Source organism: Mauremys reevesii, linkage group 6 (assembly GCF_016161935.1).
Source record: "Mauremys reevesii isolate NIE-2019 linkage group 6, ASM1616193v1, whole genome shotgun sequence".
Lineage (NCBI taxonomy): Eukaryota > Metazoa > Chordata > Testudines > Geoemydidae > Mauremys > Mauremys reevesii.
Genome location: NC_052628.1, coordinates 635,356 through 755,447, shown reverse-complemented (window position 1 = coordinate 755,447; position 120,092 = coordinate 635,356). Strand labels below are relative to the sequence as shown.

At 53.8% G+C, this 120,092-nt stretch overlaps 5 protein-coding genes across 17 annotated transcripts; all 5 read left to right on the top strand.

The window, feature by feature from the left end:
• Positions 1-14,769: 14,769 nt before the first annotated feature.
• LOC120407671 (avidin-like) lies at positions 14,770-25,722 on the top strand. Of its 13 annotated transcripts, none has more exons than XM_039543496.1 (7): positions 14,833-14,922; positions 18,928-19,026; positions 20,898-21,358; positions 21,749-21,959; positions 23,799-23,919; positions 24,817-25,084; positions 25,510-25,722. In XM_039543496.1, the coding sequence occupies exons 3-6, from the start codon at positions 21,242-21,244 to the stop codon at positions 25,058-25,060; spliced, it is 693 nt and encodes a 230-aa protein (XP_039399430.1). In that variant the 5' UTR covers positions 14,833-14,922; positions 18,928-19,026; positions 20,898-21,241; the 3' UTR covers positions 25,061-25,084; positions 25,510-25,722. The 13 variants fall into 13 exon arrangements, with proteins under 13 accessions (XP_039399434.1, XP_039399441.1, XP_039399430.1 ...); XM_039543504.1 differs by lacking the exon at positions 18,928-19,026 and adding an exon at positions 18,425-18,554 and having other exon boundaries at positions 21,269-21,358; XM_039543505.1 differs by lacking the exons at positions 18,928-19,026; positions 20,898-21,358 and adding an exon at positions 18,425-18,554.
• Positions 25,723-35,030: 9,308 nt separating this feature from the next.
• On the top strand, positions 35,031-41,985 carry LOC120407672 (avidin-like). The gene is made up of 5 exons (XM_039543508.1): positions 35,031-35,305; positions 37,591-37,719; positions 38,264-38,474; positions 40,833-40,950; positions 41,661-41,985. Exons 1-5 carry the CDS (start codon positions 35,237-35,239, stop codon positions 41,734-41,736), a joined length of 603 nt encoding a protein of 200 aa, XP_039399442.1. The 5' UTR covers positions 35,031-35,236; the 3' UTR covers positions 41,737-41,985.
• A 6,707-nt stretch (positions 41,986-48,692) lies between these two features.
• Positions 48,693-60,825, top strand: LOC120407673 (avidin-like). The gene is made up of 4 exons (XM_039543509.1): positions 48,693-48,834; positions 49,902-50,109; positions 55,913-56,033; positions 59,931-60,825. Exons 1-4 carry the CDS (start codon positions 48,763-48,765, stop codon positions 60,022-60,024), a joined length of 495 nt encoding a protein of 164 aa, XP_039399443.1. The 5' UTR covers positions 48,693-48,762; the 3' UTR covers positions 60,025-60,825.
• Positions 60,826-70,019: 9,194 nt separating this feature from the next.
• On the top strand, positions 70,020-76,988 carry LOC120408710 (avidin-like). Its single transcript, XM_039545902.1, has 4 exons — positions 70,020-71,317; positions 73,155-73,368; positions 74,930-75,050; positions 76,595-76,988. Exons 1-4 carry the CDS (start codon positions 71,243-71,245, stop codon positions 76,701-76,703), a joined length of 519 nt encoding a protein of 172 aa, XP_039401836.1. The 5' UTR covers positions 70,020-71,242; the 3' UTR covers positions 76,704-76,988.
• Positions 76,989-101,482: 24,494 nt separating this feature from the next.
• On the top strand, positions 101,483-113,629 carry LOC120407274 (avidin-like). Its single transcript, XM_039542786.1, has 4 exons — positions 101,483-101,838; positions 106,451-106,661; positions 110,647-110,779; positions 113,005-113,629. The coding sequence occupies exons 1-4, from the start codon at positions 101,764-101,766 to the stop codon at positions 113,078-113,080; spliced, it is 495 nt and encodes a 164-aa protein (XP_039398720.1). The 5' UTR covers positions 101,483-101,763; the 3' UTR covers positions 113,081-113,629.
• The last annotated feature ends 6,463 nt before the right edge of the window (positions 113,630-120,092 follow it).

The following is a 120,092-nucleotide window of genomic DNA, read 5'->3' as shown; positions in this document are numbered from 1 at the left end:
TAGCCTATAGACGTCACCAACCAAGTGGCAAATGTGAACTCAGGCACTACCCCGGCCCAACCATGGAGTCTCAGACAGCCCCTGCAGCTCTCCGCTCTCCCTTGTCACCCCGGCGAGCCTGCCTTTGTGATAGATGGTCCCTTACACCAAAACTCAACAATATTCAGGTTACTCCCAATCTCAAAGGACCAGGCACCCTAGATCTTACACCAAAGACAACACTTGTAGGCAGTCCTGTACTAAACGAACTAAAGAGATAGTAACAAGAAAGAGAAATGGGGTGATTTGCAAGGTTAAATCAGGTAAATAGAGACACAAGTGAGTTACAAGCTGAAGGTGAAAGAAGGTAATAAAGGTAATAATTGGGGATATACCAATCTCCTAGAACTGGAAGGGACCTCAAAAGGTCATTGAGTCCAGCCCCCTGCCTTCACTAGCAGGACCAATTTTTGCCCCAGATCCCTAAGTGGCCCCCTCAAGGATTGAACTCACAACCCTGGGTTTAGCAGGCCAATGTTCAAACCACTGAGCTATCTGTCCCCCTTGCTGTAATGAACAAGCGCTGCATGTCCTGTAGTTCTAGGCCAGGCCAAGCCCTGGGGATCTTTTGCTTATGCTTAGTAAACATAAAAGACACAATTCCTTTTTGTCAGGGATTATTCCCTTCCCCCACAGTTCAGGCTGATGGGATGAGTCCACCTGCATGTCTCCTCTTCAGGGGAGTGGGGGAGCAATTAACAAAGTCTTAGTTCTTGGATTCAGGTTTCAGAGTAGCAGCCGTGTTAGTCTGTATCTGCAAAAAGAACAGGAGGACTTGTGGCACCTTAGAGACTAACAAATTTATTTCACCATGAGCGTTCGTGGGCTACAGCTCACTTCATCGGATGCCTTGGATGTCTCGCGATGGCTCATTGGTTTCAGTGGGCCGCCTTGGTGGGTGGAGCCACCACTGTAGGAAGCCAGCACTTTACGCTTGTTAATGCTGCTTTCCGGTTGGATGAGTCACACAGTTACAGAGCTTTGCAAGGCAAACCTCAGTACAGCACGGGGTCCGGATGTTGTCAGTGAGATTACTACGTGCAGTATCCGACAAGCATTTCATCAAGTCTAAGCACTCAACATTCTTACCAACTTCACATCTGCTTTAACAACGTTAACCCACAGGTGAGCCAGACTGGTTTCCAGCTGGGTATCAGTCAGTGTCCAGCTGAGAGCTTAGGGGTCTTGGCATGAGCTGGCAGTGGTCTGTCAGTGTCTCTGGCGGTAGGTTTATGCAGCATCATGGCATGTGGGCACCCTGGTGTTTCCACTCCTAAGTTACCATGTTACATCCCAATTGTGAGAAAACAAACTCCTGCTCTAAGTAGCTGGAACACAAAAGGCTCCTCGTCCTCAGGCTCCAAATGGAGCCCCCCCCCCCAGTCCTGACTAAATATCTGGCCGTGTGCACGGATCTGCTGGAGCGCAGCCTGCAGTTCAGCCTTGTGGGTAGTGATCAACGGCTCCATGTCTAGTTGGCAGCCGGTATCAAGCGGAGTGCCCCATGGGTCGGTCCTGGTGCTGGTTTTGTTCAATATCTTCATTAATGATCTGGAGGATGGTGTGGGCTGCACCCTCAGCAAGTTTGCAGATGACACTAAACTGGGAGGAGTGGTCGATACGCTGGAGGGTAGGGATAGGATACAGAGGGACCTAGACAAATTAGAGGATTGGGCCAAAAGAAACCTGATGAGGTTCAACAAGGACAAGTGCAGAGTCCTGCACTTAGGATAGAAGAATCCCATGCACTGCTACAGACTAGGGACTGAGTGGCTAGGCAGCAGTTCTGCAGAAAAGGATCTAGGGGTTACAGTGGACAGGAAGCTGGATATTAGTTGACAGTGTGTCCTTGCCAAGAAGGCTAACGGCATTTAGGGCTGTATAAGTAGGGGCATTGCCAAAAGATCATGGGGTGTGATCTTTCCCCTCTATTCGACATTGGTGAGGCCTCATCTGGAGTACTGTGTCCAGTTTTGGGCCCCACACTACAAGAAGGATGTGGATAAATTGGAGAGAGTCCAGCGGAGGGCAACAAAAATGATCGGGGCTGGAGCACATGATTTATGAGGAGAGGCTGAGGGAACTGGGATTGTTTAGTCTGCAGAAGAGAAGAATGAGGTGGGATTTGATAGCTGCTTTCAACTACCTGAAGGGGGTTCCAAAGAGGATGGATCTAGACTGTTCTCAGTGGTGGCAGATGACAGAACAAGGAGCAATGGACTCAAGTTGCAGAGGGGGAGGTCTAGGTTGGATATTAGGAAACACTTTTTCACTAGGAGGGTGGTGAAGCACTGGAATGGGTTCCCTAGGGAGGTGGTGAAATCTCCTTCCTTAGAGGTTTTTAAGGCCCGGCTTGACGAAGCCCTGGCTGGGATGATTTAGTTGGGTTTGGTCCTGCTTTGAGCAGGGGGTTGGACTAGATACCTCCTGAGGTCTCTTCCAACCCTGAGATTCTATGATTCTATGAGCTAGTGTGAGGCTGAAATACAGGGGCCTTGGGCTCTACTGGAATGCGACTTCTATTAACAGCAGCTATCTGAGGACGTTCAGAACGTTCTCCCAGGTTTCAGCCACCTTGCTCCAATCCACACTCTCCCGTGCAGTTAATTACCCTAATGCACAGACACAGAGACCCCTCCTCGGTGCCAGCTGTCACTGAGATCAAGCATCAGCAAAGTCCTGCAACAGCCTGAGCCAAGACACGTGTCACCTGAGCAGTGAAAGTCCGGCGGGCAGCCTGAGCAGGCAGTCCACACCTCACCCTAGAAACATGGGGAAATGACAGTTCCAGGGCAGGCTCCTGCCTGAATACGTTGGTCTCAGCATGGCATCCCGGCCTGGACCTGGAGCCCGCTGCAACCAGCAGGAGGCCACACCGCGTCAGTCCATCTGTGCACCAGTCCCTCAAATGCAGCTTGACGAGTACGGACCGTGCAAAGGCCTCCCAGGGAAGCTGGGATGTGCCCTCAGCCTGACCCTCATTAACACGTCCTGCCCCTCCCGGTTTAGCACCCGTCGCACTCCCAGGACTAGCTGTGGTTCTGCTCCCTTGCTGCGCCCGCTGAGTGCCTCTTGCCTTATCTGTCTTGCAGGCGCAGCAGTGAATTCAAGAGAGTATCACACGGTGCCAGAGCCACCCAGGGGGGTGGGCAAGTGGGGCAATTTGCCCCAGGCCCCGCAGGGGCCCCCATGAGAATACAGTATTCTATAGTATTGCAACTTTTTTGTATGGAAGGGGCCCGTGAAATTGCTTTGCCTCAAGCCCCCTGAATCCTCTGGGTGGCCCTGCCCAGTGCCTGGCAGGAGAGCTGTTGCAAGGACACAAGAACGGTTGTCAGGGCTGGGCGTGTGGGCGAGAGCCTCTGGGCTGAGGACACCGCCCTGCCCTGCCACGGAGCCTGGCCTGCACAGCAGTACTGACCCCATCTCAACAGCAGCCGAGAGGAGGCTCACATGGCAGGCGGGAGCTGAGGAAAAGCTGCTGCTGAGCCTGGGGGGCCTGCACCCAGCAGCAGAACTCTCCCACCTGCTGCTGCGCCACGTCTCCTCTGCCCCCGTACGGCTGCAGCTTGTCTCCAGCTCTGCTCCCGCGCCTCCCTCTGCCCTGGGACTCTCAGCCCAGGTTCCAGCTGCTGCATTCACGGGGCACAGGGAGGGGAAGGGGGCAGGGGGTCCTGAGCAGCGAGGGAGGAGAATCAAAAGAAAGAAATAGTTTTAGCCATTTGGACAATTAATTGTTTCTTTTATAAAGCCTAACGTAACGATTGGATCATTTCTGTATGGCTGTAGCTGGGCAGAGTTATGTAAAGGAAGCTGAGTGATTGATACGTGTTTGGGAAGGTTTCAGTGTGAGAGAACTGATTATTTACAACACTCTGCAGGTCACAGATACAATCACTGCACCGAGCCACAGGGCCCTGGCCTGCTTAGAGTTTCCCAGCGTTTAGGAAGGTGGCTGGTCATGTGACCACATTCTGGCACCTGATGATCTTTGCAGCTCGCACAAATACTGAAAACTAATGGGAAAACTGGCTCCATGGGGGTGTTTTGTGTTACTGGGGGGTTCGTTCTTTATTCTCCAGCCCCCGTTCGGGAGAGGAGTGCGGGGGAAGCCAAGAGAGCAGCAGGGCCCGGAGGGCAGTTCCCCTGTCGCAGGAGTGAGGCGAGGGTGGGCAGTGCCGGCGTCTTCGTCTGAGCAGCCCATGCGCGGTGGCCATGTTTGTGTGATTTGAAGGTTGACTTTCAACCTGAAATTCTCATGCGCACGTTGGCAGAGGAGTGGAGGGAGGTAAAAAGTCAGTAGACAGACTGAAAAAATGTGATTGGTTTTAGGTTTTGTCTTTTTAAAAATCTCAGGACGTTGAGGCCAATCTTGTGATTTTTCCAGAGTCTGATTTGTGGTTTGTGATCTCTCGAGGTGGAGTCACGATTCTCCCACTCCTAGCCCAGGGCCTGGCCACCCTGCTCCGGTACCACCTGTTGGTCTGACTGGGCTTCAGGGCCTGTGTTTCCTCCCTTGTGACGAGTGTGTTCACTGAGTCGATGGAACAAAACGCTACAGAAAAAGGGAGTTTCAAACAAGCCAACACACAGATTTAGTCTCATCTAATCTTATGTTTCAGATGAGCTCAAGTCGACGGACTTTCTTCTTCAGCTACTGGACCAGAGCTCGAGTCAGCCCACGTCCTCCCAGCCAGCCTAGGGCCTCCGCTGGGTCTCAGGCCTGGGCTACATGCAGGGGTGTGAAGAATCCACATCGCTGAGTGCTGTAGCTACGCTGACCTAACCCCGGTGCAGAGGAAGCCAGGGTGACAGATGGGTCCTTCCATCAGCCTCAGCACTGTCGAGCTGAAAACTCCCTTCCTGCAGCGTAGGCTGCGTCTACACTACAGGGCTCTGCCGGCTTAGCTACGCCACTATTTGTCCTCAGAGTGTAAATGTGCCCTGAGGGTCTCCTGCCCCAGGAGCAGCACTGATGGCTCCAGCACCCCACAGGAGCTGCCATGGAGAACTGGGGGAGGGAGGGGAAGGCTACAAGCTACAGGGCAGAGACACCAGGGTCTGAAATCCCACCGCCTGCAGAGAAGGGCCACCCACCGTTTGCCATTGGAGGAAGGGGGACTCGCTCTGTCCGTTAACGAGGGCTTGGCAGAGCCAGCTACCTCCAGCCCAGACCCCTCTGTCCAATGCCATACAAAGCAGGGCTGCCCTCGGTGGCACGGCTAGGCAGGCAATGAAAGGATGGGAAGATCCTGCCAGATGAAGATGCCAAGACTCCTGTGGAGGAAAGTTCACTACTCGGGTTCCCTGGGTCTCTGGCTGCTGGGTCACCCACAGCACATATTACCCAACTGTTTGCAGCAGTGGCTGGAAAGGACATCTCTTCCCTCCAATGGTGCCTTTTCTCAGGGCTGCTGGTTCTGGTAAATTCAGTAACCAAAGGGCCTGACCTAGGGCTGGAACAACAGATTTCAAAATCCCCAGGTTGCACAACAGCTGAGCACTACCCGTAACTGAGGCAGTACTTGCCAGCAGGGAACCCAAATGCTTTTCTCTGCTCCTCCTGTGACGTGAGCTCCCTCCCTGTTCTTAAAGGGCAGCTTCCTTTAAATCAAATGCAAATACCAAAATTGAAACAGTAAACTGAATATTAACACAGCCTCCAAACTAACTCCTGCACGCTGTGTTCTGCAATATAAAATCACCCCCTCAGGACTGCCAGAGGTTATTTATCTAATGATGAGGCCTGTGCTGTTGATCTGAATGTCCTGCCCTCAAACATCTGATGACTATTCCTCCCATCCCCCAGTGGGGGAACCAGCAGAGTGCGAATCCAAGGCCTTCAGATTCGCAACACGAACCTCTTCCACTCCAGCAATAGCTATGACAGCTGGTGGCAGCTCTCTGTTCTTCTCAATGTCGGTTAGCCTGGTGACGAGGGGGAGACAGCATGTGCTAGGCCAGTGGGTTACACAACTATTTGTGAGACAGAGCAGGAGTGTAGAGGAGCAGGATTCCTGGGTTCTGATTCCTGGCTCTGACAATGGGGACAAGTGGTTGCATTGGCAAGCACATACCATTTAACTGGGTCTGTTCCTTTGTGGGGTTCCCAGCTTCTCCTGGCGTGACCTTGTGTAAGCACTCCGCTATCTTCTCTGCAAAGGGGCTACCTGCCTGCCGAGGGCTGGGGCACGAGGGGTGGGTTACTAATGGGCAGCAATATTAACTGCAGGCCATGGCAGCCGGGATTCTAGCTCCATGAGCTTTCCCACAGAGGAGTTTGGGGAGCGTCTTTCTCAGCATCAGACTATGGTGAGAGATTGTGCCACACACACGCCAAGAAACTGCAGAACCACCTGATCAACATCCTATACAGCAAACAGGAGAAGAAGGTCAAGAAGGAGCTCTCAAAACTGGAGACTCTTGTAAAAAACCAACCTTCCACACAAGCTTCCTTGTGGCTGGACTTTACAAAAACTAGACAAGCCATTTACAACACACACTTTGCTTCTCTACAGAGGAAAAAGGACACTAAACTATCTAAACTCCTACATGCCTCAAGGGGCCACAACACTGATTCTTCTTCAAGTGCTTGTGCATAGCTATTCCAGCTAGGTGTGCGCATGCCGCATGCACGGATGTCGGAAACGTTTCCCTAGCAGCTACCTGTTGGACCGGCTGGGGAGCCCCCTGGAGTGGCGCCGAAATGGCGATCTATAAAAGCCCCTGCTGGCCTGAGCCCCCCTCGGTTCCTTCTTACCGCCTGTGGCGGGTGTTAGAACAGTGGTCTCTTGCTTGCAAGTGTCCACTAATCTCTAAATCTTCTGATTATCTTTGTGTTTAGTTAATTGTTCTCTTTAGTTATTAAGCATAGTCTTTAGCAGTTGGGGGGACTTCCCCTTCAACAAGTGCCCCGCGGTGCTCCGGGACAGGGCCTTAAACCCTGTAGATCCTTCAGTAAAGCCTAACAGGCAATGATCAAGTGATCTCTCTCCTGCCATCCATCTCCACCCTCTGACGAACAGAGGCTAGGGACACCATTCTTACCCATCCTGCCTAATAGCCATTTATGGACTTAACCACCATGAATTTATCTAGTTCTCTTTTAAAGCCTGTTATAGTCCTAGCCTTCACAACCTCCTCAGGCAAGGAGTTCCACAGGTTAACTTGTGCTGTGTGAAGAAGAACTTCCTTTTATTTGTTTTAAACCTGCTGCCCATTGATTTCATTTGGCGGCCTCTAGTTCTTATATTATGGGAACAAGTAAATAACTTTTCCTTTTTCACTTTCTCCACACTACTCATGTTTTTATATACCTCTATCATATCCCCCCTTAGTCTCCTCTTTTCCAAGCTGAAAAGTCCTAGTCTCTTTAATCTCTTCTCATATGGGACCCGTTCCAAACCCCTAATCATTTTAGTTGCCCTTCTCTGAACCTTTTCTAGTGCCAGTATATCTTTTTTGAGGTGAGGAGACCACATTTCTACACAGTATTCGAGATGTGGGCGTACCATGGATTTATATAAGGGCAATAAGATATTCTCCATCTTATTCTCTATCCCCTTTTTAATGATTCTTAACATCATGTTTGCTCTTTTGACCGCTTCTGCACACTGCGTGGACGTCTTCAGAGAACTATCCACGATGACTTCAAGATCTCTTTCCTGACTCGTTGTACCCCTGAGCAAGGGTATTCTATCTGCTACCCAAGATCCATAAACCTGGAAATCCTGGACGCCCCATCATCTCAGGCATTGGCACCCTGACAGCAGGATTGTCTGGCTATGTAGACTCTCTCCTCAGGCCGTACACTACCAGCACTCCCAGCTATCTTCAAGACACCAATGACTTATTGAGGAAACTACAATCCATTGTGGCAAGTATCAGAGGGGTAGCCATGTTAGTCTGGATCTGTAAAAAGCAACAAGAGTCCTGAGGCACCTTATAGACTAACAGACGTATTGGAGCATGAGCTTTCGTGGGTGAATACCAATCCATTAGTGATCTTCCAGAAAACACCATCCTGGCCACTAGGGATGTGGAAGCCCTCTACACCAGCATTCCACACAAAGATGGACTACAAGCCATCAGGAACAGTATCCCCGATAATGTTATGGCAAATCTGGTGGTTGAACTTTCTGACTTTGTCCTCACCCACAACTATTTCACATTTGGGAACAATATATACCTTCAAGTCAGCAGCTCTGCTATGGGTCCCCGCATGGCCCCACAGTATGCCAACATTTTTATGTCTGATGTAGAACGCTTCCTTAGCTCTCGTCCCCTTACACCCCTACTCTACTTGCGCTACATTGATGACATCTTCATCATCTGGACCCATGGGAAAAATGCCCTTGAGGAATTCCACCATGATTTTAACAATTTTCACCCCACCATCAACCTCAGCCTGGACCAGTCCACACAAGAGATCCTGGACACTACAGTGCAAATAAGTGATGATCACATAAACACCACCCTATATGAGGAACCTACTGGCTGCTATACTTACCTACATGCCTCCAGCTTCCATCCAGGACACATCACACAATCCATTGTCTGCAGCCAAGCCCTAAGATACAACCGCATTTGCGCCAATCCCTCAGACAGAGACAAACACCTACAAGATCTCTATCAAGCTTTCTTAAAACTACAATACTCACCTGGGGAAGTGAGGAAACAGATTGACAGAGCAAGACAGGTACCCAGAAGTCATCTACTGCAGGACAGGCCCAACAAGGAAAATAACAGAACATCACTGGCCATCACATACAGCCCCCAGCTAAAACCTCTCCAGCACATCATCAATGATCTACAACCTATCCTGGAAAACAATTCCCCACTCTCGCAAGCCTTGGAAGGCAGACCAGTCATTGCTTACAGACAGCCCCCCAACCTGAAGCAAATACTCGCCAGCAACTACACACCATACCACAGAAACACTAACCCAGCGAGAAACAGAAGTGGAATTAATTTGCAAACTTGGCACCATCAAATTAGGCCTGAATAAAGACTGGGAGTGGCTGGGTCACTCACTCACTCACTCATGCCCGTCACCCCAATCGGGGTATGGGCCGCCAACCACAGATCTCCAGAGTCCTCTATCCTGGGCCATTCGCTCTAGCTGGTTCCAGGTATAGCCCATTTTTTTTGCTATCAGCCTGAAGGTCGCGTCGCCAGGTGTTTCTTGGACGGCCTCTTTTCCGCTTGCCTTGGGGGTTCCACCGCAGTGCCTGTCTGGTGATGTTGGTTGGCTGCTTGCGTAGTGTATGTCCTATACAGCCCCACCTTCTCCTTCTGATTTCTTCCTCTGCTGGGAATTGACGGGTCCTCTCCAAGAGGTGGATGTTACTGATGGTGTCTGGCCAGCGGATCTGGAGAATCCTTCTGAGGCAGCTATTAATGAAGGTCTGGATCTTCCTAGTGGTTGTTTTAGTTGTCCTCCAGGTGTCAGCTCCATACAGTAGGACTGATTTCACGTTGGAGTTGAATAGTCGAATCTTTATTATCAAAGACAGCTCTCTGGAGCTCCAGATGTTCTTGAGCTGTAAGAAGGCTGCTCTTGCCTTACCAATCCTTACTTTGATGTCTGCGTCTGTGCCACCCTGCTGGTCAATGATACTACCTAGGTAGGTGAAGGACAGCACTTCTTCCAGGGGGCTTCCATTCAGTGTGACTGGGTCGTTGCTGATGGAGTTAATCCTTAGGATCTTGGTCTTGTCCTTGTGGATGTTGAGGCCAACCTGTGATGACGTGGCTGCCACCCTTTCCTTTTGTATGTGCCTGTAGGATGAGGTCCTCTGGGGCCATCTGCCTGTCCCAAGTCAGGGTAAAGGAGGAGGGTTGGGCGTGGGGCTAGCAACCCCACCCTGTAAAAAATCAACTTGCTACAGAAACGCCAACAATAGAGATAACAGAGACTTTTAGCCTGGAAAAAGAAGGGTCTTCAACTCGAAGACGCATGATGCTGGGTGGTGAAAGCCACGAGGAAGCCACTAAGCCGATCACCCTTCTTGCAGCCAGGAGGATTACCATCGGCACATGGAACGTGAGGACCATGTACGAGTCAGGAAAGACGGCGCAGGTTGCAGCAGAGATGAGGAGCAACAACCTGACCCTACTAGGCATTAGCGAGACAAGATGGACGCAAGCTGGACAGAGACGACTGTTGACAGGAGAGCTGTTGCTGTATTCAGGACATGAAGAGAGCGACGCACCCCACACACAGGGAGTAGGCTTCATGTTGTCCAAGCAGGCACAGAGAGCACTGATTGGTTGGGAGGCACATGGTCCCAGGATCATCACAGCATCCTTCAGAACTAAAATGAAGAGGATTAAGATGAATGTTGTTCAGTGCTACGCTCCAACCAATGACAGTGAAGAGGAGGACAAAGACTACTTTTACAACAGACTCTAGAAAATATTAGAGATTCTCCCAGACAAAGACATCACCATCCTTATGGGAGACTTTAATGCCAAAATTGGACCTGACAACACAGGATACGAACAAGTCATGGGGACCCACGCTCTGGGAGAGATGAGTGAGAATGGAGAGAGATTTGTGGATCTGTGTGCACTTAACAACCTGGTCATAGGAGGCAGCATCTTTCCTCACAAGCGGATCCACAAGAGTACCTGGGTATCGCCAGCAGGCACGACAGAAAACCAGATCGACCATGTCTGCATTAGCAAGAAGTTCAGAAAATCCTTGCAGGATGTTAGAGTTAGAAGAGGAGCAGACACGGCGTCTGACCATCACTTAGTGGTGGCCAGATTGAAGCTGAAGCTGAAGGAAGAACTGGATAGACACGTCAGACAGAAGAGCGAAGTACGTCAGCCTTCTGAAGGACCATAAGACCAAGGAAGTTTTTGGACTGACGCTGAAGAATAAGTTTTCAGTACTACAGGATCGGTCTGAGGAAGAGGAAGACAGTGTACTCAACAGATGGCAGAAAGTGAGAGACACACTTAGGTCAGCATGCCAGGAAGTGCGTGGAATTAAGAAACACCAGCAGAAAGAGTGGATCACAGCAGAGACCTTGACTAAGATAGAAGACAGAAAGAAGAAGAAGGCAGCAGTCAATAACAGCAGGACTAGAGCAGCAAAGGCCAAAGCTCAAAAAGAGTATGCTGAAGCCCACAGAGCAGTGAAGAGGAGTATTAGGAAGGATAAGAGAGATTATGTGGATGGACTGGCAGCAGAAGCGGAGCAGGCAGCATACAGCGGCAACATGAAACAGCTGTACGATACTACCAAGCGACTGTCTGGAAAGTTCAGCAAGCCAGAACGTCCCGTTAAAGACAAGCAGGGAAAGTCTATAACAGGAATAGAACAACAGATGAACAGATGGGCAGAGCACTTTGAGGAACTCCTGAACAGACCAGCACCACCAAATCCACCAGACATCGACCCAGCCAACGAGGACCTCCCAATCAATTGCGATAAACCAACCAGAGACGAGATCAGAAAAGCCATCACCATGATGAAGAACAGGAAGGTGGCTGGACCTGACGATATTCCAGCAGAGGCCCTGAAAGTAGACCTGGATGCTTCAGTGGAAATGCTGTACCCCCTCTTTGAGAAGATATGGGAAGAAGAAGCGATTCCGGCAGACTGGAAAGAGGGATACCTCATCAAAATCCGCAAGAAAGGAGACCTCAGCAACTGTGCCAACTATAGAGGAATCACACTCCTGTCGGTGCCAGGGAAGGTCTTCAACCGAGTCCTCTTAGAGAGAATGAAAGATGCCGTCGATCCACAGCTACGAGATGAACAGGCAGGTTTCCGGCAGAACAGATCATGCACGGACCAGATAGCAACGCTCCGCATCATAGTCAAGCAGTCTATGGAGTGGAACTCCTCGTTGTACATCAACTTTGTTGACTATGAGAAAGCATTCGATAGCGTGGATCGAGAGACCCTCTGGAAGCTCCATCCCAGCAAAGGTGATCAACCTGATCAAGAACTCATACGACCATATACACTGTAGAGTGATCCATGGAGGGTAGCTCACAAACAGCTTCCAGGTGCGAACCGGAGTCAGACAAGGATGCTTGTTGTCACCACTTCTCTTTCTCCTCGTCATTGATTGGATTATGAAGACATCCACTTACGAGCGTAGGAACGGAATCCAGTGGACGTTGTGGACCCAGCTTGATGACCTGGACTTTGCCGACGACCTTGCACTCCTTTCGCACAGTAAACAGCAGATGCAAGAGAAGACCAGCGTAGGCTGGGTCACTACAAAAAGTAATTTCCCTCTGTTGATACTCACACTTTCTTGTCAGCTTTTGGGAATGGGCCACATCCACCCTAATTGAATGGGCCTCGGTAGCATTGAAACCCCGCCCCCCCACTTGGTAAGGCAACTCCCATCTTTTCATGTGCTGTATATTTATACTTGCCTACTGTATTTTTCACTCCATGCATCTGATGAAGTGGGTTTTAGCCCACGAAAGCTTATGCCCAAATCAATCTGTTCATCTCTAAGGTGCCACAAGGACTCCTTGTTGTTTTTTCTTAGCAATATGTCAGCCAGTTCCTGAGAAACAGCCAGTTGTGACCCACCTGCCAAACATATCAGTGTCACATCACAGCACAGGGGCCAGCCCCACAGACCTCACTAATGCTGTTTGCAGACCTGAGGGAACCAGGAACATGGTCGACCAGAGGCTTCAGGGGTTTGGCAGATAAGAACATAAGACTATATGGTCTATACAATCATGGCTGGTCAATAAGGACGTGTTATTTACTCCTTCTCATAACACAACAACTAGGAGGTCACCAAATGGAATTAATAGGCAGCAGATTTAAAACAAACAACGCACAGTCAACCTGTGGAACTCCTTGCCAGAGGATGTTGTGAAGGCCAAGAATGTAACAAGGTTCAAAAAAGAACTAGATAAGTTCATGGAGGACAGGTCCATCAATGGCTATTAGCCAGGATGGACAGGGATGGTGTCCCTAGCCTCTGTTTGCCAGGAGCTGGGAAGGGGTGACTGGGGATGGATCATTCCCTCTGGGGCACCTGGCATTGGCCGCTGTCGGCAGACAGGACACCGGGCAAGATGGACCTTTGGTCTGACCCAGTCTGGCCGTTCTGATGTTCGAAGCCGAGGGCACCAGGAACGTGATCCGGACCAGGAACACGGTCGACTGGAAGCTCAAGGGAGTTTGGCAGATGCTGTGGGCAGAGCTGTAACGAGACATATTTGCGCCTCCTGCTGTTTTTTTTCCAGCATTTCTCCTCCCCGCGACTCTGTGCCCTGGGCGGCTGCCCCGCTCGCCGGCCCTGGCTATGGCCCTGGCTGAGGGAGGCCCCGGCTTGGGGCAGGGACTGGGCACAGATGCAGAAGAGGAGGAGGCTGGGGCTGGAGTTTCCATCACTCAAAACCTTTCAGTTGAGCTGGGATGTCTCTCTCTGAGCCCTCCCCGGTAGCACAGCCAGGAGCTCTTGGGGGGATGCAGACTTGGCTGGGTGGGAGAAGTAAAGGTGTAGCTATGCCCCCTCCATGCTCCTGTCTTCTCCACCTGGCACCAGCAAAGCCTCCTCCAGCCCCTCCCTGTCGCAGACAGGCTCCCTACACACACGATTTACCGTCTCTATTTCTCTGCACGGCGTGTGGCAGGGCCCCTCCCTCCAGGCGCTGGGGATGGCGCGGCTGCGCCAGGCTCGCTCACTGCCCAGTTCCTGCGATTGTGCGGTCGGGGCGTTTCGACAGTGCGTGTGTGAGTGCGTGTGTGTGTGTGTGTGGTCCCCTGCCCTGTTCCCTCCCGGGGGGCTGCGCCAGGCCAAGCTGCCTGTAGGTGCTGAGGGGGGCAGGCCTAGGTCCTGGCCAGGGCTGGGGCAGGGAGAGGCGGGAGGGAGCTGAGCTTGGTGGGCTGCGCATACTGGCCAGCTCAGCTGGGTTTGCAGTAACAGCGCCCTCCAGAGGCAGGGCCAATCCCAGTCCCGCAAGGCAGCAGGGCCGGAGCCCAGCCCTGGGGGGTCACCCCGACCTTCGGCTTGAGAGTAACAACAGCAGGTGCAGCCCCTGAAACAACAAGGGGGCAAATGCGGGCTGGCACCTCCCAGAGCCAGGGCAGAAAGGCCCCCAGGGCCTGGCCAGGGCTCTTCCAAGCAGCCTGCTGCCCATGGCAGGATTGGAGACAGGAGAAACCGGGGGGCGGGGGGCTCAGGCTGCAGGAGGCTCAGGTGGGAGATGTGGCGAGCGGGGGCTCAGGTTGGGGGACGTGGCCTCCTGGCGTTTGGGTCACAGGGTTTGGGCCCAGTCTGACTTGGAGCTAAAAGTTCAAAGGAGCCCAAAGCTACTGGACAGAGACGCTCCCTCCAACCTGCCGGGATTCCCAGAGCCAGGGACCTCAGTGTGGTGCCAAGTGAGAGCGTCCCTCAGACTGAACTTCCTCTGCCCCATGGAGCCTCCCCCAGGCCAGGAGCTCCCCCGTGGGACCCTCCGCCCCTAGAGCTCCACTCTGCACCCCCGGGCAGGGAGCGGTGCCCTCCGGTCAGCACGGCCCACTCCGCGCTGCGCTTGTGTCAACCCCCGGCCCCCCTGGCCCACGCGGGCCTGGCCAGCGAGCGGCCAAACCCTCCCCACCCGCAGGGCAGGCGGCACCTGGTCAGCCACTGGCAAACACTTCTGGGAAATTCGGTTCCCGATGCAGGAAAAAAACAACTTTCAAAAGCCAGCGGTTGCTCAATACCTGGCACTGCCAGTGAGGGAGGTCATTGGAGCAATAAATAGGAGCCTGACCAGGAGCCCCAGACATGAGCGTCTGGAAGACTCACCTGGCATCTGCCACTCCCAGAGACTATGGGGAAAGTCGTCTTCTCCCTGCTCCTCGCCCTGCCTCTGGTGACCCTCGGGGCCTCCTCAGATAAAAAGGTACAGGGCAGGGTGAGGGGCCGAGGGGGCTGGGCGCTGGCTCTGGGGTGTCTCAGGCTGGGCAGGGTGAGGGGCCGAGGGGGCTGGGCGCTGGCTCTGGGGTGTCTCAGGCTGGGCAGGGTGAGGGGCCGAGGGGGCTGGGCGCTGGCTCTGGGTGTCTCAGGCCGGGCAGGGCGAGGGGCCGAGGGGGCTGGGCGCTGGCTCTGGGTGTCTCAGGCTGGGAGGGTGAGGGGCCGAGGGGGCTGGGCGCTGGCTCTGGGGTGTCTCAGGCCGGGCAGGGCGAGGGGCCGAGGGGGCTGGGCGCTGGCTCTGGGGTGTCTCAGGCTGGGCAGGGTGAGGGGCCGAGGGGGCTGGGCGCTGGCTCTGGGTGTCTCAGGCTGGGCAGGGTGAGGGGCCGAGGGGGCTGGGCGCTGGCTCTGGGGTGTCTCAGGCCGGGCAGGGTGAGGGGCCGAGGGGGCTGGGCGCTGGCTCTGGGGTGTCTCAGGCTGGGCAGGGGGAGGGGCCGAGGGGGCTGGGCGCTGGCTCTGGGGTGTCTCAGGCTGGGGCAGGGCGAGAGGCCGAGGGGGCTGGGCGCTGGCTCTGGGTGTCTCAGGCTGGGGCAGGGTGAGGGTCCGAGGGGCTGGGCGCTGGCTCTGGGGTGTCTCAGGCCGGGCAGGGCGAGGGCCGAGGGGCTGGGCGCTGGCTCTGGGGTGTCTCAGGCAGGGTGAGGGGCCGAGGGGCTGGGGCTGGCTCTGGGGTGTCTCAGGCTGGGCAGGGTGAGGGGCCGAGGGGGCTGGGCGCTGGGTCTGGGGTGTCTCGGGCAGGGTGAGGGGCGGAGGGGCTGGGCGGTGGCTCTGGGGTGTGTCAGGCTGGGCAGGGCGAGAGGCCGAGGGGGCTGGGCGCTGGCTGTGTGTGTCTCAGGCTGGGCAGGGTGAGGGGCCGAGGGGGCTGGGCGCTGGCTCTGGCGTGTCTCAGGCCGGGGCTGGGCGAGGCCGAGGGCTGGGCGCTGGCTCTGGGGTGTCTCAGGGCGAGGGGCCGAGGGGCTGGGCGCTGGCTCTGGGGCGTCTCAGGCCGGGGCAGGGTGAGGGGCCGAGGGGGCTGGGCGCTGGCTCTGGGGTGTCTCAGGCCGGGCAGGGCGAGGGGCCGAGGGGGCTGGGCGCTGGCTCTGGGGTGTCTCAGGCCGGGCAGGGCGAGGGCCAAGGGGCTGGGCGCTGGCTCTGGGGTGTCTCAGGCCGTGCAGGGCGAGGGGCCAAGGGGCTGGGCGCTGGCTCTGGGGTGTCTCAGGGCGAGGCCGAGGGGCTGGGCGGTGGCTCTGGGGTGTCTCAGGCAGGGCAGGGCGAGGGGCCGAGGGGGCTGGGCGCTGGCTCTGGGGTGTCTCAGGCTGGGCAGAGCGAGGGGCCGAGGGGCTGGGCGCTGGCTCTGGGGTGTCTCAGGCCGGGGCAGGGCGAGGTGCCGAGAGGGCTGGGCGCTGGCTCTGGGGTGTCTCAGGCCGGGGCAGGGCGAGCGGCCGAGGGGGCTGGGCGGGGGCCCGGGGGGGTGTCCGGCCGGGGGGGGGCGTGGGGCCACGGGGGCTGGGCGCTGGCTCTGGGGGGTCGCAGGGCGAGGGGCGGAGGGGGCTGGGCGCTGGCTCTGGGTGTCTCAGGCTGGGCAGGGCGAGGGGCCGAGGGGGCTGGGCGCTGGCTCTGGGGTGTCTCAGGCTGGGCAGGGCGAGGGGCCGAGGGGGCTGGGCGCTGGCTCTGGGGTGTCTCAGGCTCGGCAGGGTGCGGGGCCGAGGGGGCTGGGCACTGGCTCTGGGGTGTCTCAGGCTGGGCAGGGTGAGGGGGCCAGGGGGCTGGGCGCGGGCTCTGGGGTGTCTCAGCGTCCGGCTGGGCGCGGGGCCGAGGGGGCTGGGCGCTGGCTCTGGGGTGTCTCAGGCCGGGCAGGGCGAGGGGCCGAGGGGGCTGGGCGCTGGCTCTGGGGTGTCTCAGGCCGGGCAGGGCGAGGGGCCGAGGGGGCTGGGCGCTGGCTCTGGGGTGTCTCAGGCTGGGCAGGGCGAGGGGCCGAGGGGGCTGGGCGCTGGCTCTGGGGTGTCTCAGGGCGAGGGGCCGAGGGGGCTGGGCGCTGGCTCTGGGGTGTCTCAGGCTGGAGCAGGGCAAGGGGGCTGGGCGCTGGCTCTGGGGTGTCTCAGGCCGGGCAGGGTGAGGGGCCGAGGGGGCCAGGCGCTGGCTCTGGGGTGTCTCAGGCTGGGCAGGGTGAGGGGTCAAGGGGGCTGGGCGCTGGCTCTGGGGTGTCTCAGGCTGGGGCAGAGCAAGGGGCCGAGGGGGCTGGGCGCTGGCTCTGGGGTGTCTCAGGCTGGGGCAGGGTGAGGGGCCGAGGGGGCTGGGCGCTGGCTCTGGGGTGTCTCAGGCTGGGGCAGGGTGAGGGGCCGAGGGGGCCAGGCGCTGGCTCTGGGGTGTCTCAGGCTGGGCAGGGTGTGGGGGCCAGGGGGCCTGGCGCTGGCTCTGGGGGGTCTCAGGCTGGGGCAGAGCAAGGGGCCGAGGGGGCTGGGCGCTGGCTCTGGGGTGTCTCAGGCTGGGGCAGGGTGAGGGGCCGAGGGGGCTGGGTGCTGGCTCTGGGCTGGGCGCTGGCTCTGGGGTGTCTCAGACCGGGCAGGGTGAGGGGCCGAGGGGGCTGGGCACTGGCTCTGGGGTGTCTCAGGCGGGGGCAGGGCGAGGGGCTGAGGGGGCTGGGCGCTGGCTCTGGGGTGTCTCAGGCTGGGCAGGGTGAGGGGCCGAGGGGGCTGGGCGCTGGCTCTGGGGTGTCTCAGGCCGGGCGGGGTGAGGGGCCGAGGGGGCTGGGCGCTGGCTCTGGGGTGTCTCAGGCAGGGCGAAGGGGTTGGGCGCTGGCTCTGGGCTGGGCTGGGGGCTCTTGCTTAGGGAGGATAGCATGACAGCCCAGGGCGAGCGGCAGTGAAATGAGGCTTGGGGAGGCGAGGGGGAGAGGGACTGCCCCCCTGCAGGGATTTTACTCCCAGGGGAAAGCAGCAGCGTCTCTTACAGCAGCGTTTGGGCTGAGCCGCTGCACGTCCCATCAGGAGATTCCACCTCCCGCAAAGGGCAGGGGCAGGAATGGCTCTGGGGTTTGTTATGTTACTGTGACGGGAAAGAACTCCTGGGGCGCCCGGCGGATGATGGAGCCGGGAGCAGAATGTCGCAGTGGGTGGGCAGAAAATGCCCCCTGTGAATGTGTGAGGATGGGCAGTGCGGTGCTGGGGAGCCCTATACCCAGAGCCAGCTGGGGGAGCCGTGTCCCAGCGAGCAGACGCAGCTGGCCAAGCAGGAGCGGCCCAGATGCAGCAGGCTGAGCACTGGGACACAAGATTCCCTTTGGTTTGATAGCATGACCCCGCCCCTTCTCTGGCTGCCGGTCACCCCCGGCTGTTTGGCACTAGGGTCCCATGGCCCTGCCTTTGCGAGGGTAGAGCAGGGCAAATTGGGCACGCGGGAATTCCCAGCCTGGATTCACCATGGAGCCAATTAATTCAGTTTCTCATCTCCAAACCTAGCCAATACCAGCTTCTTCAGAGGAAGGTGCGAGGAAGCACGGAGGAGGCAGTGATGCGATTACTGTGCCCCAGAAGAGCTTCCGACTGAACCCAGCAGTCAGGGGTGCACTCCTGCCCTGAAGCAGGACGGGTCAGAGCCCTCCCAAAACTTGTATTTGTTTGAATCGTTACTGTTCTATTTCAGTCTGGTTTCATTCACTGCAGAAATGTCTGAGCCTTTTCTGGACAGTGCTAAGCTTTTGGCCTTGATGAAATCATGTGGCAGGGAGTTCCACAGACTGTGCATAGTATGAGAACGTATTTCCTTTGGATGAGTTTTAAATGTGCTGCTTTTCAGTTTTATTTAATGTTCCCGTGTTGTGAGAGTGAGCAGCAGCACCCGGGAATCTCCACTATCATGTGTCCCTCTGTCATGTTTAGCTCTTACGTGTCTCCTCTCTGTCTCCCCCCGTACATCTGTACCCACCCTTGTCACCCCTTTGCGAACCCCTCGACTCCTGCAGGGTCTGCTTTGAGCTGGGATGGCCAAACCGGAACCCGGGCTCCTCGGGAGGGCTTCCCAGGGACTTATATAACTTCCAAAACCCAACGTTAAGAGAATGGTAAGAAAAAGTCAGGCACTCAGAAATCAGGGAATACCAGGTTGCCCAGACAACCTTACTTCAGCTGCTTTGTACATCAGCCCCATGCTACAGTCTCTAACTCCACAGTCACAGACAGCTCCGTCAGTGCATACAGGCATCCGCTGAGGCCTCAGTCAGTGCACTCATTCAATGCCTTGTTATGCAAGATTTGCTTTTATGCTCATTATTCAGGCGTAGCCCTGGGCTTTACTTAGGGTATGGCTACACTGGCGAGTTGCAGCGCTGGAAAGCCTCCACCAGCGCTGCAATTAGTAAGTGGCCACACCTGCAGGGCACTTCCAGCGCTGCAACTCCCTGGCTGCAGCGCTGGCCGTACACCTCACTCGGCATGGGGAATAAGGATTCCAGCGCTGGTGCTGCAGCGCTGGTCATCAAGTGTGGCCACACACCAGCGCTGTGATTGGCCTCCAGGGAATAAGGTGTATCCCAGAATGCTTTTATAAATCACTCTCTTTGTTTTGTTGTGAACGAGCTCCGATCGGAGCTCCGTTCTGTACCTGGCTGTAAACAATCAAATGAGAGGCAGGCAGGCAGGCAGAGTGAATGAAACAGAACGGAGCCGATGGGAGCTCCGTTTGAACTGCTTATCTATAAAAACAAACACTGATCACAGCAAACAGGAGCTATCTGTACCTGGCTGTGAACGATCAAATGAGAGGCAGGGGAAACAGTGTTGGATGCAGGCTGTTAGGGTTTGCAAACATTTTGTGATTTTTCCAATCTCTCTCTTCCCCGCTCCCTGTCACAGTACACCACAGGGAGTGAGTGAAAAGGGGGCAGTCTGTGTTGGAGGCAGGCTGTTTGCAATTAGAGTTAAGACTAAGGGCTCATGAACATTTTGTGATTTTTTCCAATCCAGGAAGCTAACACACAGTGTTGGCTCCAAAAATCCCCTCTCTCTTTCCCCCCGCTCCCTGTCACAGTACACCACCCTCCACCCCCCTCTTTTGAAAAGCACGTTGGTGCACTTGAATGCTGGGATAGCTGCCCATAATGCAGCACTCCCAACAGCGCTGCAAATGCTCCAAATGTGGCCACACACCAGCGCTGCTCCTACACAGCTGGATGACCAGCGCTACAAACTACCAGCGCTGCAAACCGTAAGTGTAGCCATACCCTTACTGTGCACCGTTTAAAGCCTGCACTGAACACAGAGCTGTTCATTTCCTCCTGGGTTTCTCTAGGTAGCTCTTGCTGGAGCATTTTAGTGGGTTACAATATTCATGATGTCAGGTATCAGAGGGGGAGCCGTGATAGTCTGGATCTGTAAAAAGCAACAGAGAGTCCTGTGGCAGCTTATAGACTAACACACATATTGGAGCATGTCATGCATCCGACGAAGTGGGTGTTTACCCACAAAAGCTCAGGCTTCAATACGTCTGTTAGTCTATAAGGTCCACAGGACTCTTTGCTGCTTTTAACTATTCATGAGTTTATGTTCATGGAAACTCTTGGGAAGGGCTCTGAAGAGAGAGAGGAGAATGATCTGCCTAGAATATCTGCCTTCTGGTGAGAGAAAGCAGCTCAAGCTATTTAGTTTATCCCAGAGACGGCTCAGCAGTCACTGGAACATGGAACACAAGTCCGTACGTGGGGCAGAGATTTCTGGAAGCAGCCAGCAACTTGCTCTAGCAGCCAAAGGCAGAACAAGGTGTAAATTTTAACCAGGAGGGGAATTAACAACTCACCTAGGGATGTGGTGGAGTTTTAAAGTCAAGACTAGGTGTCTTCCTCAGAGCTCTGCTCTGGCGCAGCCAGCAGTGACACACATGATCGGCAGGGCCCTTCGGCCCCATAATCCATGACTATGAAGTGTCCCCGTTTTACAGGTGAGGAACGGGGATGCCGAGGTCAAGGCCAGATCCGTCACAAGTGCTGGCTAATTTTGGATGTCCCATTTGTGAGGCCAAGGGTCTGGTTTGTCAGAGAACTTGGTTCTTGAGAGCACTTTCCACGCTCGAAGCCCAGCTCCCACTGACCGCAGCAGTGAGGGCCCCGCCCTTCTGCGAATCTCACCCACGTCGTCTCGAGTCAGGCACCCAGAAAATGAGAGCGCACTGGGGCTCTCGGTGACAAGGCTGGCGTAGGTGACTTGCCCAGCATCACATGGGACCCGTGTGGCAGAGGCAGGGACAGAATCTCATCCCCGGGGCAGCATTCAGCTGTCGCCACCATGAGACTGTCCTCTCTCTTCCTGCAGTCCCCTGCCTCAGTCACTCCGCACCTTCCAGCTTCTGCAACAAAGGAGGCAGGGGTCCTACGGCTCATTCCCTGCACTGCCCCAGAGCAGGTCGGTACTGAGCACTGAATGAGATGGGGCCTGTGGGAAAATAGCATGTGATCAAGACATGGACCTCATGCCATGAGATCTCGCTGAGGCCAACAGCGGAGCAGGGTTTGGAAAGGGGCCGAGTGTTCCTGTGGGGAATGGGAACTGCCGGAGTCAGTGCGCGAGGAGAAAAACACAGCACAGGAGGGATCGAACCCCTGAGCCAGCCGTTCTCTGCAGGTTTGGGGCAGAGAAAGAGGCTTCCCTCTGGGTCACAGGAATTCGATCACAGACCCTGCGCTGTTCCTCTCCTGGTTTGTGGGTCTGGCTCCTGCGTTCCTGGCCTGGGGGAGTGTTTGACCCTGCAGCACTGTGGGGGGACCCATCCTGCTGACTGTGTCCCTCTTTCAGTGCGTCCTGTCTGGATTGTGGAGGAATGAGCTGGGCTCTAACATGACCATCTCTGCCGTGAACGCCGAGGGGGGATTCACCGGTTCGTACCTCACGGCGGTGACGGCCACCGACAAACGCATCCTGGTGTCTCCCCTGAAGGGGTCCCAGAACCGCAAGAGCCAGAGGAAGCAGCCGACCTTTGGCTTCACCGTGAGCTGGACTTTCTCAAGTACGTGGCCCGAGGGTTCGGTGCCCGGGGTGGAGGGGAATTCAGTGCTAACCAGGCTGAAACACTTCCCCGCCCAGTCTCTGCACCATCCTCTGCTCTTCCGGCCCCTTAACGCTCAGCTCTGGCCAGTGCCAGCGCTCTGAGCCAGCACTGAACAGACCGGAAACGAGATACTAATGTACCAACCGCAAACCAAAGGGCTGGGGCCCGGCCTCGCCCCCCGCCCGGCCCATCGCCTACGCTGGGCTGTGTCTCCGAAGCCCTGGGGTCCATCCTGGGCTCTGCCTGGGACTCGCCGAGGGCCCTTGGGCACCTCCCCCATCACCTGCCCACCTCGCCAGCTCAGCAAGTGCTCTGGGGACGAGAGGCGCTGGGGGGCACCGCGAGCTGCTTTGTCTCCAGCCTGGCTTGTCCACGGCAGCCTGCTGGGGGCGCTGGAGAGCCCTGCGCGTCACTGTCTGTAGTAGGTAGTGCCGAGGCCTCTGTGGCGCTAGGCGCTGGACAGCGCCAGCCCCTGGCTCCGCGCTCAGCCATCCGGTGTGCACAGGGCACTTGTCGGCCTCCCCAGGCTGGCTGAGAGGCCTCGCTCAGCAGGACGCGCCAGGGACCATGACTGGGGGGCTCCGCAGCAGTGGGCAGGGGCTGGGGGGGAAGCAGGAGCGTGTCCCCTGCAGCCGCAGGGGCTGTGAGACACGGGTGGAGGGGGAGCCTGAGGAGGGAGTGCAAACCAGAGCAGACTGAGGGGTGGGGACAGAGCCTTAAGGCTTACGGGGGGGGGGGGGGGAAGGAAGAAGCAGGGGAACCTGAGGCAGGAACGTCCATTCAGCCCCTGCCTCCAGCCCCATCCCATTAGTCTTCCCCATTCCCTTCTGCCCCTCCCCCATCTCTATCCCCCCACTTCCTACCCCCCGTTTCCCTGGCCTGCCCCATCCTCATCTGCCCTCCCGACCCCTCTGCCCCCTCCACCCTACTCTGACCTGTCCTGCATCTCTTCACCCCTCTGCATTGCAGACAGGCTGCGCCCGCTGCCCCTCCGCCCGGCCCGGGGAGAGCAGGGGCCAGCGAGCGCACAGGAAAGGCAAGTTCTCCGCTCCCAGTGCCGGTGCCCGGGCCAAAGAGGCAATTGCAGGGAAAGTCCTGCTCAGCCCCACGCTCGGGGACTCTTGGGGGCACTTAGCTGCCAAACTCTAACAAGTGTCCACTGAGCATGTGTGAGGGCGATTTTTCGTAACTTGCAAAAGGCCAGTCTCCCCCGCTGCCAAGTGTCAGGCCCCAGCTCAAGCGTGGGGCACTCAAACTTCCCACTGAGATGCTGATACGCAATTTTTAACATGGCAAAATTAACGTATTTTCCCCCAACCTTGTTCTTGGAAATGGCTGAACCATATTATGATAAAAAGTAAAAGAACCCAAAACCCCACCAGCCTGAGGCAGGTGCCTGGCATGGGAAACTTCAGCCGAACTCTGCCAGAAGCTGGGAAGGGGTGACTGGGGATGGATCACTCGATGATTCCCTGTTCCGTTGATTCCCTCTGGGGCACCTGGCACTGGCCACTGTCAGAAGACAGGATACTGGGCTAGTCTGACCCAGTGTGATTGTTCTTATGAAATGCAGCAAATTATAATCAACTGAGAACAGGGTCTTATAATGGAAAACGTCAGGGGCTCTTAACTCTAGGTGCTGCTGCCAGCTCCACCTAAAACACGAGTTTCTGTTCTATTCTGTAGCGGTTCCTTCCACTCCAGTCGCGCTTTAAGCAACTCCTCCTCCTTCCCTGAGGTCTGGGTCTGTCTCTCAGGGGCCTCACTGACTTTCACGCCTGTCCGGTTCCCCCACAGACTCAGTGACCGTCTTCGTGGGCCAGTGCTTCATGGATGATAACGGGGAGGAGATTCTGAAGACCATGTGGCTGCTGCGCCAGGAGGTCAGATCCCCCAGCGCCGACTGGAAAGCGACCAGGTGGGTGACTGGGCACAGGCTGCCCAGGAGCGAAGGAGCCGCCTGCGGAGCTGGGACTGCAGGGCCTGGGGCCGTCTCTGTGCCGAGGGCAGGGCTGGGATCCTGGCTCTGGTCAAAGGGCTCCTAGCGCTGGAGATGTAGGAAAACCAGCCTGTGGGGACAGGGCAGGGCTCTCAGCCCAGAGTCACAGACCCGTGGGGACTCTTTGCCCTACAGTGTCTTAACCCTACTCCGACCCCTGACCCTGACCCCTGACCCTAACCCTAACCCTGGCAAAGCCCTTTCCTGCTGTCACCCTGGGCCGGGCCCCAGCACAGGCCGAGTTGCCCCATGACGCAGCACACACCCTTCCCCTCACGGGGCTGCTAGTGCCCTCGGCCTGTCCACCTTATGGAGAGGCCCATATGGAGGAGGGTGGGGGAGGGAGGCTGCCTGCCCGGGGGCACCTCCCGGGGCACCAAGGGGAGCTTTGAGCGGGTGGCTGCTGGCGGGTCCCTGCCCCCAATGGCCCTGCTGAGCACCACGGGGATAAGCAGCCCCCAGAGTCCCTGCCCGTCCCCTGGGTGCTGCTGGGTGGCTCTGAGGCCGTGCCAGTGCGGGGTGCCCACAGCCACGCTGCCTCCCTGGGCTGGGCGGCCGGGCGCCCCCCGAGGCGCAGCCTGGAGGAGACGTTTCCCCAGGCCGTGGTGCTCAGGCAGGTGGCCTGGGAGGGGGGTGTCCTTCTTTGGTCTTTTCTCCTTCTGAGGCTGATGCACTTTCTGCCCCTTCGCCCCCCCTCGCCCTCTCCCACCCTGTCTGGGGCAGCACCGAGCACATGGTTTGTGCTGGACAAATAACAGGTGAGAACAAACCACAGAGGGAAAATACCAGGCGCTGACGGGCTGCTCACTCTCGCAGGGAAAGGCTGGACAAGAACCAAAGGCTGGAAGCTGAAGCCGGACAAATTCCCATCAGAAATAAGGCCCAAATGTTTAACCCTTGGAGCAAAGGGCCCAGGGCAGTGCTGGGTTCTCCAGCTCCTCACGGGCTTCAGATCAAACCCGGCTGCTTTTCTGGAAGATGCTTCAGCCATTCGCGAGTTACTGGGCTCAGGGTGGGGGGCAGCGTGGCTGGCCTGTGCTGCACAGATCAGACTGGATGAGCTGATGGTCCCTTCTGACTAAGGGTAAGAGTCTGTCCCAGGGATTTGTAGTGAAAGTCAGGGACTGGTCGTGGGCAATGAACAAAAATTCATGGAAGCCTGCAACAAACAGAGAAACAAACAGAGCCTGCCGGGGCTTGCAGCTGCTCCTGCAGCAGGGGCTGACCACTGCTGCTCCAGCCCCGCAGGAGCTGACCCAACCACAGCCGCTGCTCCAGCAGGCTGGGGACCACTGCCCGGCGGCCCCAAGGTTGGCTGCCGGTTCTGGTGCCTCCCCGCACTCCGGCCGCAGCTCCAGAGACCCCGGTGCTGACAGCTGCTCCATCCCTGCCCCAGAAGAAGTCCTGGAGGTCACGGAAGGTCACAGAATCCGTGACGTCCGTGTCAGAATTGTAGCCTTACTTCTGACTGTTGCTCTATGAATCTATGAATTCTGCGATTCCCCGCAGGGTCGGCACAAATGTTTTCACCCGGATCAAGTGATGGAACGTAGGTGAATCTGTGAGGAGCGACGGTGCCCGGTGACCCAGCAGCACCGTGACCCCACTCTGCAGCCCCAGGGCTCCTGGTCCCCCCGTCTGGAATTGTCTGAGATCTCTCGAGAGCGTCTCGCCCGGTGTCAGGGCTGTTTGCTGGGCTGCAGAGGCGCTGTCTCTGTCTCCATCTCCCTTCGCTCTCTGGTTCTCGCCACTCCAGAGTCGCTTCCTGCGGCCCCCACGCTGCGGTTTAGTTCCTTTCCCAGTAAAGTTCTAGTGCGGGAGGCAAATGAGTCTCTGGTGTTTTTATTGCTCTTGGGCTGAAGCTGTTGCTGAGCCGTGATTCCCACCTGCCCCTCCCTGGATTCCCTGCCAGGTGCCGATTCTCTCCCATGAGCCGGGCCCTTCCTGGGACGCCCCTTGGCAGGTTCATCCCCTGGTTTGCTCCTTTGCTCACTGCCCATTGCCTGGGCAGAGAGTGCAACAGCCGTTGTACAGCCCCGAGGAGACGCCCTTCCTGCTAAACAGCCCTTCGCTCAGGAGGTTCCTGTCTGGCGCTCTCAGCCCGAGGTTTCATTTCTATCGGGAATCCGGCACTGCCAACCTTGAGTTCTAGGCACCAGGAGCCAAATAAACATTTTCCATTGGAAAAACAGGGCTCAGTTCTGTGTGGTTCTCCCTTGAAACCCTCCACTGGCGGCGTAACGCTCCGGAGGGACCCGGCACGGGGAAAGGGATGGGCAAACCTGTGGATTAAAGCTCTGGAGGTTCAAAGTCACATGTTTTCACCCACCCCTGACTAAAATCCCACTGCTGCTTGAATCCGATTGGAGGAGTTGGAAACCCTGCCCCCCATGATAGAGCAGGAAGAGAGAGGCCTTGAAGTGGGACCTGACCTCATCTCCTGGGATTTGAACAGCCCACGGAGCACGGGAGTGGCTGGCCCTGGTGCAGAGGGTGGAGGGGTCAGTCCCTGGGGCAGGCCCACGTTAACACACTGGAGCAATAATCCAAAGGGGGAGGAAGCCTCTGGGGAGCAGGAGCTCAGCACTGTAGCATTTAACTTCAGAAAGGGGAACTACGCAGAAAGGAGGAGGCTAGTTAAACAGAAATGAAAAGGAACAGTCACAAGAGGGAAATGCCTGCAAACTGCCTGGAAACTATTTAAACACCATAATAGAGGCTCAAATTAAATGTAACCCCAAAATAAAAAAGTAGTAAAGGGACCAAAAAAAAAGCCACCGTGGCTAACAGAAAAAGAGGTGGTTGGAGGCAAAAGGTACCTTTAAAAATTGGAAGTCAAATCGTAGTGAAAACAATAGAAAGGAGCATCAACTCAAGTGTTGATTAGGCCTATAAACAATACGAAGAGCAACTGGCCAAAGACTCAAAACGAACATCAAAAATGTGTTAATTACGTCAGAAGCGGGAAGCTGCCAGACAGTCGGGGGGGCCCTGGACACTGGGGATGCTAAAGGAGCACCACCACGTCTTCGTATGGCTGGTGGAAATGTAGGGCAAGAACTTTAATTTTACATTCACATGGTTAAGTGCGATAACTGCATCAGGAGCAGTGGCGTGTATCACTGTGGTGCCTCCTTCGTATCTGTGAATCGGGCATTGAGTCATTATATGATCCATGGTCTGTTCTGGGTGACCAGTTGCATACTGGAGAGTCTTTAATTTTCCATTTGTGCAGCAAGTAGCTGCATCTGCCATGGTTTGTGCGGCTACGGGTTGGGGTTCCAATGAGCTTTGAGGGAGATTGAAGCCAGGGATCTTCTGCATCGGGTTTTTTACGAGGTGTTTATTTGTGACTTCTTGTGCACTCCATTCAGCTTTCCAGGCTTCATCAGGGTTGAAGTCGTTGTGATGTTGCACTCGGTATGATTTTATGAAAATATGCTAATGTAACTGGAATATGCTTCATGCAAAAGGTCTCGTGTAAGGTACCACTACAAAGCTTATAATGTACTGGGGGTGTTCATCCTATTTGTATAAATGTACCACTCTTGTATCTGGGACTAGAAATATGAAATATAACCCTGAGGGCCTATTGTCATTATGCAAAGTGTGGGCCATTAACGGTGGTTTGGATGACTCCCGTTAACCAGAACAATTGTCTGAGGATGGCTCTGTTTTACTTGTAAGTCTCCCTGTATACGTGTGTGCTGGCAAGTGGGCAATGAAATCTTGCAGTGACATGTGATCACGTCACCTGAACTGGAATCCATCTTTAACCTGGTGTCTGAGGGTACGTCTACACTACCCGCCGGATCGGCAGATAAGAATGCTGGAGATTGCTAACAGCCTCATTAAGTACTTCTAAAATTGGCTTTGAAAATGGGCTTATAAGGCTTTCTGCATATTGATGCATGCCAGAGGCCTGGTGTTTTGCAGCCTTTTCACATAGTTTGTCAGCATTGGCTTTGCTGATCAGTTTGACAAACCAAGCTCCTCCACTTTTACCAATTATAGCATTGGGAAGTTTTCCTTCTTCATAAGTTTTTTTTTTGTTGTTGTTGTTTTTGCAAGAGGTGCACCAGTAGCCATCTTTTGTAACCCCAATAAATGGGGACACTTTGACAAACATCAGGAACAGCCTTTAGGTTTTGGAGACACTGTTTCTTCAGTAGGTAGTTGTATTTGTGCTTCGGGCTGGTCGGATGTAGCTATACCACTTGAACCTTCAGATGACATGTTGATATATTCTTAGTTCTTGATGTGTTCTTCACCTTGGTTAGTTTTTGATGCCTTTGAGTGGAAAAATTGTTGTATTGTTTTTTGTCTTTTCATTTTCACTTTGACATGCAACATATAAAAAAGATATGAATAAAGTAAATGTTTTGTTAGGATAATGCAAATTTAACACAAGGATAATGCAAGTTACACCAAAACACATAACAAGTCTAGATTTCTAAAATAATATATAATTTTTAAAAAAAAATGTACTTAATTTTAAACTGACTTTTGAAAAGTAAGCCATCATGGGAAGTCCTGTCATGGATCAGTAACTGGTTAAAAGATGAGAAACAAAGGGTAGGAATAAATTATCAGTTTTCAGTGTAAGCAGAGTCGGGATGAGCTCTACCTTGACATCTGGTGGTGAATTATGGAGAGTGTGGAAAAGAATTTCAGAGGCTGATCTTGTTTGCATAGGCACACCCACCCCATGGCACAGCCTAGCATAGCCCACGACAGCCTAAAATGGTCACTTTTACACCTGTGGGATCCCCAATTTCTCTGTTATTGGGGCAGGAGGAATAAAGTGTTGTCACCCTGATTATGTGAATGAGGAACTATGAGACTGTTTTATGACAGAGGGTCTCACCATCAACTAAGTAGCACTCGCTAGACAAGGGACATGGGTTCCAAAACTGAGTGAATTGAGAGAGGCTGGGGACAGGTATCTGGACCTGGTGGTGTGGGCCCTTTGTGTGAGCCAGAAGCACCAATTACATCTCCTTCTCTCTCCACTATTGAATGTCAGAGCTGGTTTTTTATTCCATTAAGAATCTCATTACAGGTTACTGAGCTGAACTCACTTTGGGCTAATGGTGCACCAGCACTGGGGCTCCCCTACTATGAGCTGAAATCACTAAAGAGCTAAAATTACGGAGCTGAGATCACTGAGTGCTGTGTTAACTAGTGTGGGAGCCTGAAGCTATATTGCGGAGCAGAGCAGTTTGTGGGGATGGCTGGTGGAGCAGAGTGGACCAGTTTGTGGGATGGTTGGAGAGGCCTGCGGAGCTGAGCAGTTTGCGGGGATGGCTGGCGGAGCAGAGCAGCTGGCGGAGCGGAGTGGAGTGGAACTGAGCAGTTTGCGGGGATGGCTGGTGGAGCAGAGCGGAGTGGCTGGTAGAGTGGAGCAGTTCGTGGTGAAGGCGGAAGCAGAACCCCACGGAGAGCCAAGACAGTCGGCCCTGGACCACATAAGGTGCCCCTTTCTACCCAGGCTGGGGGGAAAAACATCCTGCAGAGAGACTCTTGAACTCTGGGGCTGCACTGACCAGGGACAGAGACTTTTGGGTTGCGGGACTTTTGGGACTGTGGGTGATCTTTGGGTTGCTGGACTCTAGGGACATTTGGGGTATTGGACTTTGGAGTCTTGGGGGGATTTGGGGGTTGCTGGACTCAAGAGCCCAAGGAAAAAGGACGCGGCCCAATTTCCTGGGGTGGGTCTTTGCTCACGGTTTGGTCTATGAACTCTTGCTGAGGCGTTTTCCCAATTTAATGCTTGTGGTTTATCTCATGTTATTAAACATTTTCTGCTACACCGAGTCTCTGTGCTTGCGAGAGGGGAAGTATTGCCTCTTCGAGGTGCCCAGGGGTGTGTGTAGGATTTTCCCAGGTCACTGGGTGGGGGCTTGAGCTAGTTTTGCATTACGTTGTAGGGAAGGGACCTCTATGTACTGAACCCGGCCCTTGCTGCTATCAGTTCGGCCTGGCAGAAGGGTTACATCAGAATGGAGAGAGAGAAATCGTGGTATCTCTGAGGGGTCTGTACTGGGACCAGTACTGTTCAACATGTTCATAAATTGGGAAAAGGGGTAAATAGTGAGGTGGCAAAATTTGCAGGTGATACAAAACTATTCAAGTCCCAGGCAGACTGTGAAGAGTTACAAAGGGATCTCCCAAAACTGGGTGACTGGGCAACAAAATGCCAGATGAAATTCAAATGTTGATAAATGCAGAGTAATGCATATTGGAAAACAATCCCAACTATATATATAAAATGATGAAGTCTGAATTAGCTGTTAACACTCAAGAAAGATCTTGGAGTCACTGCAGAGAGTTCTCTGAAAACATCTACTCAATGTGCAGCGACAGTCAAAAAAGCGAACAGAATGCTGGGAATCATTAAGAAAGGGAGAGATAATAAGACAGAAAATACCGTGTTGCCGCTATATAAATCCATGGTACATTCACACCTTGAATACTGTGTGCAGTTCTGGTCACCCCATCCCAAAAAAGATATATTGGAACTGGAAAAAGTACAGAGATGGGCAACTAAAATGATGAGGGGTATGAAACAGGAGGAGAGATTAAAATGACTGGGAATTTTCAGCTTAGAAAAGAGGAGATGGGGGGATATGATAGAGGTTTATAAAATCTTGACTGGTGTGAAGAAAGTGAATAAGGAAATGTTATCTAGTCCTTCACATAACACAAGAACTAGCAGTCACCGAATGAAATTAATAGGCAGGTGGAAGTATTAAACAACAAAAGGAAGTATTTCTTCACACAACATAAAGTCAACCCAGGGAACTCTTTGCCAGGGGATGCTGTGAAGACCAAAACTATAACAGGATTAAAAAAAGAACTAGATAAATTCCTGGGGAACAGGTCCATCTGTGGCTGTTAGCCAGGATGGGCAGGGATGCAACGCCATGCGCTGAGTGTCCCTAGCCTGTTTGCCAGAAGCTGGGAATGGGCAACAGGGGATGGTCACTTGATGATTCCCTGTTCTGTTCACTCCCTCTGGGGCACCTGGCACTGGCCACTGTTGGAAGGCAGGATACTGGGCTAGATGGACCATTGGCCTGACCCAGTGTGGCCGTTGTTATGTAAAAATTAATTATAATAATAAAAATGTTTAGTACAGAAACTCCCCAACATAATGACCACTCAAGATAGCAATGAGGTGAAATAACAACCTTAGCAAATACTGCATTTTAAAAATCTTGGCCTACTAGGAAACATATATATGTAAGTTTCCATTCCCAGTCACAAATCCAGCATTCTGGAGCAAAGTGACTAAAATATAGTCCAACAAACAAATGTTTATTTAACATGCCCCTCACTTTTCCCTCCACCGCACTCCACTCACCGGTGTTGTCCTTGGTCAGTGGAGACTCAGAGTTCAGAGGTGCTTTCACGTGAGTTCACCTCCCAGGTTGGGGGCAAGAAGGCACCTTGCTCGTTCCTCCAGCTGCTCACCCCTCGCTCTAGCCACGGCTATTCGTTGTGCCACTGTTCAGTCCACCACTCTGTTGACAATGGCCCTGCTGTCACCGAGTCCCCGGGCGATGCTCTGGAACTGCTCCCCACAAAGCCAGGCAGGACTCTGGGGAGCCTCCTCTCCCTCGGAGCAGCCTGTCTGCAGGGCAAGAAGCTCCCACGGCTTCACCTCCTGGGTCTCTCCTTGGAGCATTCAGCATCCTCTGCCCCTCCGTGCGCTTCCCCCAGCGAGTCCGCCCAGGCGGGGTCCTGGGGAAGCCAGAGGGTCCTGCACCCCCACTTCGCAGTCAGACGTGACTCTCAGCCAGCCAGTGACACAGAGGTTTATTCAATGACAGGAACAGGGTCTAAAACAGAGCTTGTAGGAACTATGAGCCGGGCCCCTCAGCTGGGTCCATTACGTCTGCCCTCACTCCTCGTCCCCAGCCAGCTCTACACTGAAACCCCCTCCAGCCCCTCTGGGCTTTGTCTCTTTCCCGGGCCAGGAGGTCACCTGACCTCTTTGTTCTCCCCCACCGTTAGCATCCCTTTGCAGGGAGGAAGGGTCTGGCCATTAGTTGCCAGGTGACAGAGGGTCTGCCGGGAACTGAGCCCCCCCCCACAGTATTCAGAGGGAACATTAAGAACAGCCCCACTTCGTCACACCTGCACAGTCACCTTCTGCTGCCTCCTACCACTGTGACCTCTGCGAGTTGGTCTCTTGAGGTTCCACCAGCTCTCAGTGATTTCAGCTGAGCTCTCAGTGGGGGAACCTCCCTGCTAGTGCAGTCTGGGCCGTCTCTTCCACAGAAACACGGTCTCACAGCAGGACTAAGTTAGACCTGATTATCAGTGATTTCAGCTGCAGTGTTCACTTAACAGAACAAAAGACTCTCTATGGAGCTGTCTTTAAACAGTGGAGAAGGACAGGTCCCCACCCTCTCTCGATGCCCTCAGTCAGCACAGGCTAAGTACAGGTGTCATAACTATAAAGGGAAGGGAACAGCCCTCCTGGGTACAATACTATAAAATCCCTCCTGGCCAGAGACACCAAAATCCTTTTACCTGTAATGGGTTAAGAAGCTCAGGTAACCTGGCTGACACCTGACCCAGAGGACCAATAAGGGGATGAGATACTTTCAAATCTTGGTGGGGGGAGGCTTTTGTTTGTGCTCTTTGCTTTGGGGGTTGATCGCTCTTGGGGCTAAGAGGGACCAGACACCAATCCAGGCTCTCCAAATCTTTCTGAACCAGTCTCTCATATTTCAAACTTGTAAGTGACAGCCAGACAAGGCGTGTTAGGTTTCTCTTTGTTTTCTCAACTTGTAAATGTTCCTTTTTGCTGAGAGGATTTTACCTCTGTTTGCTGTAACTGTGAAACAAAGGCTAGAGGGGGGTTCCTCTGGGCTCTATGAATCTGATTACCCTGTAAAGTTATTTTCCATCCTGATTTTACAGAGATGATTTTTACCTTTCTTTATTTAAAAGCCTTCTTTTTAAGAACCTGATTGATTTTTCTTTGTTTTAAGATCCAAGGGGGTTGGATCTGGACTCAGCAGGAATTGGTGGGGGGAAAGGAGGAGGAATGGTTAATTTCTCCTTGTTTTAAGATCCAAGGGTTTGGATCATTGTTCACCAGGAACTTGGTGGAGAAGTCTCTCAAGGCTACCCAGGGAAGGGTTATAGTACTTGGGAGGGAGATATTCGGGGGCTGGTGTGACGGAGCGATTCTGGCAGGACCCAACTGAGAGTGCCAAATCAGGACCAATTGCTCAAACAGGGCAGTCACAGCCCTAGGCTGGGGTTTTTCCACCTCTAAGGCAAACCAAACCAGCCAGACAAAGAGGACTCTGGTCTCACCCCACTGGCTAACCACAAGTCACACAAGCAATTTCCTTAGACACTCCAGTCTCCCAGTATCACCACCAGTGCACTCGTCCTGGGGATGAATGGTTATGAAAACCAACACCCCAATAAAAGAAAAAGGTTCTCTCGATCCCAAAGGACCAAGCCCCAGACCCAGGTCAATATACACATCAGATCTTACCCACAAATCACGCTGTTGCCAATCCTTTAGAATCTAAAATCTAAAGGTTTATTTACAAAGGGAAAAAGGTAGAAATGAGAGGTAGAATTGGTTAAATGGAATCAATTATATACAGTAATGGCAAAGTTCTTAGTTCAGGCTTGCAGCAGTGCTGGAGTAAACTGCAGGTTTAGATTAAGTCTCTGGAACATCCCCCGCTGGGATGGGTCCTCAGTCCCTTGTGTAGAGCTTCAGTTTGTAGCAAAGTCCCTCCATAGGTCAGAAGCAGGATTGAAGACAAGATGGAGATGATGCATCAGCCTTATATAGACTTTTCCAGGTGTAAGAATCTCTTTGTCCTCACTGTGGAAAATTACAGCAAAATGGAGTCTGCAGTCACATGGACAAGTCTCTGCATACTTTGCTGAGTCACAAGGCGTGTCTGCCTTCTCTCCATGGGTCAATTGTGTAGCTGATAGTCCTTAATGGGCCATCAAGCCAGCTAGGCAGAGCTAACACCAGCTTGTCTGGGATATTTCCCAGAAGCAGAGCATAATACAAAATACAGACAGTACAGAGCCAATACTTATAACTTCAACTACAAAATGATACACAGACATACAGACAGCATAATCATAACCAGCAACCCAGAACCTGGTCTTAGACACCTTATATGACCCCCTTTACTTAAGATTTGGTGCCACTACAGGACCTTGGTTGCAACCCATGTTCTATATGGTCCCCATTTATATCAATAACGTCATAGGTGGGTATGCAGAGTTTTCCAAATGATTCATAAATAATTTGGGTGGTGGCAGCAAAACCACATCTAAGCTGGTAGTTAAGCTTAGAGGTTCTCATGCAGGCCCCCACATCTGTACCCTAGAGTTCAGAGTGGGGAAGGAACCTTGACAACAGTCCTACTGCCCTTTACTCACTCAGTAAGAACAACATTTCATCCCCTCCACCCTCCTGCATTCCAGTGATTTGTAACCCAACCCCAGCCAAAATCTGTCGCTGGAGCAACACAGCTCTGTGTGCTGGATCCCTAGGTGGATTAGGTGTGAATGTAAATACAGTCTGGGCCTGAAGCCCTTCCCCCAGCCCCAGCTCATCACTAGCTGCCAGGGAGAGCTCATTAGACTTTGCTCACAAATCATCATCTGAAATTATTAGGTTGGCCAACATCACCGCAATGAATGCACCGACACTGTCATAAAAACAACAGCTGGATAAGGAAGCTAGTCTGTGTTCAGACTGTTCAGATACACGTATTTTATCAGACACTGTATGTGCTTTCAAAGTGGGTATTAATGTTTCAATTTCTATTCGAATTTCCAAACAGTCACTAAATTGGCAACACTGCATGTAACCAGTTCACAAAACTGTGTGTGTGTGTGTGGGGGGGCTGTTGGGGAAATTAAGGGGAGTGTAGGGAAATCACCTCTCTGGACATTTACACCTGGCATGGGTCCCAGCATTGCTGGTCACACATCTCGCTCTCGCTTTCGCTTTCACTTTCACCCTCTCCCAAAGCCTGTGCTTCCTTCTGGGAATTCAGCAACTGAGGGGAAATGAAACAAACAAAAGATGAAAATGACGATCCCACTGATGAGCTGTTTGCCAGGAGTACAAAGCTCAGAGGGCCCCTCTCAGCTGTGAGGTCCCAAGCTATAAACAGAGCTCACCAGAGAGAGGCACAGCTGACAGCTGCGGTCACCTTCCACTCCAGAGATGATAAAGAAGATCAGCTTCACGGTGGCTCTGGGGCTGGCGTCCCTGGGGGCTTTGTCAGGGCAGAAGGTTCGTCGCAGGCTGGGGCAGGGTGAGGGGCCGAGGGGGCTGGGCGCTGGCTCTGGGGTGTCTCAGGCCGGGCAGGGTGAGGGGCCGAGGGGCTGGGCGCTGGCTCTGGGGTGTCTCAGGCTGGGCAGGGTGAGGGGCCGAGGGGGCTGGGCGCTGGCTCTGGGGTGTCTCAGGCCGGGCAGGGTGAGGGGCCGAGGGGGCTGGGCGCTGGCTCTGGGGTGTCTCAGGCTGGGCAGGGCGAGGGGCCGCGGGGGCTGGGCGCTGGCTCTGGGGTGTCTCAGGCTGGGCAGGGTGAGGGGCCGCGGGGGCTGGGCGCTGGCTCTGGGGTGTCACAGGCGGGGCAGGGCGAGGGGCCGAGGGGGCTGGGCACTGGCTCTGGGGTGTCTCAGGCCGGGCAGGGAGAGGGGCCGAGGGGGCTGGGCGCTGGCTCTGGGGTGTCTCAGGCTGGGCAGGGCGAGGGGCCGAGGGGGCTGGGCGCTGGCTCTGGGGTGTCTCAGGCTGGGCAGGGCGAGGGGCCGAGGGGGCTGGGCGCTGGCTCTGGGGTGTCTCAGGCCGGGCAGGGTGAGGGGCCGAGGGGGCTGGGCGCTGGCTCTGGGGTGTCTCAGGCTGGGCAGGGCGAGGGGCCGAGGGGGCTGGGCGCTGGCTCTGGGGTGTCTCAGGCTGGGGCAGGGTGAGGGGCCGAGGGGGCTGGGTGCTGGCTCTGGGGTGTCTCAGGCTGGGCAGGGTGAGGGGCCGAGGGGGCTGGGCGCTGGCTCTGGGGTGTCTCAGGCTGGGCAGGGTGAGGGGCCGAGGGGGCTGGGCGCTGGCTCTGGGGTGTCTCAGGCTGGGCAGGGCGAGGGGCCGAGGGGGCTGGGCGCTGGCTCTGGGGTGTCTCAGGCTGGGCAGGGCGAGGGGCCGAGGGGACTGGGCGCAGTGACTGGGATTCACTTTCAGTTGGGGTTTTATCCGGGTTGGGGGACACCCCCAAGGGATCAATGGCCTTGGGTGGGGGAGGCTTCAGACGCTGTTTCTGGAGAAGGAGGCCCCAGTGGTGGAGGGAGATTTGCTGGGTTCTTCCCCTCTTGGGAGGAGGCAGTAAGAGTTCGAGGCCGGGGAGTGAGAGGTGATGGGGACAGGCACTGCACTGACACTTGGGGAAGGTGAGAACCGGGTGTGTCCCCTTCCCTCCCCCACACCCATGCAGGGATTTCACCCCATGAATAGCTTATGTACAAGCTTTAAAATCTTCAGCAATATGTGGGGTCCCTCAACCAAGCAGGATGCTCAGTACAATGGGCTAGAAGCAGCAGGCTTAGTTCTTCACACGACTCACAGTCAACCCGTGGAACTCCTCGCCAGAGGATGTTGTGAAGGCCAAGACTATAACAGGGTTCCAAAAGGAACTAGATAAGTTCATGGAGGATGGGTCCATCAGTGGCTATTAGCCAGGCTGGGCAGGGATGGTGTCCCCTAGCATCTCTTTGCCAGAAGCTGGGACTGGGCGACAGGGGAGGGATCACTTGATGATTCTCTGCTCTGTTCATTCCCTCTGGGGCACGTGGCAGTGGCCACTGTCAGCCAATAGGATACTGGGCTGGATGGGCCTTGGTGTGACCCAGTCTGGCCGTTCTGATGTTCTTAACCCCCGTGTTACTCAAGTCATCAGCGTTAAAAGCAAGATTGAGCAATTCCTTCCAATCTGAACCCCCTGTTCTGTCCCTCAGCAGCACCCTGGGTCTCAGCCTCCAGCCTGAGAGTCCCTGACTCTGTGTAGTCAGGGATGGCCTGGCTGGAGATGGGACAGTGGGCGGGTGGGCCAGGGCTCGGAGGTGGCAGGAGCATCCTCTCTCTCAGGGGCTTGGCTGGCTGGTTCCTGCTCCCACGCTCAGGGCCTGACAGCCCCACATGTGGGGTTGGGACGGCATTTCCCCCAGGTCAGCTTGTAGGGACCCTGGGGGGTTTCTCTTTCCTCTGCAGCGTGTGGCTGTGGGCATGGTGCCTCTCGGCGCCTCCTGGCCTCTGCCTGCGGCACGTAACAGCCTGGTCTCCTGGGGCTGCAAGACTTTGCTCTCATTTCCGTTGTTGGGTTTAGTGGGTGGTGCTGGGTGGGTCGGTGGCCAGTGACACCCAGCAGGACCCTTCTGGCTTTAAACGCTGTGTCTCCATGGGCAAAATATTGGCCCTGGGGGCGTGTCCAGGGTGTGGGCACCAACTGGCATTTCCAGGAGCAGCAGCACCGGGGCGCTGGCTGGTTCGCTGAGTGTCTGCCCAGGAAAGCAGCTGCTTTTCTCTGCTCTCTTTAACAGCTGCTTTGCCAGGAAGATGGAAATGTCACAGAGGGAAAGAAACGCGCTGAGGAGGAGAGAGCCACAAAGAAAACAAAACCCCGGCCTGGACCGACCCCTGGGCAGCAAAGACGGGCGGCAAGCAGCAAGGTAACCTCAGCCTCTGGCCCATGCTGCCCAGCCCCCAGCCGGGACCCGGCTGCAGCCCAGGATGCCCGGCTGCCCGGGTAGCTTGGGGCTTTGCCTCCCCTGCCCCCGCCCGCGGCCAGGCTCAATTCCAGGGGGAGGCTGGGGCTGAATATACCGTGTGTCTATAACAATGGGGAAAGGGGAAGGAGATAGCAATCACTATTCATTAGAAGTTATGACGGGAAGAAAATTCATAAGGGAAGCTAAAGACATCGGGGGCTAATCCGTGCCTGGCAAGACTGAGGACAATGAGGAGTTATTTAAGTATAGACCAGACCTGTGACTGGGGCTTGCGGTTTCACCCACACCAAGTGTTCAGCCACCCCAGCCCCCAGAAATACTGAGACTGGCATTAAACTCACGAGCTGTTTATAAATCCGAAGTTCCGCCGTCTCTGTCCTGCGTTCGGGGCTCTCGAGGGCAGGGCTCCGGCTGAGCATCTGACCCCACAGTGCTGTGTGCAGGGCACCGATCCCGCCTGCTGAGCACGTTCCTCCCCTTTCAGTGCTTCCTGACCGGCTCGTGGAGGAACGAGCTGGGCTCCGAGATGCAGATACAGGAAGTGAACAGGGACGGCACCTTCTCTGGCGAGTACCGCACGGCCGTGTCGCTCGCGCAGAGACCCATCCAAGCCGCGCCCCTCAACGGGTCCCAGCACTTCGACGCAGCGGGGCAGCCGACATTTGGCTTGACCGTCAACTGGAAAAGCTTCTCAGGTAGGAGGCCCCAGGGGCTGCAGCACCCGGTGGGGGGCAGGGAGGGGATCTCGGCTCCCTCCCAATTCCTCCTGGGTCGGTCCATGGCCCCTCCCCACTCGTTGCTCCCTCCGCCTCTTCTTCCCTCTGCTGACTCGGGCCGTTTGCCTGGCACCACCTCCTGCTCCTGCGCATCCAGCAGCCTCCCTCCCTGCCTCCCCTCTCCCTCCTTTTGGGGCTCTGGGCACCAACCCTGGGCCTGGCCTTAGCAGTAATGGCGAGGACGCTGGGAACAAACATGCTCCGCCAGGACAGAAACAAGCCACCTGCCCCCACTGGCTCCCAGCGCTGGGCCTGCTCTGCACACACCGCAGTGTTGGTAAGAGTGTGGAAGCATCACCCCGACCGACCCAGCTGGGCCGGCTAATCCCCCAGCGGAGAGGCAGCTGGCCCCGCAAAAAGTCCCTTTGCCAGCACAGTGTGTTTTGCTTGGGGCAGTGGCAGTGGCGTAGCCAGGGGAGCGAACACATTAAAAAAAGGCGCCACCCACTGCAAAGCAGCGAAGGAAAAAAAAGAAAAACCCAAGTCTTGCCGCCGAAGACTGAAGAACCCGCCGCCGAATTACCCGCCACCGAATTGCCGCCGAGGACCCGGAGCGACTGAAGAACCCGCCGCCGAAGTGAGTGCCTGAGTGCCGCCGAAGACCCGGACGTGCTGGGAAGCGCCCCTGAATGAGCGCTCAGGGGAGCGGCTGCTCCCCCTGCTCCCCCCAGCTATGCTACTGGGAAGTGGTGCAGTGCTGTACCCGGTAACACTCTGTGCGGGACACGGCCCGTTCTCCAGAGCCAGCTGAGACTGTGGGAAGAACGAAGAACTTTCCCCGGTACTAGGAACCAGCACAAACCTTCCCATCTCCTGCTCCCAGGCCAGGCGTGTTTCTGGAACCCGCCTTCTCGAGCGTAAATACAGAGCAACATGTATGCTTGTGACACTGCTGACCATGGGAGCCAGCTGAGGTCACTCAATTAGGATGAATGGCAAACAGAACAGGGCAGACAAACCCCAGACAGTGGTGGTTATTCCAATGCTTAGATTTACCAACCAGCACAAAACAGCTTCTCTAGCACCTCACTGGTCACTTAGAAGTCCAAACCCCGCAGTTCCCTTAAAGTGCCCAGCCTCAGGCCTCCGGCCAGACACACCTGTCAGATATGATGATGATTCCTGAGAATCTTATCTCATCATACAAAAGAAAAGGTTCTTCCAACCCCAAAGGATCAGCCACACACCAAGGTCCAATTATAACTTAGATCTTACCCAAAATACATGCTTAGAACCAATTCTTATTAACTAAGCTACAAATTATTAAAAAAGAAAAGAGAGAGTGTTGGTTAAAAGATCAATATACAGACAGACTTGAATTCAATTCTTGAGGTTCGGATACACAGTAGAGATGAGCTTGTAGTTGCCAAAAGTCCTTTTAGAAATAGTCCAGGGTTATAGTCCAGTGTCTATATTCAGGGTGACTCCAGTCAGTGACTGGGGATCTCAATCCTTATGGTTTAAGGTTTCCCCCTCTTGAAACCCAAAGCAGATCTGAGATGAAGCAGGATCGTGTCCCAGGGTCTCCAGCAGCCTTTTGGCCTGAGAAAACGATAGGCTCAACTCCTTCTCCCAAACATCCTGGCAATTAGCACAGGGTAATTTATCCATTAAACAGTTCAGATACAGGTTACCACAACCTTCAAAGAGACACATAGACAATAACACTATTTCACTCAAGTATCATCATAAATGTTAATATTCCTTTTTTGATCTTTCAATCAAAGCCATAGCAATAGACAAGACTTGTTTGTTACATCCCAAGACCTGAGCAAACACCTCCCCTTCTACCTCTACCAATGCAGACTTGCATTTCAAAGCTCTGCTCATTTACAGATCTGCCTAACCAGTCTCTAAAGCTGGGCCCTGGGTCAGGTCAGTCTGGGAGGTAATTAACTCTTTCTGGCCCTGTTACTTTTCAATGAGATATTAGCTCACACTCCTAATGTCACAATGCTTTAAACCCCAACCCCCAGAACGAGCCCCTCCTTGCGTCTCCCCCTGGGGAGGAGGTGAGAGGACAGGTGAGTAGTCACGCAGCTCAGTGCACTATGGGGACTCAGACACTATGGTGAGGAGCACTAGCCTACCCTGCTGGCACGGGGACTCTCTTACTGGCCCGGACATGGGCTGCGCTGTACTGATAGGGCCTTGGAGTCATCTCTTATTTCGGCCCTAAGCTGTCTTGGGCTCCGTCTGGGGGCTGCACACACAGGCTGTGGGGATGCAGGGGGCAGCTCTGACTTTCACCTCAACTCCTGCTTCATTCCCTGGCAGACTCAACCACCGTCTTCACGGGCCAGTGCTTTGTGGATGAGAATGGGAAGGAGATTCTGGAAACCATGTGGCTGCTGCGAGAGAAGGCCGAAGCCCACGATGGCTGGGGGGCGACCAGGTGGGTGACGGGACACAGGCTGCCCAGGAGTGAAGTCGCTGCTTGCAGAGCCGGGACTGTAGGCCCTGGCCCCGTCCCTGCTCCGAGCCCCTTACTCTGAGCCCCCAGGAAGCGGAGCCATTTATTGTGGTGGGCTGGCAGTGAGGGGGGAGCTGCCTTTCCTGCATGGTGCTGCTCCACGCCCCTCCCCGCACACATGCCGGGGTGGCTGCGGAGCCTGCAGGTGCCTTGTCTTTCTCAGTCCGCGCTGCCTGGCTTCTCTTAGTGTGAACATGGGGGGCGAGGGGTGGGGCTGCAGGGGGGCTGCCTGCCCTGGGGACACCAAGGGGAGCTGTGAGCGGGTGGCTGCTGGCTGAGCACCACGGGGATGAGCAGCCTGTGGAGCCCCTGGGTGCTGCTGGGTGGCTCTGAGGCCGTGCCAGTGTGGGGTGCTCACAGCCACGCTGCCTCCCTGGGCTGGGCGGCCGGGTGCCCCCCTGGGGTGGAGCCTGGAGGAGGTGCCTGCCAGCCCCCTACCTGCCCCTGCATTGTGCAGCCGGGTGCCCCTGTGAGGTGGAGCCTGGAGGAGGTGCCTCTTTGGGCTTCTCTCCGTCTCAGATTAATGCACCTTGTGCCCTGCACCCCCCTATACCTCCCCGCTCCGTGCATGGGGCAGCCCCGAGCGCAGGCCCGTGCTGGGCCAGTCACCTCAGCTCTGCGCTTCCCTGCAGGGTCGGCAAAGACGTTTTCACCCGGATCAATGGGCAGAACGTGGATGAATCTGTGAGGAGCGATGGTGCCCGGTGACCCAGCAGCACCGTGACCCCACTCTGCAGCCCCAGGGCTCCTGGTCCCCCCAATCTGGAATTTTTCTGGGCTCTCTCGAGAGCATCTCGCCCGGTGTCAGGGCTGTTTCCTGGGCTGCAGAGGTGCCGTCTCTGTCTTCATCTCCCCTCGCTCTCCGGTTACCCCCCACACCTCCCCAGAGTCGCTGCCTGCGGCCCTGACGCTGCAGTTAAGTTCCTTTCCCAGTAAAGCTCTAGCGTGGGAGGCAAATGAGTGTATCGCTCTTGGTTCTTGGGCTGAAGCTGTTACTGAGCTGTGATTCCCACCTGCTCCTCCCTGGATTCCCTGGGAGGTGCTGGATTCTCTCCCATGAGCCAGGCCCTTCCTGGGGCACCCCTGGGTAGGTTCATCCCCTGGTTCGCTCCTTTGCTCACTGGACACTCAATAACAGATTTAGAAGTAGCCATTCTTCAACAAAAATACTTCAAAAACAGACTTTAAAGAGAAACTGCAGAGCTACAAGTCATTAGCAAACTTAACACCATCAATTTGGGCATGAATAGGACTGGGAGTGGCTGGCTCACTACAAAAGCAATTTTCCCTCTCTTGGTGTTGACACCTCCTCATCAGTTATTGGGAGTGGACCACATCCACCCTGACTGAATTGGCCTTCAGCACTGGTTCTCCACTGGTAAGGTAACTCCCTTCTCTTCATGAGTCAGTGTATTTATGCCCGTATCTGTCATTTTCACTCCATGTATCTGAAGAAGTGGGGGTTTTACCCATGAAAGCTTATGCCCAAATAAATCTGTTTGTCTTTAAGGTGCCACGGACTCCTCATTGTTTTTGTGGCTACAGACTAACACAGCTACCCCCCGATACTCCTTTGCTCACTGCCCATCACTCTGCCCAGAGGCACCTGCTATCAGCCTGGACTCAGTTCAGCCTCGACTGTCCCTGGTGCTCTGATCTGGGAGCCCCCAGGCATCTCTGTTACCCCGACTCCCACCTATTTTGCTACTGAAATTTCCAACTCCGAGGCAGAAACTGAGGGAACATCTAGATCTGCCTGAGTGGCCAGGTCAGAGAGGGGTCAGGCTGCTTCAGGCAGCACCGACAAACACCCAGGAGACTGGGGCACCCCGGTCATAACCCACCCAGCTGCAGAGACTGCCCTGCACTGGGAGCACTGCAGCATCCTGGCTGAACGTCCAGCACAGGCACGCAGAGCGCGTGTGAGTCTCTGCCAAACCTCACTCCACAGGCTGGCCCATTTTCCAGCTGTGTTCCACATGGTCCCCAGCCCTGCCCCCCAGCCTTCGGGCTCAGGAGTCAAACCCCCAAAATCATGACTGACTTAAAAATCATGGGGTTTTTAAACATAACACTGTGTTGTTAAAACTGCCCTCCAGTTATAGAGCCATTAGGGAGAGCTGCCCAGGGCCGCCCACATGCCTGCATGATCATCCCAAAATCAGTTCAAAAAAAAACACACACAACACATTGTTGGTGGAGAGAAAAAACCAAACGTGAAAAACAGTGCAAAAAGCAATGCAGCAGTGCTTGCCTGAGTCTGCAGGCAGCCTGACACAACAGCTCTGAGAGGTGTGGACAGCTCATGTGTCTCAGTGAGGCATTAAATCAGGCGGCCAATGCTGATGATGATGTAACTGTCAACATTGGGAACTATTTCCCTGCATGACAGGAAAGGGAGGACCAAAGTGTGAAGAGCGACACGCTCCCTTCTGGAGACTTGTCTACATGGGAAAGTGACAGTGGTCTGCACTAAGGTGTGGATTCAAACCGCTCTAGTCTGTATGGCTGTGACGCCCACGCGGACGCTCGGATTTGGACAGGCACGCCATTCTTCAGTTCCGTTTGGTTTGGTTTGAAAGAGGGTTAAGATTAAGTGAAAACAGTCGCTCTTAGTCCGGAATCAGAGTGTCCACACGGGGAGTTACACTGGTATAACAGGTGCATCGGTTTAACGATAGTGGTGTAATTACACGGGTAAAATGCTTCCATGTGGACAAGCCTAACTTGACCTGTAATAACTTGGGTTTCCTGTCATAGCGCCCCCGGGTGCCTGGAGGTGGCATTTCAAGGGGTCTTCAACCCTTGTGCCTCTGCAGCCCATCTGCCTCTCCTCAGGTGTTGCGTGGCTCAGCCCTCCACCTAAAGCCCAAGCCCCGCCCGGGGTGCCCAGAACCCCAAATGAACGCCACCTTGAACAACCGTCCCAAATTAGCCAACAAAAGGTCCTTCGCTCCCTCCTGGGCTCTAGCCACATTTCTTCTTACTCTTATCAGCGCGCTGGCTCCCCAGGCTTTTCCCACTCCGAGTCCAAACGCTGATCATCCACCCCGCCAGGCTTCCTCTTCGGTTCCCTGCTCCTGGAGGCCCTGGCTCAGGGCCCCTCACTGGAGCCTTCCCTGCTCCCTGTGGCTCTCCAGGTCCCTGTTCCCTTTCTGGAACAGTGGCCCCAGGACAGCCTCCCTGGATCGTCCCCTTTCCCAGGGCCCACCACGGAGATTAGATCTATCCCCAGGGCTTTCCCCCCTCTGTCTCCCCTCTCCTGGGTCTGCTCCCTTCAGCGGAGATCCCTCAGCTCCTTACAAGGCCCAAGGTCTAGCTAGCTCTGCTCTCTCCAGCCAGGAGGCCATCAATTGATCACCCCACAGGTATGGCCCATGACTCTGTTTCTTCCTTGTCTAGCAGGTGACAGGGGTCCCCCCATCACAGACCCCCACCAGCAGGCAGCACCTGAACCTCCCTGCAGGCCGTGTCTAGGGGGTGATTCCCAGCTCAGCGAGGTGGCGCGTTACCAGTAGCAGCGTAGCCCAGGCAGCGGGAGTGGTGGCATGGGCCAGCGGACCCAGTACAAACCTGCCTGGACCCCTGGATGTACTCAGGGCGGCTCGCCTGGGCCATGGCTGCCCAAGTTACCAGGGCTACACTGCTGTTTTTAGCACACTAGCGAAACGAGGTGTGTGTACACGAGTGGGGAATCACCCCCAGTTCACAGTGTAGACATAGCGTATGGGCATATCTGCAGTAGTAGGATTTTATGTTTGTGTTTTATATAATTTAGAAAGAAGGCTGAAGAATAATAATGTGGCATGTATTAAATGTACTGGTGTATGATTTGATCATCTCCTGCCAGCCACCCTTTCGGAATAGCAGAAAGGAACGGCCTAATGGGCCATTGGTAGAGATACATCAGCCGGAATCTGTCTCTGTGCTGATTTCAAGGCAGTGACAGGCCTTTGGGGGTCACCAATTTGTTGCAGGTTTAGCATTTTAAAATAAGTAAAAGCATGTGGGGCTTGTTTTCTCTTGCATTGCAACTTGATGTTCCTGTTCAAGATGTTCTGTGTAAATCAGTTCTGTGTTGGGGGTGAGTGAGGAATGGGGGGTAAGAGGTAAGTGTGAAGGCCATCCCTGAGCCAGAGTACGAGGGAGGGACCGGAGACAGACACAAGGGCGCCAGGAGGCTGCAACACGCCCCTATTGAAATGCCAGAGGAGAGCAGACTGATGACTCTAAAGATGGGGCAGGCACCTACCAATGGGGACAAGAGAGCTGTGATCAAACCCAGCCTGGGGTAACTCCCGGAGAGACCTGATGGAAGAACAAGATAAAGGATGAGAAGGACAATTTAAGAAATCAAGCGCTCGTCAGCATGACGGTGCAAAACTCACGGGTCCCAGTGAAGGCAGATCACTATATAAACAGGGGCCTTGCCATGGAACGTTGGGTTCGTCCTGCCCAGACTTCCCCGGAGCATCGTGTCGCGACCGACAGAACCCAGCTCCTCCTACCCGTGATCAACCTCGCTGGCCACTAGGTTGATCCGGACTCTGGACTGGTAACTATAACATCGACTGAAGCCTGCGGGTCCAGCTCCCACACCCGGGCACTGCACACACCAAAAGGCAGCCCCTGCGGAACGTGCTCACAGCCTCAGTACAAAGCTGAGATTCCTGGATGTTAGGGGCCATTCTGACCATCCAGCCTGAGCTCCTGCACAGGCCAGGCCAGAGACCCCACCCAGGGGTCCTGCACTCACCCCCTCACAGGGACAGCTGGGCCCATAAGGGGTGTCAGGCCCCTGTCTACCTGCAACAGGCTTCTTTAAGGAGAACCAGCCCATCTCAGTTCACCTGTGAACAATTAACCAGCTGCTGGCTGGCAGCTACCTGGCTTACGAGCCCCTGGGCCTGGTACTAGATTACCGGAGCTCAGCTGGACGAGGGGCTCCTAGAGACTCTCTGGGAAGGGAGGTGGGGCGGGAGCTTCCCGAGAGCTGCAGGAGGCCCAGGCTGTGAGGAGCCGGGTGCTGCCAGGAGAAGGGCTGCAGCTGGCAGGAAGGACCCAGCTCCAGGGACGGGAACACGGTGGGGGTGCCTTGAGGGTGCGTCCAGGCCATGGCACTGCCGGACTTGGGGTAACTGATAGACTCAGAGGGCCTCGGCCTCCCTGCTGGGAAGCCTGGGTGAGGGGCTTTCTTGTGTCTCTGGGAACGTTGTTAATGAATTCAGCGCCTCGCAATGGGGGTGGCGCTGTTCGATACCAGGATTGGAAATGAAGGCAGGGCCCAGCTGCAAGGAGGCTTGGGGATGGCACCTGACATCTACACCCACTGACCGGGGGCGGAGCTAGAGCAGATCTCGTAGCCAGAGACCCCAACTCAGTGCTGGAGACTCCACCGTGTCCCCGGGGAAGCTGGTCCAACGTGTAGCGGGGTGACCACCTGCTCCAGCCTGGAAGGGGTTGGAAAAGCCCTGCAGAGGGCACCTGGCTGATTGGGGGAAGTGGCAGCAGCTGGGGCCATACCCCAAACTGAGCAACAGGGCAGTATAAGAAGGCCAGGGATGCCAGGAGCAAACAGTCTCTCTCTCGCTGTAGAGGGAGATGGTCCTGGCTGCAGGGAGCTGGACCCAGGGTACCTGAGTGGAGCAGGGCTGGGGGAAGGCAGAGGAGCTGGGGAGCTCCAGCCTGGAAAGCCCCAGGCTGCGGCCTAGCGTTGGGCCAACAGGTACTGGGGGTTGCAGGGGGCAGCCCAGGGCTAGGCCAAGGCAGCAGCTCCAGACCCATTTGCCTGTGATGAGTGGCTGATACTGCAGCCTGCCCCAGTGAACAGGGGCTAGATGGAGACTGGGCAGTAGCCAAAACTGAGGCAAAGTGAGGCTAGTGGGTGGGGGTCCCCCAGGGAAGAGAGACCCAGATTGGTGGGTGTGACAGTGTACTCCATAAGGCTTTATGGGGTGCGGGTGCTCATAAATGTACATATGATATAACTGGAATAGGGTTTTGCTGCATATGCCATGTAACATATCTATGTAAAGGTTATGTTCATCCTAGTTGTATGTAGGCACCATTTGTGTGCTCAAAGTTATGAACATTGGCTGTATAATTGCTTGATTTCTAAGTAGCCTTAGTTAAAACATTTGGTCACTCCTTGGGAGAGGAATGTGCTCAATCAGGAAGCATTTAATAGACAAAAGAGCTTGGACAACTCCAATCCACATAAGAAGTCTACGTGAGGACATTCAAGGTAGCATGTGAGTAATGGCTGCTCCCTGCAAGTCCTGAGTCATGCATGGGCAGGTGACTTGCCCATGTGATTCCAGAATGCTCCCTTTTACAGGCTAATCTCCTTTTAGCCTGGGTCCAGCAATCACACACACACACCCCCTGTAGTTACTGTCCTTTGTTCCAGTTTCCTTTAAGTATCCTGGGTGCGGGGGTGGAGAGGCTCCTTCTTTAGCCAGCTGAAGACCCCATGGAGGGGTCTCCCAGGGATTTAAATAGACTCTCTCTTGTGGGTGGAGACCCCCCTCCTCACCCTGTGTAGAATACAGTCACAAAATGGAGGGACTTTGCTACAAACTGAAGCTCTGAACAAAGGACTGAATGACCCATCCCAGCAGGAGATGTACTCTAGAGACTTGATTTGAACCTGCAGTTTATTCCATCACTGCTACAAGCCTGAATCAAGAACTTTGCCATCACTTTATGGAATTGATTTCATTTAACCAATTCTAGCTCTCATCTGTATCTTTTTCCTTTTATGAATAAACCTTTAGATTTTAGATTCTAAAGGATTGGCAACAGCGTGATTTGTGGCTAAGATCTGACTTGTATATTGACCTGGGTCTGGGGCTTGGTTCTTTGGGACCGAGAGAATCTTTTTTCTTTTACTAGGGTGTTGGTTTTCATAACCATTCATCCCCAGGACGAGTGGACTGGTGGTGATACTGGGAAACTGGAGTGTCTAAGGGAATTGCTTGTGACTTGTGGTTAGCCAGTGGGGTGAGACCCAGAGTCCTCTGTGTCTGGCTGGTTTGGTTTGCCTTAGAGGTGGAAAAACCCCAGCCTAGGGCTGTGACTGCCCTGTTTAAGCGATTGGTCCTGAATTGGCATCTCAGTTGGGTCCCGCCAGAGCCGCATCGTTACACATGTGTGTTCACAGACACCACCCGGAAATGGGGCCCGTTTCCCTGCGCTGCGCTGAGCCATGCTGCTGTTCATACACCTTCCCAGAGCCGCCCCAAGCAGCTCTCGGTTCCCCAGGAGGCCGTCACCGCTGCCTTCGGCAGTCAATTGTCGCACCGCAACAGCCGCAGAACTTTGGACTCCAGCGTTACATCTGGGCCTCGGAGCCCAGCGAGGAGCGAACCTGAGGAGCCTCTGCACCAAAGTGCTCCCAGCCAGGCCTGGGCCTGGTTCCATCGCTTCACGCTGACTCCGCCGATGCTCTGGGCATCAGGGGTACCCAGAGCGCGACAGTCCTGGCCTCACGTTCTGGCTGAAGTTGCACATCACTGCCCGGATCACACGGCCCTTTTCACTTCCTCTTCCTGGGAAATTAAACTTAAGCAAACAACGTGTCTATTTCTTGGAAGTGCTAATCAGTAAACACCCAGCACCCATCCCAGCCCCGCCTGTGTCAACGGCTATAAGTAGGGGCCTGACTGGGATCCCCAGACACCAGTACCTGGAGATTCCTCTGGCACCTGTGGGCAGCCTCCACTCCCAGAGACGATGGGGAAAACGGGCTTCTCCCTGATCCTCGCCTTGGGTCTTGTGACCCTCAGCACCTCTTCAGAGAGAAAGGTATTGGGCAGGGCGAGGGGCCGAGGGGGCTGGGCGCTGGCTCTGGGGTGTCTCAGGCTGGGCAGGGCGAGGGGCCGAGGGGGCTGGGCGCTGGCTCTGGGGTGTCTCAGGCTGGGCAGGGTGAGGGGCCGAGGGGGCTGGGCGCTGGCTCTGGGGTCTCTCAGGCTGGGCAGGGCGAGGGGCCGAGGGGGCTGGGCGCTGGCTCTGGGGTCTCTCAGGCTGGGCAGGGCGAGGGGCCGAGGGGGCTGGGCGCTGGCTCCGGGGTGTCTCAGGGTGAGGGGCCGAGGGGGCTGGGCGCTGGCTCTGGGGTGTCTCAGGCCGGGCCGGGAGGGCCGAGGGCTGGGCGCTGGCTCTGGGGTGTTTCAGGCTGGGCAGGGCGAGGGGCCGAGGGGGCTGGGCGCTGGCTCTGGGGTGTCTCAGGCTGGGCAGGGCGAGGGGCCGAGGGGGCTGGGCGCTGGCTCTGGGGTGTCTCAGGCCGGGCAGGGCGAGGGGCTGAGGGGGCTGGGTGCTGGCTCTGGGGTGTCTCAGGCTGGGGCAGGACGAGGGGCCGAGGGGGCTGGGCGCTGGCTCTGGGGTGTCTCAGGCCGGGCAGGTTGAGGGGTGGAGGGGGCTGGGCGCTGGCTCTGGGGTGTCTCAGGCCGGGCAGGGTGAGGGGCGGAGGGGGCTGGGCGCTGGCTCTGGGGTGTCTCAGGCCGGGCAGGGTGAGGGGCCGAGACGCTCCCCTCGGTGTGTGTGGGAAGGGGAAGGTGGGGTGGAGAGAGGAAGGGGTGAGGAGAGAGAACGCAGAGCCCCCGCCCAGCAGCCGAAGGAGGCTGGGTGCTGTAGTTGGGAGGATTTTATTTCACTTTTCACTTTGAAGTTGCAGCGTGAGACAATCACAGATAGAAATGGGGGGGGGTCCCTCAATCGCCAGGAGTCAGAGCACAGACCCCCTTTGTCACTGGTCGTCTTCCGCTGTGTGGGGTCTGTCCTGCATTTAGGGCTCTCGGGGTCACGGCCTCAGCTGAGGTCTGACCCGCCTGACTCCACCATGCCCCTCCTGCTGACCCCCCCCCCCCACCTTTCAGTGCCTCCTGTCTGGAGCCTGGCAGAATGACCTGGGCTCTAACATGACCATCTCTGCCGTGAACGAGGCCGGGCAGTTCTCTGGGTCGTACCTCACAGCGGTGTCAGCCACAGGAAAGCCGATCCGTGTGTCACCCATAAATGGATCCCAGCACGTCGACAACCTGGAGCAGCCGACCTTCGGGTTCACCGTTAAGTGGAGCTTCTCAGGTACGTGGCACAACGGCTTTGGGGACCAGCGGGGGTGGGGTTGTGGGGAGAGGAATTCGGTGCTCGATGGATAGGCTGAAATCCCCCCAGCTCCACCCTGGGCAGTGTCTGGCGCCCCCCACCTGAATGTTAAAGGAACTTGGTAGGGCTGCCAAGTCCAGCACAGGAAAGTGAGGGGAAGCCAGAACTACAGCTGCCCCGTGTATGTGCCTCCTGGGCCCGTCTGCATGACGCCGGCCCAGCCCAGGGGTTCATTCCGTGCTCAGAGAATGGGGCAGCTCGTCAGTTTCCCTTTTCAGTCTCCTTAGGGTGACCAGGTGTCCGCGTTTCGACCGGAACACCTGGTCAGAAAGAGATCCTGGCAGCTGTTGACTCTCCGGTTGGCGGTGCTGCGCAGCAGGGCTGGCAGGTTCCTTGCTAGCCTCCACACCACACGGCCCCCAGGAAGCAGCCGGCACGTCCTCCCCTCCAGCTCCTACGTGTAGGGGCAGCCAGGGGGCTCCGCACACTGCCCCTGCTCCAAGGGCCGCCCCCACAGCTCCCATTGGCCAGGATCTGCGGCCAAGGGGAGCTAAAGGAGCAGCGCCTGTGGATGGGTTCTTGTTCAGGCTTGCAGCAGTGCTGGAGTAAACTGCAGGTTCAGATTATCAGGACCAATTGCTCAAACAGGGCAGTCACAAATCTAAAATAAAGGTTTAAAGAAAAAAAGAAGAGGTAGAAGAGAGAATTGGATTGGTTAAATGGAATCAATTACATACAGTAATGGTTAAGTTCTTAGTTCAGGCTTGCAGCATGGAATAAACTGCAGGCAGGTTTTAATGAATGCATCCATCCTGGGGGATGGGTCCTCAGTCCCTAGTGTAGAGCTTCAGTTTTTAAAAGTCCCTCCTCCAGAGGTCAAGCAGGATTGAAGAGACAAGATGGAGATGAGCATTGGGCCTTATATAGACTTTTCCAGGTTTAAAATGGAGCCTAGAGTCACATGGGCCAGTCCCTGCATACTTTGCTGAGTCACAAGTGGGCCATCAATCAGCTATGGGATAACATCAGCTTGTCTGGGACACTTCCCAGAGGCAGAGCAGAATTACAAACTATAGACATTACAAAATGATACAGACAGACAAATTATAACCAGCAACCCATAATCTGGTCTTAGACACCCACCTTTGACCCCCCCCTTTATCTAAGACGGTGCCACTGCAGGACTTGGTTGCAACCCATGTTCTATATGGTCCCAATTTATATCAATAACATGCAGAAGGGATGACAAAACATCGCTGACTGCATCCTGGTTTATAATATGAAATAATTGAAACTCAAACTCAAACTTGGTTAGCTTTTTGCAGCATGGTGGTTCCTGTATGTTTCATGTGATTTTGCCAAGTGAAGAAAACAGAGCTACTTTATCCCACCAGCTTATCCATACCAGAACCCAAATAACATTACACAAATGTAGTGTAATGAGATGTTGTTCATATAAGGAATCTTGGAATATAGCCATTTAAGCAATAAGGTGGTGCCTGTGCCTTTCCTCTCATACAGCACAGCAGGTCTGTCTGGAATGTTTTTTCCCTGAAAGTTCCCCAACACTGTTTGCATGCATAACTGTGAAACATCAAGTATAGCAAGGCCTTTAACATAAAGTGTGTTTTCATGTATTCCTTTCAACATGTTCAAGGGGTTACAAAAATAGCATTAGCAATAACAATTCATTGCAAGTGTCCATTTTTAATCATGTTTTGTGTCACCACACCCTTAGCTCAGCTCAATACCATTTGGGCATTTTATTTTTAACCTGTGGCTTCCTTTGCAAAAAAAAGTCTTCTTCTTTCCTTCTGGATTAAACCTGATTTCTCTTGCTTAACAGAATTCACTGGCTATGATTCCAAGGACTTTTGTCTCACAGAGATACCACACACACCAAAAAGTCTGAGGGTGAGAGCTGGCTTGCTCTCCCCTGCCTCTTAGCATGGAGACTGCCCCCCCAGCATTGTCTCCCCCCCCCCAAGCAAGCTACACACAGCCAGGTGGGTGGTTATAGCTGCTCAACTTCTCAAACAGCTCTACTCCACCTGAGACCCTTCAAAGCTGCCCCACACTGGATCTTTCAAAGGAAAGTCAGTGGATCTGTTACTGAACTTTTGATTATTAAACTTACTTTACACCCTTCCAGTGCAGTAAAACTGCTTGCACAGGCTACATAGGGATTCCTTTCCTAGGTGCCTGGGCTTGCTCCTCTACAACACTCCTGAGCAACCACAGCCAGCCACCACTTCCACTCACTTACACTTAGACTCACTCAGGGCCCCCCCACAGGATTTCTACACAATCCAGGTCAGCAGCAGTTCCCCTTCCTGGGCCATGAACAAGTTCAGGATTTTTTCCTTCTTGCTACAAGTTGTCAAACTGTCAGTAGGTAACACACTTAAATCACCGTTGCTGCCTTTTCAACCACACATTAGCAACAACAAACTACAAGCACCAGAACTGTCTCTCTCTGGGGATTTTGCTAAGACACTAACTGGATGCAACTAGTCACAGTGCCATTCTCCCCCAGCAGACACAAACTGGACTATTCCCTTCTCCTTGCATCTGAAGAAGTGGGTATTCACCCACAGCTCATGCTGCATGTCGTCTCTTAGTCTATAAGGTGCCACAGTTGCTTTTACTTTTACAGATCCAGACTACTACGCTACACCCCTACCCCTCTGATAAAGAGAACCCTCCCTCAACCATCACAGGCTGACAGGCCCCTTCTGTTTGCCACCACACAGAAGAAGAGGAGACACATTCTCTCCTTCCCCACACACACAGCTTGATCTCATTTTTCCCTTGTCCCAGCACACAGGGCTGTTCACAGACAACTGCTTGGAGACCGAGGTAGCTCTTTCATGGCAAAGTCAATACCCTGACAGAGACAGCACATTCCCCTCTCTCCTTCAAAACTGCTGATTAGACAAAGCCATCAGCTCACAAGGCTGCCTAGGCTCCCCAAACTTTCCCTACCAGGCACATTGCCCTCTTTCACTACACTGAGCTACTTTTAGCAAATTTCACGTTTACTTCTACAAGCTGCACTAGCCAACAATTTACCCTCTCCTTCCTCAGTTAGGGATTTAACCTGACAGTTTCTGCGTTTTCTTCCTTGCTTTTTGACTTCCAGCGTCCCTACACGCTTTTTCTTCTCTCTTAGCAGCCTCTCTCTCTCTCTCTCTCTCTCTCTCTCTCTCTCTCCTCTCAGCTGCCAAGACTTGCTTCTCTTCCATCCGATTTTTTGCAGTTCTTGCTCATAATCAAAAACTGCAGGCTGTCTCAAAGCTTGCAGTTTCCTTGCTTTTCCTGATATCCAAGCGACTACGCGCCCACTGACAGAGCGATTCTGGCGGGACCCAACCACCACAGTGCACTCGTCCCTGGGGATAAATGGTTATGAAAACCAACACCCCAATAAAAGAAAAGGTGATCTTACACAACACATCTGTGTGTTGCCAATCCTTTTCTAAAAAAAAAAAAGGTTTTTTTACAAAGAAAAAAGGTAGAGAAGAGAGGTAGAATTCAGTCCTAGTGTAGAGCTTCAGTTTGTAGCAAAAGTCCTCCAGAGTGGCCAGTCCCTGCATACTTTGCTGAGTCACAAGGCGTGTCCCCTTTAATGGGCCATCAATCCAGCTATGCCGGGATAACATCAGCGGACCTTGGTTGCAACCCATGTTCTATATGGTCCCAATTTATATCAATAACGTCACAATGGGGCAGTGCTCAGAGCTGCCTGGCTGCGCCTCTGCCCCACCTCTGATCCCCCCCCACCCTCCAAACCCCTCAGTCCCAGCCCAGAGCACCCTCCTGTACCCCAAACCCCTCATCCCTGGCCCCAGATCAGAGCCTGCACCCCCAGCCAGAGCCCTCACTCCCCCCATGCCCCTACCCCAGCCCTGATCCCCCTCTCACCCTCTAAACCCCTCAATCCCATCCTGGAGCACCCTCCTGTACCCCAAACCCTTCATCCCTGGCCCCAGATCAGAGCCTGCACCCCCAGCCAGAGCCCTCACTACCCCCATGCCCCTACCCCAGCCCTAAACCCCCTCCCACCCTCTGAACCTCTCAATCCCATCCTGGAGCACCCTTCTGCACCCCAAACCCTTCATCCCTGGCCCCAGATCAGAGCCTGCACCTCCAGCCAGAGTCCTCACTCCCCCATGCCCCAACCCCCTGCCCCAGCCCTAGCCCTGATCCCCCTCTCACCCTCCGAACCCCTCAGTCCCAGCCCAGAGCACCCTCCTGCACCCCAAACCCTTCATCCCTGGCCCCAGATCAGAACCCGCACCTCCAGCCAGAGCTCTCACCCCACCAACTCCCTGCCTGAGCCCAGAGCCCCCTCATGCACCCAAAACCCCTAATTTCTGATCCCACCCTGGAATCCCTCCCACCAGCCCAGAGCCCGTATTCCCTCCCACACCCCAACCCCCTGCCTCAGCCCAAAGCCCCCTCCCATACTCCAAATTCCTCGGCTCCACCCCCCAGCCTGGAGCCCCCTCCTACACCCCAAATCCCTCATCCCAGATCCCGCACCCCCAGCTGAAGCCCTCATCCCCTCCCACACCCCAGCCCCCTGCCCAGCCCAGTGGAAATGAGCGAGTGAGTGAGGGTGGGGAGAGAGAAGGAGGGGGGATGGAGCGAGGAGGGGCAGGGCAGGGCAGGGGTAGGGGCAGGGCAAGGGGGTTCGGTTTTGTGCAAGTCAGAAGTTGGCAATCCTAATTCTCCTCTTTCCATCCGCGGCCCTGCCTTATTCCCTGCTCGCTGTCCGAGCCCGGCACTGCACATACACTCACTCACTGCCACACGGGCGTTTCCAGGGCGCTTGGCGCCCCGGTGTCGCAGCCTGTCAGAGACGTTAATGCTTGTCCTGCACCCTGGCGGGAGGACAATGGCCTTATCCCCGCGACAGGTGGGGAACTGAGGCACAGAGATTAAGGCCCAAATTTGCAGAACTCCCCAGGAATTGGGGTGCCTCAATGGCTGGGTGCCCAGTGTAGGACACACAGGGCCTGGTTGGTCAGACGTCCTGAGCACCTGCAGCTCCCACTCACCACGTGCAGCTGTGAGCTCCCGGCACATCTGCACACCGCGCCCGGGGACCCGCTGGGGGCCCAGACATGAGGAACGCACAGTGAGTGGCTGCATGATCTGGGGCACTCAGCTATCTCCCCGGGGCCCAACCTCCAAACTGAGTGTGACAATATTGGAACGATCAATTCAATGCACTGTTGCATCTCCCCCCACACGCCCCCAAATCCTCTGCCCCCCGGACGGGTCTGTCTAGCTGGGTCTGCAGCCACGTGGACTCTTTCCAGGAAGTGTCCACTGTCGCCCTAGCACGAGCTCAGCTCCAGCAAAGGGAGCACAAGTGCCAGCTGCATCCAACCTGCTCCAAGTGAGTCTGACCCATGCAGCGGTGAAACCCCAGGGCTGGTGTGCACCAGGCGCTTCCCTGGAAATGGTTTGTGTAGCCAAGACCTGTGAGGTCAGAGCTCCTGGGGTCCATCCTGGGCACTGCCAGTGACTCACTGGGGCCTTGGCTGGTCACTTCTCTTCTGCACGCGATCACTGTCCAGACCCACCTCCCGTGGTGCCTGGGACGTGCTTGTGAGAGAGGTGCAGGAGTGTGAGATTGTCACATGACTGGCACTCAGCGCAATCCCTCTCCTACCCTGTGCTCCTGGGCACCGTCCAGGGACAAGGGGGCTCTGAGGGTCTCGGGCTGAGTGTTGCTGACGTTCGCTCTAACTCCTGTTTGATTCCCTGGCAGACTCAACGACCGTCTTTGTGGGCCAGTGCTTCGTGGATGATCACGGGGAGGAAACTCTGCAGACCATGTGGCTGCTGCGACAGAAGGCCAAATCTGCAGAGGATAACTGGAGTGCAACCATGTGAGTGACTGGGAATCCTCATTCCCCAGGGAGCAGAGAGGTCTCTGGTGGTCTGGGCTCCCCATCCCAGCCTGTGTGGAGGAGACTCATGTGATGGGGTGGGGAACAGTCCTGTGGCCAGAGGAGACAGGCACTGGTCTGCAGTGGGGCAGCAGAGCATCTTCCCCAGATGCTCCTGCACTGAGCACTGTGAGCTCCTCCCTGCCAGGGAGGAGGAGGAGAGAACACAGTGACAGGACCATCAGAAAAGCCCCAGAAGTCCTAAGCCTCCTGTAAGCATTTGGAGCAAGAGGCAGTGAATTGAGTCTGTCAACGCGGGAGCACAGCCTGCACTGGGATGCAGGAGCAAGGCCTCTGTATGGGGAGCGGCTTCAGCACCAAAACTGTCCCCAAGCCAGGCCCCTGAAGAGGCTGCGAGTCTCGCAGAATCCTGGACATGTAGGGCTGGAAGGGACCTCGAGAGGCCACCTACTCCGTCCTGCCAGGCTGCAGCAGGACCGTTGTCAAGGTGTCACCTCCACTCTGAACTTCACGGTACAGATGTGGGAACCTGCACGAGATAACCCCTAAGCTTATTTACCAGCTTAGATCTAGTTGCTGCCACCACCAAATGGTTTAAACAAACGTTTATGGGAGAGTCATTTGAAAACTCTGTCTTCTCCCCAAATATTTCCCCAGTCTTTATCCCCCTTTTCCTGGCAGGATTGAGACTGATTCACCTCCCACCAATTCCTGGTGAGCTCAGATCCAAAAAACCCTTGGATCTTAAAACAAGGAAAAATCAATCAGGTTCTTTAAGAGAAGACTTTTAATGAAAGGAAAAGGGTGAAAGGAATACCTCTGTGAGATTAGCATGCAAGCTACTCTCACAGACAACAGATTCAAAACATAGAGGATGCCCCTCTGGGCAAAAACCTTAGTTACACAAAGACGCACAATTTGATTCTCCCTCTTATGCAAAATGAAGTCACAAAAGCAAATAAACATAATCGAATACATTCCTGCTCTAAACACTTACTACTTTTAAGAAATGTTAGAGGCTGATTCCTGGATCCTTCACTCCGGCACAAGCTTTTCTGAACAGACAAAGACTGATTTCCCTCCTCCCTCTTTGAAAACATCTTGTGCCCCCCATTGGTTCCTCTGGTCAGGTGTCAGCTAGGTTATGTGAACTTCTTAACCCTTTAACAGGTAAAGAGGAATTAACCCTTAACTGTCTGTTTATGACACGCCCCCCCAAATCATAGACAGTGCTAGACCACACTGGCTGTGATTTTTTTCCTAGAACTTTAGGAGAAACAGACTAATAAAACACATGCACCTTTATATATACTACTAATTTATATAAAACTAACCAGATTTTTCATATTTCAAGGACGATTTAAGCAGTTGATTCTGGGAAACTTTCACGGGAGAGTGCATCAGCCACTTTGTTAGAAGCTCCTGAAATGTGTTATATTTCAAAATCAAAATCTTGGAGAGCTAAACTCCACCGAAGAAGTTTTTGTTATTTCCGTTGGTGGTATGAAGCCACTTTCGCGCAGCATGGTCGGTTTGTAGCTGGAAACGCCGTCCCCAAATGTATGGGCGTAGCTTTTCCAGCGCGTACACAATGGCGTAGCATTCCCTTTCGCTGATCGACCAGTGGCTTTCTCTCTCAGACAGTTTCTTGCTGAGAAACATGACAGGATGGAATTCTTGATCCGATCCTTCCTGCATTAAAACTGTTCCCACACCACGCTCGGACGCATCTGTGGTTACTAGGAAGGGTTTGTCAAAGTCTGGGGCCCTTAGCACAGGGTCAGACATGAGTGTCGCCTTCAGCTGGCTACAGGCCTTCTGACACTCATCAGTCCACTGAACTGCATGTGGCTGTGTCTGTCTGGTCAGGTCTGTCAGTGGGGCAGCGATTTGGCTGTAGTGTGGTACAAATCGCCTGTAATAGCCGGCCAGGCCTAAGAAGGATTGGACCTTGGGACAGGCCACTGTTGGATAGCATCCACCTTGGCCTGTAGGGGGTTTATAGTTCCTTGACTCACCTGATGTCCAAGGTTCGTCACTCTGTTTTGTCCTATTTGACGCTTTTTAGCCTTAACAGTTAGTCCTGCCTGCCTGATGCGCTCAAAGACTTTTTCCAGGTGCTCCAGGTGTTCTGCCCATGAATCAGAAAAAATGGCCGCATCATCGAGGTAGGCAACTGCAGATTCTCCCATAAACGTTTGTTTAAACCATTTGGTGGTGACAGCAACTAGATCTAAGCAGGTAAATAAGCTTAGGGGTTATCTCATGCAGGTCCCCACATCTGTACCCTAAAGTTGTACAGGATGGAATTCTTGATCCGGTCCTTCCTGCATCCGGTCCAGAGTGGGGGGTGACACCGTCTTTGAAAACATCTTGTCCTTCCATTGGTTCCTCTGGTCAGGTGTCAGCTAGGCTAGGTGAACTTCTTAACCCTTTACAGGTAAAAGAGGAATTAACCCTTAACTGTCTGTTTATGACAACCATACAAACCTAGAGCGTCCCAGACAGGGAGTGTCCCACCTGTTGGCTACAGACCTCCAGGGATGGGCCCTGCACACGCTCCTTGGAACAGTATTGCCCTACCCTGATCTGTGGAAAGCTTTTCCTCAGATCTAACCGAACTCCCCCTTGCTGCAGAGTGAGCCCATTGCTTCATGTCCCACCTTCAGCGGACGTGGAGAACAACTGATCCCCATCCTCTTTCTCACAGCCCTTAACGTACCTGAGGACTGTGATCAGCTCCCCGCTAAGTTTTCTTGTCTCAAAACTAAACATGCCCAGTTGTTGTTTTTTTACTTTTCCTCCCAGGTCAGGTTTTCTAAACCTTTGATCATTTTTGTTGCTCTCCTCTGGACTCTCTCCAAATTGTCCTCAACTTTCCTAAAGTGCAGCACCCAGACCTGGCCCAGTCCTCCAGCTGAGGCCTCCCCGGCACTGAGGAGAGCGGGACAGTCACCTCCTGTGTTGTAAATACGACGCTCCTGTTAACACAGCCCTCAATTATATCAGCCTTTTTCCCCAGCTGCATCACGCTGTTGGCTCATGTTCGGTTTGTGATCCAGTACAACCCCCGGCTCGCTTTCAGCAGTGCTGTCTCCTAGCCAGATAATCCCCACTTTGCACTTGTCTTCTCTGAATTTCATCCAGGTGAACTCAGACCAATTGCCCAATTTCTCAAGGTCGCTCTGGATTCTAATCCTGCCCCCCAAGTGCTCCCAGCCCCTCCAGCCGAGTGTGTCCCCCACATTGTATAAGCCCACTCGCCACGCCATTGTCCAAGTCATCAATGAAAACATTGACTAGCACCGGCCCCAGGACTGACCCCTGGGGAGGGGGCCCAGGCCTCTGGTGCTGCTTCGTGCCCCTCCCTGCTGCAAGATCGCTCCTGCCTGGGGAGCCTGTTTGTGCTCAGCCCTCCTCAGAGCACAGGCTGGCACCCAGCATGTGAGCAGCCAGGCGGGGGCTACAGCGGGGCTGGGGGCACCTCCCGGGGCACCAAGGGGAGCTGTGAGCGGGTGGCTGCTGGCAGGTCCCTGCCCCCAGTAGCTCTGCTGAGCACCACGGGGATGTGCAGCCTGTGGAGCCCCTGGGTGCTGCTGGGTGGCTCTGAGGCCGTGCCAGTGCGGGGTGCCCACAGCCACGCTGCCTCCCTGGGCCGGGTGCCCCCCTGGGGTGGAGCCTGGAGGAGGGGCGTTCCCCAGACAGCGGTGCTCAGCACCCGGGCCGGGCGCCCTGGGGATGGGGTGTCCCTCTCTGGCCTTCTCTCCTCAGGGGGATGCAGATTGTGCCCCTGCCTCCTTCCCCCTCCGTGCATGGGGCAGCCCCGAGCGCAGGCCCGTGCTGGGCCAGTAACCTCAGCTCTGTGCTTCCCCGCAGGGTCGGCACAAACGTTTTCACCCGGATCAAGGGGCAGAACGTGGGTGAATCCATGAGGAGTGACCAGGAACCAGTGATCCCAGCAGCAGCGTAACCCCACTCTGCAGCCCCAGAGCTCCTGGCGCCCCCCAGAATTGTTCAGGGCTCTTTCGAGAGCGTCTCGCCTGGTGTCAGGGCTGTTTGCTGAGCTGCAGAGGCGCCGTCTCTGTCTCCATCTCCACTCGCTCTCCGGTCCCGTCCCCCCCGAGAATCACTGCCTGTGGCCCCCACCCTGCAGTTTAGTTCCTTTCCCAGTAAAGTTCTAGCGTGGGAGACGCTCTCTTCCTTTCTGCTTCTCCTTTATCTCCAGGTCTTTCCGTTCCAATAGTCTCGGGTGCTCTCTCTCCTTTTCTGCAACCTGCAGCCTAACTTTGCAATGGCTTCACTGCTGTCAATCATTTTCCTGCTTTTCTGTCCCTACTTCCCTTTCCCAAAATGAGCAATCGGAAAATAACAATCTCCTCCTGACCGTCCTTTAAATCTTTACACTGGTGTACGAAGTGCAAATCTTGCTCATACAACAAGCAGCGTATTTCACCCTGCTCGCTGCGCCTCTGTGACAGGGTCTGCGGGTCCACTGGGCCCCCTGAACTCTCTCTCACCTGGGCTCTCTCACAAGGCCTTGCTAGTGACCAGCAGCAAACCCCTCCAGGCACTGTGATCACTCAGCACCACCGCGTGTGGAGCCCCACACCCAGCTCTGTCGCGTGAATGCTCCCAGAGCCGCTCATGAATCACCCAGAGAAAGGCACGAGAACCAAGAACTTTGCCATCACTGTATGTAATTGATTCCGTTTAAACAATTCTAGCTCTCATCTCTGTTTATTTCTTTTTATGAATAAACCTTTAGATTTTAGATTGGCCACAGTGTGATTTGTGGGTAAGAGCTGATTTGCATATTGGGTCTGGGGCTTGGTCCTTTGGGATTAGGAGAATCTTTTTTTGTTTTACTGGGGTGTTGGTTTTCATAACCGTTCGTCCCCAGGACGAGTGGCACGGGTGGGAACTGGAGTGTCTAGGGGAATTGCTTGGGTGACTTGTGGTTGGCCAGTGGGGTGAGACCAAAGTCCTCTCTGGCTGGCTGGTTTGGTGTGTGTTAGTAATAAAGGACCCCCAGCCTGGGGCTGTGACTGCCCTGCCCTGAGCAATTTGTCCTGAACTGATACTCTCAGTTGTGTCCCGCTAGAGGCAGCATCGTTACGCCCCGTGTCCTGTTTCATACCCTCAGTCCATGTGCTTGGAGAACACAAGTCCAGGCATGTCTGCGGCATTGCTGGGTCCCCAGGTGAGGTTGAGCAATTCCCCTGGTGTGGCCTCATGCAGGGGAGTCGTTGCATTGTAGCTCCCTTGCTGGACAATGGCTGTTGATGGGCTGTTTCACACACACCCGGGTGTTGGTTACTTTCCTGGATGTTACCTCTGGGGAGCTAAGATCTGGCTGATTCCCCAACGTACAGCATGTTTTAGTGACAACCATACAACACAGTTCTCACTTCATATGTATTAATGATACACATCTATGGATAGAGAAATGACTTTCAGCAGATCATAACCTTTCCCCTGGTTCCTCACACAGCATGCTTTACATGTAAGATTACAATTATATAAAAATGAAGAATATGGGGGTTACAGGGCACTCCCCCAAGGTATAGTATCACACGAGGCTTCTACTGTCTTCTGGGAGTACCTGTCTCCTGGGGAGGATGCTGCTGAGTGTCCTAATTACACGTCTGCTGAGCTGAGCAGAGCCAGCCATAGAATAAGGAATGATGCAGAGCGTGGGGGCTGTAGAGGTGACAGCTGGAAGCAGGGTGTGAGTGAGCCATCCCCTGACATCTGGGGGAAGCTGGGTGAAAACACTCCAGGAGCAGACCGTGTTTGCATAGACACACCCACTCGGCCTAGGTGTGCGGAGACAGAGCTGCTTGGCCCCAGGATCCCTTTTGGCTGGGGCTGGGTTACAGATCCCTTTAGGGCTGAGTGCAGAGGCAACGAAATGTGGTTCTGCTCATTGTCTGAGTAAAGGGCAGCCGAACTGCGCCCTGCAGGCACTGATTGAGGAGTCACCCTCAGCCGAAACTCGCTTGCTAAGCAGGGGGCAGGGAGGCCAAAGCCAAGTCATACAAGTGGGTGAGTGTTTGTTCTTGGGTGTTGTTTCTTGTGATTAAAGATGGGGCTGGCTAGTTTCAAGGGAGAGTTCTTGTTCCTGTTTCATGATTATTAGAGCTAATATCAGTGATAAGCATGTCAGGGCTGAGCTGGGATCTCTGGGTGGAGGAACGTGTAGGCCTGGCACTTCTGGCCTTGCTGCATTGGTCATGAATATAAAAAAACTGTTGGAATTCGGCACTTCTTTCTCCCCAAATGAGGCACTGGTGCAAAGCAGATCCAGGGGGCGAAGCGTTAGAGCTGGTGTGGGGACAGTACTGCAGAGAAAGACAGCACAGAGCCTGCCCTTGCAGTGAGGAGCAGCAACAGAGGCATTGCTTGACACCCCACCCAGGGGTGAGCCCCGGGAGGTGAACCCCGCGAAGGCACCTCTGATCTCGGCTTTCGCTAGCCACGGCCAGCGCTGTGAGTGGGGTGTGAAAGGAACAGTCGTAGAATCCTAGAATCTCAGGGTTGGAAGGGACCTCAGGAGGTGTCTAGTCCCACCCCCTGCTCAGAGCAGGACCAGTCCCACCACAAGCAGACTTTCATACCACACGCTGGGGAGCTGAGGCACCGGATGCTGCCCAGGGCACTGGGGGTGTATCGGTAAGAGAAACCCCCAGACACTGAACGTGGCACCTGCAGCTGCTGACTCTGCCTGGGAGAAGGGATACACAGACATACAAGGCTCTTTGGTTTGGCTTGTATCCTCTTTAAAGTGTCCAGGACATTTTATTTGGTGTTTAATTAGTGAAAAAAATGAAGGTCGCTGTGACTTGACCCTGGGCTGTGTGTGCCCCAGGCTCTGCAGCTCGCAGTGCCCCTGGCTTCCTCCCAACCCTCTGGGGCAACAACCCAGAGCAGGGTGACCCTGGGACCAGGGAGAGATGGGACCAGGGTGACCCCTCCACCGCTGCCCAGGGGCCCTGGCTGCAGGGTAAGTGGGGTCCCCAGTGCCAGGACTTGGTGGAGGAAGCCAGGCTTGGGCAGGTGGCCCCTTTCCCTGGGCAGAGCGTCGGGGGCCCGGGAGTATGGGGGCGGGGTGGGGGGCAGCATGGAGGAAGCCAGGTTGCTGCAGCCAGGTCCAGGCAGGGGCTGAACAGCAGGGACCTTGGGGTGGAGCCAGAGCCGGGCAATGTTGGTAGCCAGATAGCAGGGCTGCTTGGACAGCAGAGCCCCTGCAGGGAGCAGGAGCTGGGCACAAGTAGGCGAGAGGCAGAGAAAGGAGGTTCTCCCTTGAGAGTCATCCCTGATCCCCCAGCTCCTCCCTTCCCCACACACCTTGTGGAGTGACCGCTGCTGCTTGGCAAGGAGCCTGGCCCCGGAGAGCCACTAGCAGAGGTCCCTGCAAAGGGGGTATTGGACTCCTACCCGCCCCGCCGACCAGGCTGGCTGCAGTGGCTGACGAAGGTGGTGCCAGCCTCCGGGCAGACTGTTACCAACGGGCACCATCCCCAAACCGCAGTGTGTTCTGTCCTTGATAGCTGCTTTCAACTCCTGAAGGGGGGTTCCAAAGAGGATGGAGCTCGGCTGTTCTCAGTGGTGGCAGATGGCAGAACAAGGAGCAATGGTCTCAAGTTGCAGTGGGGGAGGTTTAGGTTGGATATGAGGAAACACTATTTCACTGGGAGGGTGGTGAAGCACTGGAATGGGTTCCCTAGGGAGGTGGTGGAATCTCCTTCCTTAGAGGTTTCTAAGACCTGGCTTGACAAAGCCCTGGCTGGGATGATTTAGTTGGGAATTGGTCCTGCTTTGAGCAGGGGGTTGGACTAGATACCTCCTGAGGTCCCTTCCAACCCTGATAGTCTATGATTCTATGATTCTTAGATTTCACCAGCCATGCGGCAAGTGTGATTTACCCCTCGGGCACAGTAACAGCCTAACCCTGCTGTCACAGACAGTCCCAGGAGAGCTGCCGTTGTGGCAGATGGCCCCTCACACCAAAAATCACAGCACTACTCAGGTTCCTGCCAGTGCCAAAGGCCAGTCGCTCACCCCAGGCCAAATGCACTCTAGATCCTACACCAAAGCCATCGCTGGCAGCCAGTCCTGTCACAATTCACTAAAGGTTAATTAACTGCACAAAAGAAATGAGAGTTAAATGTCCTTGGTCCAAGCCAGTAAATGTAGACACGCAGACACGTCACAGTCAGGTTCCAAGCAGCAGCACTCATAAGAACGGCCGTACCGGGTCAGACCAAAGGTCCATCTAGCCCAGTATCTCTTTACCGACAGTGGCCAATGCCAGGTGCCCCAGAGGGAGTGAACCGAACAGGCAATGATCAAGTGATCTCTCTCCTGCCATCCATCTCCATCCTCTGATGAACAGAGGCTAGGGACACCATTCTTACCCATCCTGGCTAATAGCCATTTATGGACTTAGCCACCATGAATTTATCCAGTTCTCTTTTAAACGCTATTATAGCCCTAGCCTTCACAACCTCCTCAGGTAAGGAGTTCCACAAGTTGACTGTGCGCTGCATGAAGAAGAACTTCCTTTTATTTATTTTGAACCTGCTGCCTACTAACTTCATTTGGTGACCCCTAGTTCTTGTATTGTGGGAATAAGTAAATAACTTTTCCTTATCCACTTTCTCAACATCACTCATGATTTTATAGACCTCTATCATATCCTGCCTTAGTCTCCTCATTTCCAAGCTGAGGAGTCCTAGCCTCTTTAATCTTTCCTCATATGGGACCCTCTCCAAACCCCTAATCATTTTAGTTGCCCTTTTCTGAACCTTTTCTAGTGCCATTATATCTTTTTTGAGGTGAGGAGACCACATCTGTACACAGTATTCAAGATGTGGGTGTACCATGGATTTATATAGGGGCAATAATATATTCTCAGTCTTATTCTCTATCCCATTTTTAATGATTCTTAACATCATGTTTCTTTTTTTACCACCTCTGCACACTGCGTGGACATCTTCAGAGTACTATCCATGATGACTCCAAGATCTTTTTCCTGACTAGTTGTAGCTAAATTAGCCCCCATCATGTTGTATGTATAGTTGGGGTTATTTCTTCCAATGTGCATTACTTTACATTTATCGACATTAAATTTCATTTGCCATTTTGTTGCCCAATCACTTAGTTTTGTGAGATCTTTTTGAAGTTCTTCACAATCTGCTTTGGTCTTAACTATCTTGAGTAGTTTAGTATCATCTGCAAACTTTGCCACCTCACTGTTTACCCCTTTCTCCAGATCATTTATGAATAAGTTGAATAGGATTGGTCCTAGGACTGACCTTGGGGAACACCACTAGATACCCCGTCTCCACTCTGAGCCGGTCCCTCTGGTTGGGGATTTTTATTCCTTTCCCCCAGAGCTCACACTGGGGTGGGACGCGGGTTTTCGCACATCCCCTCTTCATGGGGTTGGGGGAACAATAACAAAGTCTCCTGTCCAATGATGTTCTCCAGGGGTTCATCTGGTGTCTATGGGCCTCCTTCTGTTGGGCAGGGGGTGACACCCCTTGTGGGTCACTGGTACGTCACACTGGGAAACGCTCCTCTCCTGACTGGGGGTTTCCAGGGCCAGAGCAAACACTTCTCTAGTGTGGCAAAGTACCTGCTTCTCCTCGGCTGGCTCAGTCCTTTTTTTGCCTTGGAGACACAGGCTTGGGCAAAGCAAAGTCCTTCCCGGTCACGCAGGGTCTGGCTGATCCTTTTCTCAGTCAGTCCCTTGCTGGTTTTCTCCCCTTCTGGGGACAGAGTGCAGCCTTCCTTGCTGGAAGGGGTCAGAGTCTTGCTGCAGCTACTCGCTGGCAGCTTCTCTGCTTCTCTCACTCCCCCCGTTTCCCTGCCAGGGAGGGTTTAAAAAGGTCTCCAGCAGTTGGGGCCAGCTGAACCTAATTAGTTCCCTGGTAACCCCTGTTCCAGCTGAACCTAATTTCTCCCTGGCTCTCTCTCCTCAGGGGACAGGGAGAGGCCTTTTAACCCCCCTGGGACTAATTCCTACCCCTCCCTTTGTAGCCATTTGTCCTGGGTTTGCCACACTAGTTACAGAGCAAACCCTTCCCTGTTCCCGATAGCATGGGGTGCAGCTATAACCAGTGAGATCAAGGCCAGCAGCAACTCGCACGCGGTTCATAAAGGCCAACCAGCAATCAGACTGTAGTTAGTCACTGGCTGCGTGGGTGTCTCTCTGTGTGCTGTCCCCGCTCTGCGCACAGAGCCGACACCGCAGACCTCGATCGAGCCGCCCAAGGAGACCACAAGACTTGGTTTGTAGTGAAGGCACCCGGCTGGGTTTATTGCCGACAAAGCACGGTATTAGCGCCCTATGCATCTACAGGTTCACTTAATGCATGTACGCCCGGGACAATGCACCGGCTCAGTGAATGGCAGGACTTTCCATCCCCTCGGCCGGCCAAAGACACCCCCTCTGAGACCACTCTTTATACACCGATACAAACAAGTTACGTACTGCCCCTGTGACGTGGCTAGCTACCACCCTTTGCCTTGTAGCTTTGGTTCAATCAAAACCTCGCGATCCACTCCCCTGTCATCCTGCCCTCATCTTTAAGAGAGGTCAGTGGGTCCCTGTTATCGCTGGGGAAGGTGTTTGCACCCACTGGACATCAGGGTGTTCTGGTATCACCCTTCTGGAATGTGTTTGCGGGAGCGTCCTGTGCCCAGCGCTTCTCAGGAACATGTGTTTGCAATGACAGCCCTGCTCTTGCCAGGTTCTGTGCGCCTGACTCCTGCTCACAGCCTGGCTGTTGCTAACTTTGCTTTCCATTAGCAGGGCCTGACTAGCACCTTAGTTCAGGCCTCAGACCAGGCCTCATGTCTCCGGCTCTCTCTCTGTCTGCTACACACACCTCTAGAAATCCAATCCCTATTTTAACAGCGCTAACACACAGGTGGGCCAGACTGGTTTCCAGCTGTGCACTTGTCAGAGCTCAGTGAGGCCTAGAGGCCTTGGCAGGAGATGGCACCTGGTCTGCCAGAATCACAGTGCCCCTGCCTCGTGTGTGTGTGGGGCGGGGAGGGGGCTTGCTACATTGCCGTACTTTGAGAGACAGCCTGGCCTTTACACAGACTAATGTATTAATAACATCAACATCTCCCTAATGTCAGGCGCAGCACTTGCTTTGTACAATCAGTATTTGCAGGTACCCGAGTGGTCCAAACATTCGGCTGAAAATCAGTGAAAACCAAATCACAGCATTCGTAGACCTGGGAATGTTTCCGAGCCACCGAAGGGCCTCGGGCAGAGCTGAGCTGGCTCTGAGGTGACAGTGGCGAGGTAGCTGGGGCTGAAGCAGCAGAGAGCAGCCGCCGAGCAGAGGGATTCCAGTGCTGGTCTCTGGAGCAGGCAAAGCGAAATCCCCTCAGCGGGGTTGGGAGGCAGAGCCCCTGGCGCAGCCCAGAGAGCACTGGCCTGCCAGCATCTTTGGCCTCCCCCAAGGCAGCGCAGGTAGCTGTGAGCTTGGCCTGGGCCGAGGTGATGCTTGGAACACGCTTGCCACCCACTCCCCGCTGGCAGAGGAGGTCTGAGGCTGCAGCTATCGCACCCTGGGTGAGTGGGGGAGGAGGGAGTCTTACCTAATAGTGTTAATTTATTAGTTGCTGGTTTTCCCAGCTTTATTCTGTGGGTCCCACCCTCCCCCGACACACAGGTTTGTCCCCGATACAGTTCTCTTTGCTTTCAGCCCTGGGACTTGGGGCTTGCGGGCGGGAAGTATGGCCTGCCAAGGGCACCCAGGTGGGGCAGGGAGTGTCTTGGAAGGATTCAAGATGATGTTTTTTTAAGCCTTTAAGAGGAACCCCAAGCAAACTGAACCTGGCCCTAGGAGCTGCTGGCAACGCTACAGGGCATGGCTGGGCCATTGCTGTGCTGGTGGGATCCGGCCAAAACGCCCTGCTCAAAGGGTTACAGGGAATTCTCGCACTGGGGGGTGCTAGGGCCAGGGGCGGCTCTAGCAATCCGGCTGCCCCAAGCAGGGCGGCATGCCGCAGGGGGCGCGCTGCCGGGCGCCGGTCCCGCGGCTCCGGGGGGCCTCCCGCAGACATGCCCGCGGGAGGTCCACCCGAGCCGCGGGACCAGAGGACCTTCCGCAGTCATGACTGCGGAAGGTCCGCCGGAGCCGCCTGCCGCCCTGCCGGCATTTTGTCGCCCCAAGCATGCGCTTGGCGCGCTGGGGTCTGGAGCCGGCCCTGGCTAGGGCCACAGCTCAGCAAACTCACAGGAGGAAGTTCTTGAGATACGGCAAAGATTTCAATGGTGCTGCTGGGCGGTGCCCTCCCCTGGCAAACAGTGAAACACCAGGCACCGGATCCTGCCTTTCAGAGAGATTTTAGCTACAAAGAAAAAGGCAACAGGAGGACAGGCAGAGGCTGACTTGCTATTTATCTGGCATTCTAAGCCGTGATTTCCCGACCCCCCCCCCCCCCGCCGAATTTTTTTTTTTTGGAAGGTGACAGGGCCAGCAAGAGTTAATTTCCTCACAGACTGACCTGACCCAAGGCCGAACTTTGGAGACTGGTTAGGCAGATCTGTAAATGAGCAGAGCTTTGAAATGCAAGTCTGCATTGGTAGAGGTAGAAGGGGAGATGTTTGCTCAGGTCTTGGGATATAAGCAAACAAGTCTTGTCTATTGCTAGAGCTTTGATTGAAAGATCAAAAAAGGAATATTAACATTTGTGATGATACTTGAGTGAAATAGTATTATTGTCTGTGTGTCTCTTTGAAGGTTGTGGTAACCTGTATCTGAACTGTTTAATGGATAAATTACTCTGTGCTAATTGCCAGGATGTTTGGGAGAAGGAGTTAAGCCTATTGTTTTCTCAGGCCGAAAGGCTGCTGGAAATGTATAAGAACCCTGGGCCATGATCCTGCTTCATCTCAGATCTGCTTTGGGTTTCAAGAGGGGGAAACCTTAAGCCACAAGGATTGAGATCCCCAGTCACTGGCTGGAATCACCCTGAATATGGAAATTGGACTATAACCTATGGACTATTTCTAAAAGGACTTTTGGCAACTACAAGCTCATCTCTGCTGTGTATCTGAACCTCAAGAATTGAATTCAAGTCTTTCTGTATGTTGATCTTTTAACCAACACTCTCTCTCTTTTCTTTTTTAATAAATTTTAGCTTAGTTAATAAGAATTGACCAGAAGCGTGTATTTTGGGTCAGATCTAAGTTATAATTGGACCTGGGTATGGGTATGGACCTTTGAGATTGGAGGAACCTTTTCTTTTATATGATGAGATCAGATTTTCAGGAATCATCATCATATCTGACAGGTGTGTCTGGACGGAGGCCTGAGGCTGGGCACTTTAAGGGAACTGCGTGGTTTGGACTTCTGAGTAACCAGTGAGGTACTAGAGAAGCTGTTCTGCGCTGGTTGGTAAATCCAAGTATTGGAATGACTACCAGCGTTTGGGGCAGGGACAGCTCTAGGTATTTTGCCGCCCCAAGCACGGCAGGCAGGCTGTCTTCGGCCACTTGCCTGCAGGAGGTCCCTGGTCCATTGGACTCGGTGGCACACCTGCAGGAGGTCCTCCGAAGCCGCGAGACCAGCAGACCCTCCGCAGGCATGCCGCCAAAGGCAACCTGCCTGCCGCCTTTGCGGCGACCGGCAGAGCGCCCCCTCCCCCCCGTGGCTTTCTGCCCCCGGCACGCGCTTGGCGTGCTGGTGCCTGGAGCCACCCCTGGTTTGGGGTTTGTCTGCCCCGTTCTGTTTGCAGTTCACTCCAATTGAGTGACCTCAGCTGGCTCCCACGGGCAGCACCATCACAGCCTATGAGTCAGCAGGACACATAGGGATGCGCTTATGGACAGGGACTCCAGGAGCTTTTCCATGCCCAAGTGCTGGGAGCTGGTGTTGGGACAGAGGATGTACAAGCCATGTGGCAAAGGATATAAAAAGGCAGCTGCAGATGCTCCGTTTTTGTCTTCAGTGCTGCTTCCCACCTCTGGAGTCACTTCTCTACAAACTGAAGCTTTGAAAAAAGGTCTGAAGCTTTGGTTGTGTTCCAGAGGGACTCTACAAGCCAGCAAACTCACCAGTGCTGCCAGGAACCTGATGTACCTGAAGTCACACGTATGTATCTGATGGCTTTGACCATTTAACAACTCCCTTCTCATTCTTTTCTTTCCTTTTCTAATAAACCTTTCGTTTCCGATACCGACGGGTAGGCTGGCAGCGTGGTATTTCGGGTAAGATCCACACTAGTGTTGATCTGGAAATGTGGCTGGCCCTTTGGGGATTACAGGAACGTTTTGTATAGTGAGCAGAGTTTTAAATAACTTCTCACTGTACTGGACCTAGGTGCTGATTGGGAGGCAGAGGCTGGGATGCAGTAAAGGGGGATGGGTGATTTCTGGTTTTGGCTTCTTGATAATGAGCGTGGTGGGGATCAGGAGCAGAGTTGTGACTGGTTGCTGAGTTGAACTTCCGTTACCCACCAGTTTGGGGAGAACTGGCTCTGCTTTGCAGCCTGCCCTGGCTTTGGCAGTGTCCGCGAGGGCTGCCCCAGGCTCCTTGGGTCACAGGAGGACCCTCAGGAATCGGGCTCCCAGCAGAAAGCACCAAGGGGACCTCACTTTTTGGACTGCCAGTGGAAAGAGACGCGTGGTCAGACACGTTTGACTCTGTGTGGGGCTGGTTACAGAAACCTTATATCCCAGGAGCCACTGTAGGAGTTATCCTAGCCTGGGCGTGCCAGCAAACCCGGGGAGCCCCTGGCCCATCAGCACCTTAAGGCCCAATGAGCAGCACTTCAGCTTACCTCTCCCACCTGCTTCCCTGCCTAAGGTGCCTTCACATGGTCCTCTCGCTCCGCCTCTGCCGTGTGCTGGGATCTATCTATAGCTGGTCACTGACCGCACTCCTCACAGCACTGCCCAGGTCACACGGCTTCTTTTCATTTTGTCTTGCTGACCTGCCAGCGGCTTGGGCTGGAGATTGAATTTCAGTGAGACAGACACAAAATAACCGAAGTGCCCGCTCACTTCTGGGAACTGCCAGCAAGGAGAGACCCAACGCAGCTCAGGTTGCAGCCCCGGCCTGCTGCGAGGGGATATAAAGACAGGGCCTGACGGGTGGCCCCAGACTAAGTGCCTGGGAGACTCAATTGGCTTCTGCAGGCGGCTTCTACTCCAAGTGATGATGGGGAAAATCGGCTTCTCCCTGATCCTCGCCCTGGCTCTGGTGACCCTCAGCACCTCTTCAGAGAGAAAGGTATGGGGCAGGCTGGGCAGGGCGAGGGGCTGAGGGGGCTGGGCGCTGGCTCTGGGGTGTCTCAGGCTGGGCAGGGCGAGGGGCCGAGGGGGCTGGGCGCTGGCTCTGGGGTGTCTCAGGCTGGGCAGGGTGAGGGGCCGAGGGGGCTGGGCGCTGGCTCTGGGGTGTCTCTGGCTGGGCAGGGCGAGGGGCCGAGGGGGCTGGGAGCTGGCTCTGGGGTGTCTCAGGCTGGGCAGGGTGAGGGGCCGAGGGGGCTGGGCACTGGCTCTGGGGTCTCTCAGGCTGGGCAGGGTGAGATGCCGAGGGGGTTTTCCAGTGATAGTTTCTGCAGCAGGGGCCAGAATCCCTTTGCTCCATCGATCTGGTGAAATGGCAGCAGGCGATGGCTGTGCACGTGCTGGGGTCAGGGGCAGGGGCAGCAGGAGCTTGACGGGACAAAAACCACAAAATACCTTTTTTAAACCTCTCTGTTTTGTGGCCTGACTTGGGCATTTTTAGTGTAGGGGGGCCCAGCTGAGCAGGGTCCAGACTGTAACAGGCTGCCATGGAGAGGACAGTGTCCAGCTGCTATCCATACCCACTGGGGGAGGGATTCAGCTCAGTTTGCACCAAGGGAGATGTAAGTTAGTCAGAGAAACTTTCCAGCCATCAGGGTGTTAAGCACTGGGGCAGGTGTGACAGAGTGTGGGGGAGTCAGGGCCCGGCACCCCCGGCTTCCTGCGATTCACCGTGACTCTCAGCCAGGCAGTAACACAGAAGGTTTATTTAGAGGACAGGAACACAGTCCCAGACAGGTCTTGCCGGTACAGACAACAGGATCCCCCCCCAGTTAGGTCCATCTCGGGGCCCAGGGAGGCCACAGCCCCGTTGGGAAGCCCAAGCCCCGTCGGGCTCCCCTCCATTTCCCAGCCAGTCCCAAAACTGAAACTCCCCCCAGCCTCTCCCCGGCTCCTCCCCCAGCCTTTGTCCAGTGTCCGGGGCAGAGGTGTCACCTGGCCTCCAACCCTCCTCCTGGGGTCTCAGGTTACAGGCTCAGGTCTCCTCCCTTCCCCAGTGCAGCCCGTCCCAGCACAGCTCCCCTGCCACCTTCCCAGGTCACTGCTCCCCACTCAGCATTCACAGACACACCCAGAACATTCCCACTTCGTCACAGCAGGTTCCCAGGGGAGGCTGCGCCATCCCCAGCACTGGAGGTTTTTAAGAGCAGGTTAAATAAACCTCTCTCAGAGATGGTCTCGGTACAACATAAGCCTGCGGCAGCACGGCGCTGGACCAGATGGCCTCTCCAGGTCCCATCCAGCCCCACATTCACGGGGTCGGAGTCACGTTCTGAACTGTTGGTGTTGGCCATTCTCTGCTTCACGCTGTGTAAGGTCGGACTCCGGCTCTTCATGTCTGTGCTCAGCAGGGCCTGTCCCTGACCTGGGGGCAGGAAGCTCCGTAGTGCAGGCTGCTCTGGTGTGGGAGCGAGCATGAGGAATGCAATGCTTGGATTTCAGTAAAAGCACACGCTGACCATGGCGAGACAAATGCGCTGGGACCCTGCCGAGAGAGCTCTTTGCTGGACAAAGCCAGGAGCTCACTAATCTTCCATCAGAAATTATGGCCACTAGAAACGCAGCCTCCACGCCCACAAAGACCAGGGTCAGAGGTTCTTCTTGTGACCAGCTGGTTCCATGGGATCTCAGGAGCCAGAGCACAGGCGAGGCACTTTGGGTTTTTTATTTCCTAGTTTGCAGGGTCTCTCTTTTGCATTTGGGGCTCTTGGGGTCACGGCCTCAGGTAAGTGTCTGACCGTGCAGCGTTGTGCGTGGGACCACGTCTGCTCTCCTTTCAGTGTGACCTGTCCGGACTGTGGCGGAATGAGCTGGGCTCACTGATGGAAATAGATAAAGTTAACGATGCAGGAGAATTTTCCGGCAATTACCTCACAGTTGTGACGGCCACCAGCAACTGTATCCGCAGCTCGCCCCTGAAGGGAGCCCAGCATGACACGACACAGAGGAGCCAGCCGACCTTCGGCTTCACTGTGAACTGGGAGACGTTCTCGAGTATGTACCACATGCTGCTTTGGGGCTAGGTGGGGTGGAGGGCACTGCCAGCATGAATGGGGGGCACCAGGGGGATTATCTTGGTTTGTTGGCGTGCCAGAAATGGTTTGGGGAAATATGTGACTCAATGCAGTAATTGTGTTCAATTTGGGGAGGTTAAAATGAATTGTGTATGGCACCAGCAAGCCCATTACTGGCTACTGTGTCCGTTTCTGCTGTCTGCATTTCAAGAGATATTACAGTCCTGGAAAGGGGTCAGAAAACAGCTACCAGGATGGTTCGAGCTCTGGGAAACCGGCCGCCCACGGCGAGACTAGAGCAGCTCCATCTATTTAGTTGATACAAGAGAAGGTTATGGGGGTGTCTGATCATGGCCTATGGGTGTGGACATCAGTTATAGTTTGAGAGTCACCCCAAACTCGACTCCTGGCCAGCCTAGCTTACGTAAAGGGGTGCCCTAAATCCCAGAGAGCTGGCCCATTGCGGGGGAGAGGGGGGATTGAAGCCTGGGTGATGCTGAGGCTCTAGCTAGTAATTCAGGGGCATGGGAGGGGGGTGCAACAGCTCTAGTTACAACAACTCATCAACAGCTAATTCCATCGTTCTGCTAATCCAGCCGCTCGTGTAACTCCAGTGCGGCCGCTCTCCCGACAACTCGGCTAGTGCAGTAACACGGGTACTCAGGTCAGCTAGTGCAGTGACGATAAACCCTGCAAGGACCTGCCTGTGAAGAGCTTCCTGACAGCCGATGACTCTTTAATTGAGCAAACAAAGGTGTCTGGAAACTGAACCCAGATGTATCCAAATTAGAAATGAAGTGGAGCTTTTTACCAGTGCAGGTGATCAGCCAATGGGACAACTGAGCTGGGCACATGGTGGATCCTCCATCGCCTGGAATCTTTAAGTCAAGACGGAGTCTGTTTCCAAAAGCTGCCTCTGGCTCGACCAGCCATGGCGGGCTGGACGCTGGGATACCTGGGGGAGGTCCCAGGGCTGGGTTACGCAGGACGCCAGGTTGTGGCTGATCGCAGGGAGGACGATGACGTGATCAGATGACCATGGGAGGAAGATATCAGCTGCACTTTGCATGGCCTGCCGTGGGCGCGCGCGGGTGGGTTGGGGAGGCCAGAGGAGCCTGTGCACAGCTGAGCGGGTCGACCCAGGGCCTGAAGGAGACCGGGTCCTGGCGCATGGACAGAAAAGTGCAGATCTGGTGGCCAGCAGACTTTGGAAATGGCCTAGGCACGGGGGGCCTGGGAGACGGAGGAGTCCAAGTGTCCCCCAGCCAGCAGGCCTCTCCCCTTCCTGACCCTGCCCCGTCTCATGTAGCCACCCCAGAAAATGGAGTCATTGTGCTGCTCCGCCGTCTGGGCCGGTGCCTGGGAACGCGCGTCATCGGGGAGAGATGCTGCGGAGGCAGAGAGAGGGGCTCTTTGTATGCCTGTGTCATCGACACAGAGCGCAGCCTCTCCCTCCACCCTGAGCTCTGGGCTCGGTGTCTGCGGGACGCAGAGCGAGTGGCACTGTCTCTCCCTCTGACTCCTGTCCGGTTCCCTCGCAGACTCGACAACCGTCTTCGTAGGCCAGTGCTTCATTGGTGATAAAGGGAAGGAAACTCTGAAGACCATGTGGCTGCTGCGTGAGAAGGTTGGATCCCCTGGAGATGGCTGGAGAGCGACCAGGTGGGTGACTGGGCACAGGCTGCCCAGGAGCGAAGGTGCCGCCTGCGGAGCTGGGACTGCAGGGCCTGGCTCCGTCTCTGCTCGGCTCTGAGCCCGTGTGGGATGAGCTGGTGAAGGGCAGGGTAGGGCTCTCAGCCCCAAATCACAAACCCTTGCACCCCCCACCCTCCTCTGTATCTGGCTGGAGGAGAAGGGGGTGGTGTGAATATGAATGAAGGTTTATTCCCCAAAGGTGCTGAGTTCCCTGGGCCCTGTCACTCCCCAGGGCTGTGTGAGATCCCCGATGGGTCAGGCCGGGGCCAGGGCCATGTCCTCCCACGGCTCTTCTCTGAGAACTCGCTAATGGGTGAGCAGCCCACCGGGGGGGTGGGCATCCTGCGAGCGGGAGCATCCCCAGGGAGCCGAGTCAGTGCCAGAGAAGAGCACAAAGGGTGGCCTTGCTGACCCACCCGGGGGGGATGGCTGGATGAGCAGCCCCCAGAGCCCCTGCCCGCCCCCCTGGGTGCTGCTGGGTGGCTCTGAGGCCATGCCAGTGCGGGGTGCTCACAGCCACGCTGCCTCCCCGGGCCGGGTGCCCCTGTGAGGTGGAGCCTGGAGGAGGGGCGTTCCCCAGACAGCGGTGCTCAGCACCCGGGCTGGGCGCCCTGGGGATGGGGTGTCCCTCTCTGGGCTTCTCTCCTCAGGCTGACGCACTCTTAAAGGGCTCTTCAGTGTAACAGCAAAGCTAGAGCTAGAGCCCGTGGCTGGAAGTTGAAATTAGACAAATTCAAATTAGAAATAAATCACAATTTTTAAACAGTGAGGGTAACACTGGAAGAGCTTAGCAAGGGCCGCGGTGGATTCTCCAATTCGGGCAGCTTTTAAATCAAGATGGGATGTTTGTCTAAAGGACTTGTCGCAGGATTGAATTCAGGGCAGTTCTCTGTTCTTTGCCGTGCGGGGGGGTCGGACCGGTCCCAGGGCCCGTGCCATGCGGGGGGGTCAGACCAGTCCCAGGGCCCGTGCCGTGCAGGGGGGTCGGACCGGTCCCAGGGCCCGTGCCGTGCGGGGGGGTCGGACCGGTCCCAGGGCCCGTGCTGTGCGGGGCTCAGCCTAGATCTGGGATAGGCAACCTATGGCACGCGTTCCGAAGGCGGCACACGAGCTGACTTTCAGTGGCACTCACACTGCCTGGGTCCTGGCCACCGGTCTGGGGGCTCTGCATTTTAATTTAATTTTAAATGAAGCTTCTTAAACATTTTATAAACCTTATTTACTTTACATACAACAATAGTTTAGTTATGTATTATACACTTATAGAAAGAGACCTTCTCAGAACGTTAAAGTGTATGACTGGCACGCGAAACCTTAAATTAGAGTGAATGAATGAAGACTCAGCACAGCACTTCTGAAAAGTTGCCGACCCCTGGACTAGATGATCACAATGGTCCCTTCTGGCCTTGGAATTTGTGAATCACTTGGTGCTCCTGCCTCTCCTTGTGTTGGGCAGCCCCGAGCGCAGGCCCGTGCTAGGCCAGTAACACCAGCTCTCTGCTTCCCTGCAGGGTCGGCACAAACGTTTTCACCCGGAAACGAAATCTAGAGCCAGGGAAAATCATTCAGCAGCACTCTCCACCCTGTGATACTCCAGTTCCACCAGCACCAGCACAGTGAACACGCCCTCCAGCTCCACGGCTCCTGTGCCCACCCGGTCTGGAATTGTCCTGGGCACTCTCAAGTGTGTCTCGCCCAGCAGAGTCACCCGTCTCTGTCTCCACCTCCCCCTTGCTCGCTGGTTACCCCTCCCAGAATCACTGCCCATGCCCCCAATGCTGCAGTTTAGTTCATTTCTCAGCAATGCTCTAGTGCTGGAGGCAAATGAGTGTCTTGTGTTTTTATCGCTCTTGGCTTTTTCAGTCATGGCGTCCACCTGCCCCTCTCCTACTTCCCTGGATGATCCTGAAATCTCTCCCATTAGCTGGGGTCTTTCCAGGACTCTCCTGGCAGCTTTATTGCCCTGGTTTGCTCCTTTCCTCGCTCTCCATCAGTCTACGGCAGAGATTGCACCAACCTTACCAAAGTCCCAGGGAAATGGTGCTCTCGTTCCAAATGGCCTTCATGTTAGCTCAGGGCTAGTCAGTGCTCCCAGCTCAAAGCTGCATTTCTCTTAGAAAGTTTCAGCCCTTCATGAGTTCTGGATTCTAGGTACCAAATAAACTGTGTTCCAGTGGAAAAATATTGTGCCATTCTGTGTTATTATTTGAAAATAGTTCTTAGTTCACCATCTGCAGCAGGCTACTTACTACTGCACAGTGACCTGGGACAAGGAGTGTGATGGGAAACTGCTTAATGTACAAGTGTTCTCCTCCATCGGTGGGGAGTGCTGGGTTGCGAATATATTTCCCCATCTCTCTCCCTCTCAGCAATTCAATCCCCTCCTCAACGGCCCATCATGCTGACTAATATGGTCTTGTAGTTTCCTTGTACTCCCCTCTTGGTTTGTCTGTATCACACAATTGTGGAAATGGAAGGGACCTTGAGAAGTCACTTAGTCCTGCCTCAGTGCAGGGATTGGACTAGATATTATCTAGACCAGGGATGGGCAAACTTTTTGGTCCAAGGGCCACATCTGGGTGGGGAAATTGAATGTAGGGCTGGGGCAGGGGGTTGGGGTGCAGGAGGGAGTGCGGGGTGTGAGAGGGGGTGCGGTGGGCAGGAAGGGGCTCAGGGCAAGGGGTTGGGGTGCAGGAGGGAGTGCAGGGTGGGGCATGGGGTGCAGTGGGCAGGAAGAGTCTCCGGACAACGTGTAGGTCCTGTTTTCTAGACTTTTAATCCGTTTTGTTGTTCTCCTCTGGTCTTTCTCCAATTTGTCGACATTTTCCCCCAAGTGTGGTGCTCAGAACTGGACACAATACTCCAATTGAGGCCTAATCAGAGCGGAAGAATGACTTGTCGTGTCTTGCTTACAACACTCCTGCTAATACATCCCAGAATGATGTTTGCTTTTTTTGCAACAATGTTACATTGTTGACTCATATTTAGTTTGTGATCCACTATGACCCCCAGATCCCTTTCCGCAGTGCTCCTTCCTAGGTAGTCATTTCCTATTTTGTGTGTGTGTGCAACTGATTGTTCCTTCCTCAGTGGAGCACTTGGCATTTTCCTTTGTTGTTAGCGCTGCAGAGAGTTGCCACGGCTGTTCAGTGCGGTGTTCTTGGACTCGCAGTCAGCTGCACTAGCATGGAGTACGCGCACTGCTTCAGCAGACTTCCCGTTATCTGTGGAGAAAGACCAAAGGCTCGGTTTGGTGGTGAAGGCACTCGGCCAGGTTTATTGTCAGCAAAGCACAATGCTAGCTCCCTGTCCAGTGGGTCACACAGGGACACTAACACAGGTACGCCCGTAGCTAGATAAAGGCTCAGTCAGCGCTCAGAGATCCTGGCCCCTCGGCCTCTACAAAGATGTCCCTCCTATGACTTCTCCTTTTATACATTGATACAAACAAGTTGAGTATTATGCTCCAGATGTTGTTAGTAACCACCTGTGGTGGGGCATCTGCCCCCCCTTGGCAGAGGAGGGGTTAACAGAACCCTGGGGAGGCTGCATGGGAGCAGCCAATAGGAGAGAGGCTGTGAGGAAGAGCCAATCAGGACCCAGCACATCCATACAAAAGGGAGCTGCGGGGCAGAGTAGGGCAGTTGCTGCTGGGAGCCCAGGGAGGAAGGACTGAGTCCCTGTGGGGCTGAGAGCGCTGTCAGCCCCATGGACAGAGCAGTGGCTGGCTCCTGGGACTGAGCAGCTGAGGCCCTGAGGTGAGGGTGTTGGTGTCACTAGGCATAAATCTAGGTAACTCGGGAGGATGAAAGACCACGAGTGTCGATGAAGTCTTCTTGCTCTAGGCCTATGTGAACCAAAGTATCTTCATGTTAAGCGCTTCTGTTAGCCTTACTAAACTTTTGTAACCTCCTGTGCTATGTGCTGACTGCTAGCAGCTGCAAGGCCAGTTAGCACTAGATGCAGCCAATACTAGATAAGATAGGCAGAAAGCAAATGCTGTAATCAAAGTTATATGCATGAGAAAGTAGCCCACACCGTGGGAAAGTACAGAAAGAGAAAAAACAAAGGGGGTATAAATGCTGGGACCCCGCCTGCGTGCGGGTGTGCAGGATTTGAGATGGCTATTTCTCCCTTGCACCTTATTTGAGCTCAAATAAACTTGGTTTGCTTCTCCACCCTGGTGTGTTAATTAGTGTGACGCACACCGGGCAACGAACCCCGCTGGTGCCCCCTCGGGCCCTCTGGGCTGGCAACAAGGGCAAAGATGCTGGGGCCCTGGGGAAGTGGCCCAGGGGAATAAAGCAACGTTGACCGAGGTTGTAGGGAGGCAGCAGGAGTCTGCTATTTACAGGGTCTCTGGGCTGGGGCCCGGAGTAGTAGGCAGGCCCAGGTCCCCGCCACTGGCCCAGGCTGGACTGTTAGACAGACAGACACACACACACATGGAAGGGGGAAGCCCAGATGCTGAACTAGCCGGAGGGCTGAGGCAGGAAGAGGACACGGCGGTTCTGGGAGCTGAGAGAGGAGCCGTAGGTGGGAGCAGAGACAGACTGCCGGTGTGCAGACTGCGGACATGGGCGTCAGCCTCGAGCTGATCCTCAGCCCAACCAGCAGGAGGCGCCAGTCTGGCGATGAGAGCTGCACCCCATGACACCACCCTTGTGCCTGATAGTGCGAACCAAACATCCTCCTCCATTATCCTGTCATCCCGTCCTTCTCTGACGAGTGTCGGCGGGTTCCTCTACGGGGTCTTGGGAATGTGCTTACGTAGTTACTTGAGAACTCCTGGCCTTCTTGTTCCATCCACTCCGGTCAGGAATGTGCTGACTTGGTCGGCCAGTTCCTGGTGGCTATTTTTCTGCCAAGGCCAGGCCTACTTTGGTTCCCAACCTCTGGTCCACACTGTTAGCCATGCCTAGGGCTCCAGCCAGGCCTTCTGCCCCTCCTTTTTGTCTCTTTCTGGGGAGGGGCTTTACCCATCACCCCAGAAAAGCATAAGGCATGGACTGAAATGACCCCGTGGGCTCTGTATTACCCATCCCTACGTTCCTGCCCCATGGGCCGCACAAAACCAGCTCGACCCGTCCTTTTTGGGTACCTGCACCACGGAGAGACCCAAGGGCTAGAGGACTGCTGGATCACCCCTCACCCTTAAAAATCTCTCTCCGGGTCCTGGGCAGTTTTCCCCGTGACTCTGAATGGGGAACACCTTACAGGAGGGTGGGCTGTGTTTTGTTTTTTCTCTCAGGGATGAGAACCATCACCTGGTCCCCAGTGGCTTAGGAGCAGGCACGCACCGTGCAGTCGTACCAGACCTTCTGCTTCCCTTGGGCCCTGACTAGATTCTCCCTGGCCAAGTCCATGAGCTCAGCGAACTTTTCCCAGAAAGTCAGTACATGCTCCACCAGTGATTCTCCATTGGGGGAGGCCTTCCCCTCCCATTCATCCCTCACCAAGTCCAGGGATCCCCTCACTCTCCTCCCGCACAGCAACTCGAAAGGAGAGAACCCGTTTGATTCCTGGGGCACTTCACTGTATGCAAACAGCAGGTGGGGTAAATAATTGTCCCAGTCCTGAGGATGCTGGTTCATGAAGCTCTTCAGCATCATCTTTAGAGTCCCACTGAATCTCTCCACCAGCCTGTTGGACTGAGGGTGATATGCCCAGGCCCAGGTGTGTCGGCCCCAACCCAAACATTGGAGCAGGGTTGACATGAAATTGGACCCCACTCTGTAAGGACCTCCTTGGAGACCCCCACTCTGCTGAAACCGGTCATCAGCGTGTCTGCCACAGTGTCCGCCTCGATAAAGGACAGAGCCACCGCCTCAGGGTAGCAGGTAGCGAAATCTACCACCACCAGAATGTATTTCTTCCCAGACCCGGTCGCCTTGCTGAGGGATCCATAGCCACCTTCTGAAAAGGCTCCTCTATGACATCCCAATGTGTTTGATTCTAAAGTAGCCGTAGGGCTTGGCTACACTTGCGAGTTACAGCACATTAAAGCAGCCCTGGGCGCCCTAACTCCCGACCTGTCCACACTGGCAAGGCACATAGCGTGCCCAGACTCCCCGGCTGGAGCGCTCCTGGTTCTCCACCTTGGCGAGTGGGATAACGCTTGCTGCACCTGGCTACAACGCCTGGGCATCAGTGTGAATGAGGTGTTGCGTTACTGCGCTCGGGTCAGCCTCCAGAAACGTCCCATAATCCCCTTAAGTCCAGTGGTCACTCTTGTCGCTGTTTTGAATCACTGCAGGAATGCGGAAATGCCCTTTGAAAGCTCCGTTTCTGACAGCCGGCTGCTTATCTGCTCCGAGACAAAACAACCATTGGTGTGGAATGCTGTGTGAGAGAGAGGTGGGGGTGGGGAAGGGGGGGTCTGCTGCTGTCTGAGCTTACAAAACAGCACACTGACATGCTCTCAGCCCCCCAAAACCCACTCTCTCTCCCCCACAACACACTCCCTGTCACACTCCACCCCACCCCACATTTGAAAAACACGTTGCAGCCACTTGCATGCTGGGATAGCTGCCCATAATGCACTGCTCCCAATGCCGCTGCAAGTGCCGCAAATGTGGCCATGCCAGTGCACTGGCAGCTGTCAGTGTGGGCACACTGCAGCGCTTTCCCACGGCGCTGTACATCCGCACGGGTAGCCATGCCCTGAGTGAAGCATTGGTCAGCTTCCTGAGAAAGGAATTTGCAGATTAACTGCCCAATCAAGAAACACTTAACTGACAATGCACCTTGGGAGACTCCAACCTACATATTGGAAGCCTTCCTGGGAACGTTCAAGGCAACATGTGAGCAATGGCTGCTCTACCTGTGAAGAACTGAGTCATGCATGGACATGTGACTTGACCATGTGACTCCAAACTCCACCTGGCTGCTGTGATTTTCCACAGTAAGAACAAAGAGGTCCTTCCACATGGCAAAAGGGCTATAAAAGGCCCTGGAAAGTCCTCCATTTGTCTTCAATCCAGCTTCTGACCTCTGCAGGAACTTTGCTAGAAACTGAAGCTTTGAATAAAGGACTGAACGACCCATCCTAGCTGGGATGTTTGTACCCCAGAGACTTGATTGGTTTAAATCAGCAATAATCCCATCAAGCCTGAACTAAGAACTTTGCAATTGTTGTATGTACTTGATTCCATTTAACCAATTTTAACACTAATCTCTATTTCTTTCTTTTTATGAATAAACCTTTAGATTTGAGATTCTAAAGGATTGGCAACAGCGTGATTTGTGAGTAAGATCTCATGTGTAGATTGACCTCGGTCTGGGGCTTGGTCCTTTGGGATCGAGAGAACCGTTTTCTTTTATTGGGGTGTTGGTTTTCATAACCATTCATCCCCAGGACGAGTGGGACTGGTGGTGATACTGGGAGACTGGAGTGTCTAAGGGAATTGCTTGTGTGACTTGTGGTTAGCCGGTGGGGTGAGACCGAAGTCCTCTCTGTTCAGCTGGTTTGGTTTGCCTTAAAAGTAAAGGAAACCCGGCCTTGGGCTGTAACTGCCCTGCTCTAAGTAATTTGTCCTGAATTGATATTCTTAGTTGTGTCCCGCCAGAGGCAGCTTCATTATGTGGAAGCCAGTAAATAATTAACAAGGATTTGAAGGGATCTTAATGCATGTTAGTTACTTAGCATGAGTTAGGCTAGCTGTGACCCTAATGATGTGAGATTTGTAGAAGCAAGATAATGTGAGACAGAGTGAACTGTGTGAAAAGTTATTACGACCTTGCAACAGTCTAACCAAATATGCAGGCTTGCTTTTCTTAGTAGTGAGATAAATAAGATTGCAGAAAGGCTTATGTATAAACAAATGAAATTGTTTTCTCTTTACTGTCTCCATGATTGCTAGAAATTGTCTGTAACAAAGGTATAAAGGCTTGATGTAATTGTTTACCAGTGGAGAGACCTGTCCGGGACTGGGGCGACCCTGTGTCCTATGGCACTCTCTCCCTCCATTGTAATTACTGGAGAAATAATAAAGTATTTGATTTTGCTGCATCCAAACAAAAAGCGAGAACTGAGTTTTTCTCAGACAATTTGGGGGCTCGTCCGGGATGGCAACGCCCACGGACCCACAGACGGCTACTACGGATCATTCCCCTTCGAACCCCATGGCGCCACATGAGAGGTATGAGACCTTTTGAAATCTCTATTGGGGTATCGGAGGAGGACTTTCCGTGAGGACGTCTGTCTCTCTGTTGGGCTCACGCCATCTGAACTTATTGACTGTGCAGCAGGATCAGATGCAGAGTGGTATTGGGGAGAGGCCCCAATAAGGTTAGTTTATAGCAATACTGGGAACTGCTGAGTTGGCCAAGGTAAATGCATAGGTAAATGCATAAGGTAATGCATAGGTACATGCATTGGAATGCACCGGTGCTGAGGGGTTTTTACCGCCTCAAGAGGGGTTGTCATACCGCCTCATGGTATTGGTCCAGACCAGGTAAAGATGCATCGAGGTTAAAAAAAAAATTAAAAAGAGATAAAAAGGTTAAAAAGGGTTTAAAAAAAAAAGGAAGAAAAGAGGCCTTGGTGTGTGTGTGTACACCAGTGTGAGTGATCGTTATCGGAAGACGCCCAGAGTACCCTGTGAAGCGGAAGCTCATGATCAGGACTGCTCTAACGCAAGCCCGGTAACTAGTGGATCTTTAGGAGATCCGACCCACGGTGGGCTGACTCAGCCTGGCATAGTCCGGCGAGGAAACTGCCTGGGTCTAGGAGTGTGTGAACCCATCTTCCCTCCCCTTCCTTTCCGTGTGGGCTACTGACAATCTGATCATCTCACTGGATGCAATTAGAGTAAGCGGCGCCGTCTCCCAGAGACTAGCCGACGCTCTTTGCTGAAGGGAGGTGTAGGAGAGTCGTAGTCTTCCTTGTGAGTCTCTCCTGTGTGAGTGCCCTGTAGGGAAAGATCCTTAGTTTCTGAGCCGCTAGCGCGGACAGGGCACCCTTTCTGTGTGTGTAAGTGGAAAATGGGGGAGGGACAGTCTAAACATTCCACCTTACCCCCTAAGGGTACCCCAGCATATTACATGTACGTACATTATGGTCCTAAAACCTGCAGGTATTTAAATGATTGGAATCTGTACACGCGTGAAAATTCATTTAAACAATGCCCATTAGAAGGTATCTTCATTCTAGATAAGATCATATATCTCAGAGGAGCTTTTAATCACCAAAGAAAAGCCTCTGACACAGTGTGAGCAATTTGTCTAGGAACGGGTTAATTTGAAATTCGGCTTAGCCCAGAGATAAAGGAGAAGTTGTTTTGTGTTCAAGGTCAAGAATCAGTGCGGACTATGCTAAGTGCAAAGAAAAACTGCTTTCAGCCCCAGCTGCTTGTGGAAAATAGAGACAGAGGCAAACCAAAGGCAGTACAAGTTACAGAATTGGAATTATATTTGCAAAGCTTAGCTTTCCCGTGAGACATGTGTGAGTATTAAAGTGGCTTAAGGCTTGGGGCATTCATATTTTTCCTGTGTGAGGTGGGAGCATTCCCAACACTCTCCATTGTTGTTTTATTATTTTTAATGAAGCTTTAAAATTTGATTATATGCTCTGTCAGTTTGATCACCTGACATGAGGGATAAATTGGTAACAGAAATTTGTCACAGTTTGGTGAGCAATTAATAATGGGGGAGCCCTGCAGAATTTACACCATCTATCTGTTTTACCCTTGTTATTTTATGTTTGCTTTGTTTGGTATTGTTGGTGTTATATGATAAGGATTGCATGATTATAGGTGAGCACTAATAGAATAAGGAAACACTATTTAGTTTTGGTTCTGTTCTGTTTAACCGGTTACTGTTGTTTTTCTGCTCTGTTCATTTGGGCGTTGGGTGTGTGAGCGGAACTGAACTTCTCGTTCGTAATTCCTCAGAGTGGAAGCCATGTGTGCGATGAAGCTCTGAGGTTGTATTGAGATCTTTCTGTCCCGCCCCCTGTAACGGACAATGTAATAGAAGTAGAAAAATCTGGCTTAGACTGTAATTCTCTCTGCTTTCTGTGTAATTTTCTTTTCTGTTTAAGTGTCAGCAGACAAATGGGTGGGTCTCTGGGTAGACCCCCTAAAGGGGTTTGGATTGGCCTTTACCCAATGGCCATGTATTTTTGCCCAGGTGGCAAGCCTTCAAAGGGAGGACTCGGGTAGTCTTGTGAGTAGAAATGTTTTGGGGAAAAGACCAGAAGGGTGGGGCTAGTTGAGAAGCTCACCATCCTAGCTAAACTGGTAGTGGAGCAAATTGGTGCAAATGGAAGGGACGATTCAGCGAGAAAAAAAGGATCGGGCCCAGGCAGGCAGGCAACGGACAAAGAGATTGGACAACAGGTTGGAAACTTTTGAGGATGTAGTGGAAAGAAGGAGTAAGTGAATATAAGCATGAGGATTTCAAATACTCAGGAGGATATTTGGAATGGTGATTTGAGTTGATAAAAGTGACTGTTGGGAGACAAGCAAGTGATTTTTAAGGAAAGTGAAAAGTTGACTCTGTAGTTGCTGGAGGGAACAGCAGTTGAACTTTGTAAAGATGCTAAAGAAAAGTTTTTGGTGTCTTTGAAATGTTTGTGGATAAATTCAGGCAAAGAAATTATTAGATTGCAATTGTTTGGCTATGAACAATTTTGTTAAATCAGTTGAAGAATGTATACAGTGCTATGTAATGAAAATTTTATTAGACTCTAAAGGCACTATAAGTGGTGATGTTTTCTTTCAGTGGTTAAAAGTCAAAAAAAAGCAAGCCAGAAAGCATCTGTGTTAATGCAAATTAACTAACTGATAAGGTAGAGGCCGCTGAACCAGGGCTGTCTAAGAAACACATACGAGAAAATATGGGGTAATTCCTCTGTTTTGCCTAGAATCAACAAGAGTATTTGTATATTTTAAGTATTTAACTGCCCAGAAGGGGTGGACCTCTGTTTTTGTCTTTCAGATAATCAAAGAAAACTAATGCCAGCTGCACAGCATTCAACGTACCATGATTTACTGGCACAGTCACAATTATGTTGTGTGTTCTATGTTCTGTCTTGTGGTGTTTGTCTCGTGGCCAGAATTGTTGTGTTTAATATTTTCATGAGATGGTCTGATTTGAAATCAAGCGGAAGTGTTGGATTGAAATGCAGATACTTGTTTTGTTCAACTTAGAATACAAAGTGTTTGGTTACATCAGACAAATGTGATATACTAAAGTCTAATACATTTTCTTAAGTAAGAGAAAGAAACTACATTGGCCAAATCTTGTAATTGAGAATTGTTGTTAAAATTTGCATACTGACAGTCTTTGGAAGCAAGGACATGAAAAGTTAACCCACTCCCCATATTGTACAAGGGATCCTTCTGGCTACCTCAGACTTTTAGCCAGAGGGCTGGGGATGGTGGAAAGCTATTGGACTAGGGGTTATATTAAGTGAACTTCTCAAAGTGGGTGTGCTTGTCCTGGCTTGTTGTTCCAAAGTTCTGTAATAAGGTTATTTTAGTGAAAGGGTATATGTGGCATACATTGAATAATAAGACTGATGTACTGTATAACAGTAATGTTTATGTGTTCATGGTATAAAAGAAGGTGTATAAGTAAAGAGTAAAAGTTTCCTTTGTAGGTTATAAAAAAAAAAGCCATGAAGGGAGAAAATGAGAATAGCTAACATGTGCTGGCCCCAGTCAAGGACACCGCTCACAGCTAAGACTTGGCTGACTACCAAGGAAAGGGGGGGATGGTTGCTGCAGTTAGACGAGATTGGTGTGCAGTGGGCAGCCCACCCTCCTCCTTGGGGACCTTTTGTAAATATTCAGATTGATTTTATTTCAATGTCTAAATGTTGTGGTTATGGATATGTATTTGTTTTAGTTGATGTATTTACCAATTGGGTTGAAGCTTTTCCCTGCAGGAAAGCAGATGTCAGGACTGTTGTGAAATTTTGCTTAAAGATTTTGTGCCACATTTTGGCATCCCTGTGAGTATCAACAGTGATCGTGGAACTCATTTTACTGGACAGATTGTAAAGGAGTTATGTGCAGCTCACTGCCCTCACCACCCACAGTCTGCTGGGACAGTGGAACGCCAGAACGGGATTTTAAACAAATAAACTGGCCAAGATTTGTGCTGAAACAAACTTAAAGTGGCCAGATGCCCTTCCTTTGGCACTGATGAGTATGTGAGCCATTCCCAATCGAACGACTGGACTCAGCCCTCATGAAATTTTGACAGGACACCCAATGCTGACTACCAACTGCACCCCCACTAACCCCAGCTCCGATGGACATTCATTTGATGGATAACATAATGCTTAAGTATTGTCAGGCACTAATGAAATGTGTTAAGTCTTTTTTATACACAGGTGATGGAAGCACTACCAAAGGATCCTGTGCAACCTTGCCACTCGTTGGGACCAGGTGCCTGGGTCTACATAAAGATCCGTCAGTGAAAGACTGCCTTGGCTCCATGCTGGAAAGGCCCTTTCCAAGTCCTGCTGACTACCGACACCGCTGTGAAGTGCCACAGACTGACTGCTTGGACCCAGGATTCTCACTGCACAAAGACCCCTCCACATCAGAAGAATTTTCCTACTGATAATTCGCCTATTCTTTCTTCTAGTTCTACTGTGTTTCTGGACAGCAGGGAAAAAGGACAAGGTGACGTGCTGGCAACCTCTCCATTGTCCACTGACAAACTACTGTGCCTTTAAACTTTTCTAGAAGAAGAAGCAAAATCATTACAGGATGATGTCCTGGTAATCTCCCCTGTAGGATGCTGGACCACGACTGCTTCAGGGACGAAGAAGAAACACTCACTCCACTGACATTGCCATAGTCCAGGAATTCCTGACTAATTAAGGACATAGAGAACTGACCCTGGTGAAGAAACAAAGAATTACACACTGGCAGGAAGAAATTTGTGGGACCCATGTTTGGGAATGTGGTATTAATTGGATTTTGGGGTTTATTCTACAGGCTGCGCCCTGTGTTTTGGATAAATCCTTCAGTATGTATTGCCCTCCCTAATTGGATTTTAAATGATATTGCCCTTATCAGGTTTTCAAATCACTTCTACATACCCAGATTGCTCACAAGGGGCTGCCATTAGATTAGCACAACAAAAAGGCCTGGGTATTTCCTCTGGACAAAAAGGGAATTGACCAGATCCCTGTGGGCTGGGGCCAATAGTGTAGTAGCCATTTGGACTATTCTTAAAGGCCAAGAACATAATAAGAAATTGGGCCAACTAGAAAAGGCCACTAGCCTTATTTTTGAAGCTCAGCTATCTTAAGTACAAGCTGGAGTTGGTGAGTTACATGTCATTTCCACCCTTAGTTCTATGACCCAGAAGTTACTGACAGCGATGGTATTGAATATCACTGAGGCTGGGAAGGCATTGCAGTGGGATCTAGACCAGACTTGGCCCACTGCCCTTACAGACACATCAGGAGTACCATCTGATCTGTGGTCATGAAGACATACTTGGACACTTTCTGGATGGAAGTGTGGACGTTCACAGTGCTCCTTCCAAGCATATGGACTGGTTAAGGGGGTGTGGGCTCCCACATACCAAATCCTACCGGGGCCATGGGGAGGATGCATGTGGGGTTGGGTGATTCACCGAGATATCTGGGAAGTGAGACCGCCTGATTCTCCTAATCGATTTTTAGTTAGTGCTCCTGGGATTACAGCTGATATTTGGATGGGGTTAGGAAATCTATGGACATTTTGGATACTTTAGAATATATATCATGCTGAACAGAATGCCTTTCATACAGCTTATAGAGTGTCTACTTTATGTACTAAGTATGATGTATTGTGCTTTGTAACCAAAACTGTACAACAACCCCATTATTTTATTCCTATGGGAATGTTATTGTTTGTAGTGTTGTTAGTTAGTTTAGGGTTATGTTATTGTTGTTGTTGTAAATAACGTAATGATAGTAATAATACCTTTCATGTTCATGCTAATCATGCATTGTCATTACATCCCATGAAAACCCCTAAGGTTGACATATCTGCTGTAGAATCTGAAATCCATGGTTTAATGCAAATTGAGATTTGAAATTGTTTGTTGTACTAGAAGTACAAAAGTGGGGAGTGTGGAAGCCAGTAAATAATTAACAAGGATTTGAAGGGATCTTAATGCATGTCAGTTACTTAGCATGAGTTAGGCTAGCTGTGACCCTAATGATGTGAGATTTGTAGAAGCAAGATAATTTGAGGCAGAGTGAACTGTGTGAAAAGTTATTACGACCTTGCAACAGTCTAACCAAATATGCAGGCTTGCTTTTCTTAGTAGTGAGATAAATAAGATTGCAGAAAGGCTTATGTATAAACAAATGAAATTGTTTTCTCTTTACTGTCTCCATGATTGCTAGAAATTGTCTGTAACAAAGGTATAAAGGCTTGCTGTAATTGTTTACCAGTGGAGAGACCTGTCCGGGACTGGGGTGACCCTGTGTCCGATGGCACTCTCTCCCTCCATTGTAATTACTGGAGAAATAATAAAGTATTTGATTTTGCTGCACCCAAACAAAAAGCGAGAACTGAGTTTTTCTCCGACAATTACAAATGACAGCGTCCCTCCACAGTGAGTTTGGCTCCCATGGCGCCAGTGTTCAGATCAATAGGGTGAATGTTACCTTGGCGATTCTCTTACAGTGGGAGACACTGAGGAGATGCACAGAACGAATGCAGCGACCACGCACGGTTACAAGAGTTAGTTTGTATGATAGGTTATACTCAGCAGATGACTAAGGCTGCAATCACACTTGGGTGCACACAACCTGAGCTACTGCTGTATCCATACTCATCTGCTCTGATGGCCCTCTCAACAGGCAGTTGTCAGTAGCTGGGTGGTTCCTGCTGGGGCCGTCCCTCAGGGCCTTCCCACGCTGTCCCTGCCAGGGACCCCTTTTATCTTGTGGTTTTGGCCACGCCTCACACAATATGCATATGCATAAGGGTTCTAACCATCTTGTCCTTATCTGTACTTCCACACCCCCTACTTTGTCTGGTGCCCCACTTTTCATACGGTGTTTTCCTAATTCACCTTCTCATGGGAGCCTGCGGTCAAAGCAGAACTGTCCATGATGTTACTATCAGGAACCTTGCCATCTAGATGGGGACACGGCGGTCTGTTTTCCCAGAACATCACTTGCAGGCACCTCCATTACCATAATCTGGTTACCTTACTGGCACAGGGTCACTACTGGTCATCTACCTGTGTCAGGCTGCCTTAAGCCTGGTGAGGCGAAGGGGAAATCTTACAGGCCTCAGCTTGTAGGCCTTGCACTACAGTTGTGCTTCACTTATATACCTAATGTACACTCATCCCTCCTACATACTTGTCCCTCTGATAGTCCTGTCCTACTGATATCACACATGAAATAACATAGGAGGTTACAGCGTGGTCCCAACACAATTAAATGATAGCATGAACTAACTGGCTACAGGTATCCCCACAGAGAATCCAGCTGCTGGGAAGGAGGCATGGTAAGGTGTGATGTTATTGATATAATCTGGGACCATATAGAACATGGTTGCAACCAAGGTCCTGTAGTGGCACCAAATCTTATGTAAAGGGGGTCATATAAGGTGTCTAAGACCAGGTTCTGGGTTGCTGGTTATGATTATGCTGTCTGTGTGCATGTGTCATTTTGTAGTTGAAGTTATAAGTATTGGCTCTGTACTGTCTGTATTTCAACTTTGTGCTGTGCTGCTGGGTGACATCCCAGACAAGTTGGTGTTAGCTCTGCCCAGCCTGCTTGATGGCCCATTAAGGACCATCAGCTACACAATTAACCCATGGAGAGAAGGCAGACACGCCTTGTGACTCAGCAAAGTATGCAGGGACTGGCCCATGTGACTCCAGACTCCATATTTTTGCTGTAAAATTCCACAGTGAAGACAAAGGGATTCTTACACCTGGAAAAGTCTATATAAGCCTAATGCCTCATCTCCATCTTGTCTTCAATCCTGCTTCTTACCTCTGGAGGGACTTTGCTACAAACTGAAGCTCTGAACAAAGGACTGAATGACCCATCCCAGCAGGGGATGTTCTCCAGAGACTTGATTTGAACCTGCAGTTTACTCCATCACTGCTACAAGCCTGAACTAAGAACTTTACCATCACTGTATGTAATTGATTCCATTTAACCAAGGCTAGCTCTACCTTTTTGCCTTTATGAATAAACCTTTAGATTTTAAATTCTAAAGGATTGTCAACAGCGTGATTTGTGGGTAAGATCTGATCTGTATATTGACCTGGGTCTGGGACTTGATTCTTTGGGATCGAGAGAACCGTTTTCTTTTATTGGGGTGTTGGTTTTCATAACCATTCATCCCCAGAACGAGTGGCACTGGTGGTGATACTGGGAAACTGAAGTGTCTAAGGGAATTGCTTGTGTGACTTGTGGTTAGCCAGTGGGGTGAGACCAAAGTCCTCTTTGTCTGGCTGGTTTGGTTTGCCTTAGAGGTGGAAAAACCTCAGCCTTGGGCCATAACTGCCCTGTTTGATCAATTGGTCCTGAATTGGCAATCTCAGTAGGGTCCCGCCAGAACCAGTATCATCACATAAAGAAAAGGCTGTGAATTGTTCTTGACTTAGAGAGACCATGAGGCCACAGGAAAGCATGGAGCTGCTTTTGCCGGCTGTGGCACTGCTAAACAAACAAGGACTGGAACTGGCCCTCGGTTTGCTAGCAAAGTGTGACGTTATTGATATAAACTGGGACCATATTGTTGTGGAAAAATTGACCACACCTTTGAATTTAGAATCAGGCAGCCTGAGGCACTTTATTAGAGTACAAGCATGCATGCAGGGAGAGAGGTAGCGTATTCCCCTATAAGGGTTAAGCTCCCCTCTGCCTGTTTCAATTCTTATCACGCTTATAAAGGTTAAAACCGCAAATTAGCATTTTCTTAAAATTCCCTTATTTGGGAGTAACACTTATAACATAAGCAAGCTACTGCAATCTTCTTCCATATATGGTTTTTCCTTTCATTGTTTCTGGGCAGTTTTCGTTGGTGGTCTGCCAGTCTTAAGACCCTTTCTCTGCGGTTACTTATGCCAGCTAAAATTCATACAGAAAGCAAAAACAAGCTGAACACTCCTATCTTATTTCCTTCTTTTGGTTCCTCATTTTCCCTGAATGCCCTCTGTACAGATAAACATATTAAAAGCAGAAATGCAAACCTTGGCTTTATATATAACAATTGTCTAGACTATAGGCCTTTGGGCCTAATACAATAAATGCTGCAAGCAAATAATAACCTAGGCTGGACAGGGGGGGCAAATTTTCCCTATCATTCCCTCCTTTTTGATGCCTATTTTCATAGGCATCAACCCATTTAGACCTGAATATGCATTAGGTCCTGAATGTCTAGGTTAATAACTTCAATTTCCTGAAGGTTCTCTAAAAAATTACTTTCAGCAATGGGGGGTATATTCAGGTTAAGAAGGGAGTCAGGGGGGCAAAGGTCCACATCTATTTCTCTCAATGGAACGAGGGTCACCCGGGGAGAGGGCTTATAAAAAATGGGAATTAAACGGGGACAACAAAAACAACAAAAACAAAGACAAAAACACAACAACAATCCGCCTAAGAGACCCCATAAAATGTACCTATGGGTCCGGGAGTATAAAATTTGAGTAATAAAACAGAGGACATCTGTGTCTGTACAGAGAGTTGTAACTCTATGAGTTGTTTGAAAGGCATGCAGTTCAGTGTTGTATATGTTTTCAAGGATGTGAATCCGCCCTTGTAGTTGAGAAATTTGTTGAATTTGTGGTAAAAGAGACATTAAAGAGGAAAATCGATCATATACTAGGGCAGTCCAATTAACTGGAATAATAAAAGACAAAGAAAGTTGATATTTTTTTTCTGCCGGCCAATAAATTGCATGCGTGCCAGAGTCAGTAATTAAATTAAAAATTGAATCCCTTAAGTGAAATGAGTTAACTATTATGCAACTATTATTGGCTTGGATAATGGGCTGGGGAGTGAGATTCGTTAAGTTTCCGCTACCTTCCCAACATATGTGCTCATGTATAGTAATAATCTCTCCAGGGCTAAGCTTACGAATACACTGCAATTGGGGCGGTTCTAAAGGCCATAAAGTCCACAAATTACCCAATCCTATCCAAAGATCAGGTCTTATTCCCGTGGCACCGAGCAAAAACCGATTGGGGCCGTGGGGTGGCTTAACTTCCCACACATCTCGGTGGATTACCCAGTCCCACAAGCAACCTCCCCAAGGTCCAGGGAGAATGCGGTACGTGGGGGCCCAAACACCTTTCACAGGACCATAAGCCTGGAAGGAGCAATATGAGCTTAAGCAATTCCATCCTGAGAATCTCCATGTATGTTTCCATGGCCATAAGTCAGGTGAAGTATCTGTAAGGGCAGTGGGCCAAGTTTGGTGCTTGAGGTCTTCTTGAATAGAATTTAATTGGGCATTAAGGAATTCTTGTACCTCTGCACATGCGTGGTCCCACTGCGATGCCTTCCCAGCTTCAGAAACGCTCCGGATCATCTGGCTTAACATGTCGTGGGTGATGACACTAAGGGTGGAGATTAAATGTAGCTCTCCAACCCCGGCCTTGACCCCAGTGATCTGTGCCCCGGTAATAAAACCTGCTGCTTGTTCCAATTGTCCCAATCTATTTTCATGTTGATAGGTCTTATAGACACTCCAAGCGGAGGCAACACTATTTGCCCCCTTCCACAATGCGTTAGGAAGATCCCTCCTTTTCCTAGACTTATGGATCCAAACACGTTGTAATACTAGTGGGATGGCCGCCCCCCGGGTACAATTAGGATAAATGGTGGCAATTTGAAAATGAGTCAAAGGCAATATAAACCTAATAGTCCCTAATGTGGCATTAAGTATAGTCCATTTAAATCCCTCGGGATCAGTAGTTTCCAAAGGTTCATACCACAACTGTTGGGGGTGGACTTGTACACCCTGCTTAGATATGGTCTCGTTAACAGTATGTGTAGGGGCAAATTGAACAAGAGTACATGTAATATTTTCAGTGAGAGGGAAAGTTTCTTTGCACAAAAATTTGGTTTGCGTGGAACATCGTCTATGGGTGGTTACAGCATCTACTGTCACCTGGGTGATTAGGAAACAAAAGGTACCCTGGGTATTAAGGGTTTGACACAGGCCAGGGAATAACATTGCATCTGTATCCTTTCCCCACTGTTGCATAAAGGAAACGGTGTTTGTGGGTGTGGTATTATAATAAACAGAAACGTTAATAGAATGAACACGTACAGTTCCCAAAGGTTCCCACTCCATTACCCGCTGGTAAAGGTGGCCTTGAGCAAAAAAAAAATTAATTTGGTTGAACAATAAGAAAATAAATTGCTAATAGAAGAGGGCCTAGGCCATGTAAAATCGTCAAAGGTCATGTTGTGCTCTTGGTGGGGGCGGGGATGGAGGGTAGGAACAATTTGTCTTGTTGGGGCTGTTGAAAAGGAAGGATTAGGTTCCGATAACAAGTAGGGAATAGTTTGACATGGGTATGGTACTTGGCCCTTAGTACAATGTGCAGCTTGTGGGATAAATCCTGCCAGCCATTCGGTACCACATTCCCAAGAATATATTCCACATGTTCCCCCCTGCCAGTGGACTATATTGCGTCTTTTATACCAGGGCCAATTCTCTATATCTTTCATGGTCAAAGGTGTAATTCCCTTCCTCACCTCAGCCGACCGCGCTATCCTTTTCTTTACTGGGGCTGGACATGGCTTCGTGGGTGGGGTCGGTTTTGTTTTGTACAAGATCGGTTTGGTCTTTCGTAAGGGGGGACTTAAAGATGTTATAGGGATCGGGTGCATTAACTTTCCTGACATCCAAAAAACATAAGGGTATCATGAAGATTCAAAAGCAATAAAAAAAAATAGTTTCACAAATAAACCAAATGGAACGCATAAGCCACTTTCGCACCATGGCTGATTCTTTGATTTTTGCTCTTGGATCAGCCATTGCAATGAGTCTCTTAACAGATTGGAAATAAGTCTTTTCCTAGTTCTCCGTTAAAGTCTTTTCCTGAGATTATATCTTGGCTCCTCGTCCTGGGGCTTAGGTGTTAAAGAATTTCCTACTGGATTATAGTCCTTTTTAGTGACTTGATTTTGAACCTTAGGAACGAAGGGTGCCGTAGTGGGATCCAAAGGTGGGGTAACCTTTTTACAGTGAGAGGCGTGGACCCAACGTGGGAATCCCTGGTACTTGACCGCCATGTGAGTAACCAACAGCACCTGGTGAGGGCCCTTCCACCGAGGTTCCAGGGAGGATTTCCGCTGGTGCACCTTAAGGTAGACCCAATCTCCTGGCTGCAACGGGTGGCATGAAGTATCCGCAGGTTCAGGCAGGGTGTCTTTAACAAGTTTCATTTTCAGGTAGTTTTGGCTAGCTTCCGCAAGCTATTCTTCGAGATTTCGTAGTCTTAATTCACTTAGCTGTCCGGCAGTGAGGCAGCAAGGGAGAGGTTACTAGCACAATCACCTTGCTTGCTTGGAGGCTTTATTATGTCCTCAGGTGGAGAGGTTGTTTTCTCAGCAAGATTCAAAGGCTCAGTGGGTCTGTCAGCCGACAAAGGAAAGGTTGCCACATTTTTACCTTGTCCTTCACTCCTGCTGTTTAGAAGGAGCAACAACGCCAGAAGGAAGGATAGACCGATCATCAGTCGGAGAGCCATTACAGTGAGAAACATGGGCAGGTAGTCAGTTCTCGACACTCTACAGCGGTGTTGGCAATTAACAGGATTTGATAAGGGTCTTTCAGAATGAGGCCAGAGTAGTTTCTCACTGGTGGACCTCCATGTAGATTCAGCCTTCTGGTTTCAGCAAGCAGCAGAGCTACTGTATATAAAAAGCCTAACACATTTAATTAGTCTCTGGCAATAATTAAACATTGTGTTATGTATTAAATAAATGTCCATCTAAATCAAAGCCAGCAGGGCGCTGTTGATAGTTGCATTAGGTGCCCTGGTACAAATTGTAGAAAAGCTTAATCAGGCCTTTCAATTGGGAGTGGCCTTTAAAGGGCATTTAACCATACTAGATCTATAAAGCTGCACATAACTTGTTATAATTTGTTTAGTACATTAAGTTCACAATCACTGTTGCTACTCACAGGTATGCCAAAGTTTTACAGCAGTTTTGGCATTTGTCTTTTTACAAAAAATACTTTACTAAAAGTAACACATACTTACAATTACAACATTTAAACATATAATTAATCTAAATAATTTTCCTTTATAAATACCCTTACTGATTGCAGGCAAAACTGAGGAATTACTCAAATTACTCCCCATATGTCCTGTATTTGTTTTATAGACAGGTCAGGTTTTAATGGTTTTTTATCTTTTAACTTCTGTTTTTAAATACATGTTGATTTTTAAATGGAAAACACAATCCATTTTGGCTTTCCCTTGACAACGTAACCGTTGATTGCATAGAGCCACCTTAAGGCTTAGTGTGGGGTACTTACTACAGCTTTTATTTGCTATTTGTTACCAAAACAGATTTAAAATCTTTTACCAAAATTTTATAACACATTACATTACCTTAAGGATTAAATACTAAATTCCAAAATTAACACTAGTTTCTGTTTGTTTGTTTTTACAACCCCAAAACAACACCAATTTATTATAAAACACAGGTTGTACCTACCATACGTGGTTTTAACAAAATTGACTATCTTTTACAGTTAAATGATTTTACTTAAATAACCTCTTGCCTGGATTATTCACAGACACTCCCAAAGGAATGACTGCAAACAAACCAAGATTTTTCTTTTCATAACACCTTCTCTTAATAATTGTATATAGTTTTATTGCTTAATTTCCTCCAATAACTACAGAGTTAAGTTCCAACTTTCCTTCTTTTAACTTCCTCAAACTGCGGTTGCCTGCTTGTATGGGCCCGATCCTTTTTTTTTGCTACGTTAGTTTTTTTTTAATGGGCACAGGCATTGTTTCACTACCAATTTAGCAAGGAGGGTGGGCCTTTTGACTGAACCCCCATTTATCTATTTATATACAGCTATTTACATACCCACATTACATTTTGATGCATTTTATTTAATAACAACATTTTTCTATGTCCGGACTTGATACAATCCTCTTTTGAGGCGATAACAACACCTCAGCACCGGTACATTATAAGAAAGAATAATAGCAGGGCTACAGACAATGGGAAAGGTAGAAAAAACAACAGCATCAACAGCATAGTAAAATTCCCTTCTCGGTCTACTTTGAGAGAGGGTTCTACTACACTTTGGGAAATAGTCTTGCTGGGTTTAGGCAAAATTTCAGCCAGTTGGGCAGCCCCAATGTGCCCAACCTGGTTGGCATGATCAGCTCACAATGCCCACAGGGAGGGAGAGACCTTAACCAGCTGTTCCTGTTGCAACGAGGAAGGGCCGGGGTCGGTCTGCTCCTGTAGAGTATCCTTCTGAAAACCTGCCAGGACCTTATTGTGAGCGGGATCAGACACATCCAGATACACACCATTTGGTGATTACAGAATTTAATTCACAAAACAAATCTTTTTGATATTTCTTACCCTCGGGGCCTGTGGGGGCTGGGCAGCAGCTTCCTATCTACTTCCTAGGACCATAATTTGGGTATATATACGTGGCAGGAGTGCCCTTCTCTGGCATGGGAATCTGCTTAGATTCCCCCATGCCCCCATTATGGATACCGGGCAGACAAGTACAACCCAGTTGACAGGCATCCCTAAAGGGCTAAATATAAAACACTTAACAGACAGGCTAGCACAGTGGACAAAACATACAACAAAACACACCACATTTACCATGTACCCTTCCACCCCTGTCACCATCAGTCAGGGTGTAACTCTTAATTATTTCAGCATTCACTGATACACCTACGGGCTTTTAGCTCCAATTACTGGCAGCTAGTTTTACGGCCCCTCCACTATCTGCCTATTGCTGACGAGAGCCTTGGCCAACCTTATCTCTAGGGCCACTCTGGGGTTACTCACTTCCCAGGGTCCATAGTGGCTTCTACCTCGGAGGGGGTTCTAACCCCAAACCTATAACCAACACAAAACAACCTTCACAACACAGGCATGGCGTTGACAAGGAGTGCACCCCTGAGGTGTACAATCTTGTCAAGGACAAAACTTCCCTCCACGGGAAACTGCAGGGTTGGATCATCTCTGGTATACCAATTCCATTTCTCTAAATATTTACACGTCAATGAACCATAATGTACATACATATAAGCAGCAGGCGTGCCTTTAGGTGGGACCGGAATGGCCTTTGACCCTCCGGACCCCATTCTCACTCCAGCTCTTGCTTCTACTCAAGCCAATCACACAAGGAATGCTTATCAGGACTGCCCCGGTTCTATCACCAGTGGCCCACTGACCTGCCCATGGCAGGAACACAAGGGAGCAGGTTCCGAGGCTCGGGATACCGCCTCTGCTAAACCTACAGGGCGAGCGGGTAAGGGGGGCGGGCTAACAGAAAAGCCCGTGGTCTCCGCACGTCTCTCTTCAGCCCTGAGCACCAGCCTTCAAGCCAACGGTGCTGCAGCAGCTTCTGAGCCGACGGTGCAGTTTCCCTGGGGCTTCCCTCCTCTCCGAGAAGGGAAGGGAGCTTATAGCTCCGGGGGGGAAACAAAGGGACCCTGCGGCCTTCGGTGAAGGCAGTGCTCAAAGAGCGGTCACAGGATCATGGGGACGTGGAGGGGTAAAGGGCAACAGGATGGGGAACACACAAGCACCCTGACTGGTTAGCCACTCACCAAGGCCTGCCAGTCGGGGAAGCTTCCACAGTCTCTCTTCAAGCAGGGTTGTGGGGCATCTTCCCACAACTGACAATCACACTGGCCGCATGGCCTTCACACATACAGGCACGTTCCTGGCACAGTCGCCAGGGCGAATACTGCTCTGGTCCCTCCCAACCTGGTGGCTCCGGGACCCCCGAACCCCAAAAAAGGCTATCAGTTCCCTCGGACGAAAAGGAGCGCGGGTCCGAGGCTTGAGCTTGCCGGCACTTCCAAACAACCAACCAACCAACCAACTCCGGACTCGTTACCACGCCGGGATTTACACGGGTCAAATCAACCTCAAGAAAAGGCGTCAGGCCTGCCTGATGTTAAAAGTTCAGATCCAGCTTGTGACTTACCCCAAGCCGGAGCCTACGGATCAGTCCTCCTTCAGACCCCTCTAGAGATTTCAAAAGGTCTCTTACCTGTTAGATGGGCCCGGGGTCTGGAAGGTCCTCCGATCCAGGGATGTCATCTGTGGATCCCGGACGAGCCCCCAAATTGTTGTGGAAAAATTGACCACACCTTTGAATTTAGAATCAGGCAGCCTGAGGCACTTTATTAGAGTACAAGCATGCATGCAGGGAGAGAGGTAGCGTATTCCCCTATAAGGGTTAAGCTCCCCTCTGCCTGTTTCAATTCTTATCACGCTTATAAAGGTTAAAACCGCAAATTAGCATTTTCTTAAAATTCCCTTATTTGGGAGTAACACTTATAACATAAGCAAGCTACTGCAATCTTCTTCCATATATGGTTTTTCCTTTCATTGTTTCTGGGCAGTTTTCGTTGGTGGTCTGCCAGTCTTAAGACCCTTTCTCTGCGGTTACTTATGCCAGCTAAAATTCATACAGAAAGCAAAAACAAGCTGAACACTCCTATCTTATTTCCTTCTTTTGGTTCCTCATTTTCCCTGAATGCCCTCTGTACAGATAAACATATTAAAAGCAGAAATGCAAACCTTGGCTTTATATATAACAATTGTCTAGACTATAGGCCTTTGGGCCTAATACAATAAATGCTGCAAGCAAATAATAACCTAGGCTGGACAGGGGGGGCAAATTTTCCCTATCAATATAGAACATGGGTTGCAACCAAGATCCTGTAGTGGCACCAAATCTTAGGTAAAGGGGGTCATATAAGGTGTCTAAGACCAGGTTATGGGTTGCTGGTTATAATTATGCTGTCTGTGTGCATGTATCATTTTTAGTTGAAGTTATGAATGTTGGCTCTATGCTGTCTGTATTTCAAGTTGGTGCTGTGCTTCTGGGGGAAGCATCCCAGACAAGCTGGTGTTAGCTCTGCCTAGCCTGCTTGATGGCCCATTAAGGACCATCAGCTACACAATTGACCCATGGAGAGAAGGCAGACACGCCTTGTGACTCAGCAAGGTATGCAGAGACTTGTCCATGTGACTGCAGACTCCATTTTGCTGTTATTTTCCACAGTAAGAACAAAGAGATTCTTACACCTGGCAAAGCCTATATAAGGCTGATGCATCATCTCCATCTTGTCTTCAATCCTGCTTCTTACCTCTGGAGGAACTTTGCTACAAACCGAAGCTCGACACAAGGGACTGAGGACCCATCCCAGCGGGGGATGTTCCAGAGATTTGATTTGAACCTGCAGTTTATGCCATCGCTGCTGCAAGCCTGAACTAAGAACTTTGCCATTACTGTATGTAATTGATTCCATTTAACCAATTCTACCTCTCATCTCTACCTTTTTCCCTTTGTAAATAAACCTTTAGGTGTTAGATTCTAAAGGATTGGCAACAGCGTGATTTGTGGGTAAGATCTGATGTGTATATTGACCTGGGTCTGGGGCTTGATTCTTTGGGATCGAGAGAACCTTTTTCTTTTATTGGGGTGTTGGTTTTCATAACCATTCATCCCCAGGACGAGTGCACTGGTGGTGATACTGGGAGACTGGAGTGTCTAAGGGAATTGCTTGTGTGACTTGTGGTTAGCCAGTGGGGTGAGACCGAAGTCCTTTTTGTCCGGCTGGTTTGGTTTGCCTTAGAGGTGGAAAAACCCCAGCCTAGGGCTCTGACTGCCCTGTTTGAGCAATTGGTCCTGATTTGGCACTCTCAGTTGGGTCCCGCCAGAACAGCTCCGTCACACAAAGATTCTAAGATCTTCACAGTGGATTATGGATTTTAACATATTCTGCCTAGTCCTGAATAGCCGCAGAGTAATGCACTGGCAGATGGGAAGTTATAACTGCAAAGCGCTGGCTAAGAGAGGCTGGCCCCAGATCACTCATTGCACCTGTCTGGGAGGCAGGGGCAGGTGCTGGCAAATATGTAATGTCATTATTTCCGCAAGCGTTGGTGACCATTCAGAGACTCAGGATCTTGACTGCTAATGGACTCCAGTTCCCGCCTTGCCCCTGCGCTGCCGTGCATGGCACACGGAGAACCTTTGTCCTGCCATCACCTCTCTCACTGGCCTGGGGTAATGTGCCCTCGCACACCCCATGAGCCATGGCAGGGCATAGCCCTCAGAGCCAGGCACCTTTCCACCTCTCGCTGCAGGCCAACGGCCCTGCTGGTCTCCGTCCGCCTCTGCCGTGTGCTGGGATCTATCTATAGCTGATCACTGACCGCACTCCTCACAGCACTGCCCAGGTCACACGGCTTCTTTTCATTTTGTCTTGCTGACCTGCCAGCGGCTTGGGCTGGAGATTGAATTTCAGTGAGACAGACACAAAATAACCGAAGTGCCCGCTCACTTCTGGGAACTGCCAGCAAGGAGAGACCCAACGCAGCTCAGGTTGCAGCCCCGGCCTCCTGCGAGGGGATATAAAGACAGGGCCTGACGGGTGGCCCCAGACTAAGTGCCTGGGAGACTCAATTGGCTTCTGCAGGCGGCTTCTACTCCAAGTGATGATGGGGAAAATCGGCTTCTCCCTGATCCTCGCCCTGGCTCTGGTGACCCTCAGCACCTCTTCAGAGAGAAAGGTATGGGGCAGGCTGGGCAGGGCGAGGGGCTGGGCGCTGGCTCTGGGGTGTCTCCGGCTGGGGCAGGGTGTGGGGCCGAGGGGGCTGGGCACTGGCTCTGGGGTGTCTCAGAGTCAGGCAGGGCGAGGGGCCGAGGGGGCTGGGCGCTGGCTCTGGGGTGTCTCAGGCTGGGCAGGGTGAGGGGCCGAGGGGGCTGGGCGCTGGCTCTGGGGTGTCTCAGCGGCTGGCAGGGCGAGGGGCCGAGGGGGCTGGGCGCTGGCTCTGGGGTGTCTCAGAGTCAGGCAGGGCGAGGCCGAGGGGCTGGGCCCTGGGTCCGGGGTGTCTCAGGCTGGGCAGGGCGAGGGGCCGAGGGGGCTGGGCGCTGGCTCTGGGGTGTCTCAGGCTGGGCAGGGCGAGGGCCGAGGGCTGGGCGCTGGCTCCGGGGTGTCTCAGGCCGGGCAGGGTGAGGGCCGAGGGGCTGGGCACTGGCTCTGGGGTGTCTCAGAGTCAAGCAGGGCGAGGGCCGAGGGGCTGGGCGCTGGCTCTGGGGTGTCTCAGGCTGGGCAGGGCGAGGGGCCGAGGGGGCTGGGCACTGGCTCTGGGGTGTCTCAGGCCGGGCAGGGCGAGGGGCCGGGGGGGCTGGGCGCTGGCTCTGGATTGTCTCAGGCTGGGGCAGGGTGAGGGGCCGAGGGGGCTGGGCGCGGGCTCGGGGGTATCCCAGGCTGGGCAGGGCGAGGGGCCGAGGGGGCTGGGCGCTGGCTCTGGGGTGTCTCAGGGTCAGGCAGGGTGAGGGGCTGGGCGCTGGCTCTGGTGTGTCTCGGGCAGGGCAGGGCGAGGGGCCGAGGGGGCTGGGCGCTGGCTCTGGGGTGTCTCAGGCCGGGGCAGGGTGAGAGGCCGAGGGCTGGGCGCTGGCTCTGGGGTGTCTCAGGCTGGGCAGGGCGAGGGGCTGAGGGGGCTGGGCGCTGGCTCTGGGGTGTCTCAGGCTGAGCAGGGCGAGGGGCCGAGGGGGCTGGGCGCTGGCTCTGGTGTGTCTCGGGCAGGGCAGGGCGAGGGGCCGAGGGGGCTGGGCGCTGGCTCTGGGGTGTCTCAGGCCGGGGCAGGGCGAGGGGCCGAGGGGGCTGGGCGCTGGCTCTGGGGTGTCTCAGGCCGGGCAGGGCGAGGGGCCGAGGGGGCTGGGCGCTGGCTCTGGGGTGTCTCAGGCTGGGCAGGGCGAGGGGCCGAGGGGGCTGGGCGCTGGCACTGGGGTGTCTCAGGCTGGGCAGGGCGAGGGGCCGCGGGGGCTGGGCGCTGGCTCGGGGGTGTCTCAGGCGGGGCAGGGCGAGGCCGAGGGGCTGGGCGCTGGCTCTGGGGTGTCTCAGGCCGGGCAGGGTGAGGGGCGAAGGGGGCTGGGCGCTGGCTCTGGGGTGGCTCAGGCTGGGCAGGGTGAGGGGCCGAGGGGGCTGGGCGCTGGCTCTGGGGTGTCTCAGGCTGGGCAGGGTGAGGGGCCGAGGGGGCTGGGGGCTGGCTCTGGGGTGTCTCAGGCTGGGGCAGGGCGAGGGGCCGAGGGGGCTGGGGGCGCGTTTGGGCTGCAGAGAATAAAGCCCGTCAGGCTGTCACTAGCGAGTGGGGGAACACCTGGGAGAAGCCCTGGAAGTGTTATTATTATTGGGGGTCCCCATCACATCTGGTAGATCCTAGAATTGTAGGACTGGAAGAGATCTCCAGAGGTCTCCAGTCCAGTCCCCTGCACTCGGGGCAGGACTGAGCATTATCTAGACCATCCCTGACAGGGGTTTGTCCAACCTGCTTTTAAAAATCTCCCTTGACGGAGATTCCACAACCTCCCTGGGGAATTTATTCCAGTGTTTAACCACCCCGACAGTTAGGAAGTTTTTCCTAATGTCCAACCTAAACCTCCCTTGCTGCAATTTAAGCCGATTGCTTCTTGTCCAAGCCTCAGAGGTTAAGAACAATTTTTCTCCCTCCTCATCATGTCCCCTAACAGATGCAGGTTTGCCATCCCAGGTATTAACACACACTCTGAGTTAATTAATAAGTAAAAAGTGATTTTATTAAATACAGAAAGTTGGATTTAAGTGGTTCCAAGTAGTAACAGACAGAACAAAGTAAGTCACCAAGCAAAATAAAATAAAAACACGCAAATCTATGTCTAATCAAACTGAATACAGATAATCTCACCCTCAGAGATGCTTCAGTAAGTTTTTTCCTCAGACTGGACACCTTCCAGGCCTGGGCACAATTCTTTCCCCTGGTACAGCTCTTGTTCCAGCTCAGGTGGTAGCTAGGGGGTTCCTCATGATGGCTCCTTCTTTGTTCTCTTCCACCCATTTACATATCTTTTCCATAAGGCAGGAATCCTGTGTTTCTCTGGGTTCCCACCCCCCCTTCTCAATGGAAAAACACCAGGTTAAAGATGGATTCCAGCTCAGGTGACACGATCACATGTCACTGTAAGACCCCCCCGCAAGCCTTCATTCCTCCCAGCCTGACTCACAGGAAGGCCTGCCTCCAAACAGAGCCATCCACAGTATTGAGTAACAGGCCTACCCTGTCCTGGTCTTCCTCTTGCTTCTAATGTATTTGTAGAATGGTTTGGGGGTTTTGTTACCCTTTATGTCTCTAGGTAGTTTAATCTCGTTCTGTCCTTGGTTTTTCTAATCCTGTCCCTACAGACTTGTGTTATTTGTTTATATTCATCCTTTGTAATTTGACCAAGTTTCCACTTTTTGTAGGACTCTTTTTTGAGTTTCAGGTCATTGAAGATCTCCTGGCTAAGCCAGGGTGGCCTCTTGTCATACTTCCTGTCTTTCCTATGCAATGGGATAGTTTGCTCCTGTGCCCTTAATAATGTCGCCTAGAAAAACTGCCAACTCTCTTGAACAGTTTTTCCCCTTAGACTTGCTTCCCATAGGATCGTACCTACCAACTCCCTGAGTTTGCTAAAGTTGCCTTCTTGGAATCCATTGTCTTGATTGTGTTGTCCTCCCTCCTACTGTTCCTTAGAATCACAAACTCTCTCATTTCATGATCACTCCCACCCAAGCTGCCTTCCACTTTCAACTTCTCAACCCGTTCCTCCCTGTTTGTCAAAATCAAATCTAGAACAGCCTCCCCCCCCCAGTAGCTATCTCCACCTTCTGAAATACAAAACTGTCTCCAATACATTCCAAGAACATATTGGATAACCTGTGCCCTGCTGTGTTACTTCCCCAACAGGTCTCTGGGTAGCTGAAGTCCCCCATCACCACCAAGACAGCAGCTTACAAAGCTGGATGCCGAGTGTGGCTGTGCTCAGCTTTCCCCGCCCCTCCGGTTACCCAAGTTATACCAGCCAACTGGCAGGACCCAGCAATATCTCACAGGGTGACAATCCCTTGTCTGCCCTCGGGGAGGAAGGGCCTGGTTGTTCTAGGGCTGGGGCTAGGAAAAGGGCAGGTTCTCGAAAACAGGTTGCTAATGTTTTAAGTAACATTTTTAAAACCCAGCCAGATGAGCTGTATTGTAACACGTGTGAGCTGGTTATGTTGCAGCCTAGGCTCCCACATAGGGTTCACCTTGACCAACTAATACTTAAACTACAACTGGCTTGTCTCCACTAGGGTGCTAAGACGTGTCAGGTAAAACATGTCAGCCAACCTGATTTAAAGACACATCTTTTTGTGTTGTGATTGTGGGTCAGTTTGTATTTTGCAGCTCCTTGAATGGTCTGTGGGCCACACAGCGCCACCTAGTGGCCAAACAGCGTGGTACAGCTTAGCATCCCATTCCCGTACGAGCGCCATGGGGCCTGTCCGCTCTCCAGGACCTCGCCCAGCCTGGGCCCCACTGCTCTCGGGCACAGATCCCTGCAGCTGCCTCAGTAAGCGCCTCTGCCCGTGGGGAGAGGGAGCAGGTGGCGAGGGAATGGAGGACAGCTCCCCCCTCCCGTGAGTTAAGAAGGAGAAAGCAGACCCCACCCCCCACCCCCAGGAGCAGAGGAGGCCCCCAGTTCTGTGTTTAGGGTTTAGGATGTTTTCAGTTACTTGCATTTCTGGTGGAATCCCCAGCCTGAAAGACCCAGAGACAGGTGGGGCAGGGTCACAGGAGGGAAGGGGCTCCCCTGGAGAGCTCCGGAAGCAGAGGTTCCCCCCACCCCCAGGAGCAGAGGAGGCCCCCAGTTCTGTGTTTAGGGTTTAGGATGTTTTCAGTTAGCTGCGGGGTCACAGGAGGGAAGGGGCTCCCCTGGAGAGCTCCGGAAGCAGAGGTTCCCCCACCCCCAGGAGCAGAGGAGGCCCCCAGTTCTGTGTTTAGGGTTTAGGATGTTTTCAGTTAGTTGCGGGGTCACAGGAGGGAAGGGGCTCCCCTGGAGAGCTCCAGAAGCAGAGGTTCCCCACACCTCCAGGAGCAGAGGAGGCCCCCAGTTCTGTGTTTAGGGTTTAGGATGTTTTCAGTTAGCTGCGGGGTCACAGGAGGGAAGGGGCTCCCCTGGAGAGCTCCGGAAGCAGAGCTCACACCAAGACGTCCTTGTTCATCTCTGGTTTGAGCGGTCGGTGCCCTGCGTTCCGCTGGCAGGGCCGTCGCCTCGGCTGAGCATCGGACCCTGCAGTGGTGTGGGGGGTCCCTGTTCCTGCCGACTGCGTCCCTCCCTTTCCAGTGTGTCCTGTCCGGCTCGTGGAGGAGCAGCGTGGGCTGCAAGATGGTTGTATCTGAACTCAGCGAGGCTGGAGCGTTCTCGGGTTCATACCTCTCTGTGGCAATGGCCCCCAAGGCTGACCGCCTGCCGTCGCGCCTGCATGGAATCCAGCACAGCGCCAGCCCGACGGAGCAGCCGACCTTCGGCTTCACCGTGAAGTGGCAGTTCTCAGGTGTGTAGCCTGCGCTGCCTTGGGGCCGGCCAGGCGGAGCCGGGATAAGCGTGGTCTGAGGGGGGCTGACAAGCCTGGGGATCTCATTCCCCGCTCTTGGGGAGGGCTGGCCCTTTAAGGGAAGGGGCTGTCAGGGGGGTCCGTGGGGGTGAGTGTGGGCCGGGGGGCCCCAGGGCCAGGGGGGTTGGAGGGGGTGAGCATGGGCCGGGGGGCCCACAGAGGGGTCGGGGGGGGCCGTGGGCCAGGGGGCCAGGGGGCCCCAGGCCCAGGGGGGTCGGGGGAGGTGTGGGCCAGCGGGCCCCAGGGGGGGAGGGGCTGGGGAGGTGAGAGTGGGCAGGGGGCCCCAGGGTCAGGGGGGCCTAGGCCCGGGGTGGAACGTGGGGGTGAGCGTGGGCCGGGGGCCCCAAGCCTGGGGGCCGGGGTGAGTGTGAGCCGGGGCCCAGTCCCAGGGGTTGTGGAGGGGGACGGTTATGACTGCACAAGGAGCAGGAGAGGGTGACACGTCATGGCAAGGGGGCTACACTAGGGCAGAGCGTTGAAGGCGGGGAGGGACGGGCTGTGACTGGGGAGGGGCTGGAAGGCAGGTGCTGTCGGTGGCTGCCCTTGCAGGTGGGGCAAGGTCAGGGCTGCGGGGAGGGGCAGAGTGGGGTGGGAAGAGGTGGGACAAGGGGCGGGGCTGCGGGGTAGAGGCGGAGTGGGGTGGGGAGAGGTGGGTAGAGGCGGAGTGGGGGTGGGAAGAGGTGGGGCGAGGGAAGGGCTGTGGGGAGGGTGGAGTGGGGGTGAGGAGAGGTGGGGCGAGGAAGAGCTGTGGGGAGGGTGGAGTGGGGGTGGGAAGAGGTGGGGCGAGGAAGGGCTGCGGGGAGGGGTGGAATGGGGTGGGAAGAGGTGGGGCGAGGGAAGGGCTGCGGGAGGCGGAGTGGGGTGGGAAGAGGTGGGACGAGGGAAGGGCTGTGGGGAGGAGTGGAGTGGGGTGGGAAGAGGTGGGGCGAGGGAAGGGCTGCGGGGGAGGGGCAGAGTGGGGGTGGGAAGAGGTGGGGCGAGGGAAGGGCTGTGGAGTGGGGGTAGGGAGAGGTGGGGCGAGGGACGGGCTGCGGGGAGGGGCGGAGTGGGGTGGGAAGAGGTGGGGCGAGGAAGGGCTGTGGGGAGGGGTGGAGTGGGGTGGGAGAGGTGGGGCGAGGAAGGGCTGCGGGAGGGGCGGAGTGGGGTGAGGAGAGGTGGGGCGAGGAAGGGCTGTGGGGAGGGGTGGAGTGGGGTGGGGAGAGGTGGGGCAAGGGAAGGGCTGCGGGGAGGGGCGGAGTGGGGTGAGGAGAGGTGGGGCGAGGGAAGAGCTGTGGGGAGGGGCAGAGTGGGGTGGGAAGAGGTGGGGCGAGGAAGGGCTGTGGGGAGGGGTGGGGAGAGGTGGGGCGAGGAAGGGCTGCGGGGAGGGGCGGAGTGGGGTGGGAAGAGGTGGGGCGAGGGAAGGGCTGTGGGGGAGGTGGAGTGGGGTGAGGAGAGGTGGGGCGAGGGAAGGGCGTGGGGAGGGTGGAGTGGGGTGGGAAGAGGTGGGGCGAGGAAGGGCGGGGGGAGGGTGGAGTGGGGTGGGGCGAGGGAAGGGCTGTGGGGAGGGGTGGAGTGGGGGTGAGGAGAGGTGGGGCGAGGAAGGGCGTCGGGAGGGGTGGAGTGGGGTGGGAAGAGGTGGGGCGAGGAAGGGCGGCGGGGAGGGGCGGAGTGGGGTGGGAGAGGTGGGGCGAGGAAGGGCGGCGGGGAGGGGTGGAGTGGGGTGGGGCGAGGAAGGGCTGCGGGAGGGGCGGAGTGGGGTGGGGAGAGGTGGGGCGAGGAAGGGCTGCGGGGAGGCGGAGTGGGGTGGGGAGAGGTGGGGCAAGGAAGGGCTGCGGGAGGAGGGCTGCGGGGGAGGGGCGGAGTGGGGGTGGGGAGAGGTGGGGCAAGGGAAGGGCTGCGGGGGAGGGGCGGAGTGGGGGTGGGAAGAGGTGGGGCGAGGGAAGGGCGGCGGGGGAGGGGCAGAGGGGGGGTAAAGCACCCCCCCTCCCAGGGAACACTAGATGTTGGCCCCTGGAGCTGTTGAGGAGGAAGCAGCCCTGGGATCTGGAAATGGCCTACAGGCCGGGGGAGGGGCCGGGGGTGTCCCAGTCACCCCCCGCCTGCTGGCTGGAGCGGGATGGGAGGGGGCCAGTAATGGAAACTCAGCCCGCCCTGGCTGGCCTGGCGTGGGTCAAACGGGTTTGAAGGGACGGTGCAGCCGCCGCGCTCCCCATGGGGTGATGGTGAGGGGCAGGCAGGGTGCTAGTGGGGGGCTGGGAGCCATTGAACCAAGCTGCACACCCTGGGGGGTCGGGGGTGCCCAGCCCCCAGCACCCCTCGATCCAGCACCTATGGGGGCAGGGGCCGAAAGGAGCAGCCTGTGCCCCAATGCCGGGCGCACACAGGCCCAGGGCAGGGGGTGTCCCTGCGGGTTCCTTTGGGAAGGGGGGCAGGAAGAGCAGAGACGCAGCGACAGGTGCAGCCGAGTCACTGGGCGCCTGGCCCTGGGACGAGCTGGGAGCGCCGCAGCCCCGGAGCGCCCACGGGGTCGGCTCCTATGGGGAGAGCTGTGGGGCCCAGGGCTGGCTGGGCCGGGCTCGGAGCTGCCAGCAAAGCCGCTCTCGCCTGCCATGTTTGCATCCCAGATGCCTGGCTCCAAGACCCATTTCTCCTACAGAACTAAACGACCCGCAGGGTCCTGCGCTGGGCCAGTCGCGCGGTCACAGAGGGGTTTGTGACGAGGCGGTTCTGGCGGGACCCCACTGAGGTGCCAATTCAGGACCAATCGCTCAAACAGGGCAGTCACAGCCCTAGGCTGGGGTTTTTCCACCTCTAAGGCACCAAACCAGCCAGACACAGAGGACTTTGGTTTCACCCCACTGGCTAACCACAAGTCACACAAGCAATTCCCTAAGGGCTAGTCTACACTTACCTGCTGGGTCAACGCGGTGAGTTTGACTTCTCGGAGTTCGAACTATCGCATCTAATCTGGACGCGATAGTTCGAACTCCCCGCGCGCTCCGGTCAACTCCGGTACTCCACCACTGCAAACGCCGGTGGCGGACTCGACCTTGGAGCCGCGGACTTCGATTCCGCGGCGTCTGGACGGGTGAGTAGTTCGAACTAGGGTACTTCGAATTCAGCTACGCTATTCACGTAGCTGAATTTGCGTACCCTAGTTCGACCCCCCCTTCTTAGTGTAGACCAGCCCTTAGACACTCAAGTCTCCCAGTATCACCACCAGTGCTGCTTGGCATACATCTTCCTGCTGGCCACTCGCAGGCCGGGGTGCTCGCCGCTCCCCACGGGTTCCAGGGGGACCCCTAGTGTGCCAGTCCTTGAGCTCACCCCTCTCTGCCAGGGTCGAGCTGCAGACTCCTCCGCCCCTGGGACCGCTCGCTGTGATCCCCCGGGGGACCCTGTTACTGCAAAGTCCTTCTCTCTGGTCACACTCTCCCAGGGGTTAATCGCCCCTTCGTTTTACTGCTCCCCAGTCACTTACTGCAGGAAGCGCCGTCCACGGGGTGCAGTAGATCCCACCACTGCCACCAGTTGTCACGGAGTGTGGGGGAGCCCGGCCCTGCCCCCCTCTTCCTGGGACTCACAGCGACTCTCCACCAGCCAGTAAAACAGAAGGTTTATTGGACAACAGGAGCACAGGATACAGCAGAGCTCGTGGCCAGAGTCAGGACCTCTCAATCTGGCCCTTCTGGGGGTTCAGGGTGTCTGGATTCCAGCACAGGTTCCCCTGCAAAGCCACCACCCAGCTCCCAAACCGAAAACTGACCCAACCCTCTCCCCTCAGCTCCTTTGTCTAGCTCCTGGGCAGAGGTGTCGACCTCCCCTCCCCCCTGCCTCACTCATGTTACAGGCTGACTCCCTGTCTCTCACCTATCTCGACAGCCCCTACTCCACCACAGGGTCTCAGAGCGAGCAGCCCTGACTCTGTCTCTCTATCACCTGTCAGAGTCTCCGACAGACTCCATGAGCGTCTTTGTGGGCCAGTGCTTCGTGGACGACCAGGGAGAGGAGACCCTGCAGACCATGTGGCTGCTGCGCCAGGAGGTCGGATCTCCCAGCGCCGACTGGAAAGCGACCAGGTGGGTGACTGGGCACAGGCTGCCCAGGAGCGAAGGAGCCACCTGCGGAGCTGGGACGGCAGGGCCTGGCCCCGTCTCTGCTCGTCGCTGTGCCAAGGGCTGGGATCCCGACCTGGCTCTCAGGCTGTGGTGCTGGAGATACAGGGAACCCCGTGTGGGATGAGTGGGGCAGGGCAGGGCTATCAGCACCGAATCACAAACTCTTGGGGGACCCCCCCATGTGCTCTAGGCCCTGTGCCGTGCAGGGGGTCGGACCAGTCCCAGGCCCCGTGCCGTGCAGGGGGTCGGACCAGTCCCAGGCCCTGTGCTGTGCAGGGGGATCGGACCGGTCCCAGGGCCTGTGCCATGCAGGGGAGCCGGACCGGTCCTAGGCCCTGTGCCATGCAGGGGGGTCGGACCGGTCCCAGGCCCCATGCCGTGCCATGTAGGGGGGCCGGACCAGTCCTAGGCCCTGAGCTGTGCAGGGGGGTCGGACCGGTCCCAGTCCCTGTGCCGTGCAGGAAGTCGGACCAGTCCTAGTCCCTGTGTCGTGCAGGGGTTGGACCCATCCCAGGGCCCGTGCCGTGCAGGGATCGGACCGGTCCCAGACCCTGTGCCGTGCGGGGGTCGGACCGGTCCCAGGCCCTGTGCTGTGCGGGGGTCAGACCGGTCCTAGGCCCTGTGCCGTGCAGGGGTCAGACCGGTCCTAGGGCCTGTGCCGTGCAGGGGTCAGACCGGTCCTAGGCCCTGTGCCGTGCAGGGGGTCGGACCGGTCCTAGGGCCTGTGCCATGCAGGGGGTCGGACCGGTCCTAGGGCCTGTGCCATGCAGGGGGTCAGACCGGTCCTAGGGCCTGTGCCGTGCAGGGGGTCGGACCGGTCCTAGGCCCTGTGCCGTGCAGGGGTTGGACCCATCCCAGGGCCCGTGCCGTGCAGGGATCGGACCGGTCCTAGGCCCTGTGCCGTGCAGGGATCGGACCGGTCCCAGACCCTGTGCCGTGCAGGGGTCAGACCGGTCCTAGGCCCTGTGCCGTGCAGGGGTCAGACCGGTCCTAGGCCCTGTGCCGTGCAGGGGTCAGACCGGTCCTAGGGCCTGTGCCGTGCAGGGGTCAGACCGGTCCTAGGCCCTGTGCCTTGCAGGGGTTGGACCCATCCCAGGGCCCGTGCCGTGCAGGGATCGGACCGGTCCCAGACCCTGTGCCGTGCAGGGGTCAGACCGGTCCTAGGCCCTGTGCCGTGCAGGGGTCAGACCGGTCCTAGGCCCTGTGCCGTGCAGGGGTCAGACCGGTCCTAGGGCCTGTGCCTTGCAGGGGTTGGACCCATCCCAGGGCCCGTGCCGTGCAGGGATCGGACCGGTCCCAGACCCTGTGCCGTGCGGGGGTCGGACCGGTCCCAGGCCCTGTGCGGTGCGGGGGGGAGTCCGGTCCTAGGGCCTGTGCCGTGCAGGGGTCAGACCGGTCCTAGGCCCTGTGCCGTGCAGGGGTCAGACCGGTCCTAGGGCCTGTGCCGTGCAGGGGTCAGACCGGTCCTAGGCCCTGTGCCGTGCAAGGGGTCGGACCGGTCCTAGGGCCTGTGCCATGCAGGGGGTCGGACCGGTCCTAGGGCCTGTGCCGTGCAGGGGGTCGGACCGGTCCTAGGCCCTGTGCCGTGCAGGGGTCAGACACAGATCACAGTGGTCCCTTCTGGCCTAGCAATCTAGGAATCCGTGTATCTTGCGAGGGGAGGATGAAGGTTTGCTGAGTTCCCTGGGCCCTGTCACACCCCAGGGCTGTGTGTGATCCCCGGCGGGTCAGGCCGGGGCCAGGGCCATGTCCTCCCACGGCTCTTCTCTGAGAACTCGCTAACGGGTGAGCAGCCCACCGGGGGGGTGGGCATCCTGCGAGCAGAGCATCCCCAGGGAGCCGAGTCAGTGCCTGGGAAGAGCACAAAGGGTGGCCTTGCTGACCCACCCAGGGGCGGATGGCTGGATGAGCAGCCCCCAGAGCCCCTGCCCGCCCCCCTGGGTGCTGCTGGGTGCCTCTGAGGCCGTGCCAGTGCGGGGTGCTCACAGCCACGCTGCCTCCCTGGGCTGGGAGGCCGGATGCCCCTGTGAGGTGGAGCCTGGAGGAGGTGCCTCTTTGGGCTTCTCTCTGTCTCAGATTAATGCACCTTGTGCCCTGCACCCCCTTCCACTCCCTCCGTCCATGTATGGGGCAGCCCCGAGCACAGGCCCGTGCTGGCCAGTAACCTCAGCTCCGCTTCCCCGCAGGGTCGGCACAAACGTTTTCACCCGGAGCAAGGGGCAGAACATGGGCGAATCCATGAGGAGCGACGGTGCCCGGTGACCCAGCAGCACCGTGACCCAGGGGTCCTGTCCGCCCACCCCCCGGAATCTCTCGAGAGCGTCTCGCCCGGTGTCAGGGCTGTTTGCTGGGCTGCAGAGGCGCCATCTCTGTCTCCATCTCCCCTCACTCTGCAGTTATCCCCCCCACCCCACCCCAGAGTCGCTTCCTGCGGCCCCCACGCTGCGGTTTAGTTCCTTTCCCAGTAAAGTTCTAGCGCGGGAGGCAAATGAGTCTCTGGTGTTTTTATTTCTCTTGGGCTGAAGCTGTTGCTGAGCCGTGATTCCCACCTGCCCCTCCCTGGATTCCCTGCCAGGTGCCGATTCTCTCCCATGAGCCGGGCCCTTCCTGGGACGCCCCTTGGCAGGTTCATCCCCTGGTTTGCTCCTTTGCTCACTGCCCATTGCCTGGGCAGAGAGTGCAACAGCCGTTGTACAGCCCCGAGGAGACGCCCTTCCTGCTAAACGGCCCTTCGCTCGCTCAGGAGGTTACCGAAATATTGGGTCTGCCTAGCTGAGAGCCAATAACAGCCTGACAGGGATAAGGAAAGATTGCTTTATTCTGCAGAAGAAAGGAGAGCTCTGTAATGGATACAGAAGATTCTGCTGCACACAAGTTTTCACAAGCTTTTTATACACTTTCAGACAAAGACCATGCCGTGTTAACACTTCATTGGTGGATGTCAAACCCCATGCTTCTGTTATCTGGTTAGTGCAAACTGGCTTGGAGCAGGATTTTTCTGTTTTGTGGCAAAAGAGGAAAGATAGTTGAAAAGTTCAAGGTACTGTGTATGTGAGAAAAAAAACAGGAGTACTTGTGGCACCTTAAAGACTAACAAATTTATTTAAGCATGAGCTTTCGTGAGCTACAGCTCACTTCTTCGGATGCATAGAATGGAACACACAGACAGGGGATATTTATACATACAGAGAACATGAAAAGGTGGAAGTATGCATACCAACAGGCAGAGTCTAATCAATTGAGATGAGCTATTGCTAGCAGGAGGAAAAAAACTTTTTGAAGTGATAATTAAGATGGCCCATAGAAGGTGTGAGGAGAACTTAACATAGGGAAATCCCCTATGTTAAGTTCTCCTCACACCTTCTATGGGCCATCTTAATTATCACTTCAAAAAGTTTTTTTCCTCCTGCTAAGGATAGCTCATCTCAATTGATTAGACTCTGCCTGTTGGTATGCATACTTCCACCTTTTCATGTTCTCTGTATGTATAAATATCCCCTGTCTGTGTGTTCCATTCTATGCATCTGAAGAAGTGAGCTGTAGCTCACGAAAGCTCATGCTTAAATAAATTTGTTAGTCTTTAAGGTACCACAAGTACTCCTGTTTTTTTTGCGGATACAGACTAACACTGCTGCTACTCTGAAACCTGTGTACGTGAGGTTTCTGGAGGCTTCTGCCTCCACCTACTGGCCGTTTGCAAAACTATTGAAAGGGCGGGGAGCGGGGGGTACCAAATAGCTTTCACACTGTCCAGCGCTCTCAGCCCGAGGTTTCGTTTCTCTTGGGCATCCGGCACCGCCCACCTTGGAACATTTTCCATTGGAAAAACAGGGCTCAGTTCTGTGTGGTTCTCCCTTGAAGCCCTCCACTGGAGGCGTAAGGCTCTGGAGGAACCCGGCATGGGGAAACTGGTTTGAGCAGGGTGTCCAATTCCACCAGGGCAGGGGGCCAGAGATGCTCTTAGGGCAGTGCCTGAGCTTGGTACCAGGTTTTCCCTCGGGCTCTGCTCTCAGTTGGTTGCACAAAGCTCCAGGGGAGGATCTGGCCCTGATGTAGCACCTGAAGTCAGGTCTTCCCGGGACACGCGGCACTGGTGCAGCTGCACCCATGTGGCTGTGCACTTGTAGTGCGCTAGTGAAGATGCTCCTCTCCCGACGGGAGAAAGTCCCCAGCAGCGCAGTGACCCTCCTCCCGTTGGCCCTACCCTTCAGCGTATCTACCACTCCTCCCAGTTTAGTGTCATCTGCAAACTTGCTAAGGGTGCAGTCCACACCATCCTCCAGATCGTTAATGAAGATATTGAATAAAACCGGCCCCAGCACCGACCCTTGGGGCACTCCACTTGATACCGGCTGCCAACTAGACATGGAACCATTGATCACTACCCGCTGAGCCCGACAATCTAGCCAGCTTTCTATCCACCTTATAGTCCATTCATCCAACCCAGACTTCTTTAACTTGCTGGCAAGAATACTGTGGGAGATCGTATCAAAAGCTTTGCTAAAGTCAAGATACATCACATCCACCGCTTTCCCCTCATCCACAGAGCCAGTTATCTCCTCATAGAAGGCAATCAGGTTGCCCAGGCATGACTTGCCCTTGGTGAATCCATGCTGACTGTTCCTGATCACCTTCCTCTCCTCCGAGGGCTTCAGAATTGATTCCTTGAGGACCTGCTCCATGATTTTTCCAGGGACTGAGGTGAGGCTGACCGGTCTGTAGTTCCCCGGAGCCGCCTCCTTCCCTTTTTTAAAGATGGGCACTACATTAGCCTTTTTCCAATCATCCGGGACCTCCCTCCATCCTCACAAATTTTCAAAGATAATGGCCAATGGCTCTGCAATCTCATCGGCCAACTCCTTTAGCACCCTCGGATGCAGCGCATCTGGCCCCATGGACTTGTGCTCGTCCAGCTTTTCTAAATAGTCCCGAACTACTTCTTTCTCCACAGAGAGCTGGTCACCTCCTCCCCATACCGTGCTGCAGAGTGCAGCTGTCTGGGAGCTGACCTTGTCTGTGAAGACAGAGGCAAAAAAAGCATTGAGTACACTAGCTTTCTCCACATCCTCTGTCACTAAGTTGCCTCCCTCATCCTGAGCTACCCCCTGCCTGTGCACAGCCCCTAACTACCCCCTGCCTGCCCCCAAGCTACCCCCTGCCCACACACAGCCCCTAACTACCCCCTGCCTGCACCCTGAGCTACCCCCTGCCCTCACACAGCCCCTACCTACCCCCTCCCTGCACCCTGAGCTACCCCCTGCCTGCACACAGCCCCCAGCTACCTCGTACCTGCACCCTAACCTACCCCCTGCCTGCACACAGCCCCTAACTACCCCTGCCAGCGCACAGCCCCAGCTACCACCTCCCTGCATCCTAACCTACCCCTGCCTGCACACAGCCCCTAACTACCCCCTGCCTGCACCCTGAGCTACCCCCGCCTGCACACAGCCCCCAGCTACCTCGTACCTGCACCCTAACCTACCCCCTGCCAGCACACAGCCCCCAGCTACCACCTCCCTGCATCCTGAGCTACCCCCTGCCTGCACACAGCCCCCAGCTATCCCCTCCCTGCACCCTAACCTACCCCCTGCCAGCACACAGCCCCCAGCTACCACCTCCCTGCATCCTGAGCTACCCCCTGCCTGTGCACAGCCCCCAGCTATCCCCTCCCTGCACCCTGAGCTACCCCCTGCCCACACACAGCCCCTAGCTACCCTCTCCCTTCACCCTGAGCTACCCCCTGCCTGCACACAGCCCCCAGCTACCTCGTACCTGCACCCTAACCTACCCCCTGCCTGCACACAGCCCCCAGCTACCCTCTCCCTGCACCCTGAGCTACCCCCTGCCAGCACACAGCCCCCAGCTACCCTCTCCCTGCACCCTGAGCTACCCCCTGCCAGCACACAGCCCCCAGCTACCACCTCCCTGCACCCTGAGCTACCCCCTGCCAGCACACAGCCCCTAGCTACCTCGTACCTGCACCCTAACCTACCCCCTGCCAGCACACAGCCCCTAGCTGCCACCTCCCTGCACCCTGAGCTACCCCCTGCCCTCACACAGCCCCTAGCTACCACCTACCTGCACCCTGAGCTACCCCCTTCCCCACTCACAGCCCCTAGCTACCTCGTACCTGCACCCTAACCTACCCCCTGCCCTCACACAGCCCCTAGCTACCACCTACCTGCATCCTGAGCTACCTCCTAGCACGCTACAACTGCACAGCCACATGGGTGCAGCTGCACCAGCACCACATGTCTTGAGAAGCCCTGACCCCCCATCGCTCTCATCCATCAGCGAGTCCCGTTGCCAATGGAGGAGGGTTTGTGCACATCCCATCTGTGGTGCCATTGGTGAGCGTCCGGCCTAGCGTGAGCTGGAACCAGGGAGCACTCAGCCGGGTACAGCAGGTAAATCCCACGCTCACCAGGGAAAGCAGCGGCACCTGGGCTTGTCAGGTCTGGGACAGCGAGCGGCAGAGCCAGACCCTCAAAGCCTCAAGCCTCAGCTGCAAATTGTGTGAGCTCTGCTTGGCTGTTTGGGCTTTGCTAGTTACCTGCCCAGATTGTTGCCTTGCCTCTCCCAGGGCAGTGACTGCTTGGAGCGTGACCAGTAATGCTGCTGTATGGTGTTGGGAATCCCAGCAACCCGGTGCTTCAGACAGAGCCCAGAGTTACTGACTAGCCAGCTGGCCCTGACCGATTGTCACGCAAAGGAGATGTGACAAGTGGGGAGGTTTCCTTGTGTCCTACGGGGGTAGGGTTTGCATGCAGAGGGGGTGGGACTCAGTTTCCCCAGGTGATATGGGTTTAACGGGTTTAACGAGGTGACGGGAGAGGGAGTTTGCTGTTACAGAGGACCGGCGAGGGAACATGGGACCCCAACCACTGGTGTGGAGAATGGAGACCCCGGCGACTGGTGACCTGGTGACCCAGAGGCCCAGCTCAGGAGTTGTCACAGAGTGTGGGGAAGACAATGCCCTACACCCCCAGCTTCCTGCGATTCACCGTGACTCTCAGCCAGCCAGTAACACAGAAGGTTTATTTAGACGACAGGAACCCAGTCCCAGACAGGTCTTGCTGGTACAGACAACACGACCCCCTTTAGTTAGGTCCATCTGGGGCCCCCAGGGAAGCCACAGCCCCATTGGGAAGCCCAAGCCCCGTCGGGCTCCCCTCCATTTCCCAGCCAGCTCCAAACTGACCCCCCCCCCCAGCCTCTCACTCCGCCTCCGCCTGGCTCCTCCCCCAGCCTTTGTGTCCTTTGTCCAGTGTCCCGGCAGAGGTGTCACCTGGCCTCCAACCCCCCTCCTGGGGTCTCAGGTTACAGGCTCAGGTATCCTCCCTTCCCCAGTGCAGCCCGTCCCAGCACAGCTCCCCTGCCACCTTCCCAGGCTAATACTCCCCACTCAGCATTCAAATAACCTAGTGGCTGAACTTTCTGACTTTGTCCTCACCCACAACTATTTCACATTTGGGGACAATTGATACCTTCAAGTTAGCAGCACTGCTATGGGTCCCCGCATGGCCCCACAGTATGCCAACATTTTTATGGCTGACTTAGAACAACGCTTCCTCAGCTTTCGTCCCCTAATGCCCCTACTCTACTTGTGCTACACTGATGACATCTTCATCATCTGGACCCATGGGAAAGAAGCCCTTGAGGAATTCCACCAGGATTTCAACAATTTCCACCCAATCATCAACCTCAGCCTGGACCAATCCACACAAGAGGTCCATTTCCTTTACAATACTGTGCTAATAAGCGATGGTCACATAAACACCACCCCATACCAGAAACCTACTGACTGCTATACTTACCTACACGCCTCCAGCTTCCATCCAGGACACACCACATGATCCATTGTCTACAGCCAAGCTCTAAGATACAACTGCATTTGCTCCAACTCCTCAGACAGAGATAAACACCTACAAGATCTCTATCAAGCATTCTTAAAACTACAATACCCACCTGAGGAAGTGAGGAAACAGATTGACAGAGAGAGACGGGAACCCAGCAGTCACCTACTACAGGACAGACCCAACAAGGAAAATAACAGAACATCACTGGCTATCACCTGCACCCCCAGCTAAAACCTCTCCAGAACATCATCAACGATCTACAACCTATCCTGGAAAACGATCCCCCACTCTCACAAGCCTTGGGAGGCAGGCCAGTCCTCGCTTACAGACAGCCCCCCAACCTGAAGCAAATACTCACCAGCAACCACACACCACTGAACAAAAACACTAACCCAGGAACCTATCCTTGCAACAAAGCCCATTGCCAACTCTGTCCACATATCTATTCAAGGGATACCATAATAGGACCCAATCACATCAGCCATGCCATCAGGGGCTCGTCCACCTGCACATCTACCAATGTGATATATGCCATCATGTGCCAGCAACGCCCCTCTGCCATGTACATTGGCCAAACCGGACAGTCTCTATGCAAAAGAATAAATGGACACAAATCTGACATCAGGAATCATAACATTCAAAAGCTAGTAGGAGAACATTTCATCCTCTCTGGCCATTCAGTGACAGATTTAAAGGTGGCAATTTTGCAACAGAAAAGCTTCAAAAACAGACTCCAACTAGAAACCGCTGAACTTGAATATGCAAACTAGATACTATCAATTTAGGCTTAAACAGAGACTGGGAATGGCTGAGCCATTAAACACATAGAACCTATTTCCCCATGTTAAGTATCCTCACACCTCTTGTCAAACTGTCTTAAATGGGCCATCTTGAGTATCACTACAAAAGTTTTTTTTTCTCCTGCCAACAATAGCGCATCTTAATTAATTAGCCTCTTAGAGTTGGTTGGGCAACTCCCACCTTTTCATGTTCTCTGTATGTGTATATATCTCCTCACTATAAGTTCCATTCTATGCGTCTGATGAAGTGGGCTGCAGCCCACGAAAGCTTATGCTCAAATACATTTGTTAGTCTCTAAGGTGCCACAAGGACTCCTGTTCTTTTTGCGGATACAGACTAACACGGCTGCTACTCTGAAACATGCCAATTTAGTGACTGTTTGGAAATTTGAATTGAAATTGAAACATTAATACACACTTTCAAAGCCCCACTCTCTCCCAACCAGCAAAGGGGCACCTGACCCACTCCCAGTTTTTCCCCACACTATGTGCTCTGTAGTGTCCAGCCCTCGCTTGGACAGCTCAGATACCATAAGGCTGGTTTGCCTAAGGATGCAAAAGCACAACACAGCTTAGTAACGTAACTGGGTAACTACACCCTGCCCAACACAGAGC

Excerpts from the sequence above, each read along its gene's own strand:
- LOC120407672 (XM_039543508.1), top strand. The coding sequence starts at position 35,237 with ATGATAAAGAAGATCAGCTTCACGGTGGCTCTGGGGCTGGCGTCCCTG. Across the intron at positions 38,475-40,832 it reads CAACTGGAAAAGCTTCTCAG|ACTCAACCACCGTCTTCACG; the intron begins GTAGGAGGCCCC and ends ATTCCCTGGCAG. Across the intron at positions 40,951-41,660 it reads GATGGCTGGGGGGCGACCAG|GGTCGGCAAAGACGTTTTCA; the intron begins GTGGGTGACGGG and ends GCTTCCCTGCAG.
- LOC120408710 (XM_039545902.1), top strand. The coding sequence starts at position 71,243 with ATGATGGGGAAAATCGGCTTCTCCCTGATCCTCGCCCTGGCTCTGGTG. Across the intron at positions 71,318-73,154 it reads GCACCTCTTCAGAGAGAAAG|TGTGACCTGTCCGGACTGTG; the intron begins GTATGGGGCAGG and ends CTCTCCTTTCAG. Across the intron at positions 73,369-74,929 it reads GAACTGGGAGACGTTCTCGA|ACTCGACAACCGTCTTCGTA; the intron begins GTATGTACCACA and ends GTTCCCTCGCAG.
- LOC120407274 (XM_039542786.1), top strand. The coding sequence starts at position 101,764 with ATGATGGGGAAAATCGGCTTCTCCCTGATCCTCGCCCTGGCTCTGGTG. Across the intron at positions 106,662-110,646 it reads CGTGAAGTGGCAGTTCTCAG|AGTCTCCGACAGACTCCATG; the intron begins GTGTGTAGCCTG and ends ATCACCTGTCAG. Across the intron at positions 110,780-113,004 it reads GCCGACTGGAAAGCGACCAG|GGTCGGCACAAACGTTTTCA; the intron begins GTGGGTGACTGG and ends GCTTCCCCGCAG.
- LOC120407673 (XM_039543509.1), top strand. The coding sequence starts at position 48,763 with ATGGGGAAAACGGGCTTCTCCCTGATCCTCGCCTTGGGTCTTGTGACC. Across the intron at positions 48,835-49,901 it reads GCACCTCTTCAGAGAGAAAG|TGCCTCCTGTCTGGAGCCTG; the intron begins GTATTGGGCAGG and ends CCCACCTTTCAG. Across the intron at positions 56,034-59,930 it reads GATAACTGGAGTGCAACCAT|GGTCGGCACAAACGTTTTCA; the intron begins GTGAGTGACTGG and ends GCTTCCCCGCAG.
- LOC120407671 (XM_039543494.1), top strand. The coding sequence starts at position 18,631 with ATGTCTGAGCCTTTTCTGGACAGTGCTAAGCTTTTGGCCTTGATGAAA. Across the intron at positions 18,712-21,268 it reads AGTTCCACAGACTGTGCATA|TCCCCTGCCTCAGTCACTCC; the intron begins GTATGAGAACGT and ends CTCTTCCTGCAG. Across the intron at positions 23,920-24,816 it reads GCCGACTGGAAAGCGACCAG|GGAAAGGCTGGACAAGAACC; the intron begins GTGGGTGACTGG and ends TCACTCTCGCAG.